Below are 139460 nucleotides of genomic sequence, written 5' to 3'. Positions count from 1 at the left end.
TAACATAGCTCAGGGAGTAATATACAATATAACTTCCACCTCCCCAAGTATTTGTGGAGCGAGTTTGTGTGCTAGAACTTCTGTATTCGTTTTCATGGCCATTGGAGGAGGTGGTCTCAACACCAATGTGGTTTTGTCTGGTTGAGTTAGATTTCAAAAATCTTGGACCTCAGAAATAAAAATGAGTGAGAATTACTAACAACATATCCAGATTATCTGACAAAGGAACATTTCCCATTAGGTGTTTGTATTTGTAACCAATTTTCATATTATCATTGCTGCCTTCTTTATTACATTGTCTTAGACTCTTAGCAGATCTGTTGGTGAACTTTGAATCTTCTGCTGTATGGTTTTGAAGATAAATGCTCTCTGTACATATTCAGCTCTCTTACGCTTTTGCTTTGATGAACAGGCAGAAAGTGCCATACTTGCACTGAATTGTAGCGGAATGGTGTTGGGAACACAACCCATCAGGTGTGGTCTCTAAACCAAATGACATTTTCCTGAACTCCTCAAAAGTCAGTCAGTATCATAATATCTTGTGTACATTGCAATATTGTAGGGTAAGTCCATCAAAGACTCCTGTGCGCCCACGTGTCACTCGTCCGACATTGCATTAACCACCACGGCAAAGATCCATGGATGAAGCTTGGTAGGCGGGATTGGCAAACACAGAAACCTTCTTGTGTTTGAAGGGGTGATTATTATATATTCCTTTCAGTATTTCCATCTTTTCCGTTGCAGTGGTTCTTTAAATATTCAGACCCCGCTTCAGTTGAAGTTTCAAGAGATGGTTTGGATCTTGAGTTCTTTGACATATCTTAGCTTTTAACATCGTTGTTGATGATTTGAAAGTTTTAGTTCTAGATCTAGTTCAGTAATGTTATGCTGTGATTGCGAGTATCCTCTTGCTTGTGACTTGTGCACGCACTCGAAAGCTTAAATACCAATTTGTATTTACCGAATAAACGGTGCAAGTGCAAAGTTGCAGTTTATGAATGCACACTTTTGTTGAAATCCTATGCGATCTATTACAAGGATAGGATGCTGCCTGGTGCTTGAGGAAAACCAGGGGTAGACCTTGACCAGAGAATCACCTTTGTCCTCACCAATTCCATCCCTCAATGACCGGTTTGGGGTCATTCTGAGTCCGCTATGGGATAGAACTTTTGATGTATTTATGTTTTTGGCTGACCTTGGGTGACAAATTTAACCCTTATCTTGTCGTGAATGAAAATAAGAGACGTAATTGGAACCAAAAATAATGCTCTGACCTCCTAGTTCCCCTTCGGGCTTTCTTTGGATTGAAATAGTATAAAGTATGAAAGCAATCCATGAAATAATGCGACTTCCGGATTTCTCATATGACCTTGTAGCCGGTGCCGATGCTTTTGTCGAACTCTTGTAAAGTCCTTGTTGATGCGAACAGAACCCTAAACGCTAAAACAGTAGTGAATTAGTCAAATTGGTCTAGTTAGAGTAATTTATTTCCAGTAGGGGAGTTCCAAAGCTTGATACTTCTGCAAATGCCAGCTACACTATCTAAGGGCAAGTTGTTCTGCATATTCAAAATTCACTGCACCATGTCGGGGTGTTCTATATGCTATTCAGTGCAACAACGTCGTAGTGTTCTATATCCATCATTTTGGCAACTAGATTGTAGGTTTCTTCAAACCTGAACGATTCCTATGTTTTAGCTGATATAAATACCCGGCATAGTCTTCATGTTTGCTGGAGATACTTTAGATAGATCTTTATACACGTCTACATTCCACATATCTTTAGTGATCACTGTAGATTTATTTTGCCGAATTAGGTCAAGAAATTTCTAGCCTTCTCGTGCTTGTGAGTATGCATAGATTCAAATAGGTGGATGAAACAAAACTTTGAAATGCTCATTCGTCACATTGTAGAAATTACATCTCTGATTTCAACTCATGTCTTACATATCAACCAAACATCAAACAAGATACGAATGCTATAAACTGTCTCATGCTTCCTTCTGGCGACTAATCGACTAACTAGCAAGATACGAATGCTATAATCTGTTTCAGCCTTGAAAAAACAAAACTAGCTAGCAACGTAGCAAGCTGGGTCCAAAGACTGCTTCAAGCCAAAAGCAAATGCTTAACAATGCAAATCTAGACTCATACGCAAGAAGGGGGCTTTTGTGTGCCATAAGAGACGCCCATGGCATTTTCGCAGTAAGAACTCGCAGGGCCTCCAGGACCGTTGAGGGATAACTTGATAGTGTTCATCACTATGTTCTTGCAAGGGCTGCTTTTGCTGCATTTCAGAGCCACTGCTTCTTTGGAAGATGAAGTTCCCCATATGTTGTTATATGTCACATCACTAATCTGCACATTCGAAGTAACCTGCACCCGAAGAAATAATATTTCATTTGGTTGGATAATTAAATTAAATCAAAGTTCACTAAAGTAATCAGATTGATATATAGTTTGTCAACACATTTAAAGTTAATGTGTTCGGCTAAGACCTAGAGCATCTTGATGCTGTCAAACTTTCAATCCACCACAATACCACATTAGTACTGATTTAACTTTCATTCCAGTGCTAGATATACTCGTATGCACAAGAGATCGACTAGCATAAAACAATTAGATTGATATACATACCTGTTGATTGCAGGGAGGGCTGGGGCAATAGTTCTGATCGATGATAATTGGATTCATGACATCAGCCATCACAATGTTTTCGTATCTAATCTTTGAAACCTTCAAGGGATGTGACTTGGCCCATGTTTTGATTCTTAAACCATTAGTAGTCCCCTTTAAACCGCTATTTCTCACATACACTCCTTCCACATCATATTCATGATCATATTCTCCAAGACTTCCAATGCTAATTCCATGCCCAGGACCGCAAAAAAGTCTGGAAATGTGAATTTCCCTACTTCCTGACAATATGGCAATGCAGTCATCACCGGTGCCAATAACCACATCTGAGATTCGAATGCGGTAGGAGTTTCCGATTTTTATGCCATCAGTGTTCGGGCTATCACCTGGAGCTGACAACCTAAGTTTGGTGAAGTCCATTTTGTTGCATCCAAAAACTTTGATATGAGCATTTTTGCTGTCGTATGATCTCAAGTGAGCGATGCTTGCATTTGTGACGAAGTCAAAACTCAAAGACTGGGATAATTAACACAAGATGTTAAGTTAGCAATTTACCACTCTTACAGCTAGCAGGCTAAGCCTCATTCATTTCAATTAGATTAAATCAAAGCAGCAGTTGGGAATTATTGAAAACAGTTCAAAAAGAAAGAAGCAATATATATATATTTACTTACGATGGGGAGTGTCCTGCATGGGTGATTGTTGCAGTTGTTACGGGACCAAACTAAGGACCCTTGACCATCCAAGGTACCACCTCCGGCCACGGTTAACTGCTCCAAGTATCGGAAGTTTATCCAGTTTTCAGAATTAAATGTTGATGGATCAGTAGAGGCTTTTAAAGTCCCCATAATCACAAAGGCAATCGGACCATTGCATGGACCTGAAAATATCACTGGGAACAACTTGAAAATTCCTTTGGGAATCATAACCATTGCCCTCCCTTTCCATTGACATGCATCCTTCCATGCTTTCAAGAATGCCTAAATACATTAAGAAAGAGAATCAGTTATGTGTTCATTGATACGCCCATCACTTCGCAGTGTAACCAAATTTACATAAGCTTATTTATATGCAGCTAACGCAGATAATTTACCTGACTGTTGTCAGTGACTCCACCTTCTACAGCTCCATAATCCATCACATTGAAAACCTTGCGCCAACCAAGATGTTCGGTTTGACGAAAGAGGTTGTGATTCTGGCCTTTTGTTACCCATACCAACAAGATCAATAACAAGAAAACCCTCAACCCTAGATATGAAGATATCAAACTCATGATGGTACGTTGTTTTCTTCAAGTTGTTTATCTTGCTAGCTAGATTCTACTTGTTCCAGAACATGAGGCCTCTTTTACCTTCTTATATAGCATATAATTCATGGTTTGATAAGGTGAAGAGAGATTAATTTGTTTCCCCTTAAGTGATGATAGTCAATCATGGAATGGTTATCATTTCTGGCTATGTCTTGATTTTATCCCCTATTTCCGTTAGACTGATAATTTCCTCCTACAAATAACCACTTATGAGGAGAGAGAGAAATCAATTAATTGAAAGTTTAGAGCTAGATAGTAAATCATGTCCTATGTTTCTTTGGTTTTGTGTCCCATCTCCGTTATATACTGATTGTATCTTCCTATAAATGACCAGTTCTGAGGAAGAAAGAGATGCAAATTAATTGACAGAGATATCCCTATATCTATTAACATTAATATAATGAAAAACGTACGAATCCCAAATGAGAGTGACCATAAACCCAGAAATGACTTGATGCAGTGTAACAATTTTAGATTTCTAGTTACTTTACGGAATAATATTCGCCTTGGATAGAACAAATTCAGTTGCCTTATTCGGATTAATTCTCATATTAGGCCTTACATATTATATCTTGCCTTAAAATACTATTATATCTTCAGAGTCATTTTCTTTTCTTTTGGCATTCATTTAAGACTATTAATTACATTGGTATCTGTCTGAAATACATAAGAAATTACCCTGTTTTATATTTCTCGATCGATCGGGTATGAGTATCGAGTAATTATTTTGTGTACCCGAAACACTAGTGTCACGTGGTATTCTCAACCAATCATATTACTTCATGGTGTGGTAAATGAGAAATTTTTCAATCCTCCTGGAGAACCACGTGACAATGTCCAATGGTCCTCAATTCCAATCACCATTTGTCACTCATGATTTAATAAATAAATAAAATCATATTTAAGTAATTATATAAAAAACTATTTTGGGTTTCTTTCTAAAACTCTACACCCTAGACACTCTAATAATCTAAACTCTAAAACCTTATACCCTAAACCCTACATTCTAAAACCCTAAATCTTAAATCTTAAACTCTAAACCCAAAATCCTAGTTCAATATCATCAATACACATGAAGGTGATTTCACAAATAATAAAAATATGTAAAATTATAATTTTAGTGTAATAAATACACGTGTCAAAATATAACAGGTGAGGAGGACCACTGGATATTGTCATGTGGTTCTCCGGGAGGTTTGACAAGTTTTTTGTAAACATGCATGCGGTGAAAGGGAAAAAGATTATTTAAGGGAGCTTCTATTCATAACTCTCAAAACAGTACTTATATCTCTATATTTTTCCAATTTCGTTTTGACTTTTCAACCCATGTAAAATTACCAAAAAGACGTATAAGAGTGAAGAAAAAAAACAAGACAATTCTTAACATGCCTATTTTATAATTTTTTTTCTTTTCGTCAATCATTTATATATTTATTTCAGGCTAACCCTAAATGGAAATAATAAATTGAATAAGAAGGTTTAATTACTTTTATTTTTTATTGTTAAAAAATACAATAAGTAACATTATTAAATTTCATGTATCAATTGAAAAGCTACATAGAATTTTTGATAAACTTCGTTTGAGAGAGAAAAATTATTCAATAGATATTAGAATTTTTCGTGTTGATTTTATTATTTGGTGAATTTCAAATCAATGAATGAAACAAGGAACAATATTATTAATTATGAATTTAGGAGTGAAAGAGAAAATTAATTTGAGAAGATGGATTATGTAATTCTAAAGAGTTTTTGGATTTTTTTTATAATAACTAAATATAAAAGTAGGAATGGAAAGATATTAATGGATAATATATTAATTTGATATTTATAATAATATATTGATTATGGGTGTTTTCAGAAAAATTTGGAAAATTTCAAGTATTTGTAAAAGTAAAAGAGGGGTATATTAAGTGAGGAGGTCCAAATACCATTTTTAGATGTATGAATAGAAGCTCCCTTATTTAAGAGAAATTAGTATATATATCCGCCACATATCCCACGTAGCGTACCCCCTTAATATTATTGGTCCATTTTTTCCTGTGATTGTTTCTGATTGGTTCTTATATGTAAATAAACTTTTGTCATTTTCACCGTATGCATGTTAATTATATCATGGTGTAATATGATTGTCTGGGTACAACATATGACAGTGCCACGTGGTGTGGCGGGTATACAAAATACTTACTCCTTATTTAAATATAAGTAACCAATCAGAAACAAACACAGTAAAAAATAGATCAATAATATTGAAGAGATACGTCACGTAGATTATGTACCGGGTATATATAATAATTTTTCGTATCAAAATGTAACAGTGAATGTTGCTGGGTGGGAATATTAGTATATTACCGCGGGATTAACCCAATGGTAAAGATACCATAATGGTCATCTTGTGGTGACTTTGGTCAATAGATGTGTTACATGGGAACTTACCAACCCAAAAATAAACTAAGATGGAATTTACTACTGTGTCAAACTACGTACTCGTTTGATATAAGTGACAGTAATATAAGAAGAGGATATAAGAATTGAAGATCATGAAACTTTCAAGTTTGAACAAATAGAATTTGATAATATTGCCTGATTAGTCAATTGTTTCTTCAGATATAACACATGTGGACTGAATTGCTCAACATGAACATATTATTCCCAGTATAAATATATTATAATGCCTGAAATAGACCGTTATAGAAGAAATCAGAAACCAAATTGAAGGCTGGGTAACACAATGTCAAGATGCGTAGCTTCCGAGAGACTTCTAGGTTGAAACCCACAAGAACCTTTAGAATACTTGTAGCTCGATCAAAAGTCAATACAATATTCTTATCAAATATTCAAAGATCATTACTCATGTGATGTACTGATGTTGTACCGGATGATGAGATCCCGTTTGACATTGTTAAAACTTAAAAGCATTGAATCTTCGTCCCTTGGCGCGCACACAGCAGATTATCAAACCAAACGTGCGTCTTGACCCTCGCTCATGTATGTGCATATTTCCGGATACGAACGAGAACAACAACTCACCATATGACGTACTCACTTATCTAACAACTAATAGTACGGAAGAGGTAAGACTCGACTGCACATCAATTTTCGCCAACCGCTAAAAATCTCAAAGAGGCTTTAGAACTTTGAACATTTATACGTAGGAAGTCAGAATCTTCATTCACTTCACACTATGTTTCTTAATAAGAGCTAGGCCATCATTCCGGGGTCTTAAGTTCAAAAGATTACTTCTCAGTCATCAAATAACACATATTTTAGTTGACAGAAATCGAAATGACATGTTTTCAAATCCTTATTGGTTGTCAATCGCGTCCATGCAAGATTACATATGAATGTTTCTCTGTCGTTTTACTTAGTCTGCAAATCATTTTTATCACGTCGTGTTACCAAGTACGTGTCCTTCAAAATGAACAAGTCAACTATATGCCGAACGTCATCATGTACCTCAATGAAGTTTCATTATTAATTGCAAACCAATCACTTTATTAACTAAGTGTATCGTTAACCTTTGTATTAGTTAGTTGTCGAATTCTTCCTGCAATATTCGATCCTTCTTCATCCTTTAGCGTCTAGTAGCCAAGTAGTACCATGTTGCTTATCCATGACTGGCCCAGTTAGAGAAACAACACGGACAGCTGTTCGCTTCATAATTCACATGCATGCTCCTATGACTTTCCCGATTCCTTGGTTTGACCCAATCTGGATACATGCCCAGTCACCCAGTCCTTCTAGACTGCCTCTCACCCCCAGCTTCCTCTCATCCCACAAACAACGGTCAGCTTGTGTGCATCAAAAACCTACTCCGAGGAATTAATTGCCGTACAAGCTGGTATCCCCATGCACCACAATTTCCTTTCCAACCCGCTTACTTAGTTGCTTCTCTACCTAAAGCTTATAAAACCTGCCCCAGCTCATACTGAATCTCCCCACAGATCCAATCATTGATCTTCATCACTTTTCGCTCACCAAACCAGTTGCAGCTGCTGATTTCTGCTCCGATCTTCTTCTTTTTAATTGTTCACGTGTTTCCATGTCGGGCCAAGGCAGAGGAGACCGGACTGTGAAGGTTACGATCATCAACACCAAGTACGTGGAGACAGACGCCGTGAGCTTCAAAGACGTGGTGCAGAAAATGACCGGAAAAGACTCGAGAGTTGCGTATGAAGTGCAGGAGCCACCGCCGGCGGTGGTTACGAGTAACAAGAGTACGGCCCAGTCTGGTAACGTCAAAGATCAAGGACTGACCAATGGGATTAGATCTTCGATGACGAATGGTAACTCAAAACCTTCTGGAGTAATACCTCGCAGTAATTCATCAGTTATGATGAGGAACATCTCGTTCAAGGAGTTTGACAGGTTGTTTAGGGAGATGCCTCCAGTGGAGGAGTTTTGGACGTCTGAGTTGTATTAAACTTTTTTATTTAATTATTATAATATTAATACGAGCAAAATTATTATCTAACTTGCTTCTTATTCTTTGTTGATCGACAAATTAATTAATTAAGTTATTCATGTTTTGGTGTTCTGGCGTGGCTCTCTGTTTGCCAGGGAAATGTGTAAGTATGGTTAGCTGGTCCATCGTTATCCATACTCCCATCATTGGCAACAAGCTATAACTCAAGTAACGTTACCGAAAATCCAAGCTCGGGGCAATGGTTCCGACTTCGGAACGCCATATGCTCATAAGTATCCGAAATCATCCGTGGTCGGTCAACAGACTTAAAAACCCTAGTCAAGAACAAAACCAAGTCTCGACCCAGAATTTCCAGAAACCGGGGCTGACGTCCCAAAACTCCCAATATGCCTACAATAGTACAATTTATCGAGCAAAACAAAAACATTCTGCTATGCTATGATAATATGATCAGATATATACATGCATGCATGAACCCTAATTAATTAATTAGGCTGGTCTAGGACGTAGTCTCAAACCCCTAACCTCAATTGATAAGTGATGATAACACCAAGTTTAGTTTCACTGTGAGCCTCAAAAGGAGTCACTAGTCCTGAAATGTGGGATAGTACATGCCGTACGGTTTTAAACACTAAACTCAAGTCCTTGAACCTTAATGTACGGTTATACGTACAGTGTCAAAGTGTAACACTCATACTTAAGTGATGAAACTTTGCACGTAGCTAGACATCAATCTTTCGAAATCAATCTTAGAGAGAGACAGAGAGAGAGAGAGATATATATATATATATATATATATATAAATCAAGGTACGTATCAACGTACAATATGTAAATGGTTGCACTAAATACTTTTCTTTTTCTTCAGATTTAAGGAAAGATGTTCTAATAAAAAATAAAGAAAGACATTGACAATCAGTTCATATAACAGGTTAATCTAGTATACATCTCACATCCGACGGTTAACAACATATATTATTTTTCTGACCCCACTCACAAAACAATATCGACCGTCGAATGTAAAATGTATATCATACATTGATGTACATTCGAATTTTCCTCATATAACAAGAAAAAAAGAAATATTGAAACTTAGCAAGTTAGCAGAGCCACTCGGCTAGGGTGCGCAGGGACTACCGGGAGTGCGGCGCCTATGGGTAAAATCCAGCAACTCTAGCACTGTCTCTTTTCCTCGAAGGGTATACAGAGGATCCAACTCTTATTGTTCCTCTCCTTTTCAAGAACTCCGAATGAGTTTCTCAATCCAGAACTCTCTATGTCATTCCATGCTGCGGCCTCACCTCAAGTCAGGGCATGCGGCAAGGTTGTAAGATCTCAAGTGACATGGTTACTTCTCATTATATATGTGTTTGTACATCTTATTATCTTTGTGGTTTTAATTCATACATGCTTATCCGGTTATATTTTTCTGATATTCTTTGATGTTTTTACATTGCGATGTACCATTTAGATTACTATAATTATGTTGTATTCCTCTTTTAAAAGGAAGGGCAGATGTTCTACACTAATTAGTGGTTACCCACGTTGTTGAATCGGTAAAATTAACAATTGTTTTTCACGTTAGTGACTGTGTTAGACAAAAAAAACGACTATAAGTCATTCTGGTTAAAGTGCAGATTTTGCAACTGTAGTTTGGTTATCTTTTTGGTCATCAACTATGGTTAAGGTAGGTAGGTATGTTCGTATATTTGGGGAAATAGAGGACAAAAACAGTAGGAGTAGGACAGTATATAAGATACAGTTGCATCCTCCTTAACCAATTCTTTAGATAAACCAACGCCACCCATCGAGTGTTGAATGAGACCAGGAGTTCAAACCTAGAAAATAGATATATTGTGACTGTCTGCAGGCATTGGGTTATTATGATTATCCATTTGTTGCATGTTAATTAGTGTATGATTCACAAATATATAAAGGTTTAATTCAGCCTCCATATGGATTCCATTAGTTAGTATCAAATATCAACATGATAAGCTAGCTTATATATGGACTTTCATGTTGAACAACACAATGGTCGGCCAATATTTAACGACTTAAGTCATTGTCTAAATCACAAAGATCTCGACAAAAACAACTATTTCACGGGCCATATATATAACTTGTTATAAGCTAATGTGATTGCATGTGAAGGTAAAAGTAGGAAACTCCCCCCTCCCAGCGCTTCTATCGGTGTCGGCAAGAGCTGAAATTTCAAGATTCCGACCGCCATGCGAAAATTTCGAAATTCCGGCAGCCGTGGGCCGGTACTGCAGCTCCGTCTGGCACATACAGGAGCGCTGTGAGGGGGGGGAGTGAAGCCGGCACCTTTCGTGTCGTCGTTGCGCTTTGCTGGTCACCTGATCTCGATTCCGCCTATATATATACACACTAAGTTATGATCTGATATGCACTTTATACTTCAATATCATCCTCCTTTCTTTCCTTTTTATAAGTTTAGTAATGTCAGACTTGTATTAACGATTAGCATGGTCGGCCTTGGGGAGGGCAAGCATTGCTCCCGTATTGTGCCCAAGGCCCAAATTTTTTTTTCTGTTTGCTTACTTTTATCGATTAATCTGCATCTCTTTTTCTTTTTTTTTCGGCCTTCACAATTACATTGTATATAAGAAAACTTCACTTTTTTCATGCTTCCGCCATCTTCTTCTCTCTTAAATTCTTAATCTTCTCCCTTCATTATGAAGAAAACCAATTGCAGTAATTAAGGAGTTCAGATGCCGATTGATATTCTCTTAAACCAAAATTTCTTTCTCTGCTACCTCTATAAATAGATAGACTTAACGGTGATCCTTCATAATTATTCTGATATTCTGAATTCAACAGCTTCAATGTTCGGAGTTTTATATAATTTCCTATTATTCTTTCTGATTTTGCTAATGAAGAAGTTTTTTTTAATAAAAAAATTATATAAGGGTTTTTTTTTTCGCACGGGGCCTTTATTCCCTCAGGGCCGGCCCTGACGATTAGTGACCACTAATTGTGTAGGGATCAATGACTGAACGTTCAATACATTCGATAGCTAAATGGGTAGATGATTATGCATCTACTTAATCATTGTTTTAGATCGAGTTGATGAGAGCTGACAGCTAATCCGCTAGGAAGCGATGCGACTCTACATGCAATAGTGGTAGAGTGGTTGCGCTATATGTAGATTGTAATTTTTAGGCCAAATGTTTTCAACATAGCTGAGATCTATACAACAATATGCATTTGCATTTTGGCAGAACCTTTTACGTGTAACTATCATTTCTTTTTCTTGAAACAAATAAGGTTGTATAACTATTATGATTTTATGAAGTGACTAGGTCATAAACCAATTTGGTCGCGCTATATGAAACAATTTGTTGCACCAATTACGTAAAAAGCTCTTAGTCATGTTCATTTTGTTTTTTTTTTTTTGAAAAGTATGTTCATATTTTATAATGTAACTCATATAGTGAATCATCTCGGAAACTTAGCCTGCTTAAGTTCAACCAAAGAAGAGAATATCTAGTTAGGCAATAGTATGGAATTCACAAAAAGCATGTCATGTCTCAAGTGAATGTCGATTTTAACCGAAATTATCATCGTACTTAATGTAGCTGGACAGTGAATAAATTCTGATTTGGTTATCTATTTCCACCGTTTCTTATTAAATGAGAAAATATGTAAAACGAACACGTCTAATTATCATATCACATAACGGAGCACATCCATCCGCCACACAAAAGTGAATTTCGATATACACAATTTGATTAATTACGCGAAATCAATATTATACTCATCTTTATCCTTTTCCTCCCCTATAATAAAAATACAATGATGAGGGCATAGAATGGCGAATGAAGGATAAAGGCGAGTAAGGGTAGGAGGGGAAGAGGGGAGACTGAAGGGTGAAGCAATCGTGGACTCCTCCTGCTTTAGTTTTTTCACAGATTCTTTCCTCGTCCACCACTCCACCGTCGATTGTCACTCTGTTTCTCTCCTTTCACCTCATCAAATACACCAAAAACAAAAACAAGGAGAGACAAAACAATGCCTTAGCTTGCTTGCGTTGCTTCGCTTCATGTCTAAGAGTCTCCGTCAAAGCCCGAAAGAAACAACCACTACACGCTCTATAAAATAAACCAACAGTAAAAAATTTGAAAAACCTAAAATGAATAATCAGAATAATTAATATTATTATAAGAAAAAGAAAAAGAAAAAGGAGAGAAAAACTTTTTGGAAATTTCAGTCTCTGAAAGAACGTTTCTCATCGTGTTCCTCTCGTTGTTGACAAATCCCTTCTCTTATAGAAATATAGAGAGAGATTCCATTCTTTCTCCCCTCAACTCCTCTTCGTCTGCTTTTTAACACCAATTGGAGCTCTGCTTTTGCTCTCTTCTGGGTTCTTCTCTCTGCAGTTTCTCAGCTCAGAAACCGCAAGCAATTCAAAGAGTACGTTTTTTTCCATGCTCCGTAAATTGTTGGCTTCTTTGTTTGTGTGTGGAAATTTTGTGGGGTTTGTAAAGTTGAAATCTTTATGTGGTAGCTGAATTTTGTGGTGAATTTGGGGTGTAGGGTCGATTTTCTGTGCTTGTGTTTGTGTGTGGTTTTTGTAGTGCTGGTGAATTGTGTTTGATTGGTCCCAATTGAGGCTTGGGAGGTGTTGGAGTGGCTTAAAGGAGGGTTCTTTGGGTTGTGAGATGAAGAGGGAGTTGTTTTGGCCTGGAATAGTGTTCAGTTTTGTACTGTTGTAGAATTTCTTCTGGTTTTGGTTTGCTTGGAAACCTTCGTGTTAGGAATTTTCTGGTTTTTCTTTTGTTTTTATTGCTGTTGTTGCTGTCCTTGAAGTGAATTGATGTAAATTGAAATGCAAGGTGAGCGTGTTGTAGTGGAGATGATAGGCCTGTGGTGCACTCTGTGTTTCTTGCAGTTTTAGGTTTTGTTTACGGGTTTGATTGAAGTGTGTGATCAAAAGAATACTGTTGTGTGATTTTGGTTGATTGTATTGTGGCTTCTAGTGTTGGCTTGAAAGTCAATACTTTTTTTTGTTGCTTTTGTGTGTACATTTTGAATGTTGTTGGCGAAGGATTATACCCGAATTGACGAGAAATGAGTGATATGAGGTCTAACATGGTGAAGCTTTGTTGTAAAAAGAATTAGTGTATATGATTGTTAAGATTTATATTGAATGTTTCTGTTTTGGTTTTGATTGAACGCAGGACTGTGAGGTTTATTCTTTTGAGGTGGAATTGGTGGCTATTCAATTGGAAACATGTCGTGAATGTTACCAGTCGCATTTGAAAGACTAATTTATGAGGATTCCCAAATAAATTTGGGTGCGTGACAATGCTGTTGTTGTGATAGAAGTTGGTAACAGTGAGAAGGTGTATTCTTGGGATTGCGGTTGATTTGTTTAAGAAAGTGAAGAGGAGAAGCGAACCATATTGGATGGGTAATAAATTTGGTAAAAGGAGACAGGTGATTGATGAGAAGTATACAAGGCCGCAGGGTCTCTACCACCATAAAGATGTGGATCACAAGAAACTCCGGAAGCTTATACTTGAATCGAAGCTTGCTCCATGCTATCCTGGAGATGAAGACTGCACTCGCGATCTTGAAGAATGCCCAATTTGCTTTCTGGTTTGGCTTCTGTTATGACTTAAAAGTTCGATACTATTTCTTTTATGCCGGATAAAGAGAGAAGATTATACAGTACCTTCTATAGTTCTATTTAATACTTTTAACTAATTTATTGTATGTTTTTCTTGTTTCTTTTCTTATGCTTCAGTATTATCCAAGTCTCAACAGATCAAGATGTTGCATGAAAGGCATTTGTACTGGTGATTCTTCTGCAAACTTTTTAACTGATGAGTTTTTCTGCAATTAAATCCATTTTTTCTGATTAGTCTTCATTGTGTGCAGAGTGTTTTCTCCAAATGAAAGTTCCGAATTCAACTCGGCCTACGCAGTATCCTTTGTTTGTTATTATGCCTTCTAATTTTAATTTGTACTTTTGGTTGATGCTTGTATCACTTAACACAATGAGGTGCCCTTTCTGTAAAACCACCAACTATGCTGTAGAGTTTCGAGGTGTCAAATCTAAGGAGGAGAAGGGCCAGGAACAAATTGTAAGAATATTTTATTATTATAAATCATACTAATAATGGTGTGATACTTTGATTAAAAATGTAGGATTACAAGACATCCTTATACATTGTTTACATTTCTGAAATATTCAGGAAGAACAACGAGTCATAGAAGCAAAAATTAGAATGCGACAAAAAGAACTTCAGGATGAAGAGGAAAGAATGCAAAATAGACAGTCAAATTCTTCTGGAAGAAACATGGCACCAATTGGGGATGAATACAGCTCTGTATCTGGTATACTTATACTAATATTGTGATTTTTAGTATTGTACAAGTATGTATATTTAAATGATGAAAATAATATTTTCCTGCAGTTCCAACTTCCATTGATCCTGCGGATGGAGAGGAAATTGTTTCTTCTCATGATTCATGTGCTTCAATGTTTAGGCCAACTCCGCCTCCGGGAGCATACAGGTACATTTTCTCTAGGGTTCTATATTTTAAGCTAGTAAGTTGGTGTATGTGCATTTGTAATCCAATCCCCCTAAATTTACAAATGCTGTGAAAATCATTTTTATTACCCCTTATCTTCATTGATGGGCATTGTTCCTTTTGTAGTAGCTTTTAGCTTTGGTGAGAATTGCAGTGCATTTTAGATGGAAAATCAGATGAGGTAGTGGAACAGTAATCAAGAAATTGTTCTCGTCCTGAAAAGTATTTTGGACTGGTATTTTAAGGGGAAAGAAAATGCTCTCGTTGTTATTTAAGTAAATTGTGTAGCATGATTCTGTTAGGGTTAGAGGATTTGATCTCCTTGGATCGATCATGAATAATTGATGATTTTGGAGATGAAGTGCTTATACTGTTAGATTTATGTTTCTTTTGCGATTTGTCAATCTGTGAAGATCACACGATATATAAGTAGGTCAGGTTGGAACTAACAAGTACAAAATGAGAGAGACAAGTTAATTGCCATGCTAATTGCCTACTTCAATTCTGAAACTGTAGGGAGGATGAACTTGATCTGGATCTTGATGATATAATGCTCATGGAAGCAATTTGGCTTTCTATTCAGGTAACATGCATGCAATTGTTCAAGTCATTAATTCCATTTGATATGAAATCTGCTCGAGAACTTCAATCCGTAGGAAGATTAAACTGCTTGGACATTAACTGATGCATCTTTTTTTTCCCCACGTGTCTTGGAAACTTCCGTCAGGATCACTGTTGTATATTTCCTTCTATTTAGGTTTGAAGTAGTGCTTCTATGGGCGAGGTGTCATTTGGATTTTGGTGGGTTTAATATTACATTTTCCATTTGACCATCAATTCTCCTTGTATTAGTTTCTTGGAGGTTTTAGGGTGGTGAGTTAAACATCAAATAATGGTCAAGGTAAAAACTTGCTATTTTTGAGTAAAAATAGGCATATTCAGCTCTGCTTTATGGGGATATTTTAATGAAAGGCAGTTGTAGTCTTAGGTGCTTTAGAAGTAGCTCATTGATAGAGTTAAATTTAGTCAGTTTTATGGGTATCTGTTTGACTAGATTTGAAAGACTAGTTGTTCTCGAATTCAGCTTGATGAGAAGGTCGGCATAGTATACGTTATGACATAAATTGGGTGGTAATCTGCAGATAGCTTTCCCTGAAGTGAATGTCCACTTTTATTGTACAACTAGTTGTAATTAATACAATTTGTCTAATGCAAAAGGCCGTCCTTTTTCTTTAGCAGGGAAAAAAAATAAAATCATATTTTTGCAGGATTATCAAGTCTAGTTATCTTGAAATTATTTATGTGAAACTGTTGATTATTACCTCTGCTCAATTGAAGAAACTTGTACTTACAGGAGAATGGGAGACATAAGGCTCCAACTTATGTTGATGCTGCTCAATCTGCACAATTTGTCACAAGTCAAAGCTATGATTCATCAGCTATTATACCTTCAGTTTCAGGGTCATCATCATCCCCATCTAGAGGTCTTGCTTGTGCAATAGCTGCCCTTGCGGAACGGCAACAGACGAGTGGAGAATCCTCCATTGATTCAGGTGGCAATAATGTATCAACTTTTAATATGTGTCCAGGCACTAGCAGGTTTTACAACAGGGTGCGAGAATCTGAGAATTATCAGCCTGGAGTTAGTCTTTCTGAATTGTCAATCGATCATAGGATGGCTTTGACTCAAGATGAGAGAGAATGGAATGGTGACACAACGCAGTCAAGTTATGCAAGCTCAGACACAACCGAAGATCCTGTCACTACTTCTGCATTGCCTACATTGGATGAGACTGAGAGTGATCTCCAAAATGCCCCAGGCCACATTGTTCCGGAGAGTTTTGAGGAGCAAATGATGCTGGCCATGGCTGTTTCCCTGGCCGAGGCAAGAGCTGTAACCAGTGGACCTGGAGTTTCGTGGCAGTAGGTAGTTTCAGTTCTGCTATACTTGCAACAGCAGTTTGTTGGCTGGATCTCGAGCAAGCAAATACACAAAAAAAGTGCCCGTATCAACTAGTTGAACGGTCAAGGTAGGTGATGATTCTCAGTCACTTTGTCAGTGCCAGCTGCCATTCTATATAGATGTCAAGGGAAAACTGTTTATCTCAGTGAATGGAAGGCCTCTAGTTTTGCTGTTTATTAATCATTTCTTCACTTCCTCCCCTCTATTCTAACTGACTCACAGCGTGATCTGAGTTGCAAGGCTTGATATCGTATTTGATCAGTGTAAGCCTCATATTTCATATGTCAACATTGAAACGCAGCCGTCTCATGATATTAGTGTTACAGTCGCCTATCCAGAACAATGCCCAAGATACCTTTCCTGGGCTGTACACTTGCATTCCATACTGTGGAGGTGCAGCATGCTTACAGATAAAGAAGTAGAGGGGGAATTAGAGTTGTATATATAATTTATTCTGAGCTTGGTAATGTTGCATAGGGGTGTACGTTTTGTTTTTTGTGGCCATTACATGATTGCATAATGTAGAACTGATTTGCCTACAAATGAATTAGATCCTAGGCCTGAAGGCTGAGATGCGCTTCTCCCAAACCATGGAAAAGGAATGTGTATGAGGTTGGGGTTTGGAATTCTGATTTCTGAAACCATATTAGCAGGGATACACTCTGAACTTTCTTTTATGAGAGCTTTCCTTGTACATTTAACAGTATGACTTGGAACTTGTACAAGGGAAATCTGCTTGTACAGTAGAATGAAGCAATTCGTCTGTACGGTAAGAACGAAGCATTGCAGTTGTCTGTGCCTTTGGCACATTGTGAACCCTTGCCAGCAAGATTATTGTTCTCAACTTCAGAGGACTAGAGTGATGGAGAAATCATGTTGCAGAATTCTCAACAGAATTTTTCTCAGAGAAATCATCACCCAAGAAGAAAATGAAACACTAGGCAATAATCGAAAGGGTTGGATATTGTTTGTGACGGTAGCTGAAACCACCAGCACGTGTGAGTAAAGGCTGGCTGAGTCGTTATGGCTGGTTGCCATAGCAGTGGGGTAATGGTATGCGTCAGTATAGCAAAAACTGAAGCGGTAGGAGTCGAACTTGGACTAACGCCCTAGGGGCAACCTGGCTTAATGTTTCTCGTTTCATTTGTGGGTTGGAAGTGATTTGAAGCAGTCAAATAATTTAGAGCAATAACTCTAAAATGAACGATCTGCACAAGATATATACATGGAGGAATTTGGGCAAGAGTACGAGTATCTCCATACATGGTAGTCAACCTAATCAAGACTCGAGCATGTGTTAATGTTCGTTTATATTTCTTTGTCTCTTCTTAAACTCAATCAAATAAACTTGTATGTACACAACTTATGATAGAGTGATAGAGATCCAATTAAATATTATACTCCAACAAATTAAAACCAGTTCAAAACCCAAATGAAATGTACTATCATTTAATCATTTCCACCACATTACATTTCAAATTTGGGCATGGCCAAATCTCTCTCGAAGTCTTAAATCTTAACAAACAATGGAAGGTGGTGCTGGATTTAAAGAGCTTGGGGCCTTACAGTAGGTGAGGGGATATCATAAACATTAAGTTTCACATGCAGTGTCTCTTGGTTTCTCTCGCAGGCTTTTCCCTGAACTAAACCTTTCAAGCTTTACAGGTTTAGATGAGCAAGCTTTGGACCACTTGATAGGAAATCATACAATGACCTACATTGATTTCTCACTGTTCCATTTTGCTTTATTTCCAGATCTTCCCAATATTGTAGAGAGGCAAAAGGGACCAGTACTTGGTATTCCTATTGATTTGAGCTTACCAATTTTGACGACATACCAATCAATGCCTTCACAACCATAGACATTTGTTTTGTGTTAAATGGTAAGTGACATTACATCAAGACCTGGAAATGGACTAGGAAGGCAGCCAATTAGCCAGTTCATTCTATCTACTTTTAACCTGAAGTGAGCTACTGAGTTTAGAGTTTACTCAGTTTTAGAGCAACTGAGTTTCTTGGTATAAGCAGTGTTGTTGTTTTTTTGTAAGGTGGATTACATTACTTGCATCCAGTTCTAAAAAATCAAATCAACTTTTGTCTACTGTAATAGTCATTGGCCCATTTTTCACTTGAGATCTAGTGGGACTATAAGAAGAAATTATGAGCGTGACGAACTGACGAATAGTTAAGAGGGCGCCAAGGATAAATTCTATTTTGGAATAAGTGAGAAATATTAAATTGCAGGACATAGCAAACTTGAAGGGTACTGCATCTATAGAGCAACATTCAAATATGTTAAGCCATTTTGAGTAAAACTGCATTTGTTCAGTAGATAGTTGGCATGTACAGTTGTACTGTTGCATATGCTAGTTTTAATAACTGCAACTTACTTCATACTGGTTCTTCATTTGAAATTTATTTTATTTTATGAACTATGAAGTACTACGTAGTATACATGATTACTGGGATTATGAACATTAATAACATTATCATAGTTTTGAAAGATCAGAATCTGATATCTTTCTGACCAATGACATATATGATATGTGTACTTAACAATAGTATAACAGCTGCATGATTCAACAACCAAATCATATATTCACATGATTATCAAAAAAAATAACAAAATGATCCTATGACTGAACGTATGAAACTGATAGCTTAACAACACAATTGATAGCTTAACAATACTATCTTGTATAGTTTTCTTAAATTATTGAGGAAAATTCTTCGTTACAGTTTGTCTATAACTTTTTGAATTCGAAGGCGTTATATCAGCAAATGATATTCCTTCAATTTGGAATGCAACTGTTTTTGAAGACGAAAGTTCAGTACTTTCAGGCTTTCAGCACCAACTATTGCACATTAGTAATCCCATTAGTAAATAGAAATTCCTACCAATATTCAGTATTCAGAGTATTTGGTTTTGGATTTACAGAAACAAAGTAAGAACTAAGAATTTTTTCTCAAAAAAAAGAGAGTAAGAACTAAGAGCAAGGATACCAACTTGTCCAGAGAGACCTGTCTAGTATTTTGCATGTACTGTTCATTAATTTAGAAGCAACTACTGACAAAGAAGGGATTTAAGTCATTTAACACGCGCATGGTCATTAAAGAAAGAAACTGAGAATGCAGAATTGAGCAAAATATGGTTTTGAACATAAAAAAGAGAGTGTATTCAGCACTCTGACGGAGTATGGGCACCGATTGCAAGTGGAGTCACGTGCCTGACTTATTAATTATCTCCGTTTGTTTAGGTTGGTTAGTCAAACTTTCTATCTTATCAAGAACCTGGTGAAAAGCAGTAATTATAGATTTTAGTCATTTTACCGTCACCATACTTAGCAGACTTCATTATTTTAATTTTTTTTTTCAGTTTGCTCGATGACATCAAAATTTTCATTTCTGTTTTCACTTCAGTTTTTTTCACTTGAAATATCTACCGCACGAAAATACCACTATAATTGTTTTTTTTTTCAATCAAGATTTGGTTTAGAAACAAATATTAGTTGAAAAACCTTTAAGAATCAGTAAGGTTAATGAAAAGGAAATTGGCTATATTGATCTATTGCATCAAATAAACTCATCCACGTACTACTTCTCTTAGTTCTCTATGTGCACGTTTGGTAAGTGGTGCTAGCCTCCATTACCTTACATAAGAACTCATTAAGATTTTGGGTGGCGTTTGTTGCAATGCGGCACTAGCTTGGCACTAGCTAGCACCGAAAAATCAGTTTCACCTCATTAACTCGCGTAAACGTGGGTTGAAGAAAACCTGCACCTTAGCTAAGACGGGAGAGAGTCACTCTTGTTCAATCTCTACTTTCTCTCTTTTTCCTTCTCTCTAATATTCTCCTTTCCTCCCAATACCCCAATTCTCATGGTCGATCTTTGCTCTTCTTCCTCCCTCATCCTCCGCATAGCGTTCGACAATATTTATTTAGAACATGTAAGAATCACATATTTAGTTACAGAAAAAGATTGAGTTCTTCCCTCTTTTTCATTCAATTTCATTCAAGCATAGATTGAAGATAATTGGGAATTTGGGTGTTGCAAAATTTGATTTGAATTGATGAGATTTTGCGATATGGAAAGATGACATCCGGGTGTTGTAGAATAGGATTCAAATCATCAAGATTTTTTGCAATATGAATCAAATTGGTTTCCTCTAATTGATTTGTTCTTGGGTCTTCTCTTTAATTTCTTTGTATCGAGGGAGAGAGGAGAGAGTTTGATTTTTCAGCAAGTTTCTGGAGAATAGTGGAACATGAGAGGGGTGTATGGTATTGTTGCCATCTTCTCAGTTGAAATCAGATGTTTTAGGATTGACCCATAATTGAATTGAAGCTCTATTTGGGAATTAGTGGCTTCTACAAAGATGAAGATGGTTTCTATGACATAAGACAAACCACAATGATATTGGTTTCACATAATTGAATTTGGAATTGAGGTATTGTATGTTTTGTTGTATCATTGGTTGGAATGAGTGATCAATTTTTTGCTCGGAGATGATGATTTATGAGAGAGTTACATTCATGGTTTGGTCTCTTACTTTTTTCTCCAAAACAATACAATCAAAACATAATCATCTAGTGCTAGAGGTTTAGTCCTTCACCACACCAAACGCTGCACAAAACTAGTGCATCTTAAGGTCAATCTCGCTAGTCCACATATAGTATTAAGATTAGTAAGGCACATAATAACCCTGCTGATAAAAGCACTTTGTGCGACATTCTTAACATGTTTTTACCTCCATTTGTATTTTGCTTAGCCCTTAATGTTATACTATTGAGTCATTGAGTCGTAGTAAGAGTCTTGGATGGTATTAGATGTATTTTTGTGCTTACATGAGTTTAAAACGCAGATTTGGTCTAGAGTCCTAGTTTGAGTAGGAATCCTTGTAGGACTAGGAAACCTAGTTGGATTAGGAGTCTTCATCTTTCTACGTTTTGGTCGCATTATCGATATTTTGAGTCATTCTTGCGGTAGGAATCCTTGCTAGGTTTCGAAACTAATTATCTCTTACTTATGATTTTATTTTCTAATTTTCATATTGGATTTAAGAGATAATACTAGAGGAAAACAAGGAGAAGCCATGCACATGAAGTCCTATCATCAACAAGTCATGCAACACTTAAATAAAAGAGATAAAAAAAGTGGAGAGAATTAAGAGTTGGAGTCCTTGCTGTGAGAAGAAGGAAAAAATAAATGTGAAGATTAATTAAGTGAAAAGAAGAGAGATGTAGCCATGCATATGCAACCTAAAAGCTAGAAGATGATCATTAAAAGAATAAAACATGACATGATTTAGGGAATAAAACATAACATGATTTAGGGAATAAAACATAACATGATTTAGGGAATAAAACATAACATGATTTAAGGAATAAAACATGGCATGATTTAGGAAATAAAACATGACATGATTTAGGAAATAAATGATGATATGATTCAAGGGATCAAGCATGTCATTATAATAGGAAGAAAGAGGGAACATCAAAGTTCAAACCATGCAAGCCTACCCTCTCTCTTTCATCTATATATACATGGCTTCACCTCTCAAATAATATCACTTCTCCTTTGCATTCAAGAGCCAAACCTTTGCCAAAATTATACCTCAAACATCATTCACAAAAACAGCAAGCCGTTCTCCCCCATATTCCAATTCCATCTCCACCGAAATCACCATTGAAGACACATATCCAAGGTTCTTACAACGGGTGATTCTCGCAACTCATCTTCATGACTTTGTTAGTTTTTGATTTTTTACGATACTTTGTCTATGAAGAGTGTAGTATGATGTTTGTGTGGGATTATTGTTTTGTATTAAGAATCAAAATTTTCAGATTGTTTTATTGGATTTTTGGTTCTTTGCCAAATTGATGGTTTCCTATAATTATTGAGTTGTATTTTTATTGTTGTGTTCTAATCATCTTTCTCATACTTTTAGATAATTTTTAGATATGTGCATATGAATTTAGTGCTTGGATGCAGTCCCTAAGATTGTGTTTGAGTGCTAGATTCATCAACCATATTGACACAAATCGAATCATGTCCTAAGTAGGTTCGGTTTGTGTTGATTAAAAGTGGTAAAAATTATGAAAATTTGCATGTAAAACTATAGTGGGTGACGCCACACATGAAACATGTCTCCAACAAAGATTTTGTGCTTACATATAATCTTGTTTGATTTCTACTCTAAGTGTTATTGAATTCGATTGCATGTAAATTTAGATTAGGCCCTAAATCAATCTAAATGTTAATTGAAATCTTGCATGATTAGATGATCCCCTAAGGCTCTAATTGTATTGATGTCTAAAAAGTATGTAATTGGTCGAATTAGAATGCATGGTAGGTTCGAACTTGTAATTATGTGGTATAATAGTAAAATTGGTTTAACTTTGTTAAAGAGAAGTCGATCATGTAAATAGTAGATTTAGATTTATTTTCATTAGTAGTTAATAATCAATCTCAAACCTAATTATTTGTTAACATTAAAAGTTTAGAGTTCCATTTAATTTCCCGGATTGAACGATCTCTGCTTATTCTATACTAACGATGACATTTTACAGGGTTTATTATAGACGTCTTAAAACGCTCTATCACCTACGTAACAAACGTAAACTACATGTATACAATTTTGGCACCGTTTTCAAAAAAAAATTGGCATCTTGTACTCTAGTAGTCATTGTTTATGTATAATTAAACTTGACCGGATGTCATAAATTAAAGATCGGAAAGCATATATAAGATGCTCTATCACAACTCATGATCAGCAAAGCCGTTTACACTCGCGTTATTTCAATCTAGAATAATTTTTCATGATTCAGGTACTCATATATATATATATATATATAAACTTAGTAGGATTCCATATATCAAAGTTGAAACGACATTTGGGCTACTTGACTTTCTTTTGGGCATAACCACTCAAATTAAACACGTGCGTTGATGTTGAAATGAAAATTTATCGTGTTTGAGTCTTCATATCATACAAGATTCTTAAATGCATACTCGCTAGTGTGGTCTAAATCGTTTATTAGATTTGAAGACATATACACCTGAAAACTCCTAATATCTGTAATATGGAGAAAATAAATAAAAAAATTAATCCGCTTGACCATTCATTTGTGTGGATTGTGAGGAAACATGGCTATGTCATATTTTACTCGTATTTTTCTTTTTGTTTAGTTGCCTTAGTGATTGTATCAACTACCAAATATAAGTCTAAACCTCATGGTAAATCAATATACGTAAAGTAATCTATACCCATAGAAAAACTAGTACATGCAATATCTAGGAACTTAATATATTTCCTTTTCAATTTATATAGAATTTAATAATCTACTTGAAGAATGTAAAAAAAAAAAAAAAGGCTCGCTAGTACAGTATAATATAATGTATCCCTCACACCCTCACTACTCACTAGTACACACACTAACAAGTAAAGTGATTATGGAGGACATATAAGTAAGTAGAATAATCTTATCACCCCAACCCTAATTTAATGTGTAATGAGTTTTTGTAATCTTCCCAACAAGCACCAAACCAATTTGAACAAGAATCAATTGTCTGGATTCCCATTTCTAGAACCACTGAAGCATATATCAGCAAATAAGATGGACTGATCGTTGTCCCATTGATAGCATCACCAGAGTTGACAAATCCAGAGACATCAATTGGAGCTGGGCAATCTTCATGCCTCAAAACCCCCGTTGTCAGCCTATCGTAAGTCCCAACTAAGTCTCACCTTGATCGATCTTCGGCGGCGATTTCATCGGGGATGATAAAGGTGAGCTTGGGCTTTTTGGAGGCGGGGTGGTGGAGTCGCCGTTGAGGGAGGGTTTGAAAGGGGCAAAGAAATTGATCAAAGAAGAAGAAAAAATATAGTTTAATTCGACCCTCTCTCTTCCACAATAATTTCAAAAAAATCTACCATTTAGCCAAATGATGAGAAATCTTTTACCTCATTGACATAACGGCATCATTTTTAACTGTTAACGTTGACCGTTAACAATCATTTAATAATCTAATCATGAAAGAAAGATGGAGTCACCTGAATGACTGTGATTGACCACTTGTATTAATTTAATCGCTGGTGTTGGAGCTCCACGGTGCACACAATCCGTTTCCCATAAAAAAAGGTTTGAACTTTAAAGAGAGACAAAAGGACAAGAGTTGGAGTAAAATATACAGTGTTGGATTTTCCAAGATCTTTGTGTTCCATTTACATTAAATGATTAAACCTTCCAAAATTACCCTCTTGTCCTCTTCTTCTTGCACCTTCTTGAAAAGCTGAAAACCACTACCAGTCTCTCTCACAACCTTTAATTCAAACTCCCAACTTCCTCCTCTCTCTCTCTCTCTCTCTCTAGCAACTGGGCACAGTTTTTACCGCCCAGGCTTTGTGTTTTCAAAAAAAGGCTCAGTCTTTAACACCACCCCATTTTTTCAAAAGCCATTTTGTAACCACTCTATAGCAAATGGGTGACTTCCTTTCATCACCATTGTATTACCAGGAAGGTACTTCATGGAGGTGTTTCAGTTCAGATGGTAACTAGATCACAACAGGGAGCCAGCTTAGATATCATACTCTGCAGTTAGATAGTTTTTAAGGTGAGAACTTTAATTTTCCATTATTAGTAACTGTTTGAGTCTGCTTTAATTGCCTTTTTAGTCACATTGTGTGCTTGCTAATCATGGTTTTGGAGGTTAAGAAAGAGAGGTAGAGAAGAAGGTGTAAAAGCTGATATGCTTTAAGATCTAAAAGAGTCAAACTTTTATTCCTAATCATAAACAAAGACTTGTAGGGAGAAAGGGGTCTAATTTTGAAGGATCTTAGTTCTGCACTTTCTTGGGTCTTTTCTTCACTTTGGGTTTGTTTTTTGGTTAAAACATGCAGTGTCATTGTGTTTCTGAACTCTCTCTCTTCGGTCTTTCATGAATCTTATGTTAGCTTCAAGCTTTTAAGTCTTTAAGAAATTGAAAATCCTTGAGCATTGAAGATGGTATAGTTATGAATTTTGGTTTTTAGAAACTGGAAGGGATCATGAACAAAGATTTGGTGCAGAAAATAAAGACCCAGTTAATGAAAGAACTCGGAACTTGACACAACATCCTCTCTGTCCTCAAAGAGCATTTACTTTTCAGATTTCCAGCACAATAGTTAATAGATGATGAGCTTGTCAGGGTAACTGGAAGAGTTTTTGCAGCCAAATGACAAGAGTGCCCCTTTCAAAAATCCTAGCCCAAGAATTAGTATGAACTTTTAGATTGAAAGGATGCCTTGATTTGATAGCTTGGTGTACTATTTAGAATGCTGAGTGGGGAAGAGGCCAAGAGGCTAGAGTTGTTTCAATTTGCTTTTGCACTGTCCCTGAAGCACGCTAAGTGCCTGCTTATGAGGGACATGGCAAAAGTGAGAATAAGCCTCGAGATTTCTGAGTTTCTTAAAAGCATTATAAAGTTCTGAACACCTGTGGCTTTATTCACTGCTAGGTCCTCTTCTTGTAGTTTTTTTTTCTGCACTCCACATGACTGGAATTGATTAGCATGTTGTCACTGTGCTCCTTGCTCAATTACTGTTTTTTGGAGATTTAAGTATTAATACAATTCTTCCATTGCATTATGTTTCTGTTCTTTCAAATGCGTAGTTTGGTCTTCAAGTTTAGATGGGATAAGGTCAACTTTCCTTTATATCTCTGGCATGATTATATTCTGAGGAGCATGAAATTCTTGTAATTTTCAAGTACCGCTACATGATACATATGTTCATTCTTATTTCTGACTGTATTTGTTTCTTATGCTTACTACTTCAAACTGTGCAGAACGGAAGCGTACAATCCAGTACTCTAATTGCATTTTTGCAACCAGTGTTCACCTAAGCAGAACCAATGCTTCGATCAAGGTTAGAGGACATTATTAACATTAAAAGTTTTATTTCAATCTGTTCTTTCTCTAAGTGCTGATTTTTAAATCTGTATGATTTACTGTCATCCTGAGTAGATGTCAAGTATAGTTACCAGATACTGCAAATAAATTATATTTACGTCAGTTGGTACTTTATAGAATGGCAAATCTTCAAGTTTATGAGTCATATTTATGTATAGAGTGACAAATTATCAAGTGCATGCAATCTGTTTCTTTTGTCAAATGCTTGATGAGTAGAGAGCATGTTGTACACCATCAGTCATGGAGTATTTGCTTGGGAGATATATGTCTGGTGGAAGTTTCTTATGACTTTTGTGGAATAGGGGATCTGAAGTGGTTCAAAAGCCAACTCTTCGAGGCTCACATAAGCTGAGGACTTCACGCTCTGATTCGGATCCACTGCATCATCGACCAATCACTGACAGAAGCCCAAAGTTAGGAGATCGACGTTCCCCAAGAGGTTCACAATCGGATCCACTAAACCAAAAAAAACTTGGAACCCGCCTTGCTGATTTAGAATCTCAGCTTGGCCAAGCGCAAGATGAGCTAAAGAGTCTAAAAGAACAGTTGGCTTCAGCTGAGGCTGCAAAGAAGGAAGCCCAAGAAAAGCTGGACAAGAAAGCTAAGAAACCAGTTGTGACTTCAGAGCCAGTGAAAATCCGAGAAACGGATCCTCCATCCGAAAGTGAAGAGTCTAACAGAACAGACAGATGTCCCTCAGATGACAACAGCCAAAGGGAAACTGATGTCTTTGAAGTCCCTGCAGAAAAAGTTACAGCTGAGCCCATGGTTGAACCTAGCAAGACTGATCAGGTGGAAGAAGACACCAAACCAATAGATACTTCAGCTGAACCACCATTGGTTATGGAGCCAGAGAAGTCACCCTTTCATGACTTGGCTTTAAAAGATGAAGAGATAGGCATGCTAAAAGCCAAGTTGGAAGAGAAGGAAAAAGAGGTAGAAGTGTTTGGTCAAGAAAATGACAGTTTAAAGAATCAGCTAAAGGAAGCAGCTATGAATATCTCATCTGCTGAAGTGAAGGAAAAGGAATTGGCCTTGAAGTCGAGCAAGTTTGAAGAAGAGCTGGAAGCAACTAAAGCTAATGCAGCTCAGTTGAGTGAGAAGCTGAAAGCAACAGAAGAAGCAAAGGAAGCACTAGAAGCGGAGATGAAGAAGATGAGAGTGCAGACAGAGCAGTGGAAAAAGGCCGCAGATGCTGCTGCAGCAATACTTGCCGGGGGTGTGGAGATGAATGGGAGGATTTCCGAGAGGTGTGGCTCCATGGACAAGCACTTTGGCGGAGTATTTGATACGCCGGGTGGTGGCTATGCCGGTTTTGTGGGATCACCTGCTGCTGATGATTTGGATGATGGTTTTGGTAGTGGAAAACGAAAGGGTTCAGGAAAAAAAATGTTTGGTGACTTGTGGAGAAAGAAGGGCCAGAAATGAGGTCTTCAAAACCTGTTTGCTGGTGATGTGTTTGATGAAGGTGGCAGAGCAGTTTCTTACTGCTTCATTGTGTGTTGTAGATGTATCATCTTCGCAATTATAATTTTTCTTCTAGTTTCGGAGGCTTGTAGAATTGTTAAAAATGGGAAAATCTTTGTTGTACTGTTAGTAATTCGGGTATTCGACCTTAGTAAACCTTCTCAAATAATGGGATCTTTCGTTGCTTCCTTGTCTGAATACTGTGTTCTCAATATCTTCGTATGCTACATATTATTTCCTTGTGTAGCAATTCACACTACCATTGCCATTAACCTAGTCTATATGGTTTTAGAGCACTATGACCATGGGAATGCCAGTCTATCTAGGCTCCTACTGGCCAATGTCGAATATTCTAAATTTTTTTATAAACGGAATTCTACGGTTTTTAAGAAGAGAAATGGGTAGTTTCTCGTGTATTATGAGCCGTACTAAGTCATTCATTTTAATTTCATAATTACTCATACTACTTTACATTTTGAGATAAGTTGTGAATTTCATTCTTTTGCGCGAAACGTAATTTTTTAAAATCAGTCATTCTCTCTTTAAATAAATTTTTTTCGGAGATTACCGTCATATAATAATTTTTAAAGTTTTCAATTCGGAGCACACGAAGAGATGGAGTAAAAGAAGAGAAGTTGAGTGGTCATGCCATAGACGAGAAAGAGACGGCAAGAGAAATCCGCCTAGCGTCTGCTTAGCCACCGCCTAACTCCCACCTAACCCCTGTAGCCTCTGCCTAGCGTCCGCTTAGTGTCTTCGTAGCTCCCCTTTTAAAAAGGTTTAGAACACAATCTTGTTTGCGATTCTTTATCTAACAGCAACACGACGAGGGAAAACTTTAGACAACCTCCACCATCTCAATAAGGCAACCACATTTTCAGTCTAATGAAGTCGATGATAATTAAAGAACAAATATATGCATCAAAATAGCATATGTGCGCATTGAGAACTTTGACATTAGACTTAATGTGAAGTCGAAGTTAACAACTCACACGCATTAGTCAAAACTGGTTTTTCTTAATCACATACGTTGCCATGTATTCTGAATTACCAGAAGGCAAACAAACTTGTCACTGTTTAATAACAATAAGATCCACCGGTCTTATTTGTGAACAATTAGAGCAAACAGAAGCCTATGATTCAATTATCTTTAGTCTGTGGAAGCAAAGTCTGTCTGCAGACATTCGCCAATTCAGTATTGTGTAACATAACATTTACAATCTACTCATCACTATCATCACTGTCGTAGTTTTGGCACAGCGATTGTAATACATTGCTCCCACCGTTGGTATTATTCTCGCTGGCATGTTCTTCCTCATCTGGTCCAGTCAAATTCTTAGACTCCTCACCAACTTGTTTCCCGTCTTCTACTTTTGCCAAATTGTTCACTTTAGCCACCACTGATTTCTTAATTACAGACAGCCTAACAGTTGGAGACTTGAAAATGATTTTAGAAACTTCGGAACCATTCTGTTTCCCTGTCAATAACCAAAGAAAAAACATGTTCAGTATTGCCAAATGAAAAGCATATAAAAAGACACAAATGGTTTAATAATTAACAGTTGATGTGCCTGAGATACCTCTGCTGCTCGAGCCATCAAAAATACTGATTTTCGTCAATGAATCCGCTGGTTTGCTATTATCTTGAGTAAGCTTTTGTCTCTGCACGGCAAAATGTGTATACATATTCATTAGAAAACTACGTCCATCACCAAAATGTGGATATCATGCTGGATCTCTGAATAATTTTGTTACCAAGTTGAGACCTAACAGAGGAAAATAATTAGCAGAAAGTTGAGTTTAAGATGCAGATGGATACTAGTTAAAATTATCACGGGTCCATAAGATCAGTGCTTGGGGTTAGAAAGAGGGGTTTAGATGAACACACCATTTTACTGATCTGCATAGATATGGTATAAAATTCATCAACTTTCTAGCATTTATAAGTAAAAAAAAATCCATTTTCATCCCCCACAGATCTCTAATCTTCCCATTCTTATCCTTCTCCTTAAACTCGAGAACATATACCACCATACATACACTCACTAGTATATATCACAAGATTTGGCATCAACAATGTTCAGTAATGACTTGGATAAGAATGCGATCTCATTATAGAAGCCAATGAGTATCATACAAACCACAAAAGTGCAGATTTCTAACTAAGGTTAAAACATGCAGAGAAAGCGACGACCATAGAACATTTCCTTTAATCCTTGTAGAATTAAAAGCAGATTTTGACGATGACTGGAAATATCCAACTACAACACAAGGCAAAGAACCCCATATAAAAGCCATTTTAAGCAAATGCTATATCTAGAAGATTAAATATTACTTAATGTTAGCTATCCCCTAGTTAAATCCTTCCCACTCTACATGGGGGCACTATCGTGTAAGGCTTTGAGAAAATAAGAAAAGAATATATCATTAGACATTTAGGAAAGTTGAGCTGGATAAATCTAAACCTTATCTAGCCAGAGTTTTATGCAAGTTCATCACATATACACCTATCTAACAAAATAAATGGCATACCTTTGACAGATGACCAGAGGATTCACCATTGCCACTTAAAGGCTCCAATAAAGCTTCGTCATCATCTAAATCAGCATCATGAATCCTTCTAATATGATCTTTTGAGTTCTGTGCAGTGGAAAAAAGAAAGTCATATCAGAAATAAATACATCCCGAAAAAAAAAAAAGAATTGGGAAAGTAAACAAAGACAACTCTAGATAAAATATATATAAGTTGAGTCAAAAAGACAATGGAAAAGAGAGCATGTAAGTACTAACATGGAATACGATTGATTTTAAGACTGCTTCATCCTCCTCAACCCGCCTTTTCTCCTGTCAGCAAAACAGGGTTAGTACTCACAAACTAGGATTAGAAGTAGCAACAGTTGTAAAATCATAATACATAGGATATATAGCTCTTCGCTTCAATAGCAGCTTCCCTAGTTGGATGTGTTTTGTTTGAAAGACTGAGTTACATCATGTGGTTCGTTGGATCCGTTTATCAAATTCAGTTTCTTTAGGTTCCCTAACACAATGTCTCTATTCTATTATTGTAACAAGTTCACATGCTGTTGTTTCACAAGGACTATGGCGCTGGAGCTGTGCAACTATTGCCTGTATCAGGAACCAGGCTCCTATATTTTGCATATAAAAAACTAGACAAGTATGCAACATACATGGATAATATGCATGACAATGGATGCATACATCAGTGTGTGCGCTCATGTCTATTTGGTTTCGACTGGACTACATATAAATGCGGACGAATTCCTACTTTGTTCGCCACCGTATGTTGGAAAGCTTCCAACACCGCATTGGAACTCACAGTTGCATGCCTCGACTGAAAGCCAAGAAAAATACAATGTGTTAGAATTAAAAGATATTAGAATGGAAAAAAAAATTCAATTACAACGACTACATTAACTATATAATAACTAAAGTCGAAAGTCATCAAAATTGGTGAGGCACAACTAGAAACAACATAAGTGTTTTCCTTAATCACAATATGAATGTATACAACATCAAACTGACATATATATAAGCTAACTAAAGTACTTTCGGCAACAAGTGCTTCCTTGATTTCCTCCGTGAATCACTCTCGTGATTTACGGAGTTAATCATGCTAAAGTGGCTAAAGTGGATCGCACTAACACTCCCTTTCAAGTTGGCGCATATACATCAACCATGCCCAACTTGTTAAGTGCGTCATAAAAAGCCTTTTTAGACACTCATTTTATGAGCATATCGGCAAGTTGCTCTTCTGTAGGAACAAAAGGAAAACTAATGATCTTCGTGTCTAGCTTCTCCTTTATAAAGTGACGATCAACCTCCACATGTTTTGTACGATCATGTTGCACCGGATTCTGTGAAATATCAATAGCTGCCTTGTTATCACAGTATAGCTGCATAGCATACTCATGCTTAATGCCCAAATCTTGTAGCAAATTTCTAAGCCATAATAATTCACACACTCCCTAAGCCATACCTCTGTATTCTGTTTCAGCACTAGATCAAGCTACCACCTTTTGTTTCTTACTCTTCCATGTAACAAGATTACCCCCAACAAAGGTAAAGTACCATGATGTGGATCTCCGATCTGTAATATTTCCAGCCCAGTCTGCATCTGTCAAGCCACAAACCTCAAGGATATTACTGTGATTGGAGAACATTACTCCTCTTCCTGGTGCTGACTTCAAGTACCTCAAAATCCTCACAACAGCATCCATGTGGTCCACAATGGGATTATGCATGAACTGACTCACTACACTTACTGCATATGCAACATCTGGTCTGGTATGTGATAAATAAATCAGGCGTCCAACTAGCCTCTGATAACGAGGTTTTTCAGTAGGCACTTGATCTGGATATTCTGCTAACCGATGGTTCTGCTCAATAGGAGTATCAATGGGAGTGCAATCCAGCATACCGGTCTCCGTTAGTAGATCGAGGATGTACTTTCTCTGACACAGATAGATACCATCACTTCCTCTGGCAACCTCAATGCCTAAGAAGTACTTGAGTGTACCTAGGTCTTTCATCTCAAATTTTGTGGCTAGCTGTTTCTGTAATCTATCCACCTCAACAGTATTATTCCCAATAACTACCATATCATCAACATATATAATTAGGGTTGTTACCTTGTTGATGTCTGAGAAATAATGTGTGGTCTGAGTTACTCTGTCTGTAGTCAATTTTCCTCATGAATTGTGAGAATATTCCAAACCAAGCACGAGGTGACTGTTTAAGACCATACAAAGACTTTCTCAATCTGCATACAAATTTACTTGGAGAAGCGGACGCATATCCAGGCAGAAGATCCATGTACAGTTCTTTTGTAAGTTCTCCATGGAGGAATGCATTCTTAACATCAAACTGTATAAGTGGCAAGTTTAAGTTAGCAGCACAAAAGAGTAATACCCGAATAGTGTTTATCTTTGCAACATGTGCAAATGTCTCATCATAGTCTATGTCATATGTCTGGGTGAACCCCTTTGCTACTAGGCGTGCTTTATACCGGCTTACTGACCCATCTGGATTATGCTTCACTGTAAACACCCAACGACATCCCACAGTCTTCTTGCCATGTGGTGGAGATACAAGCTCCCAAGTGTTATTCTTTTGTAATGCTTCCATTTCTTCCTCCATTTTGGATCTCCCAATGCATCATGTACTTTGTTAGGCACTGATACAGTAGATATTTGATTCACAAATGATTCATATGACTTAGACAATCTTTTGGTAGACATAAAATTTGCCACAAGATACTTAGCTTTAGCTTGAAGGGTAGGTTCATATTTTTTTGTTGGCTGACCCCGAGTAGACCTATTTGGCAAGATATATTCTCGACTATTAGCCTCACTAGTATTAGTCCTAATAGAATGACTAACCTCAGATGAGTGATCTTCCGTACCAGGAGAGCATTGGTCAGGTGTAATAGTAGTATCGGAGACATGAGGGGCAGTCGTGTTATCATCTTCTGGTTCCTGAATCTCTAGAGTAATGACACCAGAATTATCTGATGGTGCTTGTGTAGCTGACATTTTGATAATATCAATTGAGCTTGAACCTGTCACCATATCTACTGGCGTATTTGTCTCCTCCTTCCCATGATACAGCTATTCAAAATACGAATTCTCCCCTTGAAGAGCAGTATCGGAAGAGGAAAAATAGCTCATGTCCTCAAAGAAAGTAACATCCATAGAGACATAGTACTTCCTAGTAGGTGGATGGTAGCACCGGTATCCTTTCTGATGTCCTCCATACCCAACAAATACACATTTAACGGCCTAGGCATCCAAATTAGACCTCTGGTGTTTTGGAAGATAGACAAAAGCAACACAACCGAAAACACGGGCATGAAGATCATGAAAAGAGGGTAAGGAGACATGAGATGCAAGCACCTCATATGAAATCTTTCCCTAAAGGACACGAGAGGGAAGACGATTAATGAGGTGTGCAGAAGTTATGACACCATCACCCCAAAGGGATGGAGGCACATGGGCACTAAAAAGAAGACACCGAGCCATATCAAGTAAATGACGGTTTTTTCTTTAAGAAACTCCATTTTGCTCAGGTGTGTAAGGACACGTGGTTTAATGAACAATTCCGTGTGTGGTAAAGAACTCCTGAAAGACATGATTCACATATTCCCCCCCCCCCAATTATCAGAACGAAGAATTTTAACTGTAGTATTATATTGTGTTTGGACATTGTTATATAAGGCTTGAAAAGCTGGAAAGACCTCATTTTTAGTTTTGAGGAGAACAATCCATGAAAGACGGGTGCAATCATCAATGAATGAGACATAATACCGCATCCCGGACACAGTAGACTCTTTGGAAAGACCCCAAACATCAGAATAAATTAATTCAAAAGGAAAAGTACTTTTATTAGAAGTACTAGGAGAATAAGTAGACCGATGACTCTTTCCCAAAACACATGTCTCACAACGTAAAGAAGACTCATCCACACTAAAAAACAAAGTAGGCATGGATTTTTTCATAATACTAAAAGAGGAATGCCCTAAGCGACGATGCCATAACTAAACTTCACTTAGCTTGTCAGAAGTGGAGATTAAAGCGGTCCGAGACTGTGCCCCTGGTTTCTCCCCCACATATGTCTGATCCAGATGAAACAACCTGCCCCTCAGATACCCCCGACCAATGAACTCCCCGGTGAGAAGATCCTGAAATATCACATACATAGGAAAAAATGTCACAGAACACTTAGCGTCAACGTTCAATTGTGGGACAGATATCAAATGATGAGATAAAACAGGTACATATAGCACATTGTGAAGCTCTATGGTGGGAGTAATACGAACTGACCCTTTCCCTAATACGGGGAATGTCTCACCATTAGCATTAGTAACATACGGTACTGATGGAGGAGACAATACGGTAAAATAAGATTTGTCATAAGTCATATGATCAGATGCACCCGAATCAATAATTCAAGTATCAAAACCAACCAAGGTAGAAATATTTAAAGCGATACCAATTTTGCCACGACCAGCTATGGATGCGGTAGGTACTGCCCCTCCTGCGGTATGATGATCATGTCCAACCACACCATAGAGATCGGGATCTTGGACGATTTGAATAGCTGCTTTTGCTGGGGTACGATAACTCGATTTTCTTAGGCCGAAGGTGTGGATACAGCTTCCAACAGGTCGCACGAGCATGGGTAGTACTATGACAATAAGAGCAAGGAGGGCGGGGCTGATTCCCGAAGCCTGGTGGTGGTCCTTGCTGATGAAGTGGAGCTTGAGGGACCCGCTGAAGGGGTGAGGCAAGAAATCGAGCACGAACAGTAAGGCTGGAAACTTCAACTTGTGTCTGATGAAGACTCTCTTGATGAGATTCATCCTTCCGGATATATGTGAAAGCTGCAATGAGGCTAGGGGGTTGGGTCTGTCGGAGTAATGCTCATTTCGCATTGTTATGTTTGGCATTAAGTCCTTTCAGGAAATGATGAACTCGCTCAAGCTCCTTTTCACGTTGGTACCAAAAAATATCATCCTGATTCTTGATTATGCAAGGACGTTTCATATCAATTTCAGCCCATATATTCTTTAGTTTAGTGAAATATTGCGCAACCGGTTGCCCATCTTGTTGTATTGCCAAAGCGCTGCACATTAACTCATGAACCTGTATGAAATCAGAGTCATTAGTGTATAAATCTTCAAGTGTTTGCCATATAGCCTGCGCAGTGTCACATGTCTCCACCAGATCAACTATTTCTTCATTCATAGCTTTCCACAAGACGGACATCACAAGGCCGTCATCGTCGTCCCACTTAGTGTAGGCAACAATATCATCTGCACTAGGCGCCTTAGTTACTCCAGTTATATGCCCCATTTTGTGCATGCCTCGAAGATGAGCCGCCATAATTCGCTTTCATTTTCAGAAATTGGTCCCATTGAGCTTAGTTCCTCCAAAGGACTCATTGTCGGAACTCTTGACAGATACTTCAAATTTCGGAACATCAGCTTCGTCTCCATAACCCATTGAAAAGTAGAAAACGGAGAAAAAACTGTTGTGTGTACGTGCACTGTCGGTGAACCTACACTGACAACAAAGACCACCAACTTGAACAGGATCGGGCTTGGGTCGGATCTTGGACCAGATCGGGCTTGGGTCGGATCTTGGACCGGGTCGGGTTGAGTCCGGGTCAGATATGGGCCGGGCCGGGTCTAATATGGGTCGGGTCGGGTGGAATAAGATCGGATCCAAAGCACGTTGTTTTTTGTTCGCTGAAATTTGTTGGCAACGGCGATGCAGCGGTGTTGGTGGAGGGGAGGAAGAAGCGTGCTTGATGCGGCGGCGAGCTCGATGCGGCGGTGGAGTTTGCAGCGGGGGACAAAAGGATGGACCTTTGCCGTGGCCGGCTCGGTGAGGCAGGAGCGCGTCGAGGAGCGCAAAGGCGGCGATGCAGGAGCTTCGCCAGAGAGGCAGGAGCGCGTCGTTGGTGAGTGAGCTTCGGCGATGCAGGAGCGATCGTCGGCGAGAGAACTCGGTGATACCGAGTGAGCCAAGTCGAGTATTCCGACTGAGTGTAGGAGCGTCGCCGGAGTACGTCGAGGCGAGGGCGTACGGTGGGACAACGGCGGCAATGCATGAGAGAAGTGCGGCGTTGGCGTGTGAGCTTGAGTGAGAGTCGGGTATTCTGACTTAGTGCAGCGGTATGTTGAGGGAGTGTCACAGCCGGCTGGCCCGCGTTGCTATGGAGAAGCTGACAAACAAGTTCAATAACGCCAGAAGAGAAGATACCAAGAAGATGATAATCAGAGTAGATATGTAGATATCAAGCTTGCACAAACACGCAAGAAATGGAAACAACAAAAAACCCAGAAAGGAATAGAGCAAGGCTCTGATACCAACTAGAAACAAGGTAAGTGTTTTCCTTAATCACAATATGAATGTTTACAACATCACACTGACATATATATAAGCTAACTAAAGTACTTTCGGCAACAAGTGATTCCTTGATTTCCTCCGTGAATCACTCCCGTGATTTACGAAGTTAATCATGCTAAAGTGGTTAAAGTGGATCGCACTAACAGCACATACCTGCATGGAGTTCAACTCATCCAAAGCAGCAAGATTATCCATCTCCCTTTTCGAATCCAAGGTTCGGTTTTCCAAAGACTTCATGGCATCTCCCATTTCTTCGGACTCCCTCTTCTGTTCTCCTTATCCGCTTCCTGAAACAACACATACACATAATAGTCATACAAAGCTGTCCACAGCAGCAAAACAAACTCCGAAAACAGAAAGCCACAACTAATAAGCGCAATGCCGCCTTCCTTTACCACATCCTCATTACGCCACGGCTCCAAATTGCGCCTAGCCCCGGCCTCCACCACGTAGTCCGAGTTCTGCGGGTCCATCTTGATCGCAAGCTCCGCCGAGCAATTGTTGCACTTGATGTAAAATCTAAAGATTTGAATACCCTTATACGTCTGCACAATCACTAACATCAGTAATCAAGTCCACACCGCAATGCTGGACAATTATAAACCCTAATTAAGATTGAGGAAATCCTAAAATCAACTGCGCCGGGAAATCTGAAACCCTAAGATTCGAGATTGACGGATCCACGTACCTCACCGACGACGTCTTCTTTACGCGAGTTGAATTTGGTGCCTCGGGAGATGTAATCGCCGCAGGTGTTGCATCTAATGCTCATCGGAAGCATCGTACGGACCCTTTTCTGCTGGTTTTTTGATCGCTGGACTCGGGGCAGCTTGGACGGGTCGAAGTCCGGCGGGTAGTACTTGTTGAGAACTTGACGCTCTCCCATGGCTGTTGCTCTTCAGACGCCGGAAAGGTAAAAATTGGCGGGAACTGGAGAAAAGGAGAATAGGGATTTTCGAGAATCGGGAATTTTGAAGAGGGAGCTGTTTGTTTATTTATAGAGAGGTTGAAGTAAATCAGTAAACGTTGGAAAAAAAACAGCGTAAATGTAAAATTCCATTCATGTCGGTTTCTTTTCCTTATTGTTTTTTTTAATTGGGTTTCACTTCTATTGTGGTTATTGTTTAAGTCAAGGACTAAAATATTGGCGAGAACTGAAATATTGAGGGTTCAAAAAATGGAAATTTCGACGAAAATTTCGGAGAAATATTGATTTTGAAAATTAATTGAGAAATTTGATGGAAATTTAAATAAAACTATGGAAATTTTGAATGAAATTTTGAGAGATGTTTCTTTGATCAATTATCTACTATATTTTATAATAAATATTTTTGTATAACTATTAGTCTATAATGAGTTGTAGTACTTTGAAGTGAAACATCGTCGATAATTTTTTAAAAAAATGACTTTAAAATTTAGCATCTAATTGACTTGAAAATGAATATAGTAGATGATGTATTGTTAAATTTCCCCCATAAGTTCATCATTAATCTATATGATAGTAGGTAAGTGGTAAAAAAGAATTCAAGAAGAACAAAGGAAAAGAGTAGTGGTGCAACAATCTTTTACCTATTTATAGTGTAGCAAAGTTAAGGATTTTTTTAAAAAATTAGCTAACAATTGACTTGTAGTAATAATTAAACTATTAAAGGAAGGAAAAAAAAGTAGTATAATTAGTTGGGATTAGTAAATCATTTTTATAAACTAAGACTAGTAATTAAGAAAACTACATATATTATAACAATGCATAATATAACAATAAATGGACTTGGTTGAGATGGCCAAGGCACCCCATGTGTAAGGGGCTGATCCGAATCCCCGCGTGTTTAAATTTAAGGTGGTGGTGGTGGTGGTGACACGTGACGATATGAGGTTAGTTCATACAAGATATCGTGATATATCGGGAAATTCTAAAAATATCAAACAAAAGTAAGTTAGTATGTGAAGGAAATATACTCATGTGAGAAAAATGAAAATATCGCCGAAATTTCGACGAAATTTTCGATTTTTTAGTCTTTGGTTTAAGTTGGCTTTTAATTTCTCTTTCCAGACAAATTATTATATCAAGCCCACCTAATATCCGCATAAGCACTTGGTTGTGCACGTCAAGACCACCTATTTTGCGATGATTATACCCGCCTATGCATCCGCAAAACATCACCTAAGTGTTTACCTTGCAATCATTTTGCCCCACCTTAGTCCTTAATGATTGAAATTCTTGTTGAGAAGGCACAACGTTTGGCCCCAAGTAAGGGGATTTCTTCTAAACGAATACGTACGTTGTGAATTTCATTATTTATGTGGAATGTAGTTTATTTGAGTCGTTCATTCTCTTTGAATAAATTATTCTTTACAGATTTAACTTTAAATATTAATTTTTAAAAATTTCTATTTGGAGCACATGAAGAGATAAGTAGAAGCAGAGAGTTGAGTGGGTCATAGACGAGAAAGGGCAGGCGAGAGAAACCCGCCTAGCGTCTGCCTAGTCACCACCTAACTCTTGTAGCCCCTGCGGCCCTGCCTACCGGAGCTAGGCGGACAAAAAATGTAAAACACTATCTTGTTTGCGATTCTTTATCTAACAGAAACATGAAGAGCCAAAACTTTAGACAACCTCCACCATCTCAATTAGGCAATCGCACTTTTGGTCTAATGAAGTGCCTGCGTGATTCTGGTGATGTCGATGATAATTACATCACAGATATGTGCATCAGCCACCACCAGTTTGCTGTATGTGCGCAATGAGAACTTTGACGGATGTTAGACTTAATGTGAAGTCGAAGTTAACGTTAACGACTCACGCATTAGCCAAAACTGGTTACAGACAACTGTGAACAAATTAATTAAACTCACCCGAAAGCCAAAACTGGTTTTTCTTAATCACATACGTTGCAATTGATTCTGAATTACCAGAAGGCAAACACACTTGACACTGTTTGATAACAATAAGATCCACCGGTCTTATTGTGAACAATCAGAGCACACAGAAGCCTATGATTCAATTATCTTTCGTCTGTGGAAGTAAGTCTTGTCTGCAGACATTCGCCAATTCAGTATTGTGTAACATGACATTCACAATCTACTCATCACTATCATCACTGTCGTAGTTTTGGCACAGCGATTGTAATACATTGCTCCCACTGTTGGTATTATTCTCGCTGTTATGTTCTTTCTCATCTGGTCCAGTCAAATTCTTAGACTCCTCACCAACTTGTTTCCCCTCTTCTACGATTGCCAAATTGTTAACTTTAGCCGCCACTGGTTTCTTAATTACAGACAGCCTAACAGTTGGAGACTTGAAAATGATTTTAGAATCTTCGGAACCATTCTGTTTCCCTGTCAATAACCAAAAGAAAAATACATGTTCAGTATTGCCACATGAAAAGCATATTAAAAGACAAATAGTTTAATAAATAAACAGTTGATGTGTCTGACATACCTCTGCTGCTCGAGCTATCAAAAATACTGGTTTTCATCAATGAATCTGTCGGTTTGCTATTATCTTGAGTAAGCTTTTGTCTCTGCACAGCAAAATTATATTCATTAGAAAACTATGTCCCGTCCATCACAGAAATATGGATATCATGCTGGATCTATCAATGATTTTGTTACCAAGTTAAGACCTAGCAGAGGAAAAAAATTAACAGAAAGCTGAGTTTTAGATGCAGATGGATACTAGTTAGATCATGGGTCCATAAGATCATTGCTTGGGGTTAGAAAGAGAGGTTTATATGAACACACCATTTTACCAATCTGTATAGATATGGCAGAAAATTCATCAACTTTCTAGCATTTATAAGTAAAAATTTTCATTTTCATCCCCACAGCTCTCCAATCTTCCCATTCTTATCCTTCTCCTTAAACTCGAGAACATTGATCACCATACATACACTCACTAGTATATACCACAAGATTTGGCATCAACAAAGTTACAAAGTTCAGTGATGTCTTAGATGAGAATGCGATCTCATTATAGAAACCAATAAGTATCATACAAACTACAAAAGTGCATGGAGTGCAGATTTCTAACTAAGTTCAAACTACGCGGAGAAAGCGACAACCATAGAACATATCCTTTAATCCTTGTAAAAATTAAAAGCAGATTTTGATGATGACCGGAAATATACAACTACAACACAAGGCAATGAACCCCGTATAAAAGAAACAAGTACTATATCTAGAAGATTAAAAGTTGAATCCTACACACACTGCATGGGGGCACTATCGTGTAAAGATTTGACAAAAAGAAAAAGAATATATCATTAGACATCTAAGAAAGTAGAGCTGGATAAATCTAGAACTTATCTAGGCAAAGGTGTATGCAAGTTCATCACATAGAACTTATATAGGCAAAGGTGTATATACACCTATCACAGAACAAATGTCATACCTTTGACAGATGACTGGACGATTCACCGTTGCCACTTAAAGGCTCCAATAAATCTTCATCATCATCTAAATCATCATCATGAATCCTTCTAACATAATCTTTTGAGTTCTGTGCAGTGAAAAAAGAAAGTCATATCAGAAACAAACATCCCGCAAAAAAGAATAGGGAAAGTAAACAAAGACGACTCTAGATTTTATCTATGAGTTAAGTCAAAAAGACACATTGAATAAGAGAGCATGTAAGTACTTACATGGAATACGATCGATTTTAAGACGGCTTCATCCTCCTCTTCCAGCCTTTTCTCCTGTCAGCAAAACGGGGTTAGTACTTAGTACTCACAAACCAGGATCAAACAGGTACCAACAGTTGTACATAGGATATATAGCTGTTCGCTTCTATACAAGCTTCCCTAGTTGGATGTGCTTTGTTTAAAAGACTGAGTTACATCATGTTGGTTGGATCGGTTTATCAGACTCAGTCTCTGTAGATTCCCTAACACAATGTCTCTATTCTATAATCATAGCAAGTTCATATGCTGCTGTTATAAAAGGACTAGACAAGTAACAACATACATGGATAAAATGCACGACAATGGATGCATACATCAGTGTGTGTGCTCATGTCTATTTGGTTTCAACTGGACTATATAAAAATGCAGACATATTCCTACCTTGTTTTCCACTGTATGTTGCAAAGCCTGCAACATCTCATCCACACTCACAGTTGCATGCCTTGACTGAAAGCAAAGAAAAATACAATGTGTTAGAATTAAAAGATAATGGCAGCTAACAAAAATCAATCGCAACGACTACATTAATTATATGATAACTAAGGTCAAAAGTCATCAGAATTAGGTAAGGCACATACCTTCATGGACTTCATCTCATCCAAAGCAGCAAGAATATCCATCTCCCTTTTTGAATCCAAGGTTCGGTTCTCCAAAGACTTCATGGCATCTCCCATTTCTTCGGACTCCCTCTTCTGCTTCTCCTTATCCGCTACCTAAAACAACACATACACATAATAGTCATACAAAGCTGTACACAACTGCAAAACAAACTCGGAAAACATAAAACCACAACTTATAAGCACAATGCCTCCTTCCTTTACCTCGTCCTCATTACGCCACGGCTCGAAATTACGCGTAGCCCCGGCCTCCACTACGTAGTCCGAGTTCTGCGGGTCCGTCTTCATCGCCAGCTCCGCCGAGCACTTGGTGCACTTGAAGTAGAATCTAAAGATTTGAATCCCCAAATACGTCTGCAAAACATTCATCAACATTAGTAATCAAGTCCAAACCGCAACGCTGGACAATAATAAACCCTAAGATTGAGGAAACCCTAAAATCAACTGCGCTGGGAAATCTGAAACCCTAAGGGATTCACGTACCTCGCCGACGACGTCTTCTTTACGGGAGTTAAATTTGGTGCCTTTGTAGATGTAGTTGCCGCAGGTGTTGCATCTGATGCTCATCGGAAGCATCATACGGACTTTGATTTGCTGGTTCTTGGGTCGCCGGACTCGGGGAAGCTTGGAGGGGTCGAAGTCCGGCGGGTAGTACTTGTTGAGGACCTTACGCTCTCCCATGGCTGCTGGTCTTCAGAAGGCGGAAAGGGGAATGGGCGGGAACTGGAGAAAAGGGGATTAAGGATTTTGGAGAATCGGGAAATCGGGTTTAGGGGTTTTGAAGAGGGAGCTGTTTGTCTATTTATCTATAAATAAATGTAACTTTCACGTCGATTTATTTACCTTATCGGGTTTTGCTTCTACTGTGGTCATTGTTACGTTAGTTTCTTTTTAAAGACAAATTATCATTTATTTTTGAAAGGTAAATTATCATTTATGTAAAAAGATAAATTATCATTACAAGCCGCCTAACATCTGCTATGTGACATGGATCTAGCTATTTAGCTGCCACACTTGGTTCATGAGGTGCTCCATTCCCTTAGAGCCAGCCTTATCCAGCAGGGCAATGCATTGGTTTCGCCTTGCCTATGGCTCATTAGAGGATCGGCTTCAGACCCCGACTAGTGTGTAGGGTAGCCTACTCTCTTCTTTGACGAATTGACGTTAAGTCCCCGACTAACGAAAAGTTCCTCAAACTTAACTGGGTCGGCTTGTTTGAACCCATAGGAAGTGTCACGATGACACAACCATTTGTGCAGCTCGTGACACCCTCCACCACTTACAATGTCAATGCCCTTCATTGACATACGTCTGCACTAACCTTGAGTGCAGCACGTGACATCCTCCCAAACTTAATATCAATGCCCTTCATTGACATGCAACTATTGTCCGCTTCCCGCTGCTCTATAGGCTTGCATAATATCATACTTCATTCGATTAATGTTGTCCCACCAACCTTGGAATCACATCTCCTGACAACCTTCTCGCGCCCACCTATCAACTTGGCTAGTGCATGACTTGTCACAATCTTCTCGCACCCACTCATGAACTTGGCAAATGACAATGTCTTCACCGCCTACTTGCGCCCATATGTGAACTTGGCCAGAGACAACAACTTCAACAATCACTTTTGCATTAGCCATGTAGTGTTTAGCATTCCACCCTCGCCTGCCTTTCTCATTGTTCTACTGATTATGATGGCTTCCTTGATAGCATTCATAACTTTGCTTCTTAAGCTCCTCGCTTGTGCTTACTTGTCCTCACTTGGGACTTCCAACATCATCAAGGCAAGACATCCAACACACCCGCAGTTGTCTTCTTGGAAGTCTTCCCACTATCATGTAAGTTTTGGACCCTCTGCACACGCGCATCTATCTTGAGTCCCTTTTTCATTCTCCACTTGTCCCACCTTGGGACTAACTCTGGTGTGGCATGACCACCCGGTACTCTCGCGATCGCCATATGTGGGCTAGTCTGCCTTGCTTAATCCATTTCCCTTCTTGGCCTCTTGCTTGGTAGTGTTCGCTTCTCATTCGCTACTTCTCTCATAGCACTTGGGGTTCTCCCCCATTTTTCCCCTTGCTTCACTCTCTTAAAGCTCAATATGGATAGTGCCATCAACTTTGTCTTCCCAACCTTCACTCACAAATGAGCACCTGATACTCCCACAACTTAGACAGAAGAGCGTCCCCCATAAAACGTTACACGAGCTCGTCCCCCATAAGACATATCGCTCGTCCTCTTACATTGCGTGTGTTTTTCTCAAGTGCACAATTAGGTAAAGTCACCCACTGTGACATACACCTATCGCTCATTCTATTTGACAGTCGGCACTGCCCACTTCCATTGAATTCCCTCTTGCCATCTTGGCTCTTCTCATACTTGGCCACCGCGGCCTCTTGATTTCAATTGACTCACACTCTTTTGAGTCCTTTAAGTTCCCATATTCCTGGCCACCATGGCCCCTTGATCTTCCTTGACCCCATTTGGCCTTTCATCTCACTTGATTGACCCAACCTAGTCATATAGGAGCTCGCTAGAACCCTCATCTACAATCTCTTGTCTGCCCACTCTTGGCTTGATCGCTGACAACTCATGTTATCTCTTTGGCTTCATGAATTCGAACATCAATGGAGCGCTGCTAAGAGCTTCCTTAGAAATGCGCTCTCTCTTGACGGCTTACAATCTCAAGGATCCTGCGAGAAATGGGCATGCTCTAGGCTGCTTACAGTCTCAAGGATGATAACAATTCATGACTCCCCTTGAGAAGTGGGCCAACTCTTGACTGCTTATGATCTCAAGGATAAGGTCCAATGGATAAGCTCCTTTAACTATTCATTGGACAATTCACCTAGTCCTCCACAAGCGTCAACTCTTTCATACAAGGCACTTGCCTTATCCTTCCTTGTTCTAGCTTACTCGTTTCTCAACTCTTGGCCTGCTCTCGGCCATTTTCTAACTTCATAAGCTTGTTTGGACAATGCAATCGCACACACTATCAAGCCTGCCATAGTTGTCTTCATCGTTGTCCAATTGGTATCACTTTGAATCAAGTAAACGTTCCACACTGGAAAGTCATTCACCACGAATCGACTATCCGGTGCTCTGATATCACTTGGCACATACCTAGTCATTTGGCTGTCACACTTGGTCCATTTCTCCATCCTCATGGAGCTAGCCTTATCCAACGGGGCAATACACTGGTTTCGCCATGCCTTGGGCTTATCGGGGGATCGGCTCCAGATCTCGACCAGTGTGTAGGGCGGCATACTCCTTTCTTCGACGTTAACTCCCCGACTAGCGAAAAGTTCCCCAAACTTAACCGGGTCGACTTGTCTGAACCCCTTCCTCTGAACCCCTAGGAAGGGGCAGCCATATATCTCCCACACACCTGATCATAAAGCAATCCCACATATGCATAAAGCTCATATAATCAGCGACGCCCATGATAGACACTCCCAAAAAAGGGACGTGACATCCTCCCCTACCAAACAAGTGTACGTCATCGTACACGGCATCCCCACTATGGCACACGTAACCCTCGTAAGCCCACAATGCCTGAGAGACGAAATGAGTTCCCAAAGATAGCCCAACAAAGCTTCGCGCCAGATCTCTCGTCCTAGACTTTGCCATGGACCCTCGTCTGGTCCTCCCTTTGGAGGCACCCTGCTTACTCGACTCCCCAGCGGAGCCCCCGTATCTTAGGGACACAACGACACGTGTGAGCACTTGGTAATACAACGACAGCGATGCCGGGATGGCTCTGATACCACTTGTCACTGACCTAGCCATTTGGCTGCCACACTTGGTCCATGCAGCACTTCATCCCCATGGAGCCAACCTTATCCAACGGTACAAATGCACTAGTTTCACCCTGTCTTTGGCTCATCAGGGGATCGGCTCTAGACCCCGAATATTGTAAGGCGGTCTACTCTCTTCTTCGACGTTAAGTATCCGACTAGCGACAAGCTCCCTAAACATAACCGGGTCAGCTTGTCTGAACCACTAGGAAGTGTCACGATGACACAACCATTTGTGTAGCTCGTGACACTATCCGTCCCCGGTCCCCTTATATTGCTTAGGTGCTTACTGGGCAATCATTTTGCTGCGCCTAGGCGGTCCAAGTCCTTAATGATTGAAGTTTGCCACCGGTAAGGGAATTTTGTCCGAACGAGTATGCACGTGTGCATCCATCTCTCACTAATTTGCACACTTACGAAAATATAAATACATTGTAGACTGATTTGCACACAAAGTTTGCCACCATACAAAACTTTATATTATCAATAAATACTAAAGCTGCATAAAATTACTATAAACAAAATTCATTTGCTCTATATCAAGCAAATGAAGTCATTGTAAAAGTTAATAGTCTCATAATCAACTGTCAATTCCATAGAATTCAAGCACATCAATAAGAATTCATGAAACCAAAATTCTATCCATGTATCCACAAATCTGTATTCCATGAATCCTTGTCAATTTTTTTTGAACATATCTCAATAGTTTTTACCTATCTCGATATTTTCGGAAATTTCCCATATCTGGAATACTGAACGGGTGACATTTTCCTTGGTTAGAAGTGAACCAATCATTTTTACCACAGACCAACGCGATAAAAAAGTCGGAAAAAACAAGTCATCTTCAATAGAAAGACAGCGCTTCATGAGTCAGACTTTAATCCCTCTGAAGGAAATGTCTAACAATATTTGTGAAAAGATAAATCATTGTATACACGCATTCGATTAAATAATCAGCTGATACCTGTATAACAAAATTTGATCTTCACAGGAGTTCAGTCTAAAATACAAAATACAACTCATATATCTGAAAAGGTTTTTGGGTATTAAACTCATCCGCTACTTGTACATCTATGTGGACACTACATCACTTAAGAAAAGATGAATCAACGGAGATCCGTCCAAACTGTTTGCACCTTCAAATTGAGGTCTCTAATCTACTCTAAACTCCACATTATCTGTATCAGTACATGAAACAATATTCGGTAACCGAAAAGATGTTCTGATGAATATCAGGAGTACAAGTTTGTAATTGCAAGAAGAGTGCCTTTCAGGTTGAATTTGAATATGCACAAACTAAATTATGAAGACTTTAAATAACTGTGATTTGGTCAAAAAAAAATTGTCACTGAGACAAGAGCGTTGCATCTTCTTCTAGGAGAGATATTCATCAGACAACTCAGCCAACCATCTACAATACAACCACAGATTGGCTCAATGAGCAAATATACCCAGATAGATGAATACTCTACTGCCGAAAGGAATTTATGAAATAGAAATATGACGAAAGAAATAGATAACATATATATTACCGAGGGATAAATTAGTCATCCTCCATAGGCACCTCTGGAATATCAAACATATCTTCTTCAACAGGCTTAATCATCACAGAGTCTGGAGAAGGTTTGTGAAGTCAAGGGGAACAAAGATGTTCTCATGCTTAATGTCATTCCACTTCTTGAAATTCAATTTAATATTTTATAATAACAGTTTCCAGAACTAAAATATCAAATAAATCAAATGATAAATGAACAAAAAAAAACTTAAAAGGATATCAATTGACATAAGGTCATCCTCCTTCTCACCACGACTACGGCTATTATCTAGCTCTCTTCTTATTTCACGAGTTACCTACAATAAAATTTCCAAATCAAGATTACATATTTCCTTATAAGTTATGGAATATGAAACTCATGCATAGAAACTGCTCTTACCAGATCATGCCGTTGTGTTTGAAGAAGAACTCTAAGATTATCCTTATACTCGTTCAGAATATCATTTTTGTACCTGCCCAGAATTATGCGTACAACTGTATGTGAGGGACAACCACATAGAAAAAAAAACTTCTTGTCCCTTACATAAGCAAGAAGATATGAAAACTATGCTCACCTTTCCACAAATGCCAGAAGTGATTGATGCCATATCACTGGCATTACCCTTGTTTCATTCATAAATCTCATGAAATGTCCAACAAGAGCATCAATTACACGAAATGGCAAAGCGTACTTTTTCTCCAAAAGAAGCTTTATAAAGTAACTGTAATGATTTGAAAACCAAAAGTCAGTAACTCCAAATATCAAGTAGATCTACATCTTTCCCTAATAAAGAGTTTTTCTAATCTGGGGAATCCTTGGATACACTAATTAAATAATCATAAATCAATTACATGGCCAAATCAATTTAAAAATATCGGTCATCATTATGCAATAATACGAAAGAAGTTGATTGAATGGGATCTCCAATAACTTTGCCGCGGACCAGGGACCAACGCATTCATTGCAATGATATGATAGAGGAGAGATGGAATTTCTTCGCAACCAAAATTTCCAAAATCTTACTTTCAAGATTATATGGAACACAAAAACAGATACACTTGAAACAACATATATCTTTCAAGCTAAGCGTTACATAGTCAAATACCTCGTTGTACCACAGTATTCCATGTCTGCCAGTTTCATTACTGCAACACTGCAAATACATCATAACTTGTATGAGAATCTACAAGATATAATACTATTTCAAGAACCAATACAACTATCATCCAAATCAACAACACATAAAATAATCAATCCCCAAAATTCAAAAAGGGAAGAGTTGAGATAATAAGAAAATAGGAAATTGAGGCATAGTGAATAATGAAATTAGTATCCCAAAATATTTCAAGATACATGAATATGCATCTGCAGTGGCTTTTAGCACTCCTAATCTTAACAGGTCTGTTTGGTAGCTTTTCATTGGTACAAAGTCCCATTTGTTCCATAAATCACATACCTTGAATGAAGTGGCGGAATTGAGACCTTTTGTAAGACACTCCCAACTATAACTGCTTCCCTCAAATTGCATGTCCCTGACTGTTCATGAAAAAGGGGGCAGGGGACAGGGAAGCGTGTTAGAGTAGTTTACCAAAACATTCCGAAGCCAAAAGGAAATCATGAGAGAGAGAGAGAGAGTGCTTGCAAGAACAGCTAAGACCTTAAGCTTCAGAATACTATATTCACTTGGATAAGTATGATATGCTTTGAAAATTATATACCTCACACAAAGGTAATAATATTCCTTTGAAGAAGGCAGCAGGCTTGTAAAGAGACTTTTTCAAAGCTTGATAAAGGGCAAAATGCAGGCGCTTGTTCTTCCGAATATCTTCTCTCACACGAGGGAGCAAGATAAGCTTGTAGAAACGCTCTACCTTCTTTGCTGTCAAATTGGAAGCAAAAATTCGTGTAGCTTGATACATCGCATTGGGAGACCAATTCTCAGGCTCAGTTAAATATAGGAGATCTTCCCATTGATTCATTGAAGGGATGTGCTTAAAGGGTTTGGGAACCTTCCCAGCCGTGTACTTCTTAAGGAACTGGCCAACCCTGCATGGTTAATGTAAACCATACCATAAGCAACTGCTCTAAGACATGAACGTCAATTCAGAAACAAGACACAATAGAAATTTGCACATGAGGCCTGCTGTAGCAACAGCTGATCCAATAAAAAAAATACAGATATTTGAACTTCAATTGAAGACAAAGAGGGACTTCACACTAAATTACACATAACATAGAAATCTTGTTGTACTGAAATATACTAAGTAATGTATTCATAAAGTTAAATACTCATCCTAATCTGTTTGGATTGATTTGAAATCAAACTTAATTTGTTGCAAGTTGTATACTTGAATTCGAAATAGCATCTTAAGGGTGATGCCAGTTTTCTTGAGTGCATTGCTATGTATATATAACATTTTGGCCCCTGCTGATACACACTCTGTTCTCATAAATGTACTCCCATTACACTATGATGAATGAATCAAGTGCTTGACTGTGGTACCCTAGGACAGAAGGAAGATCAGAACAATCAATCTAGTTCAAGTATAAGTCTTTTATTTAGTCTTTAGGTTCTGTACTCTCCAGGAAGTATTAACACCACTACAGCTATCCTAGATATAATTTACACAGAAATTTAAGATTCATAATGAGATAAAATTCACTATCCTATTGAATTTAGTTCTAACACCAATCACACCAAGTGATGAAATAAAAGTAACACAAAGTTTGCTCACCCCTTGAAGATTTCGATAGTATCTGCATCCAATTTAGGCAAAGGCCTCATATCTGCAAAAATAAAATAAAAATCCAAAGTCAGCACACAAACGAAAAACACCAGTGATCCACTCAAGTAAAGTAACAAAGCATTAGTATCACATCTTCACCTGAACCGGCATTGGACGGATTCACATTCGAATCATTCTCTTTAATCCTGGCCACAATCAAGTCAGCAAGAGTCAGCTGCGGGCCCGCATCCTTGGAAAGAAATGCCTCCAGTAATCTCTCATCCTCCTCCACAGCCGCCTTCCCCAACTCCTTCTCATACTCCTTCCCAATCTCCTGCATTTCCACCACTCAAAAATATTCTATTTCATTTCTGATCAACCACACCATCATCAATTTCAATCTGATTTCCGAAAATGCCCTCACCTTAGTCATCCTACTGGTGACTTTAAACGCTTCATCCTCGCCGCGACTATCGAGGAACCCGCCGAACTCATCGGCGTCCTCGTCCTCGTCGGACTCAAGACGGTGCGGCTCCTCGGTGATGTCGGAGAGAGCGTTGGGGTTGCGGGCCCGGTTCTCGTCGTCCTCGACCTCCCTCTGCTGGAGCTGAGCCTGCTTGAGAATCTTGGCGCTCATCCCCGACGAAATCGGCGTCTCGTCGGCCTGGTGCTGCTTCGCCTTGGTCCGCCTCTTGGAGGCCACGGAGGCGGCGCCATCGTCGTCGGCCAGAAATGGCTCCGGGTTGTGGTGCTTCTCTCTTCCCCTCTTCTTCGGCATTGAGACGGATGAAGGTGCTGCGATTTGGAACAGAGCTCAAAAACCCCTGCGATCTCTAAAACCCTAATGTGCCGCGTTGGAAAAGTGCTTATATACCCTCAACTACTCACGTGATCTGCACGTGACGGCGCGTGGACGAAGAAGACCCGGGAGGGGCCATTTCAGTAAATTTGGCGTTTTTTTTTTTTACAGTGGTTCATTTTTTTCGGAATCGGGATCTGTAACTTTGGTGGTCGAGAGGAGCAGACCTTGCTAACCAAAGGGAAATGTGTAACCTTTAGACTTCGATCCCATAGCTGGTTATTATCTTTTACAAGCTATGAATGTGCAGAGTTCATCAAATCATTGATGTAGTAAACGACTGGGGAAGCAAATTTGTGATTTGAGTTTCTGTAAATATAAAACTGGTACATCTCATAACGTTTTGAAAGTCGTGTACAAAGTTTGAAATTCCCCATACATAGTCCAAGGTGGTTTTATAATGTATCTTGGTCTTCCTCATTTATCAAGCTTGTCAACAGTGACCAGTGATCCGCCTAAGTTTCAGAGATAACCTGCAGTGAAAGACCTCTGAATCAGATTTTTAACCATGCACAATAACAAAATTATAATATAGGTCCTGTGGGAAGAGGGGAAAGAAAAATGCTAAAGGCCATTCAATCAAATTAACAATTGTTAGCTATTACATTAGGCTAAGCCCAAAAGCATGTATGTTGACATATAGATGAAAACCAATACTGATTTGAATGCAGAAACTAAACTTGCCTTTAAGATTAATCCTTTGGCATGCTCTTCCCACTCAGTAGCCCACCTCACAGACGAAGACATGTCTAGTGCACCATTCCTCAGAACCTTCAATGAATCACAAGCATCTGGAAAACCCTTGAGCAGCATCTGTGCAGTATCACACCATCACACTAAGCAATAGTCGAAATTTTAAAGTCCTTTAGTGAAACCAATCGAGTTAATTGCATGGTTGGTCCCTTGTTTTTATCTATTAATTAACCATATGAAATGAGAAGAATAGACTTTCAACTTTGATGTAAATTTATGAGCCCTTATAAGATGCCAAGGGTGTATTATTGATAAGTTGTAGATCATTCAGACAAGTTGATTAAGCTTACCAAAAGTTCATCAGCTAGCTCTGAAGATGATGAAAAGAGAAGACCGTTTTTCTCCACTTGCACTAGTTCCTTGATGCTTTGAACCAATACCAAAATCAAGAACAACAGATCACAATGGACATCATTACTAAAAGTATTAATTATATCAAGGGACAGAAAAGGTAAAGCCTCCTTTCAAAAGAAAGAATTAGAAAGTATAAGCAAGAGTTTACCATGAATAAGAAACAGCGCAAACTGGCAGTCCACAACCGAACATGTCCACAACCTAATAAAAAAATTTGTAACCATTCCAAGTAAAAGCTCTGTTGATGTTAGATGATATTTATGTTACCCCGAGATCTTATCTAGTGTGGCATCCAGATTCAATGTACCTTCATGGGAAGATCCAACCCTGATGACGAAGTGTGTAAGCAAACACCAAGATCTGCTGATCCTGTAGACAGATATACATAGAATAGACGATGTCAAAAGAAGCACGAGTGTGTAATGGACAAGAACAGAAACAACTCAACAAAGCCCAAACAATTAGAACAATAACCTACCCAGAAGCAGTGGATAGTCTTCAGCTGATAGCCACGCAGTACGAAATGCCACCCGTTTGAGTTTTAGTCTTCTAATCTTTTCTTCATACTTTTCTTTTTCAGGCCCTTTACCTGGATATATAAGTCCATTTCAAGAACTTATGGTCAACACCACAAGCCACACACAGAGCTACAATGAACTGCCAAACCAATTAGGGGGAACCTCACCTGTAATGACAAATAACAGTCTTGGATACAAGTATTCTGTCCCACTTCTCATTTCCTTCCAAAGAACCTCTTCTTTCTTAGAATCGTCTTCATTTAAAATAGCAGCAGCACGCCTGTCATACATGACAGCTGCTTCCAGGAGAATGCCAAAATCTTCATCAGGAGTCCTAAAAAGAAACATCCCCAGAAATATGAAAGGTATTCTACCATATAACAATAACAGGGTATAATAAGAAATGGAAAAGAATTTAGGGTATTGATCGATATGATTGCTCATGAATTAAGCGAGATCTAATTGCTATGAACTCATACAAGCCCTACTGCTGATGAAATAACTGTTCAGGTTTAAAATTAGTTTGGGGAAAGGGGATCAAAACACATTATAAGTTTATAACAACTGATGGTTGGGCTAAAATACAGATGAAAATCAAAGATCTGAATTGAAAAAAGAAATACAAATCTTTTTGAAATCTTCAAAAAGCGCTGCTTCTCCATGAGGTTATTGTAGGAAAGTATGAAACGGCAGGACAGATTATTGTATAGTATAAAAAGCAAAACATAAGATTCACCATATTACATGTCCACAGCATAGCATGTTCCAGATTGGCAGATTTGCAGCACATAAACTCAGTCATTACAAAACAGTATTTCACTAAGTTTGAACTCACCAGCTTGTACTGCTAACTATCAGAGCCGGTCGGTTTGGCTTTAAAGTAATTTCAGCACCAACCAGGGTGGTAAACAGTGTCTCATTCATGTCCTTATCCGCTACTTCCCCTGTTCCAGTTCGAATTATGTTAACAGATTGAAAAAATAACAATAATTATCCATAACAATCAACTGGAGATGCGAACTATATATTGACAGAGATGAGTATAAGTTACCAGTGCTTATGCAATCTTCAACACCGAGTGGCTGCCTAAGATTTTTATATAATCTGCAGAACAACTGCAAATAACCCACATGTTATTATATTATCCAAATAAAATATGTTCTAAAAGAAGGGCAACAGTAGCTTTAAACCACCTTATGCTGTTCTTCAAGTGAAGTGGGACGGAAAAACTCAGGAGGCTGATCATATAGAACTGTTGCTCTATTAATTTAAAATAAAAGAGAAGAATTACTACAAAATGAGTTTTTTTTTCTGAAGAATAATGCAGTAAAGTTTTGAGAACTGAGTGGCCTCTCTTACTTAATACCCCAATTTTGAGACAGTTCATGTTGCATTGCCCTTGTTACACATAATGAACCATCTGCCATCCTTCCAAAATGCCTCTCAACCCTAAACAAGCAAGAGAAACTCAGATGTAGTGTACAACCAACAATAGCCCTCAAAAGAAAAGTATAAAAAGTACATCAAAGATACCAACGGTATATCGCGACAAATCGACTACTTCTTCCAAGAGACAATGCCAGTAAAGTATATCCAAAATTATGCCAATCAACTATAAATGCAGATTGCCTAAGCCAGCTTGCCCATTTTACAGCCACTAAGGTTGGAACATAAGGTGGATTCTGTACAAGAAAAAAAGGATCAAATACTTTTGATTTTGATATTAAAAAACCATAAACAAAAGGGAAGTTGACATCCTACTTTTTTCAGTATACTTCAAACTTCAAACGCATGACAACTGAGATTTTATGTTTAAATTTTTGTGATAGCAACTGTCGATAAAAATCATAACATGCTGAAGCAAAGAAATAATTTCCAGGTTATAAACAGTTCATTTCCCTTTGATTGAATTATAACTCGCAAACCTTTGAGCAATATATCTATCAAAAATGCAAGCTCACCTGAACTAAAAAAACATCAGGAGCAGATATCTTAACGCAAAGGAACCAAAGAAGCACAAGAAATTGAAACACTGGCTTCAACAAAAGCACAAAGGGTTTAAATATGTTGGGTAGACCACTGGGGACTGCTGGCCACTGCGGCTGCATATCAGAATGGGAAATAGTTAAATCCAGAGCACAAATAGAACAAGCAGAGTAGAAACCATGAAGAACATTATCGAACTACCATTTTGTGTATGTGAATAGATTGATGCTCCAACACAGCAGAATGGGGTTCAGAACCTGTCACAAAATTCAAAATTCAAAAAACAAATAGACATCTCTTACGAATTTATTCCAACTATGCCATGTATCTTCTACCATCAAAGAAAAAAGGGTACCTCCATATGCAACAATATCCACTTCCAAAGATGCCTGCAATGCATACACAACATTTACAACTCACAAAAAGACCTCAAATTCTCATGGAAAACAAAAACCAACTCCAAAACAAAGAACTGGGCTGTTGCTAAACCAATCAAACTTACTCATATTAAACCAAAACTAGTTACCTGACGAGCAAGAGAAAGAGCATGGTATTGCATACGTGGGCTGCGCCCAATGTCACCCAACACCACCACACAAGCCCTCCCTCTCTTCTGTCCTGTCATCATCAATGTCAAACCCAATTTCATTACTCTACTTATCATAAAAAACAACTGAATTAAATTTTAGAAACAAGAAAAAGATTAGAACTTTACCTTTTCTGGCCATCTATCTGAGTTCTGTGTCTGATCTCCGACGACCAGTTGAGTTAAAAGGTCCAGACTCGCAGTGTAGTTGAAGTCTTTGAAAGCAAAGAGAGAGATGGGTTGTTGAGTTGGGCCGGGTACATGGGCTAGTTGACCCGATTTTTGGAAGACTGTAATAAAATGGGTCAAACCACAACGACACTTTTGAGAAGCAGCTCTCTGAATTCCAAGCTGCGATTTTTTCACTTTCTCCATTGTTAGGATTCTGAAAATTTGCTGGGTTTAATTGGGTTTGGTGAATTTGAAGCTCTGAGCTTACCATCGAAAGGTATTGCTTCTGAATTTGAATGTAAGTATCTGGGTTTTGATTGCTTGAATTAGATTCAGTGTTGTTTGATTAAAGTGTTCATTTTGGTACTAAATTGGAGATGGGATTGAAATTTTTGTTCTGATATATCATGTAAAAAGTTCCCTGGACTAAAGTAATGAAGAAATGTATGTACTTTGGTGTATATGATTTGCTTAGTTGGTTTCATTTGATGAGTTTGTGCTGATTTTAGCATAAAGCTTGTTTCTTAATGGTGGAGTTGGTCTGCTTTGATATAGTTTCTTGGTTTTGTTTCATTTTTTGCATTCAGATGGAAGCTCCATATTACCAATCACGCAATCGCTTTGTCTGCCGCAGTTTATGTCAGATGTTGCATTTTATTTGTACACTCTGTATGTCTTATCTATTCTTTGATTAAATCAGGTGGGCAGAGGGCACAGTGTTGCTGAGCTTCAGTGAAAACTTATAATGGTAATTTGGGGGAACACGATCGCATGTGGTTGTATTGGGTTCTCTGATTTGTGAAGCATTTCCGACAAATTTCTGGACTTTCTACTGCTCTGTGATGTAGTTTTCTTCTGCATGAGCAATTGAAACTATTCCTACAAAGTTACGAACAAATCAATCATGCAGACAGCTTCATATCTCCATACATTCTCTTATTGCTCTTACAGGTAGCTTTTTCAATTTTTTTTACACGTACAGTTATTTATGTCTGTTGAAATGCAATTAACATTTTCAGGTATATTTCAGAAGAAGCTCTGTAAAAGCAGATGGGTGGAATAAATTACAAATCCCGAATTCAAGTCAGCTTCCTGAGAAAGTTGGGCTCATTGGCAAGCCTCAGACATGTAAGCTTCTTAGGCCTTTGAAAACCAGATTATGTGCTGTTCCCAGCACAGATGACGGACACCCTTCAGTCTCTGCGTTGGAAGATTCCAATACGAATCATGCGCCTACGTCGGAGGGGAAGACATTGTTCAGCAAATGGTCACCTCCTAGGTATTTGTGGAGGGGATTTTCAGCTCTTATTCTGGCAGGTCAGGTCATCATTAGAACTTTAAAGGGTAAAGTGCACTGGAAAAATACACTCCAACAGTTGAAAAGAGTTGGGCCGAATTCAGTTGGGGTCTGCCTTTTAACTGCAGCATTTGTTGGGATGGCCTTCACCATCCAATTCGTTAGGGAATTTACTAGATTAGGATTAAGCAGAGCTGTTGGTGGGGTATTGGCCCTGGCTTTTGCAAGGGAGTTGAGTCCTGTAGTTACATCAATTGTGGTTGCAGGGCGTATTGGAAGTGCATTTGCTGCAGAGTTAGGAACAATGCAGGTTTCTGAGCAAACTGATACATTGAGAGTTCTTGGATCAAACCCTGTTGATTATCTCGTGACACCAAGAGTGATTGCGACCTGTACTGCTCTACCTTTTCTGACACTGATGTGTTTCACAGTAGGAATGGCATCCAGCGCCCTCCTTGCTGATGGTATTTATGGCGTTAGCATTAACATTATTTTGGAGTCAGCTAGGAAAGCTCTTAAACCTTGGGATATAATTAGTGCAATGATCAAGTCACAGGCTTTTGGTGCTATCATATCAATTGTTAGCTGTGCTTGGGGAGTTACCACCATGGGAGGAGCCAAAGGTGTTGGGGAGTCAACTACTTCGGCTGTGGTTATCTCTTTAGTTGGGATCTTTATTGCAGATTTTGTACTCTCTTACTTTTTCTTCCAAGGAGTTGGAGATTCACTGAAAAATATATAGTGGTTGTTGATAGAGTATCTTGTGCTGGGTTTCCCCATGATTGTTAGTTCTATGGGTGGAACAAGATAAGCATGTAATGACTGATGAAGTTGATAAATGTATGTGAACTTGATTGAGTTACGGTATCGTATTCATCCTTTGGAGTCCTTTCTATTTTCCTTGTCCTCATTTTCTTTTATATTGAACACCGCATGCTTCGTTCATACAAGATAGCTTTAAGCCTCTAATTAATCCTTTTTTCGGTACTAAAGAACAATGTAGTTTGCACGATGAAGCCATTGGGATCCCAAATCGGAGAGAAATTTTTCAGTCTTCCCGGGTAATTATGTGACAATGTCTAGTGATATTCTTTTTCATTCACCATTTGACACTTATGATTTAATATTTAAAAATTATATTTAAGTTATTTTATTAAAAAACTATTTTGAGATTCTTTCTAAAACCATACACCCTAATATTCTAAATTCTAAAACTCTATACCCTAAACCTTACACTCTAAAACCGTATACCCTAAATTCTAAACCTGAAATCTTAGTTCAAAATCATCAATACTCATGAATGTCATTTTACAAATAATACAAATGTGTAAAATTATAATTTTTGTGTGATAAATTCACTTGTCAAAATATAATATGTAAGGAGAACCACTGAGACAATATCACGTGGTTCTTTGGGAGGATTGAAATTTCTTTCCAATTAGGAAGCTCTACATAGCTAAAGTCATTAGCTGGATCCCCAACGTTTATGTCCACATTTACAGACCCTTAATGATTTAGGCACCCCAATGGCTTTAGGCCTCCAAATAGCACATGATGGCCTTACCAATATTGACTAAACCCCATGATCATTTCTCCTAGCATTCAAGAGTTGAAACTCTACTAAAACACCACCATAAACTTCCCTAACAAATCAGCCAAGCCGTCTACCCCAAAACCATCATCATTTCTATCGAGTTTCACCTATTACAGCCGTACCTCTAAGGTTCCTACAACGTGTGATTCTCGCAACTCATCTCCATGGTTTCGTTTATTTGTGTTAATTTATAATTCTTTGTCTATGGAGATTGTAGTTTTGTTATTTATGTGGAAGTATTTGTTTCAGAATTTTCAAATTGTATTTGATATGTTTTTGAGATTATGCCGAATCTATATTCTTATAATTATTGAAGTCTATATTTCTATTCTTGTGTTATACTTTTCTTTTACTTGCTCTTAGATATTTTCAGATATGCGCATACGAATTTAGTGCTTGAATACAGTCCATGAGATTGTATTTGAGTGCTATCTTCATCATCCATATTGACACAAATCAAATCATGCCCTAAGTAGGTTCGGTTTGTGTTAATTAAAGTGGGAAATTCTGAAAATTTACATGTACCCCATGGTGAGTGACGTCATCGTGAAGCATGTCTTTAACAAAGATTTTGTGCTTAAATGAAATCTTGTTTGATTTCTACCCTAAGTGTTATTAAACTTGATTGCATGCAATTTAGGTGAGGCCCTAAGTCAACTAAACGTCAATAGAAATCTTGCATGATTAGATATTTCCATAAGGCTCTATTTGTATTGATGTCTAAAAATATGTAATCAGATGAATTAGAATGCATGATAGAACCAAACTTGTAATTATGTGATGCATTGATGAATTTAGTTTAATTGGTAAAGAAAAGTCGATCATGTAAATAGTAATTTATGTTTTATTTTAGTAGTTAATAATCAATCTCAAACCCCATATTATTTGTTAACACTAAAAATTTAGAGTTTCCTTCAATTTCCCGGATTGAACGATCACTGCTTTTTCTATACTAACGATGACATTTTACATGGTTTATTATAGACGTCTTAGAACGCTCTATCATTGGTGTTCAAGGGTTTCGACAATGATGACAATTATCTTCACTTGTGGGTGATGTAGGTGTATACTGTATATCGTGGGGCAGAATCCTGGACTAAGCTGTTAACCGTACGTTGGCATGAATCTTATATTCGTTTCCCAAAATTGTTTACGAAAGAATGGTGTACTGGTCAAGTTTCGTAATGGCTACTGGTGCGAAGAGGGGTACTCCTTTAACTACTAGCTAGAAAAATGGATCGACTCTGAACGGTGCGAGTACAGTTTCATGAATTCTATTATAGAAAAGTAAAGAATCTATCTAAATAGGGTCTAATTAAGTAGGTTGGATTGTATTCTATCAGTTATAGTTCCATGAGATTTTCAGCCATGGATGCTTAGCGGGGTTCCTCGTACATAGTGGATACTGTATTACTAATGCATGCATGTATTGTTACTGTTACGTCGCTCTGTGAAATAGTATAGATCTCCACCAGAAGAAAGAGTGAAGTTCAACATGGTTTTACCTGCCTGTGTTTCATTCACCCACAGACACCAATTTTCTGGACAGTTCCATAAACTATGTGATGAAAGCACACGATGATATTGTAGATTCAACTAATTCAAAGCTTAGTGTTGTATAAAATGATCAAAGTTGCAAGAGTTAGTAATTTAGGCCCCAAGCTACCATCACCTTTGAACTAGGACAAGAGTAATTATTCTGTGTACCTGAAACACTACGTGGACAAATATAGACTGTATGAGGCAACCGCGCGAAAACCACCTCTTCCTTTTCAACAACCATAGTACCATACCATGCTAAATGAAAAAAATCATGTTGCAATAATCATGTCATCATCAATACATTTCTGTTTATGAAACGAATATACAGTGAAGGCAGCAGTAGCCATGAGTGTATTATATAACCATCCATTAAGCATTACAGAATGCAGAGATGAAATTCAAGAAACAACGGCAGGCAATCAGCAATTTAAGATTTGTCTCTATAACCTGGGTACTGGGCGAGGCATGTCCCAGTCAGCCACAATGTGATTGCGAGTGATCTCTTTCAGTGAACGGCATCCACTTAATGCCATGGTCAGCTCAAACTCCTCACGCAACATTTGGAGTACTTTCCTAACGCCAACCTCTCCTTCAGCAGCCAAAGAGAACACCACAGGGCGTCCGATCTGCAATAGAAGTCAGTCTCGATTAGTATCTTCGGATAGAATATATAATGATGAAAAGCAAACTGTAGCTGAACTAATGTAACTTTGACTCTTTGAGTCAATCAAGTGACGGCAAATCACGGCATAACAAGCTTATCTTGTAGACGAATGAGTAACCATGCTTATTAACTATCCTAGATGCACATAGCACAGTAGATGGAATTCTATAACATTTCCTAAACTGATCAGCACAATTATTTTGGGAGGTTAATTACAGTTACATGTGAAAAGAAGTTTAATAAGTACTTCCATCCCGGTATTTTTTTTCTCATTGATCATGTGGCAAGATATTAACATAGCTGTACTTACAAATATCCCAGAGGCACCCAATGCTAATGCCTTAAAGACATCTGTTCCACGACGAACACCACCATCCAAAAAGACAGGAATACGTCCTTGTGCAGCTTTAACAACCTGGTTATCAAGACAGTGATCATGTCAAAACATTGTGAAAACCAGGATTGAATAATTGGATGTTATTCCTTTTCCAAAAAAAGAAGATGTTATTAGAGAGGGAGATACACCGGTAAATATTAATAGCCAAGTTGTTGTACCTCCTCTAAGGCCATGATAGTTGAAGGGACATAATCCAGCTGTCGAGCACCATGATTGGAAACAATGATACCGGCTGCTCCAGATTGTACTGCCAGCCTTGCTGCAAGATGAGGTAAAAGAGTTAATCAAGTATTTAAAAAACTATCAGAACCCAAAAGAAATGGAGTTCAACTATACCATCTTCAGCAGTGAGAACACCCTTGACCAGAATAGGAAGTTTAGTGATTGTCTGAAGCCACTGTACATCCTGTACGTCCACATAACAATACAGATTGATAGTTACATCAAATTTTGTATCTAAACCTATGCATAGATGTATGTAGAGAACTAGATTTTTTCCGCAATCTTCCTACTGGAGATGGGCTGGTAGGCTGCGATTCAATTAGTTTATACTTTAAATCATGAAACTCATACTTTTTTTTATCAAGTGCAAACTCAATGGACGGTAATAGAATAATTTATAAGCGTCAAGTTGTAACTGTTCCAAATATTACAAGTCATGCTTTCAAGTGTATCTCAAGATTCAGTCTCAGGGAACAAACCTTCCAGCTAAGAGAACGATCAATTTGACCAGCAACATATGAAGCAAGTCCGGAGTCATTAGCCTGCAAGATTGAAGTGAGCGAGTCAAAAACAAAGAATTTACTCAAAATTTTAAAAGCAGTCACAATTTCTACTCACTTTGTCCATCTTTCCAAGGTCCAGACCTTCGAAATTCTTCAGTGTCAAAAATGGAGGTAATGTAAATCTGCAACAACCATCAAGTAATATTAAAACTAGTGAGCCAAGCAGACGTTAAATACTGAGCTGAATCAGACTAAATTCTTTTAGCAAATGCATATTTCTTCATCATATCAGCTTGGCATAAATGTTTTCAGCCACTGGTATTCCTATAAGAGTTGTGACATGAACTTGACCTGTTCTTGATGTCAGCTTCTCTGCGACCCAGCCTTGGGGTATCAACTGTAAGAGCAATTGCCTTGAAACCAGCTCTTTCAGCTCTTCTCACTAGCTGAGCAACAACATGCCTGTCCTTGTATACCTGAAGATTATGCCCAGAAAAATCATTGATAAGAACATCTCGGAAACCAAGAAAACTTTTATACCAGATGGTCAAAACTGAAGACCATGGACAATTAAATGTGGTAACCAATGAACATGGAGCTAGAAAAAATAATTTAAGCTTACATAGAGCTGGAAAAAACGGATTCCAGGTCCAGTTGAAGCAACCTCTTCAACACTTGAAGTAGCCCATGATGACAATGTCTGATACAACAGATGAGCAATTGAATCATATAACAGAAAGCGTTATAATATAAGGTAACACTAGCATGCTAATCTCAAACGAATGACAGTATCAAGTATATTTACAACAAAACAGATACTTGTACTCAGAGAAGCAATTTCTTTATGAAAAAGACGAAAGTATGTGAACGACTGCGTGGTTCTTTATTGCCTAACATGAAACTACGCCCACTATTACAAAACCATTATTGCCAGGGAACTTGCACTTGAAAGAGAGGATGTATTTGACATGTAATAAAGTTTCCATCAACTTCTGCAAACATCACTGATCGCCATTTAGAATGAAACACTATGTACTTCTCTTTGGCCTTTTTTACCACAGATTATGATAGGAGCAGGTCATCTAGTTTACTTTTTGCCTATGCAGGATGAAACAAGAGAAGACATTTGACTCTTCATTAACAGCAGTATGTTCATTGAGTTCTGACTTATGATTGCTTAAATCCTTAAACTTATTGACTTATATGAGCATTTTATCTCTATACATTAACAAGAATCTGTGGGGTTAGAATTTATATAGAATAAAGATACAGTTGATCAAGGTCGAAAGCAGTACCATAATTGTTCCTGCAGCTGATGCTGCTCGTGCAGTAGCATATTCACCTGAAGTAGTTCACATTACAATGTCAACAGTATAGGGTGTGATATGAAATGAAGATAAATGGTACCGCAACAAGTTAAGTAAATCAAAGCTCAAGCACCATTTATAGTCCTTAAGTATTATGCAGTCCTAATATTACACCTCGCAATCTAGTTAGAAATGAAGAAGCAGACCATGAATTTTTTTTCTTTCATACACAAAGACAAACAGAAAAACTCCCTCAAGCTCAGCAGACTCAGATTATTATATACGCTGTTCTAATCATGTCACCACTGGGCAACTTACACTCGTCCGGAGGCATTCCGATGTCAGAGACACTCAAGATACATTTAGTAACGAACTAACGATATTAGGGGTAACTATTTGTTGTACTAATTGCCTAATTAAAGTGAAAATGATACTATCACACGTGATTTAGTACAATTCACGCCAATCGTGAAAAAAACCATTACAAAATAAGATGGCTCACAAATGGTTTTGTGTGCTTTATAAGGTGAAACCCTGATATACCTTCAGGATGAGCCATTTTCTGCATAGCTGTTGGGGCAAGCATGATTGGCATGGAGATTTTGAAGCCCAAAACAGTAGTGGTCATGTCGATGCTGGTCACATCAATAAGAATACGAGGTCGAAACCTGCATCAGATGATACAAACTCCTTATCAACTTTAACTAGTGCTAAAGATTATTACCATCTATCTTATAGTTCTGCTATTCCTGAGAAGTCGAAATAAGAACGAACTCTTACAGAATTTTGGCAAAAGCATTTCTGTTCTCAGCCAGAGTCCACTGGTCCTCTGCTCCTGATGCATAATAATCATACACCATCTTTGGCAACTTCTGCTTTGCAATTGCCTCATACTCACTGACATTGGTTACCTCTCCCATTTTAACTGTCACCTTTCAACCTCGTACCTATGAAGAAAAGAAAAATCCAATCCAAGATCACTAAAACTAGATGACAATCTGCATGCACATACAGCTTTTACAATAGGGGAAACATTCTTCAACTATAGTACCAACTCTACAAAGCCACAATGGGAACTGGAAGTGAAAAGAATCAATAATAAAATTTGCATACATATGAAAGATCAAAACTTTTCATGTTTAACATTGCCATGCATCAACTATCAAACATAGTTTACATGCTAATCTAATACAAAAACATGTTCTTTATCTTCATGGCCAAAAGAACCTAGTTACTTCAATCTACTCCACTAGCACAAACAACCATTGCAAGAAATGAAAAAAGAATTGAAACAGAGACAGTAAAGAAGAAGCAACAGGAGTTAAAAGAGTGGAAAGTGGAGAGTAGAGAGAGGCTGACCTTAAAGTTGGGTAAGAGAAGATTGTGCAACAGAGTGCATGGAAATGGAAATAGTACTAAAGAGCTATAAGTACTGGGCTGATGACAAACTGGGGTGGGGCCTACAGTAAACTATGCCATAATAATTCTTGAGAGAGAGAGAGAGAGAGAGAGAGAGAGAGAGAGAGAGAGAGGTGGAGAGAGAGAATGGATGAGCATTTGGAGGTGGGCATTTGAAACCAAATCGGATAGAGGAGGATCTCATCCACATAACCCTTGTGTGTTTCACAGTTTTCCTCCATTATTATCATTTTGAAACCCCCAAAATTTGCAATTGGGGATAATACAGAGAGAGAGAGAAAATGACAAAGGGTAGCAGAAATTCTAGTCTTGCTTGATGGCTGATGGCTACGTCCAGCTCTCTGGTGTGACTGGACTGAGAGGAGGAAGCCGAGTGCAAACGGGTCGGGTTGAATTTGTAAGGCCCACATAGGCCCAACAGAGGGCTAACAGATAAAACTGGGGAAATCCGCGGGAGTTCAGAGAGGGTTTATAAAGGTTTTAAAGTTTCAAACTTTGGACTAATAACAGTAGAACTGTTATGTGGGTTTGACATATATTCATACCCAGAATATCAAAATCCAGGTATTGTTTTGTGCAGGCAAAACATGTGTTGTAGTGAAGTGTGGTAGTGTTGGGTCTGCTTGTGTTTTCTATTGTGGTAATGCATACAAGGTGTTTGTAGAAATGCCCAAGAGAAAAGTGAGAGAAAGAGAAAGAGTGTCTGCATTTCAGTCTTGCACTACTTTCACTCATTTGGGAGTTTAGTTAATCTGTTTTTGTGTTGATGTAAGCTTGTTTTATGTAGTCTCTTGTATTCTGCTCTGCTGCATTGTCTTTATGGGGAGCACGAGCGTGGGGCTTTATCGGTGGCCTACATTTGCTCGTCAGAGGGTGACTCTTCCGCAAAAATCTGCGCAACCACGACTGAAGTTTGATTCTTTTTCCTCCGGGAAGTTTCATAGCGGTGGCATTGGCTACGGAGGATGCAGGATCAAGTTGAAGACGAGCATAAGTGTTCGTGCCTCCAATGCATTTGTTGTTGCTGATGATAAGGCGTATGGGAACAAGCAGATTATCAGTATAAATCCACGGCTTTATGATTACATCCTTGAGAATGTACGAGAGCCAGAGGTAACTCAACTCGCACTCTAAGTTTCTTTTGGTGTCGAACAAAAATACCTTCTTTGGGACCTTAGATTCTTCAGTATGTCCTGGCTACTTATTGGAGGGTAGAGTCTTATTTCAGGTTCTACGACAACTTGGGGAGGAGACTGCCTCTATGCGTGGTAGTATGATGCAGGTATCTTTTACTGAATCCTTTTTATGTCAAGTGCAGAATGAAAAATGTGGGAATTTAGTTAGGAAAATGAAATTACTGGCTTTTGAGGCATCCAAAACCTATTGGTCACTTTTGAAACTAATCGCTAAAATTGAAAAATAACACTTCTACAATATATTAGAATTCTAAGATTTAGCCTGTGAAAAGCTGTGATGGGAATTTAACACTTAAGCTCATGTAATTGTTTCAAACAGAATTGAGTAGGAACTTGCTTTTCCAATATACCAGTGTACAATGACTTTAATTATCTTCAAATTGGACGTGGCACGGCCTGTTTGACAAGTTTGTGCGTGGAAAAATGACGATCTGCTGTTGTCTGGATAGGTGTCTCCTGACCAGGCACAACTGCTTGCAATGCTTGTTCAGATTCATGGGGCAGAAAAGTGTATTGAAGTTGGTGTATATACAGTATGCTTCTCTCATCATTCAAATCTTCAGTGCTGCTCACTTCACTTCTTTCTCAGAATACTATTTTTTTTCCGCCCTCTATGTTTGGGGGCATGAGGGATATACCAATCTGCACTAGGCTCGTGCCTCACTTTGGTGCCTTCCCCTTTTCATCTCAATTTGAATCTAGAAACAAGAATAGCTTACTTGTGCATTACATGAATTAGCTGTATCTGTTATAATTGGTTGTGTCTACTTCAGGGTTATTCATCATTGGCTATTGCACTGGTCCTTCCAGAATCAGGCAGGTTAGTAGCTTGTGATAGAGATATCAGATGTCTTGAGGTTGCAAACAAGTATTATGAGAAGGCCAATGTTTCCCACAAGGTAGTATATTTTCCATTTGCCATCACTATTTCTAGAACTCACAAAAGTAGCTGATTATACCAGCTTTCCGGTTATTGGAAAAAGACTTGAATACGCCCCGCAGCTATATCCTCAACTATTTCGGCTAATACATAATTCAAGATTTGCCTCTGAAATTCTAATTTGGTATCAGGTAGATATTAGATATGGACTTGCAGCAGATACCTTAAGATCACTGATTCTGAATGGTGATGCATGTAGGTAAATATAACAAGCAAGTTTTTGTTATAAATATTTTAGTTTTATCTTTATCTTGTTTCATTTATGAGTAAATAAGATTTTGTTACATATTCTGCTAAACCTTTCTCTTTTTCTTTTCTTTTTTCTTAAAAAATCAGCCTAAATACCATTTAGTTGTTCTTACATTCAAGCCTACGAAACTTGGCCCTTTCTGGATTCACCTAGGATACTATTTTCAGTTTCCAGATACAAATTCTATGACCAAGTGTCATGTAGTTGGTCCTGAATTTTCAATGTATCCAGAGTAGCATATAAGAATCCCTTAGTTTCTCTTGATTGTTTTGATGACACAGGCCAACTGTTGTTGGGAGTATCAGGTACCCATTGGGGATGGCATGACAATCTGTCGAAAACGTTGACCTGATCATGAGAGGGGGTTCAAGAATTATTCTTTTCTTGCTGCATTGCAGTTGTAGTTTATCACATGCTGGGTTAAACAAACGATCACGAGAAGTATGAAAGGAAGATAGGTGCTGCTGTTGACTCGTTTACTTTCAGTCTTTAGCAGATCCCTGATCAATAACATTGAGCTTTTGCTTTAATCCGAGATTCACAATTTCACATGATTCACCATTTCAGTTCAGATTTACATCACTTGGAATAACTGAGTATTTGGTGGCCTTACAGTTTACTCATTATACTGTTGTGCATTGTAGTTTGAATGAATTATTTCACTCCAGCAAGTTACCATTTCACTTCTTTGGTATAATTCTATCAAAATAATACCTAATTGGCTGGATTGCCGGAACGCATATATTTTCCCAAATGCATTACCAATCCTGATTCCTGAAAATAAAGTTGAAGACGAAATTGAAATTGAGGTTCATATGACAATTTTGGTGTGACAATAACTAAAAGTAACTAGAAGCTAAACAAGAAGCTCGAACATGGAAATCAACAAAACCACGGAATTTAAAACTATGCTATCGAAACCACCACCAACTTAGTTTACCAAATTATAATATTATGATTCTTATTCAATTCGTAACTAAATATTTATTTTTCGACATATACATATTTCTATTAGGGAGAATTTTCAAGTGCGGACGTCCGTACCTTACGTAAAGTACGGATTCGCCTATTCCGACGAAGGCAGGCTGCAACAGCAGGGCGGACCACGACAGCCGCATTCCCCACCTCCCGGCGGTCCCGTCTGTGCCGGTCGTAGCTCCATCGGTGACCCACAGCGGCCAGAATCGCGAAATCGCCGGAATCTGCCCAGAAACTTGATTTTTGCAGATTTCGGCCGCCGTGGGCCACCGATGGAGCTCCGGCCGGCACAGACGGGATCGCCGGGAAGTGGGTAGTGCGGCTGTGCTGGTCCGCCGCGCCGTTGCGGCCTGCCGTCGCCGGAATCGGCGAATCCGCACCTGAAGCGACCTGTTTCTATTAGATACTTTATTTTCTGATTGAGTTAGTCCTTTTTATATCCAAATTTGGAGAAATTATACATGTCATATATCTCACGTGGCGTACCCCCTTAATGTTATTGGTCCATTTTTTACTGTGATTATTTCTGATTGATTTTTATATGTAAATAAACTTTTGTTATTTTCACCGCGTGCATGTTAATTATACCATGACGTAATATGATTGGCTTGTACACTATATGACAATGTCAGGTGGTGTGACGGGTAAACATAATAATTACTCCCAAATTTATCATATTCTATAGAGACGTGAAATGCTCCGACTATATTTTACATCATACTTCGACAGTTTTTGTTGAACTCGGGTTCGGGGATCAGATTATTAATGGTCTTTTTTTTATCACCGCCAAAATGTGTTAATTTCCGACCTTGGATCACTGTGGGACCCATCCGACCGCTGGGAGTCCTCTGTAAAAATCACTGCTCCTCCTTCAAAATTCCTCGACGTACTGACTTGTCCTTCATTTTCATTCTCAATCATTTGGGTTCAGACAAGACACACAGACACAAATGGCAGATCGGTCGCGACTTTTGTGCAAGGATGAGGTCCTCACTTACTCATACCTTCTTCTCTACATCGCTCTCTCCAGCGGCCAGATCTTCTTCAATAAGGTTACCCCCCCCCCTCTCCCATTCATTCCACACATTGCTTTCTTTGATCTCTTAAGCTTCTACTATCTGCATTTTGGGTCTCTCCCAAATTGTTGGACAATTTGGTTGGATATGAACCCAATTTGGCATTGGCCAATTGCAATGTTGTGAAAACCCAATTTTAGATGATACAAAATGGAATTGCATTCTGTTGCTTTGGAATTTTAGCTTTGCTTGATGGGGTTGATTTTGAAGTAGCTTATGGGGGAATGGAATTGACCCAGTTTTAAGTATGCTGGAGGCTTTTTTTCCTCATTGCATTTTCAATCCAGGTTTAGGCCTTTAGAGGGTTTTCTGCTGCCTTCATAATTTCAATGATTTGGAACAATGGGAAGACAGAAACTGAGAAAAGTATACACTTTGTTGTCTGGTGGCCGTGAGTGTCGTCTTAAGGCCTTAACAATGACATATGGGGATTGTACAAGACTATGTGTTTACGACAAACAAACAAAAAATTTGGGGGGGGGGGGGGGGGGGGAGGAGGAGGATATAAAACCTTCAAAATACTCAAGATATGGACTTGGTTTCTCAAGTAAACCGACTATGCTTGTCCTCCTCCCCATACACTGCCCGCATTCTTTTTGAAGATTGAGGGCTGCAGACGACTATCTAAGTTATAAAGATCAAATTGAGATTTGGAGTTCATTTTTCTGATGATGCTGATGGCTGACTCCATGTACTTATCCCTATACATGAGAGAAAGTTGAATATCTAGGAGGACCCATATTTTTCAGCCTCCTATTGTTATAGGTGTCGGGGTGATATCTTCTTGTATTAGGTACGTGTAACTTTGGATGTTCAAAACAGGGGCTGGATTGATATGTCATCACAATGTTGTAGAGAGTGAGGAAAAACAGCAGCATTGTGAAGTTCTACAGCAATGTTGTAGATAGTGTCCAAGATGATAGTACTGATGTACACATTTAAGGAATTTTCACAATTTTATAAAGAAGGCTTGCCATTTGGGGTGGATATCAATTAATTTCCACCAAAATCTTGGCCATGGTGTATTTTGAGTACTCTTGAATAGTACAATGAATGTTGAATTGGGTATTTTTTTAGTTGATTTTTCTGGTTGAAATTTGAATTAAAACGTTAACAATATTACTTTTGATAGTGTTCAAGCAGTTTCTTTCTTGGCTTAAAAATAGTATGCATTTAAGAAAGATAAGAGGAAAGTCTGTGAATCGGGATTAGTTTTTAAAGTGCCATGAAAGAACTCTGAGATGGAGATTGCTCAGGCTACTACTTACTGACTAAACCTGTAACAGTACTTGTCATCCCCCACATGTACCCTTTCTTTTTCTCTGCAGAGAACTGTACATCACTTTTTTCTTCCAGAGTTTAATATAGTCCATCCTTATTGCTACGATGCTTGTCTCTGGTAAACTTCTTTGTATTAAAACAAACAAAATAAAGCAAGATGATGTCTAGGCTTCAATGTTTTTTATTTTTTGTCTATCGAAAAATCTGAATCACTTTTCACATGTCATTTTGTGCAAGCTTTCACTACACCTACTATCTTAGTATTTTGTACCAGTAAATTTCTTTGTTACTTTCTGTGCATTGTTGTGGCATCTTAATTAACATATTTTAAGTACTCATTGGCATCTAAATTGTATTTTATTTTTTTATTTTTTTTCTTGTAATATTTTGCCTTCAAGATGCGGTTAAAATTAATTAAGCAGAGACACATGTTAAGTGGTTGTTTTACAAGGTTAACAATTGGGTTTTGTTTGAATTGTGGAACAGTGGGTTTTGTCTTCCAAGGAAATCAACTTCCCATACCCTCTGGGTTTGACTCTGCTTCACATGATCTTCTCCTCCGTCTTATGTTTTCTTCTCACCAAAGTTTTTAAGGTATTGATGTAACCTTCTATATGAAATAGAAGGTAATAAAGGTATATAGGTTACCAACATTGTGCTAATCATTGAGCCTAACATTCCAGCAGTACTCTTAACTCAATTTATTTCCTTACAGATTTTGAAGGTTGAGGAAGGAATGACTACAGAAATGTAAGTAACTGATGGACTCAATTTCTATGTATCATACTTTGTTTCCAAATGGTATCCGTCCATTATCAGTCCGGTCTATGCTACTTCAGACAACAAATTGAATTGCAATGTTGGGTTGCTATCCAAGTATCCATATCTCAGTTTTCTCTGTCTTGAATAGGGTCCTATTACATTTAAATCACAAAATCACATAACTTCTTTTGGAATCCTAAAGAGATCGGTTCTGTTGTTATAAAGGATTAAACGGCTAAACCATCATTACTGTTTTTTTAATCCTTTACTTATTTACTGGATTAGATTGCCTGAAGATATTTGCTGTATGGTCCCTTACTCTGGCTGGTACATACGGAGTACAGTATATATTTTAATGATTTATTTTGTGACTGAATCTGCTGTGTCAATAGTTAAGAACATTTGATATCTTTCTCCATTTTTGATGCTCTTCCACTCAGAATCTAATGTAGGTTTGCTTATACAGATATGTGACATCAGTAATGCCAATTGGTGCAATGTTTGCAATGACTCTTTGGCTGGGAAACACTGCTTACATGTATATTTCTGTTGCATTTGCACAGATGTTGAAAGCAATCAGTAAGTTTTTATTAATTAATCAATTTTGTAATGCCTCTAAGTAAGAATAGCTATCTCAATAGTATGGTTGGGAATCCAGAGCATTGTCTGCTGTTTCATACGGCGAGTGATTATGAACTGTAGGAAAATAAGGCTGGTCAAGTGGTCTACAAGAATGGTCACTGTAGTAAAAATTTATCATTAGGAATACACTCTCAGAATAACTTATATTGACATGGTATGCAGTGCCAGTAGCTGTTTTTGTTCTTGGAGTAGCTGCAGGACTTGAGGCAATGAGTATCAGAATGCTATTGATAATGTCGGTGATAAGTTTTGGCGTTCTTGTGGCTTCTTATGGTGAATTAAATATCAGCTGGATTGGAGTAGTTTATCAAATGGGAGGAGTTGTTGGAGAAGCCTTACGACTTATATTTATGGAGATTTTTGTCAAACGGAAGGGTCTCAAATTAAATCCTATATCTGTCATGTTCTATGTTAGCCCGTGCAGGTATGCTTTTGCACTTGTAAAATTCATTATCCCTAACCTTCTTGTACAATGTTGTGGGCCTATATGGTATGAGTATTCATCTTTTAATTTTGTATGCAGTGCTCTTTGCCTATTTGTTCCATGGATCTTTCTAGAGAAGACCAAGATGGAAGCAGATGCATCATGGAACTTTCCAGTTGTGGTGTTAACACTTAACTCTCTGTGCACCTTTGCCCTCAACTTATCAGTCTTCCTTGTGATTACTCATACAAGTGCTTTGACCATACGTGTTGCTGGAGTTGTCAAGGACTGGGTGGTTGTCTTAATTTCTGCCCTTATCTTCGCTGATACAAAGCTAACTCTTATAAATCTTGCCGGTTATGCCATTGGTAAGCTTCTGACCGTGTAAACATTTAGGATGTTTGAGTACATAGAAATCCTCTTATCATTTCATATGCCACATGTCCAGTCTTAGTCTGCAGCTGCGATTATGAGATCGGCATCTTGATTTTCATAATACAGAATGAGTAGTTTATCTTTTAAAATGATATAATATATTGCAGTTACTGCTAGCTTGCTTGCTGAATATTACTCTATATCTGGTAGGTGGCTGTTTAAACAACAAAACAGGAATTATGTCTGCAACTCTTTTAAAACGTATGAAAGAGTATGAAGTGATGGGATTTTTAACAGTAAATGTGTGAAGTGTAATGCTCTCTTGCTGTACAGATTGGTATGTCATATGGACAATATAAATATCTAATGAGGTTGAGTCTTGTTTACATGTGTGGCACCAATGTGTGGCAAAACAATCTAGACTACTAAAACTGTCTAGTGACTGAGAAAATTACGTACAAATAAATAATAATATAACCTGTGATGTTACCGTTGTTTTATGCAGCCATAGCAGGTGTAGCCGCATACAATAATCACAAGTTAAAAAAAGAAGCCTCCAGAGTCCCCACTGAAGAACCTGGAATTCATCAACCTCTACAGGCAGCCACAACATCAGGTTCGAAGTAGGGATGTAACAGGAGCAGTTGACCTAGTTATCTTCAAGGTATGCACTGCCGTTTATACATTTAACAGTTTTATATTCCTGGATTAACTATTTCATCTTTTCTCAAAAAAAAAAAAACTATTTCATCATATATCCTTGGATTCGCACATCCCACTGCCCCCGAATAGATGCAAATGTGTAGCACACTAATTGCATATCGTTTTTTTATGTACATAGTTGGAGCGAACTGTGTGCGTAGTTTTATATTTCGGTTAATCGAATCATGAGTGGATAAGGTGTTCATTATGTATAACATTGTTGCAGCTGCTCCTGTGCTGGCAAAATCTTGCGACAGTTTGAAGCCAAGATTGCAAGTAAAGATGCGAAATTAACAGAAATGTATGTATCAATGTTAACACAATTGTATCATCATCATCATCATCGCAAAGGTAGCCAGTTACCGAGGGCATTCAAAGTCTAATACATATCTAATCATACATGAATTGTTTGTAAGAGCAAGTGTCAGAGTCACTGTCATAGGTATACTTCGTTTATAGAATTTTGAAAAATCTGTACTTCACACATTTGATGCTACCTTTCTCAAGGATTTGTAGTTTGAACAGAGAACCTGGATTTGTCAGGTCAAATTTTCTCAAAATTATTTATATCAAATACTTAGTTCCTTCATGTATGACATGAGATTTTCACTTAATCAAGGTTATTTTCTGCCCTGAGGTTCTGAGTTAAATCAACTTCTAGACTAGCATCTCTCTTTGCTAGAGATAATTGTTAAGAAATTCGGGTCACCTTGCAAATTCTCTGGCCCAAGACCGAAACTAATTGAAGACAATAACCATTAATAATACAAATGAACACAAGAATTAACGAGGTTCAGTCAAAATACGTCATCCGGTAATGGTGGATGCAATAAACAAGAAGAAGATTACAACTGAAGAGCAACTCGGTTCTTCCACACTCTAAATAATCTCTCTTCTCATAACCTAATTCTTACCTTAGATAATTTTTTAAATCACCCAAACTCTCAAAACTTGTAACTCTAGATATCTAAACTCTCAATTGATCCATAGCAAATCATACTCATAATTCCTCTAAACGCAAAGTCTCCCCCAAGTGCTATACTCACCCTTGACATCTCTACTCTTGAATCGAGAGATACAATCTCTTGGGATGATCGTCTCAACCACGTCTTGTCGACCACACTTAAAACCATCTATTTGATGTCATATTTATGGACTCACAATGTGTCAAACTTATAATAGGATTATGATTACTTCTAAGAAAAACTCTAAGAATCCTAGCTACACTAGAATAGCTTACCCAAATCCTTCAGAAAATAACGAATCTAAAATAAATAAGGAATCAGTTTTGAGCCGCAATTCTAATAATAATATCTCTACTTCCAAGCACACAACTCTGCTAGATGCGGCAACCTCCCTAACTCCTTTAGCTTTAGGTGCACGCAAGTTTCTTGCACCATCAAATCAAAAACATTCGAGTCTCAATTCTCACAAATTTGTGCCTAGCAAGTTCGACGGACCCACCTTTAATAGTCTTTACCCGTGAATATTTTCACGAAAGTTCATTTTAATCATAACTTATCACTAATCACTATGTCTTTTTTCCACAATTACCTTACTTTTATTTATTTATAGCCTATATGTTTATTTGTTAGAAACTAATGAAAAAAGAGTATATATGTGGGTTCGTAATTTTGTGGTACTCTCGTACTCACACAGCAGAGATAGTAATTGTGTTACTAAATCACTCACGTACCAATCTGACTGGTGGACTTTTTATTTAGACAGGTGCCGGTTGGCCAAATGGTAGTAGCCTAGTAGGCATCTGGCTCATGGACTTAGAACAGCCGAAACTCTATTCGCTAACGTAACACGTGGGTGCATTTCCAAAAAAAAAAACAAAACGTAACACGTGGGTGGCTGGGTCTTACCGGTCGGATCCCAATTAACCGAAGGAGGCCCAAAACCCGGTTCACAAAATGTAGACCAGATATGAAAAGGCAACCGAAGCGAAAAGGAGAAGAAGAGGGGTCGAAATGAACCCTCGAAAATCAGAAACCGAAGGATTTTGGGTTTGGTAAGGGCGCCCAGAGCTTCTTCTTCTTCCTCCTCTTCTCCTTCCTCCCCCCTCTCTCTCTCTCTCTCTCTCTCTCTTCGCGTCTCTTACCGCCTTCAGCAACTAGTGTCCACTTTAATTCAAAATTAGTCTTAATTGAATCTCTTGTTCTTCTTCTTCTTTGCTCTGTGTGTTTTGATTTTAAGAAAGAGGGGACATGCGTTTGTGGTGGAGGCGGTGGCGGTGCGGGAGCGTCGAAACGTCGTCGTCTCGGTGCGATGCGGCTGGTGGCCGACGTTGATGGGCGTGCAGCAATTCCAATTGCAGATGAGTTGGCAGCCGAGTCTACTGAGTCAGAAGCGGAAGACTGGGCCGCCTCTAGGGTTGAAGAACCTCGGCAATTCTTGCTACCTCAACAGCGTCCTTCAGTGCCTCACCTACACTCCTCCTCTCGCCAATTTCTGCCTCCGCAACCTCCACTCTTCTCTCTGTAAGTCTCTAACCCTAACCCTAGCTCTTCTCGATTTCGAATTCGTTTTCGGAGTTTTTTTAATTGTGAAATTGGATGTGTTCAGGTGACTCCTCCGATAAGGAACGGAAGCGGGAGTGTCCGTTTTGCATTCTTGAGAGGCGGATTGTCAGGTCTCTCAGTGTGGATCTTAGTCTGGATGCTCCGGCCAAGATTCGGAACTGTCTGAACATCTTTGCCGAGCATTTCTGCCACGGCCGGCAGGAAGATGCTCATGAGTTCCTCCGTTACGTTATTGATGCTTGCCACAACACCTGCCTTCGCCTCAAGAAGCTCCGGCTGCGCAATGTCGCCAGCAATGGCCACGCCAACAGACATGGAGCGCTAGCCAATGGGAATGGTGTGGCCAATGGGAATGGTGCGGGGAATGGGACGGCAGCGCAGGCGTCCACGGTGGTGATGGAGATATTCGGGGGAGCTTTGCAGAGCCAGGTGAAGTGTCTGTCTTGTGGCACGGAATCTAATAAGGTTGATGAGATAATGGATATTAGTCTTGATGTTTTGCATAGTAATTCACTGAAAGACGCATTGCAAAGGTTTTTCCAGTCCGAGCTTCTGGATGGCCAAAACAAGTACAAGTGCGAAAGGTATATGATCTCTCTCTCTGGTGGCTTTTGTTGTTTTGTACTGCTCTTGTGTACCGGCGTTTTGATATTGAGGTGTTTATGGTGTTTTAGATGCAACAAATTGGTGGCAGCTAGGAAGCAAATGTCTATACTTCAAGCACCTAATGTTCTTGTAATCCAACTTAAGGTGAGTTCATTGTGTTCCCAAAAGTTTTGTCATATTGTTTTGTCATAATCCAACTTAATTCTACAGCAGATTAAGTAGCTTTATGGTTTGCTGTTATTTTCTGTGTATTTAGGAGTAATGTGGTGTTTTGTTTTCTGTTGGTAGAGATTCGAGGGTCTATTGGGTGGGAAGATTGATAAGTCCATTTCGTTTGAAGAGTTTTTGGTGCTTTCAAGCTTCATGTGCAAAGCAAGCCAGGTATGTTTAACTTGTTTCTTCTTTGGTCTCAAGGTTTAAATGCTAATTACTGAAGCTATAACAGATTTTGAAGTAGAAACACTAATAATGTCATTTCATTGGCTGGACTGTTCTTATTTTGATACTAGGTGAACCTATTGACTATAAAAATAATCACGTTGGAAAATTATTTATGGTTATTGTCATTTTTACTTTTCCTAAGGAAATGAATTATATGGTACACGAGGTGAGATGTTACAGCGTCGGGGTGATGCTGAACCTTTGATCCCAAAGCCATCAAGAAGAACCACTTCCTTGTAGATTTTGCCAATCTCTAGCATACAAATATGAATGTACCAAGAAAACTTTTCCGGTATAATATTGTTCAAACTTTTACATGCTTTTGCTTTTTAAGGTTGCTGAAATATGGTTGACACTGGCTAATTGTTGAATTCTATGTTGAGTTTGGTGTGCTTTCTACAACTGTGAGTGCCTGCCTCTGTTTAAAGCAAATAAAGAGGTTAACCCTGCAAGTCCTAAAATGCTCACTTTAGAACCCAAAGTGTGCTCAATTTTATTATGAAACAACTGTTTTTTTTTAAATATCTGTCCTTATATGTATCCAAGTTGCAGAACTTTTCTTTTCCTTTTCCTTTTCATTTATTATTTATGGTGCTAATGCTTTTACTAAAAATCCAGGATTCACGTCCGGAATATAAGCTCTGTGGTACTATTGTGCACTCTGGTTTCTCACCCGAGTCTGGTCATTATTATGCATATATTAAGGTCTGTACAATCATCACCTTCCGTACTGTTATTAAGTTTGAACCAAGCATTCTATCATCCATCTTACTTTTTTATAATATGTCTCCAGGATGCAATGGGTCGTTGGTATTGCTGCAACGATCAGTTTGTCTCGCTTTCAACTTTGAAAGAGGTTTTATCTGAAAAGGTCTACATCCTTTTCTTCTCTCGTACCAACCAAAGGTCGGTTAATACTGCTTCAAATGGGGTAAAGTCCTATGGATGTAATGGTCTTGAAGCTTCTGAAAAATCAAAGCCTGCTCTTCCACCGAAAGGACCACAATTAAAAATTTCTGAACAGTCTTCTTGGAAGGATATTTCTACTAAATCACAGGTTCATAAAGTGCCGTCAGGCCCACGGATGAAGCTTAACATCAATGGAACATATAGCGCCAAAAAAACTTCTCTAACTGGTAATGGAAATATTGCTTGCAAGAACCATTCTTTGGGATTAAATGGGGAGGTGAAGGACTCAGTCTTGGATAGAAGTGAGAAAGTCAATCTTCCTTTGATGAATGTTGATGGTTTGAACAAGAATATAACATCTGAGACTGTTGAAGCTAACAATAACCAACCATTTTCTTCACCAATAGAAAATGTTAGCACGGGCTTTGTGAAATCTGAACCCTCTGAAGGTCCTGGTTCAGTGAAAACTGAACTTCCTGATCATTCTGAATTCGGTAACAATGGCATACATGGCCAGTCTGCCATCCTTGGGCCCAAAAGAAAGTCTCGGGGTTCAATTTTGTTTGAACATGACGCCCAATCTCTGAAGAAAGTTGAAGAATTGAAGAAAGGGTATGCTATACTCTTCTCTACCTCTGTTGAAATGAAATTATCCCTTTACTGTGTAGACTTATCTGGATCAGTATCTGACAATGATACGTCGCTTTACATTTGCCGACTACAAATTTCATGTTTATAAATGTGTTCATTATTTTTGTTTCCAGATTAAGTCATTCCTGATATTATCCTAGTTTTATTCAGTTTTTTGACCTAATTCATGCCATGTGATTAGTTTTATCCAGATTAATGTGACCAACTCCACTTCTTTGGCTTTATTTGTGCCTCTATTGTACTTTTGTGCATAAGACTGTTGATTTCATATCCCTTTTCGTCTTGTTTGTATCATATTATATTGTTTAGAGTCATTGGTATTATATGTGTGTGATTTAATTTACTATATCTGGTTTATGTTTACATCTGTTTCAATGTACTTGAGCTTGTTGCCTCTTATGATGTTTCTATAATTTGCACTTGTAACAGAAACTTGTTGCTAACTTCATTTTAGCAGTTGCTAAAAAGGAAAAAAAAAACCAATTACCTGAATACATTTTCTATTGCATATTAACACACTTTTTATCTTGCTTAGTCTCAAAGAAGAAGCTCGTTCAATTTTGCAATCATCTGGTTGGGTGGATGAGGTTTTAAGGTCTATGCGTTCCCGGAAAAGGTTATGTGTAGATCAAGTTGGACTCACTCAGAATGCTGATGAAGCAAAGTAAGATTCTTCATTTGCCCATTTCCTATTATTCACCAACTGCAATTGAATTTCTTTCACTCACATAGTTTTTATTTCTCCTAAAAGTTTCTCTCGAGATCTAATGCTGTTTAAATCACGCTTTTGTCTTGATGCATTAATCTTGTCTCGAATGGAGTTGAAATTGAGTGGCATAGTAGTATTTATTTCAACATATCTTCCTGGTAATCACTGTTAGTAGTGTTGACATGGATATAAATATATGGACTATAAATAGAGTCATAGAGACATGGATATAAAGATATGGATTGAGTAAATTGTATACTAAAGCAGAAAATCTTGCCTTTTGGTGCTTCTCGAAGTTATGCTGTACATATTGTTTGTTTTCCTTAATTTTTCCAAATTTTATCACTTTTGAGCTTTTATTTATTTATTTTAATTTTTTGTGAATTTTTTTGAAGCTGTATCTATTGGTTATTTCTAAGCTCGGTAATTATTCAGTTAGTTTAATATCTGGTGTGTTGGTATATTAGCGTATAATATTTAATATGAGCTTTACTTGTGCAATGCAGGAATCTGTTAATCAGGGATGTCAAATCAGCTTTTATTTCAAAGATACCCGAGTCTTTGAAAGGGGGCTTCATCAAACGTATTAAATCATTTAGTGAAGAACAGTGACATTATTGTCAGCTTGCTTGATGCTGAACCTGGTATGTCAAGGAAACCTTGTTTTTACTGATTGGAAATGTTCATGTTCGAATATAGCTGGTGTCATGACAATCTGGTTGTAATTTTTTTGCAGTTTGCTGACACTCTTACATAGTGGGACTTGGTGTATAATATGTACAGAAACTGTTGTATTTCCCAATGAAGCAGAGTATCATGCTACAAAGTGAACCCTGCTTCAGAAAGTGTCTCAGCAGTTACTTTTTGACAATGGTGATTTACTTGTATGTGCACGATGTCAAGTTGAGATGAAAGTGCGAAAACAGAATTGCCAAAATTTTTGCTCTTTTGAGGCTGTGTTATTGGTTGTTGGGCAGAGAACAAGTGAAGAGATTAGAGATATATTCATTGATGTATAATATTCTTTTGGTTTAGCCCATGTTTTGATTGATTACAACTTTTCGATCAAAATGTGGTCGGATAGTTAAGAAAAAGATTAGCAATCCAATCGAGTTGTCTTACTTTATATCAGTTTCAACTTCCTACGGGGAGATGGTGAAAACCCGGGATAATATTTTGGATGACAGTGATAATATATTTTTATTTCTCAGTTTATGTCAAAGCCTCTGTATGTGATTGACCAGTGCAGGTCTCAGAAGCGCTTGCACAGCCAGCACAAGCAAGTTTTACAACATTTGACGCCTGTATAAGGACGTACCAGCCTTCGTTGCACGGGAAGCAAATAACCGTGTCAGATGAAGCTGAGTTTTGAGTGAGGATTTCTCTAGCCATGAAGAGAAGACGTGTGCAGCAACTTCTGTTTCTCACAAACCTCCTTCATGTCTGGAATCAAATAGTAATAGGGTACTAGGCCCCAACTAGGTCGGAAAATGAGGGGACTGTGTCTAGTATAAGAACTAACCAGTTCGCTTGCTTCAATCAGATTTGTTCACGTCTTGTATTAAGCGAACCGCACTGTTAATGCAATGGTTAAAGGTTGAAGTGAGTAAGCGTTGAAAAAGCTTAGGAAGATCAACCTCTCCTTACGGCTCTAAATGCGTTTAGCTTCACCTTCTTAGTCAGGACGTCTCAAAGAGGTTTTGTAATGTGTAACTTTTTTCTTACCCTCGATGAAGATACTTCCAGCCACAATTATGTTTGTAAATTAGTATTACGCTTATTAACTCCAGTTTGAATACCAAGTCCATGACAGTAACCGTATACAATTGACATTTGACTCTCAACGTATAAATCAGTAGGGCATTCCATGTAGAGACCTCGGCCGACCAACATGTATTATTTTTCGGCTTTTTCATTATAATAAAATTTAAAAATCTGGGAAAAAAAAAGTCCCGGGCAAAAGAGTAAAACAGCCCTAAATAACCCGAAGTCGCGAAGTACAGATCTTTCGCTCTTTTCAGCTCTGCCGCGTTTCACCGCTCTGCAACCACCGGCGCCAAACCTAAACCGCTTTCCAACAAAAAAAGCATGGTAACCTCCAATCCCCATTCTTCTATTCCATCTTTTTTCTTTATAGCAGGGTTTCCTCTTATTTTCCTCCCACCGGAATTTTAATCGCATCTGGGGTTTGTGCAGTTGTTCTTCTCCTACTTCAAGGAGTTGGTGGGCCGCGAAGTCACTGTGGAGCTCAAGAACGACCTTGCGATTCGTGGCACTCTTCACTCCGTCGATCAGTATCTCAACATTAAGCTTGAGAACACTAGGGTTGTTGACCAGGACAAGTACCCCCACATGGTAATCTCTCTCTCTCTCTCTTTACTTTTCCTAATTATACTTGCGGCTCTGTCATGTATTTTGCTTTCTAGGGTTTGGTATTTTGAGGTTAGTCCTGTAATCTTAAATGTTGGTGTGGAGTTAGGGTTTTACTCTTGTTGTATTCGTTTTGTATAATTGATATTAAGTTGAGTAGGATCATAACGCATTGCATGCAATAAAAAGTTGGGTGTGTTTAGTTGATAAGGGAATGAGCTCAGTGTGGAACTGTGTATAGTTGGGTTCTTGAAGGAAGCTACTTTGAGGCGGTATATTTGAGTTCTCTGATAAGCTAGGTATGACTTGGATGAGGATATGTGCACTATTATAGTCTACAGTAGCAGCCATGGTATTTGTTCAAGTGTAATGACGAATTTCTCTATTAGAAATTGAGTGGTTTAGTGTTTTTATTATTATTATTTTTTTAAAATTGGATTGAAGATTTGAAACCGCCTAAAATTTAGTTTACTGGAGTTAATGGCACTGAATTACAGACCAAAAATGGCATTGTTAGATTTAGGGAGTAGGAGATATGAACTAGTGTACAACTATGAGATTCAAGTTCGTTTAGACAAGCTATTGTGCTTTATTCTCTTAAAAGGTTTATCATAGTTGAAAAAGACTCGATTCTGTTGCTTCTTTGAGCGTGGAGGCTGCTCTGAGTAATTATCAGTGTGAAAGTGTCTGAGTGTGTGTCCATATCTAAACTTTCCCATATATGTGCAGAGCCACAGCTTTTTGAGGGGTAAACCCTGTTCATTTTAGTATAGTTTAGTATTGTGTTCCTGATGTGTGCCAACAAAAGGAAGCAAAGTCAGCTGCGTGAGGCTTGCAGACAGGCATTTTATGGCTTGGTGCTTTAAAGAATTAAAATGAATTACATTAATGAAACTTTATTCTAAGCATGTACTTGTTCATTCCTTCAGAAAGTTTATTTGTGCAGTTAGGGCGTAAGTCACTTTTTCTTTCTTCCTTCCATTGTACTTTATGGTCAAACCGATGACAAGTTGACAACTAAACTTGTGGTCACAAAATCTTGTGCGTATGTAAAATTCTTGCTAAATCTGTTAATTGAAGTTTTTTTTTTCCTGGAAATGGACTCTGGACTGGGCAGCCTAAGAGGATAGAATCTTTATATTTATAGTTTTGTAATTCGAGTTTGGGATTAAGGAGTGATTCTGTTTGTTCCTTTTCTATTATGTTAGTCTATGGAAGTCTTAGCATACCATGTGGTGTGATTTCTGGGTAATCGACTAAACTTAATATTTTAGTGTTTTATAAGTTAAATACTCAGAATTATGTGTATAAATTAAGGTTTATGCTGATCCGACTACCTTTTTTGCATAGTTTAGACCTATAAATTTGCAAGTTTAATTGTGGGCATTCATAGACATCTATTGACAGAAGGGTTATATTTTGAAGTTCAGTGCAATTGTGTATGGTTTGGATCAAAATTTGAGTGTGTTTGGCAGAGACGAAAAATTATATAAACAAGCATCATTTGCTTTCAAGACTTTTGACTCGTATTTGTTTGGTTACATTCAATTGCTAGCATACTCCTTTTACTTTATTCAGCCACTGGTTGTGTTTCTGCCTCTCTTACTATTTGCTTAAATAGAACTTAGTGGTTGAGTTTCACTCATGTATGATAAGTTGCTCTTTCAATCTAAAAATCACTTGGCTCTTTCTATTTATTGCAGATGTCAGTGAGAAACTGTTTTATCAGAGGATCAGTTGTGAGATATGTTCAACTACCTCCAGAGGGGGTTGATGTTGAGCTGCTGCACGATGCCACCAGAAGGGAAGCTCGTGGTGGTTAAAATTCATTTCAATTTAGATGCTGGTGAGATAGGCCTGTTTGTGCTACATGTCTATTTTCATTCCAATACCCACTGTGTTCAAGAAGGCATCTACGATTGAACAATAGAAACCTAGCCCTGTGATACTAGAATCAGTTTGAACTTGGTGCAAGTTAGTATTTAATACATTCGGTGAAATGTAGTACATGTTTTAAAATCCATGAAAATGGGACAGCAGAAACCTGGCTGCAGCAAAAGTGGATCGTCTATGTGATTGTCATGAACAGTAACTTCTTTTGTAATTCTCTTTTCTCACTTTTTTCGCCTAAATGTGTAACCAGATAATATTTGGTTATCATTAGTTTGAAGCCAGACAAAGTGAAAACCCAACTTGGAAGGGCTTATTCCTTATGCGATTTTGTTGAAATTCTACTTGCTATGATCTATTATAGATCTAGTTTCTGAACCCTTTGCTCTTGATTTTCTCAAGGTCAAACATAATGCAGCATCCGGATCCTTATTCCTCCATTGCTGGACGTGTAATGTTATGAGTTATTAGTCTCGATCAAGGATTAAAATATCGAGGATACCGGAAATTTCGACCTTCCAAAATATGGATATTTTGATAGAAATATTGAGGAAATATCGATCATGATATAATTTTCATAAAAAAATTGAAAGTATTTAAAATTATTAAGATCAAATATATATTATAATGTGCATGAAATAACCACAATATCTATCTCAATTGAGGTTCTCCTGAGGTGTCCCAAGGTCGAATCTCCGCATGTGCACTTTAATTTTGTCTCAATTTTCTAGAGTTTGGCGAGATTAGAGGGATATTATGATTCGTGATTATTGCCAAATTTCCAAAATATCGTGCGATATTATGGTGGTATGTGAGAAATATATCTATGGTCCAAAAAAACGATATTTTCGACGATATTTCACCGAAAAATATCGATATTTTAAATTTTGGTCTTGATTAGCCTTAAACTGTAGGCGAAGAAACCTTAAATTTTCTTTTTGATAATTTCAGATTTTCAGATCATTTAACAAGAAGTTGAGGATGAATTTAGTTGTTTTAGCCCAAAAATAAAAACCTTGCGCAGCCCAATCCCTTAAACCCAAAAGTTATGGTTCGCACGACTTTTCCTTATGGTAGTTGGAATCCTAGCTAAAACATAACGTACGCTCCAACCCCCTAAATACAGGGCTGTGCGCTGTGCTTCAAACTCTCCCGTCCCAACCAGACAGGATGACAAGCAAAGATTGCCAGAATAATGGTGGCCTTGATTGCAAAACAAGAAGAGAAAACACCCTACCTTCTTCAACTGTAGGACCACATCATAGCGGAGATCTTGTGCAGACTTCCGACCAAAATCCTCGTCCAATGCCAGCTTGCGTCCAAGTCTTGGCGCCGTTACCCCCACGAACTATTTGCAAGACCACCGACATGCCTTTTGCTCCATGACTCGAGTACCCCGATCCTCAAATCATTGACGTTGCTAGACCTCAAATACAACCTGAATCAAGATCAAAATACCGTATTGAAGTTTCGTAGAGATGGATATCCCATATACAATCATGTATTTGCAGATATTGTGGGTTCATGCAATGGCTTCCTTTTTCTGTACAATAATGGTTCAAGTTCGTTGGTTAGCGGGCGTTATTACGTATCCAATCCCTTGACCAGTGAGTCTTCAATCTTTTCAAGAAACTACTGATTCTGATAACAAAGGAAGACATTGGGTTTCTGGTTTTGGATTTAGTCCTCTCAGTCAATGGCGAATCTTGGACGGGTGTTTAGGGGATGTTTGATCTAGAATTGTAATCTATAGAAGATTTGAAATTTGGGCGAAGGCAAAATTTTTTTTTGACAATGGACTCAAAATATTATGTGATTCACTTTTGAACTGATTGTTTTACATTATCTGCATCAAAATACCTCTAAACATATGTAACCGAGGGTGGATGGAAAGCAAACGTAGAAAGCCAGAAATCCCAAATGGGAAAATCTCCAATTCAATCATGACATCCAGTGCTCACTAGAGGAGTGGAGGCCGCGAAGTTATTCACTCTAATTTAAGAATTAGGCTTTAGTTTTTATGGTTAGAGATTTAATTTTATAGAAAAAAAAGAAGGGAGAAGAAGACACAAGAGATAAAAAGAAAAAAAAATTAGTGGTCCCTGTGAGATTAGAGAGGTTGGTGTGGGAGGAAATTGGGTGTGGGTGTGTGTATGTATAAGTGTTGGTGGATGGATTGAGTGTGAGAGAGAGTAGGAGATGTTAGTCCTAATTAAAAAAAATTAATACCAATTTTTTTTGTCTTTCTAATTGACTTGGCCCTAAACTTGTAATAAGATCCGCCCCTGCTCTCAGTAATGCCTATAAGGCAGTTGGGTTTAAACCTCTAACCGATCAACCTGTCAAAGTGGAGGTAAGGGGTTTTGACAATAGGCTCGGGCATTTGGAGAAGCATTGATAATTCTGTCTACTCTATTCATTATCGATGCGGTGGGGGTTTTCTTCACTGGTTTGGTCGCTCTCTTGAGAGGTCTCGTATAATTTGTGCCTTTGACGTTGAGAGGGAGTGTTTCCAAGAGTTCCCAATGCCGTTTTCTAGTTTAAGCTCAAACGTAGCTAAAAACCTCGGAGTCTTGAAAGGTTGGCTCTCCGTAACCCTTTGCAGTAGTAGCAATAAGCTCATTGTTCGGGTGGTGAAGGATTATGGCTGCAATGAGTCTTGGACCAAAGACTTGGAAGTACGTATGCCCGGCACCTATCTCTTTGCTTACTCCCAACTCCAAGTGATAGGATACACAGAAGAGGGGAATGTATTATTAATGTTAGGAAGATCTATCTTGTTGCAGGACAATTTTAAACTTCAGGTGTATACTCGTGAAGGAGGTCTTGAGATGCTTGAGGTAGATGGAATACCGAGTACGATAACGTCAACATTTCCTTACACTCCAAGCTTTCTCCAAATCAGAGATGTCATCGGGTGTCCAAGCGGCTCTATAGTCATCTCTAGATAAAGCATCTTTTGATCATCTACTACCATGTACGAATTGGTGCTCAAAATCATCTGGACGATAGTAATAAACTTCTTTATTTTCGTTTTAAGCTACTACCAATTCAGTTTTGTAGTCTTTTATTTCTGGCTGACCAAAATTAGCTACAGTGATCTGTTCCACTTATGAGTGGCTGTATAAAGTATAAACTGGTTGTCGACTGTGCGTGTGGAACCCTTCTAGTATTCCTTGTTTTAGTAGGAGTGTAGCCTGGTTCAGAAATTAGAAAATTTTGGTTTGCATGCACCTCGATCATCTAAAGTGGAGCGTATATGTAGCATCGATAAATATTAGAATGCGAATTCTAAGTATTGTTGTATCAGAAGCCGAACACTATTTCTCAAAAGCAATAGAAAGCAGCAAAAGAAGAGAGATCACATCTTGTCAAGTATCAACAATGAAAAGGAGAGAGCACAAAACATTGTAAAGGACAGAGCACAACAATGAAAAACAAGGAGCACACGAGGTTAAAATGAATGCACTATGTTCGTGTGGTTCATGGTAGAAAATTTAGAATAACCAAAGAGATAACTATTGCCCAACTCCATTGCTTGTCAACAAAGAAAACCTAGGTTTGCTCGCTTTTAAGTTTTTGTCAGAAGTCATAGATACATGTAAGCCCAATTAAGATCCTATGGGTCAGCCCAGCCCAATTGTTAAACCCGGAGAATAACCCCTTCTTCTTCCTCACTCACAGTCTCACTTAACACTAAGCCTAACTCCAATGGAGGGAAAACTAGAGACGCTCTGGAACGAAGTCCGGGAGCTCAATCTCAGCTCAATCGAGGCCACCAACATGTGGATCGGCGACGACCGGTCAACGACGTCGTTTCATAAGGATCACTACGAGAATCTCTACGCTGTGGTCACCGGACAGAAGCACTTCCCCGACGTGCATCGGATGCACATAAGGGAGTATCCGGCCGCTCAGTACTCGTATTCTCCGGCCACCGGAGAGTTTGAGCTGGAATTGGAGAGTCCGGCGAAGACTGTGCCTTGGTGTAGTGTTGATCCTTATCCTGCTCCCTGAGGACAGAGAAGAGGAGCTGGCAGAGTTTCCTTTGTTCTTCAATGGTCCTAGGCCGTTTCGCTGTACGGTTAATCCAGGAGAGATGCTCTACTTGTAAGTTTTCGTGCCTTCGAATTGATTTAAAGATGATTGCTTTGCTTGATATGTAAGAGTTTTGTGTGAATGATATGGTGGAATTAATGCAGGCCAAGTACGTGGTTTCATCATGTTAGTCAAAGCCCGGATAGCAGAGGAAGACGTATTGCTGTAAATTATTGTAAGGGATCAAGTACTTGAACTCTTTATAGCTTGTTAAGTTGAACTTTGTGAATGATTAGATATTGATGTTCGATTATGTTTGGCAGGGTATGATATGCAGTTTGATATCAAGTATGCTTATTTCAACTTCTTGCAATCCTTCAATGTCCATCGATCGAGAGTTAAAAGCTGGCGGAGACAGTGCAGGAGGGTTTAGATTCTGATGCACAGAAAACTGAAGATGAATGATGGAATGAGTACTGGTTTCATTATTCTTTCACATGTGGGCTTTTCGGACATGGAGGCCAAAGAAGTCTTGAAAAGAACCATTGCAGCATGCTGTGAGGTAGGGAAATTCAGATGAATTATAGTGAACATTACTTGGAAACATGATAGGAAGTTTAATTCTTTTTGAAGTTGGTGGCATGGGCCATATCGAGACCCCCTCATTAGTTCTTGTAGCTTTAAACTGTGAAGGTCAATCTTATAATTTACTTTTCTACGTTTAACTAGGGAGAATACTTATCTTTTACCATCAGCTGCCTGTGAATATTATTTGTGCTGACTCTCACAACTGATTAGATGTGCTTGGTCTACTATATTACTGCAAGCTAAAGTGGTACAAAACTGAGGATAGATTTTTCAGTCTGAATTGCTGCAAGCCTAAAAGTTTTTCATGCCTTGGCTGGGTTATTATTTTGTTTTCTATACTTGCTCAATCTTCTCAATCAGTTCATGAATACCACTGCATGTGGCTTTGATCAATAGTCATGCTTCATATTTTACAAAGCATGAAGCATGTTTACTGTAATAAGATCTCATTTAACAGGCTGGGCCTGCCAACAATGTTATATCCTCCCGCACTGGTCACACACTGACCACCATGTATATTCACAGTTTCTTCGATGCCTCCTCCTCACCAAGGACTCAGGTGCTAACCTCTCGTGCTCAATAATTTTAGTCAACACAACAATTTGCCTTTGTTCAAGGAAATTGTCTTTGCTTCTTTACTGTGTCTTTGGCCTCTCTGGCAATGATATCTTAGTTGAATAGGATTTTTTAAAATAATCAGAGAAGGAACAGTACATAGCAGCACTAGGGTCTAATAACATAGCAGCACTTGCCCCTTTTATTGTCTATCACCAAAAGGAAATGTACATCAGTCAAACTCATTCTTGTATGTTTATGTTGGTGCATTCTGTTCTAGTATAGAAAACAAAATTCTTGATTTATTATACATGAGCCATGGTGTACAAGCACATAAAGTAAAGTTACAGTAAGGACACAATAATCCATTTCCTACAGAAAAAGCACAGAGAGTGACTTTTGTATAGGAAAGCACATTCTCATATTTCCAATTTATCAGGCAGTGAAACTATTAAGTCAGCAATTCACCACAACTTATCATCTGTAATGGCTTTGATAAATGCAGCCTCTGAGTTTCCAATCGTTGATAAACTTGTTCCATATTTGGTCGAGACTGAGGACTAGTATTCAAACATGAAAATGCTATCTTCACAAGAGAGAGCAATTCCACTGCAACTTCATCTGTGGGAGGGGAAATGCGTTTGTCAAAAACATCCACAGCAGACATTTGATGGACAGGTACTGATGATGATGATGATGATGAAGATGATGACCCTGATAACAAAGGTACGAGAAGCTCTCCTGGATGCCTTCCCATAATTATTTCCAATGTTACTACACCGAAGCTATAAACATCGCATTTCTCGTTCACTTCCATTGTATAAGCAAGCTCTGCGCACAAAATTTTATAAAAAATGAATTTTCATTAGGTATCCTATGATTACATAATGGACTATGTAGAAAGAAATTAATTATAACCATGTTAATCTGTAAGTCAAATTCTGAAGTTAGTTACCAAAACAAATCACCTTAACAAGGAGATACTAAAACTGAAGAGGAGCTTAAAAGAGTGATCAATATACAAAGTACAAAACAGAGCAAAATGTTTTACCTGGTGCTATATATCCATATGTGCCTGCAAGGGCAGTCCAATTAGCTGAGTTTGGGTTTAAGAACTTAGCAGTGCCGAAATCTGAAACACAGGCTTCGAAGTCGGCATTCAGCAAGATGTTCTTGCTTGATATGTCCCGATGAACAATTGCTTCCAAACAACCGTTGTGCATGTAACACAAGGCACGAGCTACACCCTTAACAATATTCACCCTTTTACTCCACCCCAATTCTTTAGCTTCATCGTCATTGCTCAACACTGTCGCCAAGCTACCCCTTTCTAGATACTCATAAACCAAGAATGAGTGTCGGCTGTGTGAACAGAAACCATAAAGCCGCACAATGTTTCGGTGTCGAATCTCTGTTAGTGCACGTACTTCATTTAAGAATTCCTTCTTAAGTTTTTCATCGTCATTGCATAACTGATGGAGTTTCTTCACGGCTACTATATTGGCAGATGCCAAATTCACCTTGTAGACACTTCCTTGTCCTCCCTTCCCAATGCAATATCTGGAATCAAAATCCTCTGTTGCATGTATGATTTCCTCATACATCGCCTTGCCATCAAGGTCGAGTGCTGAAAAGGAAATCTCTTCATGCCTTTTGTTTTTTCTTCCGTCATCCTGATGCTTCTTTTTTCTAAATACTACAAAGACAATTATGAAGCAGGAAGATACAAGGAACAGTGTTGCCAGAAGAGAGAAAGAGATCACATGTACCAGTTTCCGGCCATTACCCTTTTTTGAACTATCTTCATTGCAGGGTTCCAAATCTCCAACGTTGCCGCACAATCCCTTGTTTCCTTGTAATGCTTCCAGGAGAGCTTCTTGAAATGCTTTGCTGTTGGGAAGGGGACCTTCCAACTCATTGAAAGATATGTCAATATATGACAAGCCGCTCATATCTCTAAAACTTGTTGGAATGGAACCCGAAAGGTTATTGTGTGACAAATTCAACATCTCCAAACTCTGCATGCCGCTGAGTTGTGATGGTATCTTCCCCTCGATTGAGTTGCGACTCAAATCTAGTTGGGAAAGTTGAGGCAACTTCCCCAAGTGAACAGGAATTGCATGTCCAAACTTATTGTTGCTCAAATTCAAGTAGTGTAGTTTGGGCAAATCACCCAGAATGCTTGGAATTGACTCGTTCAATGTGTTTCTGGATAGATCAAGATATTCAAGATTAGTCAGTGATCCAAATTCTGATGGTACACTACCTGATAGTTGATTGCCATCTAAATTCAGCTTCACCAAAGAAGTCAATCTTCCAATTTCGTTTGGAATCATCCCAACTAGACCGTTAGAAGAGAGATCGAGCTGGTGAAGTTGGGTTGCATTTCCAATCTCCGGTGGTATACTGCCAGTTAAGTTGTTTCCCGCAATTAGTAAGGTTGCCAATTGTGGGCACTGTCCCCAGTTGCTTGAGATTTCACCATACAGGTTATTGTTGCTCAGGTCTAGAAATCGAAGATTTGGATAGATTCCAAAGGCTTCTGATAGATTGCTTGACAATTGGTTTCCCTCAAGTCGGACTCTGAATAACTTTGTGCTAGTCTTCAAGCTTTTGGGAATTGGACCTATCAAATGGTTGTTGCCAACTGAAAAGTTTGTAAGTGATCCACCTTGGCCAATATATTGGGGCAAATAGCCAGAAAATTGGTTATTATCCAAATGCAGTATGAACAGCTTCTTAAGATTCTCCATCTCTTGGGGGATGGAGCCAGAAAGCTGGTTATCACGAAGGTAGAGATTTGTAAGGTTTGCCAGGTCACCAAATGAAATGGGAATTGAACCATTTAGTTGATTCTGACTAAATTCTATACCCTTCATAGATTTCAAGTTCCCAATCTTTGTAGGAATAGGTCCAGATAGATTGTTTGTACCGAGATAAAGCCATCTAAGGTTTGTTAAGTTAGTAAATGATGTTGGGATAGAACCACTTAGATTATTTTTGACACAGTTTAAATCTTCTAAAGACTTCAAATATCCCATTTCTGGAGGGAGTGGGCCAGAGAGTTGATTGGCAAACAAGTATAACACAACGATCTTTTTGAAGTTCCCAAAAGTTGGAGGAATGTTGCCAGAAAGGTTATTATGTTGGAGATAAAGATGAGTGATGTTTGCCAAATCACCTAGTGATGTTGGAATTGAACCAGAGAGTTGATTATAGCTCAGTGATAGCTCCACAAGAGATTTCAGGTTTCCTATTTCTTTAGGGATAGTATCAAAAAGATTATTTTCGTGGAGACTAAGAAAGGATAGATTTCTTAAAAGACCGATTTCTAGTGGGATTCTCCCGGAGAATTGGTTACTGGATAGATCAAGATACACAAGTTTGGTGAGGGAACTGATCCGAGGTGGGATTGCATCGAAGAGTTGATTGACACTGAGGTCCAGATATTCGAGATTAGGGAAGGAGGAGAACAAAAATTCATGCAGCGTACCTTGTAAACCAAAAGCAGGAAGGCTTATGTTGGTCACGCTTCCAGCTTTGTTGCACGAAATACCACTCCAAGCACCGTTGCAAAGGCTTGAAGAGTTGGTAGCATTACTGGGATTATAGGTCCAGGATGAGATGGGATTATTATGTGTTTGGTTTTGAAGGCTATCTCTCCATATGAGAAGCGCCTCTGCTTCAGAAGTGAAATTAGTAGAAGCAGAAGCAAATGCAAACAACTGAAGCAGCTCAAGGCACATAGTAAGGCAAACTAGAGAGCAAAAACAGTAGGAAGTTGAATCTCTCATGGTTTTATCTTTATTAGATACTAATGCAATGTTATATATGGTACTTCATCACAGGCTTATATTTATACAGGCCGTGCATCAACTTGCTATAAAGATTTTCATAAAAAAAAAAACTTGCTACAAAGACTTGGGACTTCTTCCAGACACAAGTCTTCGTCTCTGCTCAAGTGAATATAGTTAATTTTGGAAACATGTGAATGTCTCTTAGACTCTAGCTATCAAGTTTCAAATGAAATATGAACGGGCACACAGTTTGGCAGGGCTGCGATCAATTTATCACGTACATTAATCTGCATGTGGCATGACTCTAAGATTCACTCGCTTTAAGTTTTGACTAGTTCATCATTGTTGCACGATGAAATGACGAAGAAACTACATATTTGAAAGCCATCAAGCATCAACAACTTTTGAAGAAAGTTATATAAGTACGAAATTTCAATCATGATTGTCATGAACATACTGCCTAATTGACGTTACCGGACACCTTGTCTGGATTCCGGACTGAAAAGTCATCAAATTACTGAACCAGATTGTTTGAAGTAAACAAATACACCCCGGCCAGTTGAAGAATAACCCCATGATTGCTTTGCCTTGCACATATGCATAACGATTACTTGATTAAGTCGTTTCTCACCAAAGAAAAGAAAATTGATTACGTCGTCGACAATTAATCAGCTCATAACAGAAGATGCTAATCGATTAACCTGAACTAAATATGCTTAAGTAGTTGCAGGGTCATTTTTAGCTCCCTAGTAATCTGAGTTAGATGCAGTGATGCACATTCGTGTTCTCCCTCTTAACCGCATGGTCCATTTCTCATTTTCCTTCAATGAAAGAAAGAAAGTTACAGTTGTTGCAATCTCCTTAGAAGATAAAAAAAAAAAACAAATTAGAGATAAGCCCAATAATGGAGACATTTTAAAAATTAGATCCACACATATAATCTTTTTAATCTACACGAGTACGCCCAATGTGAACCATATATTGACTATATTGCCATTTTTTAACATGAGTACAAAAATCTTCTTTATTTATAGTTGTTGATTGTAATTCAAATTCATATTGCTTCCCATAATTGATCACTCTAATAAATTCAAGTGATTACTCTATATATGTCAAAATATTCTCATTGAGTCATTTCAATAATATCCATTTTTTTTATAAAATCAAATTATGGCTTCAAAATCTAGAGAGAAGATGTTTGTCTAGGCAAGTATGCATACCATACTTCTTACTTGTGCTTATGAAGAACATCTGAGTTTTGAAAGAAAATAATCGGGTACGTGATTAGATCAAGAAATTCGCAAATTATTTTTAGTGATTTTGTTTTCACTTCTAGATTCACATTGGTGTTTGTCTACTTGTAATGTATGTCTTTTATTCTTTGATTTCTTTCTTCTACCACATTCGTAGTTTTACCTACAAATATAGCTAATATATATGTAATTGAGGTTCGAGTTTAACCTAAATGTAAGGTGTTATCTTCTTCAATTATAAGTATTACATAGTAAGTAACCTAACAAAGAGAGCAAAAAAATTATTATTCAGGTATCTTACAAAAAAAAAGGTATGATAATCAGGTACTTTAATGAATAGTCATTGTATAAAGACTTTCAAGCTAATGTGCATAGTTAGCTCGCATCATATATATATACCTAAGAAATAGGTTGACGAGAAAAATAATCCTAACATATAGGTAAAGAAAAAGTAAAAATCAAATCAACTTTTACTTGGAAAATAAGATTAAACATTACCTCTAAAATAGAAAGTTTAGATTATCTAAAAATAAAATTTATTAAAATATTTCAATTAGTAAAACTACATCAATATGACCATCATGATAAAATTAATAAAAATTGCAAATAAAAAGGGACCAATTGAAAAATGGGAAAGATCTACAATTAAAATATTTAATTATCACGTTATTTTTGGTAATTGGCTTATAGTTAACAGATTTAAATTGTGGCAATTTATGTAATTTTTCTTAAAACAAAACCTAGTAGTTTGGACTAATTGTCAAAATTGTGGAAGTGGGTTTAGATTAGAATAGGAGTAGAAAATTGGGTGTATAATGAAATACCCCATAGGTTAGCTGATTGAGAAACGACTTCATTATCATTGATGTTTATTTTCTTCTAATTAATCTCTAAACCTCCGTCTACTTCTGCGTTCGATTAGTATGAGCTGCTTCTGACGATAACATGATACGTCAAGATCATAACCAGAAGTTGATCTTTAAGTTGTCGGCAGCAAGGTGGTTTGATCAACTCCAGATCATAGTACTCTTCCTCAATAATTGTATCCAACATTTTGGTCAGTGGGCGCTTGCTCACCGAAATCATCTGTGGCACAGCCACTTCAGTGCTGACTCTTTCCTGCATTTGTGATAGACTAGACAAACTGAGGAAGAGATCTGGGAAGAAAATCATGGAAAATAGAAAGAAGAAGATGGAGAACTGGGTTACTGGGAACGATAATGGACACCTTCTTATAGGGTTACTGAGACTGAAAGTGGCTGTAGCTTTGATTTGGTCGGCACGTTCAGTCACTTTCATGCCTTCAAGATCTTAAACCTCTTTTGAGGGTACCATGGATGCAACTGATGCAAGAAACAAAATTGACATTCAGAATTTAATATCGTCCCCAATCCATCTTCCTTACAATCAAAATATCGTTCAACTTGCAGGTACAATGTACATGCATGAACCAACTGCTAACTTAGACATTATTTGTTTGAACTTTCACGAGTAAGAGCACATGTTGGAGTGGAAAATTCGTCGGGAACTTATGCCCACTGAGATATCTTATGTAATAACCCTCGTTTTCAAACAATATTTGAATTGAATTAAATTCTATTTAGTTGGGAAGTTTGTTTTAAACCGAATATGATTGTTTGCAAACGTCACGAAACGGGAACGGAAACGTTCCGAGAACGTTTAATAAGAAAACGTTACGTTCCGAACGAATTTATCGACTTTTATTTCGTCGCTCGGTTGTGAAAACTTTCTTCATGGAAGTTGTAGAGCTCGTCGATACGAATTCGCGAGTATGTGACGCGTTCGAATAGGACGTCATACGTGAAAGTTATTAATGTCGGAAGTTAGTTTCCGATTTGGAAACTAGTATAAATAGGATAATTGTGTTTAGGGTTTCCATAACAGGAAACCCACACTCTCTCTCTTCTCTCCGCCTCCCTTCCTCTTTCTCTCTCCCTCGGTTCTCACTCTCTCTCCCGACTCTCCCTTCCCTCTGAAACGCTCACCGATCCGCCGCCTTCCGAGCAACGTGGCCCTCACCGCCGGCCTAGGAGGCACCGCGCCTATCCCTGCAAGCAACCCCAAGGAGGACGCACCCTCTCGAGTCGCGCCGGAGCTCCACGGACCGCTCCAAGTTTCTGCGTTCTCCACCGCCTTGTCAAGCCGAACTCCGGTGGTTTTCGAGCTCCGATCGAGGTGAGGATAGCCTAGGTTTGTTGATGAGATGTTGTTGTTGAATTTTCGTGTGTTGTTGTGATGTTTTGGTGGAGATCGGAGGTTGGAGAGGATGGAGGGGTACCGCCGCCTTAGGCGGCGTGTGTGACGAAGTAGGAGGGTCTAGGGGCGGCGTGAGGCCGTGGCGGAGAAGAGGGGAGAAAAAGGGAGAGAAATGGGGCGGCGGTGGCGTGTTACGCGCCGTCCCTGGGCTCGGCGCGTGTGCCCCACGCGCGGCCTGCCGGCGGGTGGCGCGTGTACCCCACACGCCGCCACGTGCGGCGGTGCGACAGTGTTTTCCGATAGGGGTATTTTGGTAATTTACTGAAATGTAAATGTAAATTTTATTTACTACGGTAAATGTAATTAAATTTTACCTTCGGTAAATGTAATTATAAATTACTTTCAGCAAATGTAAAAAGTAATTTGTAAAAGGGTAATTTAGTAAATTTTATTTACTGAGATTGTATTTATATTTAAATCGTACGTATACGTACAGAAATACGTATTAATATTTATACGTACAGAAATATGTATATAATATTTATACGTACAGAAATACGTACTAATATTTATACGTACATAAATACGTATTAATATTTATACGTACAGGAATACGTACTAATATTTATACGTACAGAAATACGTATTAATATTTATACGTATAGAAATACGTATTAATATTTATACGTACAGAAATACGTATTAATAGTTATACGTACAGAAATACGTACATAATATTTATACGTACAGAAATACGTATATAATATTTATACGTACAGAAATACTTATATAATATTTATACGTACAGAAATACGTATAAATCGTATAAATTACTTTCAGTAAATGTAAAAAGTAATTTGTAAAAGGGTAATTTAGTAAATTTTATTTACTGAGATTGTATTTATATTTAAATCGTACGTATACGTACAGAAATACGTATTAATATTTATACGTACAGAAATATGTATATAATATTTATACGTACAGGAATACGTACTAATATTTATACGTACATAAATACGTATTAATATTTATACGTACAGGAATACGTACTAATATTTATACGTACAGAAATACGTATTAATATTTATATGTACAGAAATACGTATTAATATTTATACGTACAGAAATACGTATTAATAGTTATACGTACAGAAATACGTATATAATATTTATACGTACAGAAATACGTATATAATATTTATACGTACAGAAATACTTATATAATATTTATACGTACAGAAATACGTATAAATCGTATATTTGTACAGTAAACCGTGAATAGTAACAGTGAACAGTAATACGGAACAGTAATTTCGTAAAACCGAAAATTGCTGAACAGTAACCGATTATTACTGTTTCGGCATTTAAAGGTTTACGAAACGATTCTAAATTATTTTCTTATCTTTTCAAGGTGATCGTTAAATCGAGGAAAGGAATTATCTTCGGGAATTGTGGAATTACGCTCAAGTCAATAAGGTGAGTAAAATCTCACTGAATTACGAATCTACCCTCGTGGTGATTCAACATTTTTGCAAGTGTGTTTATCAAATGAATTACAACATGTATATAATTTAGTGGACTACATATATACAGTATAATGGTAATAAGTATATATATATATATAGTTCATTAAATTACGTACTGTTATTAATTCATTAACAATAGTCATTTCGGTGACGGAAAATTGTGCATGAGTATGTGATTTAAATGGTACAATATGATGTGAGAATATTGTACGTAATTCTTCAGGTGTTTATGAAATATGACATGTATAGGATATAGTGGACTATGTATATATTGTATAAATGGTAAATAAATACGAATATATATAGTTTGCTATATAATATACTGTTATGATTTTTATTGTGGTGATATCGTGAAAGTTTTAAAACGTACAATATGATGAGTGATTATTGTACGTGATTTTTAACATTGAGATTGTTAAAATGTGAATTGTCTTCGGACCTGATTTTTGGTACAATATGATGTGAGATTATTGTACGTGTTTGGCAAGTCGAAACCTAGCCTTTGGCCGGGCGAAAGTTACGATACAGTTAGAGCTCTAGTCTGTCTGCCTTAGTACTGCATGAGAGGTAACGGGTGGTTATCTGCTCATGGGTACTCAGTTTATTTTGGATGTTGGGTAGCGGGTGGCTATCCAATATCAGCGGTGTATTACGAGAGGGGTAACAGATGTGTACCAGCGTTCTTGGTACCCGTATTATAAATGCATTGGGTAACCAGAAGGGTTACTTAATTTTCTCATGAGCGTTTCATTTCATATTTCTTTGGGTCAACCAGATGGGCTGACCAATGACTCATGAGGGCATTTATATTTGTTGTTTGTGATCTTTCGTATATTTTGATATGCGAATTATATTTTGATTTTACTCATACGAGCTATAAGCTTACCGGGTTTGTGTTTACAATCCCGGTGCACCAATTCGATGGTGTAGGGGATAATTCTGCAGGTGCTGATTAGTGGGGGTTGAGTGACGACTACATAGGCTCGAAGTCGTTCGTATCCTACTTGTGGTGAGGTTTTAGCGTGGATTTGTGTGTGAGAAGTTGTGTAATTTCATTTGTGAGATTTGTGAGTGATTTGTGAGGATTATTACATTTCCATTTTATGTATGGATTATAAATTTGGGTTGTAATAATTGGTTGTCTGAGTTGTATTGAGAACTCAGAATTGATCCGCTGTTACACTTTAATGATTTCGATTTATTTGAGATTATTTTGTGTTTAACGACTTTAGAATTTTGAGTTTTTAAGCTCGAAATTTTGGGGTCGTTACATCTTAACGGTGTATTACGGGGAATTGCATAGTATACAACTATACATCTCTATATCTAAGATTAATCACCTACAGATCCTTGTACAACGGATGGGTGAAGATCTAAGTAGAAACAAGAAGTAACTTTATACGAAGGAACCATACAATGCGTAGTCCAAAAAAGTGGACCAATGAGTGTACGTACAAATTGTAGGTGTAGGGTTTCGTTTTAGGATGGACTAGTTACCGATACACGGTGTGGATGGAATTAGCAGCTTCATCAGCACGGCATTCTTAGAAGGGGACAGATGAGGTCATTTCCAATTTATGACTCTCGATCTCTCAAATTCAGCTATTAGTACGAAATGAAGATCCAACATGATATGATAATCACATGCATTCTTAATAACGATAGATCATGCGCGCCTAATAAGTAACAATTCAAGTTTACTTCTCAAATTCGGAAAAGATGAAGATAGAAACAGCTTAAATGAAGAACTTCATGTTTCTTCTACCCAAATTCTTGATTACTGGTTGAACATGGAGGAATGAGGCGGTGGCGCAGCACCCTTTCTAGAATTGAGAAGAAACCTTTTGATCTTGTTATATTAGGTGCTACGCCAAAACGTTTTAATATATAAAGAAACCAAATCTACTCAAATGACTCTATGAAGAATCAAAGAAACACTTTGATCTACCTACATTTGAAAATTCAAATTTAAGCTACCGAACATGTCTTGCAAAAACACATTTTTATTCATGGTTGTTGGTTTTTCTATTCTGCTGGCTGTTGGCCTCTTTCGGGAAATTCTAGGGTGCGATGTTGTATGTTATATAGTAGGTGCATCCATCACACAATCACACATTCACACTACCACCCCACGTGCATCATAATCTTCCCTCTCTATCCACATTCAGATCTTGTTGTATGCTATACAGCAGCTGTACAACAGATGTACCCGCCTCTTTATACTGAAGTTCTCTTATTGACCAAGAAAAAAAAACAATTGCCCTGAATTTCTAGATCAGCATGACAAATGGGGCAACTTCTATTAAAATGAAGATTAGAATTGTACATTTGTACAGACTTAAACCTTTGTCCAAATAATTGCGAGGCAAAACCTTTTAACTTTATGAGGTAACAGCCTCTCCACATTCGCGGTCAAAGTTTAGAAATAGTGATCGAACCAATGAATGAGGTTGCAAAGTTCTTTCACTCCTTTCCCTACTTTCTTGTCCTTTTAAATGGATCACTTTTAATTTTTAAAAGAAGAACATATATCAGATCGATCTATACTTCCTGCCCACTTATCTTGACAATAATGGATTTGCTGCCAGGAGCAATGACGTACACAACCTGACAACCGTACCTTTATTAGAGTAATCAGAATGTAGCTTAGAGATCGGAGAAGGAGAAATGGATCGACCATTGACTACTGGCCTTCTGTATTGGGAAATTTTGTGTGTATATATATACCCCCATATAGACACTGCCACACACCACCTAAAGCCTGATCTATCTTCTCGTTTTCTTGTATTCGTTCACCGATCGAAATCTTCAGAACCTTTCAATGGCGGATGAGGTTGTGTTGTTGGGTTTCTGGCCGAGTACGTACGCGCTTAGGTTGAGGATTGCTCTAGCTGAGAAAGGCATCAAGTACGAGTACAAGGAGGAAGACGTCTACAACATCAAGAGCCAACTGTTGCTGGAGTCGAACCCCGTTCACAAGAAGATCCCGGTTCTCATTCACAATGGCAAACCCGTCAATGAATCCCTCATTGCTCTCCAGTACATTGACGAAACCTGGAATGACAAGGCTCCACTGTTGCCCTCTGATCCTTACCTCAGATCTCAAGCCAGGTTCTGGGCTGACTTTGTTGATAACAAGGTAGTATTACGTCCTAATGGGTGTGCATGTTTTCATGTTAATTAGTTTCTTAGTTTATCCATTCTTGTCTTCTATATTATGGCTTTTACAGGTTGCTGTGTTTGGGAGGAAGATATGGATGACCAAAGGAGATGAACAGGAGGAAGCAAAAAAGGGCCTCCTTGATTGCCTTGAATTACTAGAAGGAGAGCTTGGGGAGAAGCCATACTTTGGAGGTGAGGCCCTTGGTTTCGTGGACGTGGCACTCGTTCCCTTCTATAACTGGTTTTCCATGTACGAGAAGTTTGGCAACTTCAGTATCGAGGCAGAGCGGCCACAGTTCGTTGCTTGGGGGAAGAGGTGTATGCTGAAGGAGAGTGTCTCTAAGTCTCTTCCTGACCAGCAAAAACTCTATGACTTTTTTCCGCAATACAAAAGAATCATTGGAATAGAATAGATTATAGATGTCATGGGAGGAAGCATGCAGGGAGTATTAACTAAATAAGCATGTAGTGATATGATTTTATCATTTTATGGGTTTCTAATAAAAGTTTCAACCGGTTATGAATCTTAGGTTAAACTTAGTTTCATCCACTGTCTGAAAAAATTATCAATGAAAGTTTCCTTTTGTTGTAGAATTCTCATATTCAATTTGTACAACATTAGACCATCAATTAATACAGCCGAATTGATAATTAATTTAATTAATAGAAGAATTAATAACATATCGAACTCACTAACTAACATTCACAAGTGATTGAGTTGGTAAGAGCATTTGTGTAAGAATCTCACATATCTAGGTTCAAATCATGCTATCACTAAAGTTAAATTTTAATTTATTCTTAGTAGTTAGGGAGAAAGAAACGTCATAATCATCCGACGCGGATTAGTCACTGAATCTAGAAATCTTTTGAGAATATTGAATTGTCATTGATTATTAAAAAAAAAAAGACTAACCGGCTGGGGTTGGATGAAAAACCAGCTAACATCGGTCTTAAACTAACAACGCATGTGTCCACAGTCGGTGCAAGCTCCGTTGCTTATTATAGGTTGTGTGGATAAAAGAGTGTGTATCTAGGTCCCTTCCCGCCAATGGATAAGGTCTTTGATTTGTTGCGGAGATCAGGAAAATGCTTGGAAGTTGGAACTGGACTAGGTAGGATCGATGCATGTGCTGGAATCAAAGTTCAAAATCTCTCCGATATTTTTAATATATCTTTTGATATCTCAATGTAAAAAAAAACCGATATATCTTAGGGGGTAAATATAAAATATTTTCTCGTATCCTGCGATATTTCTCTAATAATATAAAATATCTCCGATATTTATTTAATATTTACGATATATCCAATATATCTTTGATATTTTAGAGAAATATCTGAAAAATTTCACTGAAATTTTTTTTATCTCAACTTGAGGATATCTCAGACTCTCAGATATGCGTTTTTGATTAATTAATCACCTCGAGCCTCAAGAGATATAAAAAATAAGACTAGAAGTGTAGTCTTTCAATCGACTAATTTTTAATTTTTCACAAAAGATATCCGAATGACAAGTGAATGTTCAAGTCTTAACTCTTAAAAGTCAAGTCATATCAGTGACAAATGCTCTCCTTGAACTTGAGAGAATTCAAAATAAAGGGGCACACAGTAGTTCTATGAAGGCCATAAGAGGATATCCAGAATTCCAGATGAAGAGTGAACTTTCGAGTAATTTCAACAAGTGTTCTCCTCAATGGATATAGAAAGAGTATCAGTCTTTGTCTCCTTGACGTCCCTTCAAATGATATCTACACAAAGGATTGTTCTCCACAAACATTATTGGGGAAAGTAAGAAAAGATGAATCACATTATAGTCATTGTCTCCTTAGAGTCCACTCATACCTTCATAGATTGCTAGTAACCCGTGAACCCATCATGGAATGATGACATTACTGAAATTTGCTCTATGCAAAGTTATGGATGTGAATCAAGCATGATTGAATCCAATATGGTAGGTGTAATATCCCACATCAGCCAACGGAGAAGGGGTGATGTGTTTTATATGTACATGCCCACGTCCATCTAACACGAGACCTTTTGGGGGCTCAATGGTTTCGGATGGTATGAAAACTCTGAAGTTAAGTTTGCTCGGGCTAGAGCAATCTTTCGGATGAGTGACCAACTGGGAAGTTGCTCGTGAGCTCCCAGCCGTGAGGGCTATGCCTAAAGCGGATAATATCGTGTTACGGCGGAGCCGATCTTGGGATGTGACAATTTGGTATCAGAGTCACTCTGCCGTGTGGTGTGAGTGTGCCGACGAGGACGTCGGACTCCCAAGGAGGGTGGATTTTAATATCCCACATCGGTCAACGGAGAGTGGGTGATGTGCCATATATGTACATGCCCACCTCCATCTAATACGGAGTCGATCTCGGGATGTGACAATTTGGTATCATATCCACTATGCCATGTGGTGCGAGTGTGCCGACAAGGACGTCAGACTCCTAAGGGGAGTGGATTGTAATATCCCACATCGGTTAACGAAGAGTGGGTGATGTGCCATATATGTACATGCCCACCTCCATTTACACGAGGCTTTTTGAGGGCTCAATATCTTCGGAGGGGATGAGAACTCGAAAGTTAAGCTTACTCAGGCTAGAGCAATCCCAAAATTGGTGACCCACAGAAAAGTTGCTTGTGAGCTTCCAGAAACAAAAACCATGAGGGCTATGCCTAAAGCGGACAATATCGTGTTACAGCGGAGCCGATCCCGGAATGTGACAATAGTGGTGGTGGTGATGGTGATGGTGGTGGGAGTCGACAAGGTGGTGAAAATACAAATAGTTTGAATATGGACAATCTTATGTAGGTGCAAGATTTAAGCAGTTTACTTGTGAAAGTAATTTTAATCATGCTACCCAAGATGAGAATCATGGATCTAGAGCAAATGGTCATGGTGCGCAACAACATAACAAGTGCAGGAGGAGGACAAGATGAATAATTGATGATCAAAGTATTTCATATGATGTTATTTCAGTTGCCTTAAGTTTTGATTCTATGAGTTTAGACATAGAGCGTAGTGGGACGTCAAACGAATCACATGAAGTCAACTATCAATCGGGTTATTCTATCTACGATTATGGTTAGTTTTGAGAAGTATATGATCAATCATCGAGTTGGATTCATCTTTACTATCACTTTCTCAGAGAATCTGTCGACATCTCGAAAAAGATATATGACTATCTTGTTAACCATTACAATTCATACTATATGGCTCGTATGTCTTCGGTAGAGTATTGTAGTTTTGTTGACCAACATGCGTTTTTTCAAGCACATAGAGTCTCTTTCTGGTACTAGATAAAGTTGATAATTGTATATGTTTGTATGTAATTTAATAATAAATGAATAAAAAATTTCGGAATGGGAACAATATGTTTTCCAATATCCCCGATATATCCAATATCTCCATTTTTTTAAAGACGATATATCTACCGATACCGATATTTTGAATCTTGTGCTGGATCTTGTTTTTGGCAAAACTTCACATGTTTTGCGGTTGTCGTTACAGATATATTTGATCTATATCTTATCCTATCTTTTGCAATATAAATTGCAGAACTTGTTTCCTATTTGACACAAGTACTATATATTTCTTGACAATGTTATTATTAAGTCTTTGTTAGGGTGTTACCTTAGTTAAGGTTACATCCCTTTGTAATTTAATTAGGAATGAATTAGAATCCTTATGGAATGAGACCGACAGTAAGAATGTGACAAAGGAAATTTGAAATCATCGCCCGGATGTTGTGCGTGCACAAAAATCCACAAGCCATGTCCCTTGAAAGAAACGTCATAATGGTCAAGGTCTTAAGCTATTTCCCACTAAAGGGTTTGTTATTAGTTTCTGCAGTGGCATCTAATTGGTACAATCTTGAATCTCTCAACAGAAAGACGTAGAAGATTGAAATTATAGCATAACTAGTACTAGTCGATCTTACTTAATTTCTCCCGGTGAATATCACAATATCTTGAAAGACTTCAATGGCGGATGAGGTTGTGCTGCTAGACTACTGGCTCAGCCCATATGGGATGAGGTTGAGGATCGCTCTAGCTTTGAAAGGGATAGAGTATGAGTTCAAGGAAGAAAACCTCAGCAACAAGAGTCCATTGTTGCTACAGTCAAACCCGGTTCATAAGAAGATCCCGGTTCTCATTCACAGTGGCAAACCAATCTGTGAGTCCGTTGCGCTACAGTACATTGACGAGGTTTGGAACGATAAGGCGCCGCTATTTCCCTCCGATCCTTACGTCAGATCCCAAGCCAAGTTCTGGCTTGACTTCGTTGACAAGAAGGTAATTTTATTATGTTTTGAATGTGCACGTTTGAGTTTGAGGTGACACAAAATAGTTGTTTTAGAAGAAAATTAATGATATTAATAAATTTATGCATGCCTGCATGGCTCCGCGCGTACGTAGATTGATTTCTACGTTAGAGCTCCCCAACATTTTCTCTCAGTCTTAGTTTAAGTTTCAATATATCTTTGAATAAAGTCGATCTCTGAGACTTTTTTATGATGGGAAATCCAGATCGCTGGTTTCGCAAGGAAGTTATGGCTAGCCAAAGGAGATGAACTGGAAGTAGTAAAGAAGGATTTGTTTGAGTAGAAATTGTTTGATTATATTGCTTGATCATTCATTTACATATTACACTTTATTATATAGGCTAATTCTATCTACTAATTTCCACTAATTTCCACTAACTATTCCGTGATTTACGGAGGGAATCACGGGCCGTGATTCCCGCCCGAATTCACTCGACACTCCCCCTCAAGTTGGTGCATACATATCAACCATACCCAACTTGCTAAGTGAATCATAAAAGGCCTTTTTAGACACTCATTTTGTGAGCATATCAGCAAGTTGCTCTTCTGTAGAAACAAAAGGAAAACTGATGATCTTCGCGTCTATCTTCTCCTTTATAAAGTGACAATCAACCTCCACATATTTTGTACGATCATGTTGCACAGGATTATGAGAGATATCAATAACTGCCTTGTTGTCACAGTACAGCTGCATAGCACATTCAGGCTTAATACCCAAATCTTGTAGCAAACTTCTAAGCCATAACAATTCGCACACTCCCTGAGCCATATCTCTGTATTCTGCTTCAGCACTAGATCGTGCTACCACATTTTGTTTCTTACTCTTCCATGTAACAAGATTACCTCCAACAAAGGTAAAGTACCCTGATGTGGATCTCCGATCTGTAATATTTCCAGCCCAGTCTGCATCTGTGAAGCCACAAATTTCGAGGATATTATTGTGATTAGAGAACATTACTCCTCTCCCCGGAGCTGATTTTAAATACCTCAAAATCCTTACAACAGCATCCATGTGGTCCTGACTGGGATTATGCATGAATTGACTCACCACACTCACTGCATACGCAACATCTGGTCTGGTATGTGATAGATAAATTAGGCGTCCAACTAGCCTCTGATAACGAGTTTTGTCAGTAGGGACTTGATCTGGGTACTCTGCTAACTGATGGTTCTGCTCAATAGGAGTATCAATGGGAGTGCAGTCCAACATACCTGTCTCTGTTAGAAGATCAAGAATGTACTTCCTCTGACAGAGATAGATACCTTCATTCCCCCGGGCTACTTCAATGCCTAAAAAATACTTGAGTGTACCTAGATCCTTTATCTCAAACTCTTTGGCAAGCTCTTTCTGTAATCTATCCACCTCAACAATATCATTCCCAGAAACTACCATATCATCAACATATATAATCAAGGCTGTTACCTTCTCTTGTTGATGTTTGAGAAATAACGTGTGGTCTGAATTACTCTGTCTGTAGCCAATTTTTCTCATGAATTGTGAGAATCTTCCTAACCAAACATGAGGTGATTGTTTAAGACCATACAAAGACTTTCTCAATCTGCATACAGAGGTAGTTGGAGAAGCGGCCACATATCCAGGCGGAAGATCCATGTATACTTCCTCTGTTAGTTTTCCATGAAGGAATGCATTTTTAACATCAAACTGCCTAAGTGGCCAGTTTAAGTTAGCAGCGATAGAGAGCAATACTCGGATAGTGTTTATCTTCGCAACAGGTGCAAATGTCTCATCATAGTCTATGTCATATGTCTGGGTGAACCCCTTCGCTACTAGGCGTGCTTCATACCGGCTTACTGACCCATCTGGATTATGCTTCACTGTAAACACCCAACGACATCCTACAGTCGTCTTGCCATATGGTGGAGGTACAAGTTCCCAAGTATTGTTTTTTTGTAATGCTTCCATCTCTTCCTCCATTGCTTTCCTCCATTTTGGATCTTCCAATGCATCATGCACTTTGTTAGGTATTGATACAGTAGATATTTGATTCACAAATGACTCATATGACTTAGATAATCTTTTGGTAGATATAAAATTTGCCACCGGATACTTGGCTTTAGTCTGAAGGGTAGGTTCATATTTTTTTGTTGGTTGACCCCGAGTAGACCTATTTGGCAAAACATATTGTCCACTATTAGCCCTAATAGAATGACTAACCTCAGATAAGTGATCTTTTGTACCAGGAGAGCATTGGTCAGGGGTATAACCAGCTGTCAGGGAGTCATGAGGGGCAGTTGTGTTATCAGCTTCTGGTGCCTGAATCTCTCGAGTGATGACCTCCGGGGGTGCCTGTGTGGCTGACACATTTGTAATCTTAACAGAACCTGTTACCATATCGACTGGCTCACTTGTCTCCCACTCTCCATGATACAACTCTTCAAAATATGAACTCTCCCCCTGAAGAGCAGTATCAGAAGAGGAAAAATAACTCATGTCCTCAAAAAAGGTAACATCCATAGTGACATAGTACTTCCGGGTAGGGGGATGATAGCATCGGTACCCTTTCTGATGTACTCCGTACCCAACAAACACACATTTAACTGCCCAGGCATCCAACTTAGAACGCTGATGTTGGGGAAGATGAACAAAAGCAACACAACTAAAAATACGGGCATGAAGATTATGAAAAGAGGGTAATGAGACATGAGATGCAAGCACCTCATATGGAACTTTCCCCTGAAGGACACGAGATGGAAGACGATTAATAAGGTGGGCGGAAGTAATGACAGCATCACCCCAAAGGTATTTAGGCATGTGGGCACTAAAAAGAATACACCGAGCCATATCAAGTAAATGACGATTTTTTTTTCAGAGACTCCATTTTGCTCAGGTGTGTAAGGACACGTTGTTTGATGAACAATTCCGTGTGTGTTAAGGAACTCCTGAAAGATATTATTCACATATTCCCTCCCATTATCAGAACGAAGAACTCGAATAGTGGCATTATATTGTGTTTGGACAGAGGCATGAAAGGCACAAAAAGCTGGAAAAACCTCATCTTTAGTTTTAAGAAGAACAATCCATGAAAGACGTGTGCAATCATCAATAAAAGACACAAAATAACGCATTCCTGACACAGTTGATTCCTTAGAGGGTCCCCAATTATCAGAATGAATTAATTCAAAAGGAAGAAAACTTTTAGGAGAAGTACTAGGGGAATAAGTAGATCGATGACTCTTGCCCAAAACACAGGTCTCACAACATAACAAAGACTCGTCCACACTAATAAACAAAGAAGGCATGGATGTTTTCATAACACGAAAAGATGGATGCCCTAAGCGACGATGCCATAACCAAACTTCACTTAGCTTGTTAGAACTGGAGAGTAAACCGGTCCGAGACTGTCCCCCTGGTTTTTCCCCGGCGTATGTCAGATCCAGATGAAACAACCGGCCCCTCAGATACCCCCGACCAATTACCCATCCGGTGAGAAGATCCTGAAATATCACATACATAGGAAAAAAGGTCACAGAGTACTGGGCGTCAGCGTTCAATTGGGGAACATATATCAAATGATGTGATAAAGCAGGGACATAAAGTACATTATGAAGCTCTATGGTGGGTGTAATACGAACGAACCCTGTCCCTAACACCAGGAATGCCTCACCATTAGCATTAGTAACATAGGGTACGGGTGGAGGGGACAATACGGTAAAATAAGATTTTTCATAAGCCATATGATCAGATGCACCAGAATCTATAATCCATGTATCAAAACTAACAGAGTGAGAAATATTGAACGCCATACCAATTTGACCACGGCCAACGATAGAGGCTGTAGGTGCTCCTCCAGTAGTATGATGATCATGCCCAACCACACCATAGATATCTGGTTATGGAACTAATTGAAGAGCGGCCTTTGGCTGTGGACGATGATTAGGCCGTTTAGGCCTAAGGTGTGGATACAATTTCCAACAGGTCGCACGAGCATGGTTGGTATCATGACAAAAGGAGCAAGGAGGGCGGGGCTGATTCCCGAAGCCTGGTGGTGGTCCTTGTCGATGAAAGGGAGCGGAGGTGACTTGCGGAAGGGGTGGTGCTGGATAACGAGCATGGACAGTGAGACTGGAAACTACAGCCGGTGCCTGAAGAATACTCTCCTGCTGAGACTCATCTTTTCGGATATAGGTGAAAGAGGTGAGTAGGCTAGGTGGTTCGGTCATTCGGAGCAGTTCGCCTTTCGCACTGGGATGTTTGGCATCAAGACCTTTTAGGAAATGGTGAACTCGTTCAAGCTCCTTCTCCTTTTGGTACCAAACAATATCCTCTTGATTTTTAATCATGCAAGGACGTTTCACATCAATCTCAGCCCAAATATTCTTTAGTTTGGTGAAATAGTGCGCCACCGGTTGCCCATCCTGGTGAATGGCTGAAGCTGTGCACATTAACTCATGAACCTGTATGAAATCAGAGTCATTAGTATATAAGTCGACTAGTGTCTCCCATATTGCATGTGCAGTGGGACAGGCCTCCACCAGATCAATTATCTCATCATTCATAGCTTTCCACAAGACGGACATGACAAGACCATCGTCGTCGTCCCATTTAGTGTAGGCTACAATATCCGTAGGACTAGGAGCCTTAGTGACGCCGATGACATGTCCCATTTTATGCATGCCTCGAAGATGAGCAGTCATGAGTCGTTTCCATTTACGGAAATTGGTGCCGTTTAGTTTGGCGCCCCCAAATGAACCACTGTCAGAACCCTTAACAGATACTTCGAATGTCGGAATATCAGAGGTCTGAGAACCATCAGCTTCGTGTCCAGAACCCATGGAAAAGAAAAAAGTGTAGAGGAGGCAAGAACAAAAAGCACAGAAAAATGGAGAAGAATCCGCCCCCGGTGCACTGGAACTGTCGGTGAAGATGCACTGATGGGTCGGGTCAGATAAACCGGGTCGATTCAGGTCAAACCGGGTCGGGTTAGGTCAAACCGGGTCGGACTGAGCTGGGCGGGCCGGGTCGCACTGAGCTGGGCTGGACCTGAGCTGGGTTGGACTTGAGCTGGGCTGGGCCAGCTAGCACTGCGATGGGCTGGGCCGGGTCACAACGAACTGGGCTGGGTTAAAAAACGGGTCGGATACCAATTGTGACGTCGGGGAAGACAGACCGTGTTGCTGAAGAATCCTCGGGGAGGATCGGCGAGCTGTGACGTCGGGCGTGGAGCGGCGACGTCCGGTGAGAAGAGACAGCAGCGGCGGCGAAAATACGCAGCAGGAGCGGTCGAGGAGGCAGCAACGGCGCCGGAGCAGCAGTCGGCGACGTCGGGAAGGCAGCGGCGATGTCAGAGAGGGCCGGAGGGCAGCGGTGAGGCAGCGAAGGCGATGGAAGCCCCATTGATAACCGGCCGGAAAAAGAAAGAAAATCGGGATAAAAAACCCAGAAAAAACAGAGCACGGAGATGCTCTGATACCAAGTAGAAATTGTTTGATTATATTGCTTGATCATTCATTTACATATTACACTTCATTATATAGGCTAATTCTAGCACTATTCTACCTACTAATTTCCACTAATTTCCGCTAACTATTCCGTGATTTACGGAGGGAATCACGGGCCGTGGTTCCCGCCCGAATTCACTCCGACCGTTTGATTCTCTGAAGCTTTTCGAAACAGAACTTGTCGAGAAACCTTTCTTTTGCGGTGAGAATCTTGGACTTGTGGATTTGGCACTTCTTCCTTTCGTTATTTGGTTTTCTGTCCATGAGAAATTTGGTTACTTGAGTATAAAGGCAGAGTGCCCAAATATCACTCTCTGGCGTAAGAGGTGTTTCCAGATGAAATGTGTCTCTGAGTCTGCTCCAAGCCCGGATAAGATCCATGACTATTGTGTTGAGCAGATGAGCAAAAGCAGACAACAGTAATGTTAATGACCTGATAATTGTTAACTAATATTACACGATCGAGTTACCATATATTTCGGTATTATTAGTTTGCATTAAATATGAAAAATACTTGTATCCATACCAGTACGAACGTGTGCGTCCAAACTCTTCTTATTTCTATACATTTGGTAGTGTGAAACTGTGAATAGAAAATTTTTAAAGTTCATAAGTGTTGTTAATCAATTAAAGATCACTTTTGTAAACAAAAAATGTAAACAAATATCGTTTGATAAGCCGATTGTATCAAACAAGCATACGGCTGATTATGAAACAACTAACTTTCACAATTACCGTTCATTTGTTTGATGTAATCGACTTAGCAAATATTTTTTCTTTCAATTCATATTTTACAAAGATGATCTTTATTGATCGATTAAACTTTTGAACGGTTAACATAATAGAATCACACTACTAAAAGTATAAAAATAAAAGAGGGTATGGACATGTGCATCCATACTAGTATGGACACAAATATGTTCCTACTTACTTGAAAAATACTTATGTCCATACCAGTATGGATGCACACGTCCATACCCTCTCTCATTTTTATACTTTTAGTAGTGTGATTCCATAATATTAACCGTTCAAAATTTAACGATCAATAACGATTATCTCTATAAAATATTACATCAAATAAATGAACGTTAATCGTGAAAGTTAATAGTCTTATAATCAGCCATTTGTTTGTTTGATACAATCGATTATGCAAATGATATTTATTTAAATTGAGTTTTTACGTAAGTAATCTTTATTAATTAACAAAACTTTTGAACAGTTCAAATTTTATATTCACATTACAAAATGTGTAGAAATAAGAGGAGTTCAGACGCACACGTCCATACTAGCTAGTATGGATACAAGTATTTTCCCACTTATACATAGAAGATTATATCACTAGATCAAATGGTTTGGGTGTAGAGTGGAAGTGGTTATATTTAGATTTTTCTAATTATGAGAAAAGCACCAACAAATTACAATATGCCATGATATTTCATTTTATGTTTCCCTCCTAGCTTTCTTGTCATGAAAATATAATGAATCGTTTTGTCAAAGTACTTAATTAAGCCGTGAAAATTAAGATTTGAAAGACTAGGAGAATCAGACGACAAAGGCTGTGTTTGGTACAGCTGGGCTTATTAAAGAAGCTGACTTATACTTATTTTTCAAAATAAGTAGCTGATAAGCAAAGTAGCTGATTGTTTGGTAAACTGGCTTTTATAAGTGGCTTTTAGTAGCATAAACAATGACAGAACGTTTGGTAAACTCAAACTGGCTTATGCTTTTAATTTGTCAAATGACCAATTTGGACATGTAAGATAACTTCAAGTTGATTTTATTATAAAATAGTGTTTCATATGATTAATATTGGATAAATTAAAAATTTGTTTATCTACAGTGATAAACAAAATACATAGATTAACATATAGCTTTGCAATTATCTATACATGAGATATCATATGTGGATGATAATGTCAAGGTTTGCTCCTGGTAATAATGGTAGACTTGAGAGATATGCCAAAGCTATACATGCCTACACTTTTATCTTGGAATCTCACAGAGTCTAGTGTCAATTTGGTTATTCGTCCTTGTGACAAGCAAACCTTTCATTATGAAGCTATATTAACATATGAATCTGTTCACTACTCAACTCGATTAACCATGCATTTAGCACAAGTAAAAATGGGGACTTATTGGTACCAACCAACAAGAGTATTAGGTACCTTATAAAGTTTTGACAATCAAAACATGTAATTAAGAGAGGGTGGCATGATCTATAATATTCATCCTCTTTTATGACATCATAAAGAATTTGAGAACTACTTACAAATTTAACAACTGGAACACATATTTCCTAGAGTTCTCTGCCTAAAACACAACATTTTAATCCTTGTAATATCTGAACATATATAGTCAACATACACCAAGAGAAACAAACAAATTTAAGAACACTAATTGTATGAAAAAAATTGTTGTTGGGACACAATCCATAACAAGAAATCGAACTTCAAACATTCATGGAAGGCGTTTCATTAGTTCTATCATATGTGGATGATAATGTCATAGTTTTCTCTTGGTAATAGTAGTATATTGGAGAGATATGTCAAAGCTATACAAGTCTACACCTTTATCTTCTTTTCCACCGTTTTGGCTGGTCTGTTCCAGCAATAGCAGCCTATACCTAAAGCACTATTTTTTTCATTACAAAATGTAGAGAAAACACAAAGCATATAGAGAAAACACAAAAGCTACCTGTAAGACCATTTTTTAGATCATCTAACTAATGTAATTGGCTTTGATACGGTAGATTAAGATAAACTATAAGGCTATAAACTAAGATCACCATTTTTTCATTACAAAATGTATAATGAGTTCTATATAAATCATGATCAAAGCACACAAAGAGAAAATGAATGAATCATATCCTTGACAATTAAATCGAGGTATGCTTTTAGATTATAGGAACCAATTCTAATCATCAAAACTACATATAATATCATTCTACTGTTATATAAAAATAAAAAAGTGGCATAAACTCGGTAAGTCTCATCTAATGCTTGATACCCAAACTCATAGATTTCACCAACATATAACTCAATCAGACTAACAAGATAGGCATTAAAAAACCCATACACCCAGAATACAAAGACCTCATATAGCCAAATAAAAATAAATATTGCAATATCAATTTGAAACGCATCAGTCAAATTCTCCATAAATCTGTAATATTCTCGGTTAGGCTGGTGAGAAACAACAACAAAGAGATCAACACCCATTTAGAGGCATCTTTCTTAAACTAATTAATCTCATCGATCAAATCAGCAATCTCTCACAAATATTACAATTGAGTCAATTCCCTGTTTTTAATCATAATTCACAGAGATTTTGTAGTCAACAATCTGACCCACCCGTTTATCCTCAAGCTATATATCAATCTGATCCATCCACAAGAAGCTATATCTCAATAACCAAATCAAAAAACAACAATGCTCCCAGAAAATTTCTCAGATTTAATTAGTTAGATCCCAAATACTAAATTCAAAGAATTTGCACAAAAAAATGTTACCGATTCGAAGTCAATTTGTTCGGTGATTTGAGCAGCAGCCATGTTTGGTCGTAACGTACTAGAGTTGATGATGCCAATGATTCAGAACGAGAAGGAGAGAGAGTAGTGCGTCTGTGAAGAGCGTATCTGTGAGGAGAGGTTATGGCTGAATGTTGTAATTTCTACAAGCAAGAGAGGGCAATGGCAGGTATTTTGAAATTTTCATTAAACTACAGTACTCCCGCTACAGTGCAGAAGCAGCTTGCAGCTTCTAAAAGGAGGTCTCCCCTAACTTATGCTTTTAAGGGAAAAAAGCCGGGCTTTTCTTAGAAGCTGGGTGGAGATAGAGTTACCAAACACTTTTCTCTTCATTACTTATAAGCAGGAGAGCTAAAAAGCCCCCCCAAACGCAGCCAAAGCTAGCCATGAAAAGTAGAAACCAGAGAGCTATCAATAATACTATCTCGATAAAGTGTTTCTTTACTAACTCGTCATGGAGTTACCGATGATTCTGAGGATGCATTCACAGTCGTACTGATAGAACGCGTAAGCATCATAAAATTAACCATGTAAAATGTCATCGTTAATATATGATAAACATGGATAGTTCAGTCTGGAGAATTGAAGGAAACTCTAAACTTTTAGTGTTAACAAATAATGGAGGTTTAAGATTGATTGTTTTAACTACTAAAATAAAATATAAACTACTATTTACATGATCATCTTCTCTTTTACTAAATAAAACTAAATTTACCAATGCACCACATAATTACAAGTTTGGTTCTAACATGCATTCTAACCCAACTGATTACATACTTTTGGACACCGATACAATTAGAGTCTTAGGAGAACATCTAATCATGGAAGAATTCTATTAACATTTAGGTTGACTTAGGACCTCACCTAAATTGCATGCAATCAAGTTTAAAAACACTTAGAGTAGAAATCAAACAAGATCACATATAAACACCCACAGTGGTGTCACTCACCATGGAATACATGTAAATTTTCAGAAATTTTCACTTTAATTAACACAAACCGAATCTACTTAAGGCATGATTCGATTTGTGACAATATCGTTAATGAAGATAGCACTCAAACACAATCTTAGAGACTGCATTCAAGCACTAAATTCATATGCACAAATCTGAAAATTATCTAAAAGCATGTACATGAAATGTAGAACACAACAATAGAAAGACAAACTTCAATAATTATAAGAACAAAGATTCGGCATAGTCTCAAAAACATGTCGAATAAAATCTGAAAATTCTAAAGCAAATACAAAACCAATGATTCCACGTAAACAACAAACTACAATATTCATAGACAAAGAATTGTAGAATAACACAAATAAGCGAAGCCATGAAGATGAGTTGCGAGAATCACAGGTTGTAGGAACCTTAGAGGTACGGCTGCAATGGGTGAAACTGGGTGGAGATGATGATGGTATTATGGTGGACGGCTTGCTGTTTTGTGTGGGGAGTTTATGGTGGTATTTTAGAATATGTTTTGCTCTCGTTTACTAAGGAGAAGTGATATTTTTCTATGTAAATGATGTGCTATTTATAGAGGCAAAGGAAGAGAGGCTGCTTGGCAATGGGCTGGACTCACTCTTGGATGCACGGCTGAGATCTCCTCCATAGGTTAGATCACACAACTCCTCTCTTTTCTCTTTATGTTTAGCCTTTATCTTCTCATTTCTCTGAACTTATTTGACTTCCTCTCATTCTCTTTTTCTCCTTTAATTTGATTGTCTCATTAATTATTATACATTGGAATTTTTCTCCTCAACTTGTGGGCTTCCCATTCTCTCTCTTTCTTATCTCTTCATTCATTTTAGCTACACTTTCTCTCATGTGCACCTTTCTTTTTGTTTAATTAATCCCTCATTTATCTTTTTTTTTTTTGCTCTTTTTCTTTCACTTAATTTTGTTATTGGTAGGTGCAATCTCCTTTGATTAATTCATTCTTTTCAGTTGTGCTCTCTCTCTCCTTTCCCCTTAAAATATGCTACATGGTTTTCTTGTTTTAAGGGTAGCACAACTGCTCATCTCTTCCTTTCTCACGGCTGTTCGTTGCTTAATTTCTTGTTAATTATCTTCTCCTTTTATTTTGCACGGTACTCTCCTTCTTTCTCTCTTGTATTACCTCTTCATTCAATTCTGAAATAAGAAAAGAAAAGAATAAATACATGATAATACATTAAGTTAAACTTGTTCTAATCTAGACAATTGTTGTCTTAAAAAGACACATATATAATAGATAAGCTCGTTTAGATTAGGAAAGTTTCCATTTTCACAACGGAGAACTTGCTCGATCAAGTAAGTTACTAGATTATGAATGTTCAATTAGGAAAGTTACGGAATAAGATTTTTAGTTCAAGTAGATCTTTCCAAATTGGTATGTTTTCTAGTCCCAAAGGGACTCCTAATGCAAATAGGATTCTCAACTTACCACAAATGTTACAAAAACATTGAAGAATGAAGATTCCTGATCCAACTAGGTTTCCTAGTTCCACATAGAATCCCACTATAAATAGAACTCTCGACAATTTCTGCGTTTTAAGCATGTTTTTGCACCATAATGCAACCAACACCACCAAAGACTTCTAACTCGACTAAATGTCTCAATAATATAATAATAAGAGCTAAGTAAAGTACAAATGGAGGTAAAAATATATTAAGGACGTCGCATAAACTGCTTCTATCAACTACCCCACATTTGACTTTTGCTAGTCACTTAGCAAAACTAAATAAAACAAGAACTCTACAAAATACAAATACACTATTGCCCCTAAACGATTGTTTCTGAATCTTAAAACACATAATTTTCAAGTTTCAGCATTTGAATATAAGCACATAAATTTCAAGCTTCATAAACATGCTTTAAGGTATGAATAAGTCAGAAACGAGAAAATAAACATTTAACATAAGAGCTAAGCAAAGAACAAATGAAGATAAAAATATGTTAAGAACGTCCCACAAAGTGCTCCTATCATGTACTGTTTAAATCTCAGCAAAAGAAAAAAAGAAAGCAAGCTATGCGACCTGCACCTCGTGAAGCTCCCTATCCAAAGCGGGATAGAACACAAAATAACAAGTATACTCAATGAAAGCTATTTTTTGGAATATTAGGGGAGTAGGTAACGGTGACTCCCAAGCAGAGCTTTATAATATTTTTCAGACTCACAAACCTGATTTTGTTTGCATTGCGGAACCAAAAGTGAGCTTCGAGTCTATTCCTGCGGTTTTCTGGTCTTATTTGAACTTGGAACTTGTTGTTACTAATGATCGTGGGATGGCTTTATCGAATCTATGGTTGTTTAAGGGTTTCCACGTTCCTGATCTTATGATAATTGCCAACAGATCACTATTCAAGTTTCTTTGATAATGAGCCTTGTCGATTTTCTTTTATATATGCTTCTACCTCTTATATTAAGCGCAGGGAGTTATGGCAAGATCTTGTTGCTCTCCGTTCTCAAACGGTTATTCCAGGGATGGCAACACTAGGCCAATAAACCCTTCAAACAGCAGTGCAGAACTGCTGTCTGATTCAAACCCTTACTGCTGTCTGATTCAAACCCTTACTGCTGTCTGATTCGGTGCTATGTGATAGACACTAAAACAACAGTTTTATACCGATGTCCGAACAATTACCATACGGCGTACTTTTCTAGTCAATTGTCGTCTGAGTTATCTTGAATTCACCAAAAACTTAGACAAATATAGGCTATTTGCTATATGATATTCAAACAGACCACATATATGTGTTGTCTGAATGATACCAAGATGGCACACACACACACATATATATATATATATATATATATATATATATATAAACTATACACTACATTTGAATATGCAATATTCCTGCTAATAACTAAATTCCATTTAAAAAGCCAATAAAATGTAATTCTCATTGTATTGAAACCCAAATACACTACGTCCATAGGTAGTTGGCTTTAGAAAACCATAACCATTAACTAAGAGTAAAGGCCTAGAACATAATTGTTCCACATATCTAAATCAAAAACAAAATCCTATCTAAAAACTAGCTAGACAGAAATGTCCTACTGATTTACACCACATTTGATTCTCTAAAACATTGGGTGGCCTTCTCCAAAGCACATTCTTCTCGGACTTGATCACTATCAGCAGCTTTGCATTCAAGACAACCATCTATGTCTCTGAATCCCACTACAAGAAGCAAATACAGCAAGTTACCAATTATCAAAGAACAACTCTGTTTAACAACATGAAGTCTAAGTTTAACAAACAATATGCACTACTACAAACTTTCCCAATACATACTGATGTGAATTAGTCCCTATCGGGGAAAATACACATTGATAGACTCTACAACAAAAGGTTAACAAGTATCAATAACATATATAACTTAATATTCATCAAGCATGGGAACTATCACTATCACATGTCGTGTACTCATTGTAATAATCATGTATATTTTCCCAAAATGTTTGTAGTTTCTACTCATTTTCTCTACATAGAAGCCTAGACCTCGTACCTTTTTGGATGCTGTCTGAGAAGCTTCCCATGTATGTCTCGGATTCCTGTGTGGGAAAAGTAGAATAGTGATGATCCATTTGCAAGTTTCTAAATGAAATAGTAAATTCATTACTAACTTATTTCCTATATATTTGACATATCCTGCATTCATTGAATTTTTGTAGTGGTGATATTGTAACATAGTTGTATATAATAGTTGTAATACATCAGCAACAATATATGTAGTGCACATATATTGTTAAGTGTGACACAATAAATTATAGCTAACTTATCATCTAATATAATCATGTACACTCTAATAACAACTCAAGCGCTAACTATATGCTTCAAAATCCAACACATCGCCTTAATAAGCTGATTTAAAGCACACATCCACTGTGACTAGATCAACACAACGTAGATCATACAAAGGTCATATTACTACCATCACATCCCAACTCAAGACACCTCAAATAATAATCAAACAAAGCATAGCAGTAAGGAAGGTTCATCCAAAATGATTTGTACCAGAACAACAATGAAGAACAACAAACACAACCCATAAAACATTGGATTTTCCATCCCTTAATCATCTTCCACCAAGGCTGATCTTTTTAAGAAACCAACACAATAGGGACCTAATTCGACATTGAGAGGAAGCTATAATAACTAGTTTGAGGGCATGAATCGTCTGGAAAATCAATAACCAAAACTAATATCTAATATTTTATTGTTCAAAGGTTGTTATAAGACTTGTGCCCATATAAACAAGCTTCAAATCTTTAAGTTTGGGGAGGGTAAGTCAATATATTAATAATGAATGGCAGTAAGGTAATGAACAAGACGTAACCAAATGAGCAATCTAACAAAAACATCAAGAGCCTACAATAGAAAAGATGAGAGCACCAGTTGATTAGCTAACAATAAGAGCAGCTCCGTACTCATGAAGCATGGTACAAATAAGAGTTGGGTAACAATTTTAACATGGATTAAAATTTTCGTACTACTATCATCCATACTGGTATCGAATCAAGAACTGAATTATTTAGTAATTCATTTGATAATGCAGTAGGTTTATATACTGATTGGCACATTTAAAAGCAAACATTCATATTTAATTAGGTAGTAAAATGTAGTTTAACAAGCTGTAAGCAGAAAAAACTATTTGCAATGCCATATAAACCCAAGTACTATTCTATGCAACATGAAGAGCTATGCATATAGAACTTCAAATTGCAAAAACTAGAGTAGCAAGGTTGATTAATGGAGACTCATTCTAAAACAAAACAAAGTGATAGTACTAACCTGAACGTCATAAAATTTGATATAGAAGCGGGAGCTATCGTTTGGTTTCCAGAATTTCTGCAATAGTTGAACTCAGCTTCCCATTAAGCAAAATCATGACATACTAAAGAAGAACATGGGTAAACATGGTGAGTACATAGTAACTGTATGATGAAGTTGGTTTAGTACTTTCATTAAACACCTTGTATACACACCCAGAATAACTAAGTGAGAAGAAAGGAGGGAGGAGAAGGAGAGACTTAACAGACTCGAGTTTGCCATAATTTTGGCAATGGATTTGGTGGCGTCCTTGAGAATGTCAGAGGCTATCACGTACTGCATCCACTTCGTTTATATAGATACAACACACCAAAATTGATCACTAAATTCATGTACCTCATGTAATCCCTAGATCAAAATTTGAGCAAACAACACAGAATCAGAGACGAACCGAGATAGATCTCCTTAAAGGAGAAAACGTTTATATAGCAAATACATGTTTGCCCAGCTCTCTAGTGGGTACTTAAGCTCGTTGACATTGTAGACGCTGGCTAAGAACACATCAGCAAAGGTGCCAGCGACAGTTGCGATGACTACTGGGCCAACAACAAAACACGAAGTGGGCGAAGAGTAATGTCGTCGCGGGTGGAGCTGAAGGTCGTTGCGTGGGGGGGGGGGGGGGGTTGTGTTGGGAAAGATTACAAATAACACCGCCTAATACAAGGCCCACGGATAATGAGTTATCCCAGGATCTGACTTTTCCCACGCTTTGTGTAATCACAATGAGATAACAAAAGAAACGATTTTTTCCACTATGAAAAAATGGAATTACAATACTCAATCTCACAATAAATATTGTGGCTAACTAGTCTCTCTTGGATTATTCTCAAGAGGATTTCTCTCTCACGCAAAGTGAGGCTTTCTGTTTCTCAAACTCTACTGGTTTGGTTTTCTACAAAACTGATTATTGAATGAAAGGAGCGTACGGGTTTTATAGCCAACTCTCATAATTAACTTGTGGCCATGCATGATTGCCTTAATTAACTCTATTACTTTCTCCATTCAATTTCCTTAACTGTCTCCCGTACATCTCTTTCCATTCTTTTATTCTTAGTCATTGAAACACTTCGTATGTTTCTCTCCTCCACCAAAGGAGGGATATCCATCAATCTCCCCCTCCCGACTTAAGTGGAGAGATTGAATACTCCTACTGCTTGTCTGCAGTACTCGTACTTGTCCTTAGGTAAGGACTTTGTCATCATATCTGAATAGTTATCATCAGTATGAATCTTCTCAAGCTGTAACTGCTTGGATTCCAACATATCACGTATCCAGTGATATCGCACATCAATGTGCTTCGACCTCGAGTGAAAACTCGAATTCTTACTCAAGTGGATTGCACTCTGACTATCACAATGCACAATGTACTTATGTTGTTCTTGACCTAACTCATGCAAGAACCGCTTCATCCATAGCATTTCCTTGCAAGCTTCTGTAGCTGCTATGAATTCCGCCTCTGTAGTAGACAGAGCGACACACTTTTGTAGCTTCGATTGCCATGATACTGCTCCCCCTGAAAAAGTAATCAGGTATCCAGAAGTAGACTTTCTGGAATCAATATCTCCAGCCATATCTGCATCTGTGTAGCCGACCAGCTCAGGTTTTCCACTTCCAAAGCATAAACTCATTTTGGAAGTCCCCCTGAGATATTTCAAAATCCACTTTACCGCACTCCAGTGCTCTTTTCCTGGTTTAGACAGGAATCTACTCACAACACTAACTGCGTGTGTTATGTCGGGTCTTGTACACACCATTGCATACATCAGGCTCCTGACTGCTGAGGCATATGGCATCTTGTGCATTTCCTCCTTTTCTGCTTTACATGTAGGACTTTGCTTTGAGCTAAGCTTAAAATGACTTGCAAGTGGAGTAGCAACTGCTTTTGCTTTATCCATATGGAACCGCTCCAATACTTTCTCAATATATTTTTCTTGTGATAACCACAACTTCCTTTTCTCCCGATCACGAGAGATGCTCATACCGAGAATGTGCTTTGCAGGTCCTAAGTCTTTCATAGCAAAAGACTTCTTCAGTTCTTTCTTTAACTTGCTGATCTTGTCACCATTTTGTCCTACGATCAACATATCGTCAACATACAAAAGTAGTATGATAAACCCATCATCAGGAAATCTCTTGACAAAGACACAATGATCAGAAGTAGTCCTTTGATACCCATGCTCAATCATGAAGGAATCAAACTTCTTATACCATTGTCTTGGTGCCTGCTTTAGACCATATAGACTTTTCTTTAGTCTACATATTATATCTTCTTTTTCACTGACTTTGAATCCTTCTGGCTGCTCCATGTAAATTTCTTCTTCTAAATAACCATGAAGAAATGCAGTCTTCACATCTAGTTGCTCAACTTCTAGATTTTGACTTGCAGCCAAGCCAAGTACGACCCGGATGGATGACATCTTCACCACGGGTGCGAAGATCTCTTCAAAGTCGATACCTTTCTTCTGACTGAAACCTTTCACGACTAACCTTGCCTTATATCTTGGTCGTGAGCTATTTTCTTCAGTCTTCAGTTTATACACCCATTTATTTCTAAGTGCTCTTCTACCTTTGGGTAACTCTACCAGCTCATAAGTCTGGTTCTCATGCAAGGATTGCATCTCTTCTTGCATGGCTTTCAACCACTCCCCCTTGTGGTCATTTATCAGAGCTTCTTCATAAGACTCTGGTTCTCCCCCTTCAGTGAGTAACACATACTCTGTTGCAGGATACTTTGTTTGGGGCTTAGGTATCCTACGTGACCTTCTTAATTGAGGTTCTTGAGGATCTTGTTCTTCATTCTCATTACCTTCAACCATTTCATCAGCTGCTTCTTCAGCTGGATCATTATTCATTGGAGGTTCATTATTTACATCTCCAATATCTTCAACTAAATCTCCCCTATGAATCTCTTGACGAGAAACTGGATCCAAGTTAATTGGATATTCTCTGGGATTGACAGGCTTCACGTTGGTACCTTTTTGAATATCTTCAATATTCTCATCTTCAAAGAAAACAACATCTCTACTCCTGACAATCTTTTTCTTGACAGGATCCCATAGCCTGTACCCGAATTCTTCATTTCCATATCCCAAGAAGATGCACTCCTTCGACTTGGGGTCGAGCTTTGATCTTTCATCTTTGGGAATATGAACAAATGCTCTACAACCGAACACCTTCAGGTGGTTGTAGGATACCTCTTTTCCAGTCCAAAACTTGTTTGGAACTTCACCATTCAATGGTGCTGAAGGAGATAGGTTGATCAAATCAACAGCGCTCAGTAGAGCTTCACCCCAAAAGCTCTTGGGCAACTTAGCATGAGATAACATTGTCCTCACCCTTTCGACAATAGTTCTGTTCATCCTCTCAGCCACTCCGTTATGCTGTGGAGTCTTTGGAACAGATCGTTCATGCCTGATTCCGTTACTGATGCAGTAACGTCTGAAAGCTCCCATATACTCTCCTCCGTTGTCAGTGCGGACGCACTTTAACTTTCTGCTAGTTTCTCGTTCAACACTGGCATGAAATTGTTTGAATACATCAAACACCTGATCTTTTGTCTTGAGCGCAAATGCCCAAACCTTTCTGGAATGATCATCAATAAAGGTAACAAAGTACCATGCACCTCCATGAGTACTCGTGGTCATTGGACCACAAAGATTAGAATGCACCAAATCTAAAACACTTGGTCTTCTATGTGGGGTTTTGTAGGAGAAAGAAGCTCTATGTTGCTTTCCAGCCAAGCAATGTGAACATGGTTTAAGAGACATACATTTGCCTTTCAACCCGGCTAATGTCTCTCTTTTGGCCAGAATTCGAAGTCCATTCTCACTCATATGTCTAAGCCGTTTATGCCATAGCTCAAATGAGGAGTCTTCTCCGAGAGCATTAACGAACCCATTATTGACTTTGGATTCTATACAATAAAGGGTATTTACCTTCTTGCCTCGGGCTATCACCAGGGAACTTTGCGTTAGCTTCCATTTCTTATCCCCAAACACACTAGTATAACCTTCTTCGTCTAGCAATCCTGTGGATATGAGATTGAGACGCATATCTGGAACATGTCTCACGTCTTTCAATGTTAGACGACAACCAGTGTTTGTTTCTAGGGAAACATCTCCTCTTCCCACAATCTGGGATGTATTATCATTCCCCATCCTCACATGACCAAAATCACCTCTTGTATAAGAGGTAAAGAAGTCCCTTCGTGAGGTTACATGGAATGATGCACCAGAATCCACAACCCAGCAGGTATCCTGTGATGCCAAATTGATATGACCAGCATCACAAACAAAGATGACCTCATCTCCATGAGAAATGGTAGCAGCAACATTGCTTGCATCACCATTTCCCGATTGCTCCCTTCTGAGCTTCCTGCATTCTCTCTTCATGTGGCCTTTCTCGCCACAATGATAACACTCCACGTCTTTTTTGGTCATTGGCTTACCTCTGAACCTTTCCCTTGACCTACCTCTAGACTTGTCTCTAATGTGGGATCTCCTGTTGATGCTTCTTCCACGATATTCAGTGACAAGTGCCTCAGCCTCTATTGGCATCCCTTGCTCCTTCCTCCTTGATTCTTCATTGAACAAGCTATCTTTAACTGTATCCAATGTTAGAACACCTTGTGGAGCTGAATTACTTAATGAGACCACAAGCGTGTCCCAATTGTCTGGCAATGAGCTAAGGAGTAATAACGCTTGCATTTCATCTTCAAGCACCATCTTCATATTGGTGAGTTGATTCACCAATCCCTGAAAGTCACTCAAGTGTTCAGAGACACTCCTTGTCTCCTTATACTTAAAGTTCACCAACCGCCGGATCGTAGAGGCTTTATTCTGAGCTGTTTTTCTTTCATACATGGACTCGAGTTTTGTCCATAATGTGTACGCAACTGTTTCTTGCGCTACATGATGAAAGACACTCTGGTCAATCCATTGTCGGATTTGCCCCACAATTTTCCTATTCATTAATGTCCATTCAGCATCAGTTTTTTCAGCCGGTTTTGCCCCTTCATTCTGCAAAGGTTGAAATAAATCTTTGCAGTACAAAATGTCCTCCATTCTGGGCTTCCAAATGGAGTAATTTGAATAGGTTAATTTAACCATCGTCGGTGATGACGTCGAGGTTGATTCTTCCATTGTGAATGACACAAGCTAAACCGTGCAGAGCCGAAGCTCTGATACCACTTGTTGGGAAAGATTACAAATAACACCGCCTAATACAAGGCCCACGGATAATGAGTTATCCCAGGATCTGACTTTTCCCACGCTTTGTATAATCACAATGAGATAACAAAAGAAACGATTTTTTCCACTATGAAAAAATGGAATTACAATACTCAATCTCACAATAAATATTGTGGCTAACTAGTCTCTCTTGGATTATTCTCAAGAGGATTTCTCTCTCACGCAAAGTGAGGCTTTCTGTTTCTCAAACTCTACTGGTTTGGTTTTCTACAAAACTTATTATTGAATGAAAGGAGCGTACGGGTTTTATAGCCAACTCTCATAATTAACTTGTGGCCATGCATGATTGCCTTAATTAACTCTATTACTTTCTCCATTCAATTTCCTTAACTGTCTCCCGTACATCTCTTTCCATTCTTTTATTCTTAGTCATTGAAACACTTCGTATGTTTCTCTCCTCCACCAAAGGAGGGATATCCATCAGGGTGGCCGGAGGTGGTGACGAGATGTAAAGGGAAGACGTCGTCGAAGCTGAAGGTTTGGAATCTCTGTGAGGGACATGTAGTGGTTGAAGGTCGTGAGGAATAAGTTCGATGTCGTCGCTATCATGAGCTAAAGGGCTATCGTCGTCGAAAGTTAGGAAGAGAAGATCTGAGATTGGACGAGGAATGTGAATGTCGTACTGAGAGGTTTGGGGATCTTTTATTTTGGAGTTAGATCCAAGAGTTGAGGATTTTTATTTTACGACATTGTCGTAGGGTCGGAGGTGGAGGTCGCAGGAGTCCAAGATTGTGGTCACATGCCGAGAGACTTGATATTGAGTGGCTGGGCAGAGAGGGAACTGAAATTTTATTTTAGGGCCGTGAAATTTTGTCTTCAGATAAAGTGTTCGAATTAGGGTTGTCGATTTAATTTTGATTCCATACGTATTTCAAGTCCTATAACTCAAACATCACATAGTAAAAATGTGGTCTCTGAGCTTTTCAAAATTTAACTCCACAATATTTCAGTCAGCACATAACACGTATGTGTTATATTATGTTTCCCACATTTCTTAAAGTTTGAGAAACGTTCCAAATTATTGAACTTCTCACACTCGCCAAATTTTGGACAGCATATATTCAATTATGTGTTGTCTGATGAGGTTGAGAAACGCTAAGACAACATATACAAAATTTATGTTTTCACACCTGCAAAACTATCCCCTACACCATCAAATAGGTGTACCGAGATTGTAAACACAAATCCGGTAAGCTTTGCAGCTCGTAAGAGTAAACCAACAATATAACACACATAGTATACAAGAGAAAAATACTAAAAATATTTAATTATAAATGCACTCATAAGTCACACGACGACCCATCTAGATGTCCAATAATATCTGAAAATATAAGTGCTCATGAGACATTGGGCAACTCATTTGTTTACCCAAATTACATTTATAATACGGGTACTCATGAGACCCAGGTACTCATCTGTTACCCCTCATGCAGTACGTCGTCAGACACTGGGCAACCCATGTGTTACCCAATATCACAAAAATATAGGTACTCATAAGCAGGTAACTCATATGTTACCCCTCATACAGTACACCAGCATACAGACTAAAACTCTAACTGAATCGTAACTGTCACCTAGCCAACGCTTGGTTCTGATACTGCCAACACGTCCGAAGACAGGTCTGAAGACAGAAAACACGTCCGAAGACAAAAAAACACGTCCGAAGACAAAAAAACGTTTTAACAAAACTCAATGTTAAAACCACGTACAATAACAATCCACTCATGTTATTGTACTACAACAAAGCGACTTTTGCTCAAATAAAATAAATATAGTTGCCACAGTATAATTCATTTGAAAATAAAAACGTAACAGTATATAATATAGCAACTCATATATATGTATCGTATTTACCATTTTATACACATACACAACCCACTATATCATATACATGTCATAGTTCGATCTTTTAACAAAAACGTAACTATGAGTCACCGCCAATGGTAGACTCGTCATGGTGAGGTTTACTCACATTCACCATAGTCCATAATCACTAAAACCTTTTAAAAATAAATTATTAAATTAATGTTTCACTTACCCATGAACCGTAGACGATCAAATTCACGTAATTTAAACCAAAACATATTTTTAAAATAATTTTTATACACTAGTGATACAACAACTATGGTGACAACTCAAACTAAATTCAATCATTATAACACTACTACTCGATCATGATGATCATTATGAGGTTTACTCACCTTAATTCCCACGTGCAACTTCCACGACGCCGAAAGCGATTCCCTCACTCGTTTTGTCAGTCACCTAATAGCATGATAAAATGCTTAGAAAACGATACGTAAAATATTAGGTGACGATTTCAGTACAACTAAATGTTGTTCACAAAATATTGTTTATGTTTACTGTTTTACTAAACACTGTTCGGGTTTACAATTTACTGTTTCACAATTATTGTTCATGAACATTGTTCATGCGGCACCACTGTTCACCGACCGCCACCAATGACCACCAAATTTCACCACCACAATCTAAATGATATTCTTAACAACATCCTAGTTCACCACAAAGTCTAATTCTGAGCCTAAATACTTCAATTTAACAAAAACCGAAAAGCCCCAATTTAAAACCTATTATTTATTTTCTTCAATTCTCCTAGCACACAACTATTTTGGTTAAATCTTTTGGAGGGTTTGTAGTATGGAAGAAGACCTTCAAAATGGGACAAGAATCTTATTGATTAGTTGCCGGAGGAGGGAGATCCGATGAGTTGAAGTTTGGCGAAATATGCATTTTCGGGAAAACTTTCGGGCTTCACCGCTTTCAAACGGCGGCGAGATAGTGGGTGGCGCTACCACCAATCGACAGGGGACGCAGCAACCTTCAAACGTGACCGGTGCGCCACTCTATGGTGGGCGGACGACGGATATCCGGCGGCCCAAAATCAGCCGCTCGGGGAGAGAAAAATCTGGGATTTTCGGGTGTAAACAGTACCATGAACAGTACCGATCCAAATTTCTGATTTTTCTCCCATTTTTCTCTTTAATTCCCCTATTTATACTATTTTCCAAAAATGTCTAAATCTTTTGATTCGTAACTTTTTTATACGAACTCCGATTTAGGCGTGCCGCGTGTCCACGAATTCGTATTGACGAACTCTACGACTTTCATGAAAGAAGTTTGCTAAGAAACAAAGTGATTCAAAAGTCAACTCTTAGACTCATCAAATTGAACGTTCCCGAACAATTAATCTTTCGAACCCTTTCGTTTTCATCCTCGTAAAATAAATTTGAACAATGACCAAATTAATAATATCAGAGAACTCATTAGAAATTATGTATGAATTTTCGGGATATTACATCTGGTTTTATGTGAGAAAGGGTAAAGTATCTTTAAGACATATATAGAGTTGTCTAGTTATTTGTCTGTCCCATCCCTTGCAGCTACTGCAGGTGTCCAGAATTCATATGGATTTATATATATTAGACACTCAGGTGGACCTAAAGATTGAGGGGCATGTGCGAGTGCCCGCATTGCACACATCAAGAGCCAGCCCTGAAAGCGGTGTTAAATGGAGTTTTGAACAACATAGTTTAATTTGACTTTCAAGTGTTGTCTGTAAACAGAGGTTCTAAACTTGCCCAAATACTAAAACGATCGTAGTTTACAAAACTTTTTGTTTTGGAAAATGCAGATATAATTTTTTTTTTAAATTGGAGATATATGATATAGGGAGGAAGATATGGACAACAAAAGGAGAAGAAGTTGAAGCAGCAACAAAGGAATTCATAGACTGCATTAAGTTGCTGGAAGCAGAGCTTGGGGACAAGCCTTTCTATGGGGGCGAGACCCTTGGATTCGTAGACGTGGCGCTAGTTCCTATCTATTCTTGGTTCTATGTGTATGAGAAATTCGGCAACTTCAGTGTTGAACGAGAGTGCCCGAAGTTATTTGCTTGTGTTAAGAGGTGTTTCGAGAAGGAGAGTGTGTCAAAATCTCTTCCCGACCAGGACAAGGTCTATAGCCTTGTCATGGAGATTAGGACGAAGCTTGGAATTGAGTAGATGACATCAATGTCAATGTTGTTTTGGATTGCTTGTAGTTTCAGTAAATGGGGACTTGACCAATTTTCGTTCCGCGCTCTTTCAATCTTCGTTAGAATTTTCTTTTGTATTTAAATCATGGAATTATTGTTTACTTGATATAAAACGGGCTAAATACTTAAGTATTGTTAAAGGAAAAACATTATTTCTTTATTAGTTTGCATTCGTCAAAGTAACTGACGGAGATAATTGGGCAATCAGTATTGATAATTACGGATCTAAATTATGTAACGGATCATTCTCATTCATTGTCATTACACTGATTGATATCTTTCCATGTAATATTTCCCCTATATAAAGGGGGTTCGTAATAATGAGTAGACCAATTTCGTTTTCACTTTTACACGTTATCACCACGTTAGCTTTACTCTGAGTTTCTAGCCAAAATTTTTTTTTGAAAACACTAGTTTTTTTTTCTTCCCGGCGGCCGCTCCCTAGCAGCACCTATGCGCCTCCGATCGGCGTGACCAACTGCTCGCCTCCGACTGGTGAGACCAGCAGCCCAGATGGGTGCGGCTCGCCTCATGCTCCCGCCGCGACATCGCCTCCTACTCCTGGCCGCGACATCACCCCTGCTCCCGGCCCCAACATCGCCTCCGACGCGAACCGAATCGCCAACCCCCCCCCCCCTCGATCTCCGACCCGACCCAGATCGTCGACCACCCGATCTCTGAGGCGACGGGACACACGCCGCAAGCAAGATTGGCGATGCGACCTCTGATCCGTGATCTCCGACCTGCGACCTCCGACCCGCGACTCGTTTCGAAAAAAAAAACTGAAATATTTACCATTCTGGTAAATCAAGATGGCTGACCAAACTCGACCCGAATTCGCCATTTTAGACTCATAAGGAATTGAGTACCATCGTTGGGTTTTTGATATTGAAACCACGTTTGTGGGAAAGGACTACACAACTACCATTTATCATCCCACTGACAAAAAAGATGAACCGTTGGCAAAAACCAAAGTCAATGCCCTAATGTTCTTGAGGCAGAATATTGATCAAAGCTTGGTATGGGAGTACCTTCAGTTGAAAACACCCAAAGAACTATGGGATGCCCTAAAGGGACGTTTTGGGAATATTCATGACACTTTGCTCTCAGAATTAACTGTCCAATGGAATGAAATCCATTTACTTGACTACAAAAGGGTTAATGACTTCAACAGTGATATGTTGTGCCTGAAAGCACGTCTCAATTTATGTGGCAAGGAACTCACAGAAGATGATATGATCTAGAAAACTCTATCCACTTTCCCTACTTCGGCCCTTATACTAGCGAACCAGTATAGGTTGGAGTATGACAACAAAAGAATCACTACCTTCCCTAAATTGATCACCATGTTGCAAGTATCTAAGCGTCATGATCAAGTTCTTCTGAACAATAATGTCAGACCTATTAGGACAAAGAAAATTCCGAGTCTAACTATGGCAAGGTGAATGATGGAAATAACCCTAAAGCAAAGGGGACTGGACGTGATGACCCTTACACAAGTGGGGGCAATACACCACGTGGAAAAGGATTTGGAGACCGTGGTATATGCCGTGGACGTCCTCCCAATGTATGGCGCAGAGATGGTGGTGTAGGTCCTAGTGGCCATGGTGGCACTGGACCTAGTGGTCACAAAGTGCAAAAGTCACCGAAAAACCCCCCAAGTAAAAAGGGAAAGAGTTGGCAATGAACCTTGCTATAGGTATGGAGACACTACTCATTGGTATAAGAACTGCCAGGCAAGCAATAGAGTAACAGCCAATTACAAGAGGTATAGAGAGTCTAGAGAACAAGAGGCTCACTATATGGAGGAAGAAGGTCCTGAACCTAATGTCAACCTCACAATCTCGGACTTTAATGGCAAGATGGACCATGCCAAGTCAAGCGATACTCCAGATTTTGATTAATCTTTTTCATTTATTTCCAAGTTGAGTGTGAAGGCGTAATGCATTATTTTAATTAGACTATTGATTTGGTCTTAAAGTTTATTTTTCAATAATGGTTTGTTGAAATTGGATTTCTATGTATGAGACTTATTTTGATTACCGTTGGATTATTAATAAATTTTCATATTTTATTCTGAAGTATTGAGATTGTTCAAGTTTTTAAATTATTATACATGGTCCGGAAATATCACTATTAATGATGTAAAGCAATACATCCATAAAAAATAGAATGAAAAGTATATCATTCGACCTACACTAAAACACTCTACTGCATATGAGATATATATTTTTAATGATCATATCAAAATTTAATTGTAGGAATGAATCAAGGAGAAATAGAGTGATTAGCAGATTGTGCGACTACCCACACTATATTAAGGAAACCGCAATTATTTGTTGAATTAATTCCTTATAATTCATGTTTGTCTACTATGACTGGATCCGACCAAATAGTAAAAGGGCGAGGAACTGCCCAATTTTTCTTGCCAAATGGCACTTTGTTAAAAATCACCAATGCTCTATATGCACCTAGAGCCCCTCAAACCTTGTTAAGCTTCAAAGATATTTGCACCAACAGTTATCATCTGAACACTTATTGTGAGAATGGAAGTGAATATTTGTGTATTACTTCTCTTGAATGTGGAAGGACACGTGTTTTAGAGAAGATGAAGAGTCAAGACAATGGACTATATCTTACTACCATTCGGATTATTGAATCCTATGTTGTCACCAATGATGAAATTTAGGACACTGACTTATACATGCTTTGGCATGACCGATTAGGACATCCTGGTCGGGACATGATGGTCTGTATTCTAAATAATTCTCACAGACATCCCTTCTTTCGAGGGAAAAATAAAAGGGGACAACAACCCAATATGATGCACAATGCTCGTTACATTGCTCCAATGCAGTCATTACCTTCTAAAATACTAGAAGTGTTCCCTCCCTCTGCCTCAATGACTATTTTCAAGGCACATCAGTCACTTTGCAAAGCCTGCTCTTTGGCAAAAACAGGATCGAGACCTTCCTATGCTAAAGATACGAAACAAAACATTTCATTCTTACAAAGGATACAAGGTGATATTTGTGGACCTATCCATCTAGAATGCGGGCCATTTAAGTATTTTATGGTTCTGGTAGATGCTTCGACTCGCTGGTCACATGTTGCATTATTGTCCACACGAAACGCTGCATTTGCAAAACTTCTAGCACATATTATTCGTTTAAGGGCTCACCACCCTGATCACCATATTAAGTCTATAAGGCTTGATAATGCTGGAGAGTTTACATCAAAGCATTTGATGATTATTGCATGTCTATTGGGATCGATGTAGAGCATCTTGTTCCCCATGTGCATACACAAAAAGGTCTCGCTGAAGCCACCATCAAAAGGTTACAGATGGTGGCTAGGGCACTTGTTATGCGCACCAATTTACCTATCAGTGCATGGGGTTATGCAATATTGCACGCAGCCTTGTTTATTCGTTTTAGACCTACTACTAGCCAACCATTTTATGCATACCAGATGGTTACTAGATATGAGTCTGACATTTCACACTTACGCATATTTGGTTGTGCTGCATATGTGTCTATTGCGCCCCCACAACGCACAAAAATGGGTCCTCATAGACGACTATGTATTTATGTTGGATATGAATCCCCAACAATTATTTTCTATTTAGAACCTTTGACAGGCGATCGTTTTACCGCTAAATTTGTGGATTGTCACTTTGATGAGACAGTCTTCCCGTCGTTAGGGGGAGATAAGAAAAATGATTTTCGAAGGGAACGACAGGAATTGTCATGGTTTGTGCCCACTCAATCTCATTTTGATCCCCGCACTCCACAATGTGAAAGTGAAGTGAAAAGAATAATCGATCTTCAGAACGTAGCATATTCGATGCCTGATGCGTTTTCTGATATCGCTAAAGTGACAAGATCACATACACCAACTGCAAATGTGCCTGGAAGGTTAGAAGTCCCCAAAAAGGGGCACGGTGCCGTAGTAGGAGGCACTACAACCACACTTAGTGGAGGTGTGGTTGAGGCCATGGCTTCTCAAAGGAAGAAAGGGAGGCCATTTGGTTCGACTGATACTCGCCCAAGGAAGAAAAGAGCGACTAAGGCACAACCAGATCCATTAATCATCGATTTGGAGAATCCATCTCATGAGATTATCTATGATTATAGTTATGTCCATGAATCATTACTGGATGAGGCTCCGATGTTTGGTATGATTTCAGAGAACAAAGAAATCTCAACGAATTATGAGAGTGCACATGAGTTGATGGAAGAATCTTCCATACACATTGATGATGCATTTGCATATAACGTTTCTCATGAAATAATAGAGCATGATGATATCAAACCACGCTCTGTTGTAGAATGTCAAAAAAGAGCATATTGGCCTAAATTGAAAGACGCAATCCAGGTAGAATTAGATTCACTGGCAAAAAGACAGGTATTTGGTCCAGTAGTGCTAACCCCACCAAGTGTAAAGCCTGTAGGACATAAATGGGTATTTGTCAGAAAGCGTAATGAGAAGAACAAAGTCATAAGGTACAAGGCTCGCCTTGTGGCGCAAGGTTTCTCACAATGCCTTGGAATTGACTATGAGGAGACATACTCTCCCGTAATGGACGTCATAATGTTTCGCTACCTTATTAGTTTGGTAGTTTCCGAATGACTAGACATGCAGCTTATGGATGTGGTTACATCATATCTCTATGGGGATCTAGATTCTGAGATATATATGAAAGTGCCTGATGGCCTTCAATTGCCCAAGTTAAGTGACTCTAAACCACGGAGTGCGTTTGAAATCAGGTTGAAACGCTCACTTTACGGACTTAAGCAATCTGGGCGGATGTGGTATACCGTCTAAGTGACTACTTGATTGGGAAAGGATATAAGAATAATGAATTGTGCCCCTGCGTATTTTAAAGAAAACAAGTTCCGGATTTGCTATTGTAGCTGTATATATTGATGACATTGAACATAATAGGCACTCTTGATGAAATAAGAGAAACCACGAGCTATTTGAAATCCGAATTTGAGATGAAAGATCTTGGGAAAACTCGGTTTTGTCTAGGCCTTGAACTAGAGCACCGAGCTTGTGGAATTTTAATCCACCAGTCTGCATATGTCCAAAATATGCTCGGGCGATTTAACATGGACAAAGTGCACCCTTTTAGCACTCCCATGATCGGTCGAAGTTTGGATGTAAAGAAAGATCCGTTTCACCCACAAGAAGATAACGAAGAGGTATTAGGAGCTGAAACTCCCTACCTAAGTGCAATAGGCGCATTATTGTACTTAGCCCAATGTACTCGACCAGATATTGCATTCTCAGTGAACTTGTTAGCTAAATTTAGCTCAGCGCCTACGCAGTGTCATTGGAGTGGTGTCAAGAACATATTTCGATACCTAAAAGGAACCATTGACTTGGGTTTATTCTTTCCTTACATTAAGACAAGAGGATCCGCAAATGGAATTACAGTTCCTAAAGAAAAGGTCGATGACAAAATTACTATCCCCTACTCTGAAACCCCAAATAATGTTTTGGTTGGTTTTGATGATGCTGGGTATCTTTCTGACCCACATAAAGGCCATTCCCAAACTGGTTATGTATTAACTATTGGAAAAACGACAATATCTTGGAGATCAACCAAGCAAACCCTTGTGGGTACCTCTTCAAACCACTCAGAGATTATTGCTCTACATGAGGCGGTTCGTGAGTGCGTATGGTTGAGGTCCATCATTACTCATATTCGAGGAACTAGTGGTTTAAGTTCTACCACTGAAGAGCCTACGTGCATTTATGAAGATAATGCAGCTTGCATCGAACAGATGAAACTAGGTTATATCAAGGGTGACAATACTAAACATATATCTCCAAAGTTTTTCTACGATCAGCAACAACAAGCTCTCCTCAAGATTCAAGTGAACCAAGTTAAATTTGAGGAGAATGTGGCAGATTTATTCACCAAGTCATTGCCTAAAGTTACGTTTGAGAAACATGTAAAAGATATAGGAATGCGAAAACTTTCCAAACTCTCTTAATTAAAGTAAGAGTCATGGGGAGGGGTAGACTTTAGGGGGAGTCTAGACCCACACATGTCATTAGTGTATTGTACTCTTTTTTCCTTCAACCAAGATTCATTTTGTCCATTGGGTTTTATCATTTGGCAATGTTTTTGATGAGGTAACAGTTCACGCACTACTATGTATTTGACTTGTCACAAGGAGAAGTGTTAAAGGAAAAACATTATTTCCTTATTAGTGTGCCTTCGTCAGGTAACTGACGGAGACAATTGGGCAATCACTATTGATAATTACGGATCTAAATTATGTAACTGATCAATTCTCATTCATTGTCATTAAATTGATTGATATATTTCCATGTAATATTTTTCTATATAAAGGGGGTTCGTAATAATATGAGTAGACCAATTCTGTTTTCACTTTTACAAGTATACTGTATCATTTTCTTATCCTAAAAGAATTCGTTCTTGAGGAGAAGTAGTTTTTAGTGATTAGCTGCAAGCTATGTAATCATTCTTATTAATCATTGGTAACTTATATAATTGAAGATGCATAGAGTTTATCTATAAAACTAAACAAGAAAGTATTCTTTACACCTTAACAATCAAGATAAAAGTAAATCTTACATCAGAATTAGAATTTAAACAAATTTTGTAGCCCCGGGGGTCCTCATAAAAGCTTAACAATCAAGATAAAAGTATAATCTTTCGTCTTGGGGGCTTAACGTTCTCATCTGAACACTTCTTGGTAGACTTTGGTACCATATGCAACAGATCAGTCGTGTCAGGTATTGTCCGTTGAGACCCTTCAGTCCACAAAGTTTTAATCTTAAGGTTTCACCTCAAAATGCGTCTCATTAGAGAAATCTTGGCAAACACACATAAACACAACAACTTGGTCCCCTAGGCGATGTGGTATGCATGACCTATCTACCTCTAGTGCTTCTTAAGCACCAGCCTAGTTAGGTCATGTTGTCACATGAGATCTAGTTATGGGTGGATTGGTAGGTATATACCAACTTCATTTTTCTAATACCATGTACCAACCTACATATAATTAGTATGAAAAATCCACCATTTTAACTAACCAATATAGTTGGTATACCAACTAATTGATACGATTGATACTAAGTTGGTACGGTTGATACTCAGTTTGTATGGTTCGTAATGAGCTTCTACCAATATGTTTATAACCCAAAAATTTAAAGAGCCAATTCAAATAAGTAATAACAAATAATAGCACAAATACAAAGTTTTATACAACTTCAACCAAATTACCAAGTACAAAGTCATAAATTAAACATGCCAAAGTCCAAAAATTTACAGTTGAGATTTATTTTTCACTAAAATCTACGGCTGAAATATTTATGAATATATATAGTTTTTAAGAATATATATTGTTTTGCATGAGTTGTTGTAATTGTAATGATAGCATAGTGGTAGTTGGCTTCAACTTGTATGGAAGAAGACTAAGTTTGACTCACCATGGATATATATATATATATTGGGATTTTTTATATAAAACTTTTATTTCGGTTGGTACGACATACCATGGTACACAAAAACCTTGTATCACCTACCAACCATATTTTGAAGTATGATACGGTATATTGTACCGTGTACCATGTACCGATTTGGTGCCAATATATTTAGTACGGTTGGTATATGAATTGATTAGAATAAAATTGTGTACCATTGCCACCTCCAGATCTAATTATTCTCGGATCCTAGTTGATAACACTATTGGCAAGATTTAGGTTTCAACGTGTTGGTGTTGGCGTTCGGCCACCTCGTGAAGGCCCATCACCAAGGTTGCCATGAACTGATTTTGTTAGTCTTAAGTTTTCAAATGCTCTACCTCTTGGTGTATAGTGGGCTTAAGCCCAAGTCCCCTACCATTACACTTTGTTTGTGCGTCATACCTTGTCTTCTTGCCGATACATGTGTAATGAGATGTCTATATTGGCCGGTATGATGCATCAATCATGGTCTTAAACGGGTGGCCGGTATGATATGTCATTAGTCTTCATTCTATAGCGGGGAGGTTGGGAGTTCAGACCAGAAATAAGTTCATTTGACTTGTTTGATAATAATAATGTTAATTAGTGTTGAGATATGCGTATGGATAAAATGTTTCTCCTCTGTTAACATGACGCACTAATTCGTATTAAAATAATTTTTTAAGATATTGAAAATAATATTGTATTCTTGTGTCGAGTATTGATCTAGTGACATAGTCTCAATTTCGTGAGTGAAAAGTTATGATTTCGACCCACGAAAAACTTAAATGTAGCATCTTAGGGGCTATTCATTTCCGCTAATTATTTTAGGACGTAATTTTGAAGATATTCATAAAGATCCCAATTACAAGACTAAAGTACCTTTTCTTGATCAGCAAGAGATTCGGGAACACTCTCCTTCAGCTGCCGACGAAAGTAGCTCGGGTCACTCCGTCTCTATGTTGAAGTTTCTTTAAATTAGCAGGTAAGACTTTAGTTAAGAATTGCATCGGTCCTCTAAGTAGTTGTCCAAGAGTGATTGATTTTGCCATATAAAAAGACGTCGTGTACCAATAGCATAAAACTCTGATGATTTTTGGTGCATATATAAGCAGTGACGTAGTAGCAATGCCCATCTCAAAGGAACAATCTCGAATGTGGGACAAAGGAGCAAAATACGATATCTACATCTCTCTTATTTCCATTTCACGACCTTGACCAAATGGCAAACCCCTCACTTCATGTCTCTATAAATATTCTTACCCACTAACACTTCATCACACCACCACTGCTTCATATCTCTAACCATAAGCTCTCATCTCGCACCCTTCTGCAGTTTCAGTTTCTGTGTTTCTCATATCAGAGTATAATCTTTAATCACTTCAATGGCGGATGAGGTTGTGTTGTTGGACTTCTGGCCTAGCCCTTTTGGGATGAGGCTGAGGATTGCTCTGGCTGAGAAAGGCGTCAAGTACGAGTACAAGGACGAGAACCTGAGGAACAAGAGCCCGCTGTTGCTCCAGTCTAACCCAGTTCACAAGAAGATCCCGGTTCTCATTCACAACGGCAAACCGGTCTGCGAGTCTGTCATTGCTCTTCAGTACATTGACGAGGTTTGGACTAATAAGCCACTGTTGCCCTCCGATCCTTACCTCAGATCCCAAGCAAGGTTCTGGGCCGACTTTGTGGACAAGAAGGTAACTTTTCCTAGCATATATGGTCTGGAATGTGTTTGAGACATTAATCTGTTTGATTTGAAATGGGTTTTTTGTATTTATGTTTCAATCGTATGATTGTGTGACCAAGATGTGATCTTTAGGATTCTTTGGCAGAAGAAATGGCGATACAAGCAATTTTTGTCATGATAAGGAAAAAATTGTTTCTTGGATTCATTTTGTGAAGAACTGAAGATAACTAAATGGAAATAAGATTCTTTTTATGTGGTTAGATTTGGGGTTTAGGTTTTGACATTTGACCTATATATGATGTTTCACTATTTTTTGTGTCAGCAAAATTGAAAACACTGTAAGAACGATGTGTGAGTGATGAACATAGTTTTTTTATGAACGTAGTTTGAGACTTTGAGTTGCAACTTGCAAGTGCTATAATGAGTCTTTGATTACCTCAAATTTGAGCCTTTAATTTTTCTGAAATGTATGTTAAATGGAAATGCAGATATATGATGTAGGGAGGAAGACATGGACAATGAAAGGAGAAGATCAGGAGGCAGCAAAGAAGGACTTCATCGACTGTATTAAGTTGCTAGAAGTCGAGCTTGGAGACAAGCCTTTCTTTGGTGGTGAGACCCTTGGATTTGTGGATGTGACACTCGTTCCTTTCTATTCATGGTTCTCTGTGTATGAGAAATACGGCAACTTCAGTATTGCGCCAGAGTGCCCAAAGTTCATGGCTTGGGTGAAGAGGTGTTTGGAGAAGGAGAGTGTGTCAAAGTCTCTTCCTGACCAGGACAAGGTGTGTGGCTTTGTTGCGGAGATGAGGAAGAAGCTTGGAGTTGAGTAGGTGTGATCAATGTTCTTTTGATCATGTTTCTGTTCTAGTTTCCAAGATTCAACCTTGTTTTGGCTTTCTTGTATTTTCAATAAACGGGGACTTGACCGGGAAGCACTGGTTGGTGCCTCTTGTTCTGTTTCCTTTGTAACTTTCTCTTTGTTTTTGTAGTTAAATCATCATATTATTGTTTGTTTCCACTTGACCTAGTGTTTTATTGAGCTTAAGTAGTTTCTTTTGATTAGCTGCATCTGTGATCATTCTAATCAGATTGATTATTTTCCAGTGTCATATGGGATTACTCTTATCAGTAAAAATCTACCGAATTTTCTGCTTCTGTCCAGAGGGTTCTTGTTTTCAAATCCTGAACTCAAAGTGCATAGTAACTACAGGAATTCGATCATAA

General features: G+C 38.3%; 19 protein-coding genes and 1 pseudogene across 29 annotated transcripts in view; 13 read left to right on the top strand and 7 right to left on the bottom strand.

Annotated features, from left to right (window-relative positions):
- LOC126786820 (polyadenylate-binding protein-interacting protein 9-like) overlaps positions 1 to 789 on the top strand; it is a 6347-nt gene extending 5558 nt beyond the window's left edge. Inside the window, exons 9-10 of one of the 2 annotated variants that reach the window (XM_050512769.1) lie at positions 413 to 474; positions 563 to 789. In XM_050512769.1, coding sequence (XP_050368726.1) covers positions 413 to 474; positions 563 to 620 — 120 coding nt within the window. In that variant the 3' untranslated portion in view covers positions 621 to 789. The remainder of the gene's footprint in view (positions 1 to 412; positions 475 to 562) is intronic. The other variant, XM_050512770.1, reaches the window with a different exon arrangement.
- A 1358-nt stretch (positions 790 to 2147) lies between these two features.
- Positions 2148 to 3909, bottom strand: LOC126786993 (exopolygalacturonase-like). Its single transcript, XM_050512940.1, has 4 exons — positions 3730 to 3909; positions 3311 to 3616; positions 2637 to 3152; positions 2148 to 2375 (listed from the first exon to the last, which is right to left on the bottom strand). The coding sequence occupies exons 1-4, from the start codon at positions 3907 to 3909 to the stop codon at positions 2148 to 2150; spliced, it is 1230 nt and encodes a 409-aa protein (XP_050368897.1).
- A 4075-nt stretch (positions 3910 to 7984) lies between these two features.
- Positions 7985 to 8365, top strand: LOC126786992 (VQ motif-containing protein 10). The gene has a single exon (XM_050512939.1). The coding sequence runs from the start codon at positions 7985 to 7987 to the stop codon at positions 8363 to 8365; it is 381 nt and encodes a 126-aa protein (XP_050368896.1).
- A 4247-nt stretch (positions 8366 to 12612) lies between these two features.
- On the top strand, positions 12613 to 17332 carry LOC126786087 (E3 ubiquitin-protein ligase DA2L-like). The gene is made up of 9 exons (XM_050511798.1): positions 12613 to 12801; positions 13569 to 13989; positions 14138 to 14189; positions 14272 to 14317; positions 14396 to 14477; positions 14589 to 14730; positions 14811 to 14910; positions 15445 to 15511; positions 16283 to 17332. The coding sequence occupies exons 2-9, from the start codon at positions 13798 to 13800 to the stop codon at positions 16853 to 16855; spliced, it is 1254 nt and encodes a 417-aa protein (XP_050367755.1). The 5' UTR covers positions 12613 to 12801; positions 13569 to 13797; the 3' UTR covers positions 16856 to 17332.
- Positions 17333 to 26716: 9384 nt separating this feature from the next.
- Positions 26717 to 28485, top strand: LOC126788011 (interactor of constitutive active ROPs 1-like). Its single transcript, XM_050513957.1, has 2 exons — positions 26717 to 26798; positions 27145 to 28485. The coding sequence occupies exons 1-2, from the start codon at positions 26785 to 26787 to the stop codon at positions 28268 to 28270; spliced, it is 1140 nt and encodes a 379-aa protein (XP_050369914.1). The 5' UTR covers positions 26717 to 26784; the 3' UTR covers positions 28271 to 28485.
- Positions 28486 to 29401: 916 nt separating this feature from the next.
- LOC126786120 (uncharacterized) lies at positions 29402 to 38125 on the bottom strand. Its single transcript, XM_050511838.1, has 8 exons — positions 37928 to 38125; positions 37625 to 37784; positions 37393 to 37511; positions 31596 to 31661; positions 31100 to 31153; positions 30842 to 30949; positions 29890 to 29971; positions 29402 to 29787 (listed from the first exon to the last, which is right to left on the bottom strand). Exons 1-8 carry the CDS (start codon positions 38123 to 38125, stop codon positions 29531 to 29533), a joined length of 1044 nt encoding a protein of 347 aa, XP_050367795.1. The 3' UTR covers positions 29402 to 29530.
- Positions 38126 to 40095: 1970 nt separating this feature from the next.
- Positions 40096 to 43288, bottom strand: LOC126786119 (uncharacterized). Its single transcript, XM_050511836.1, has 8 exons — positions 43019 to 43288; positions 42740 to 42889; positions 42497 to 42631; positions 42300 to 42365; positions 41880 to 41933; positions 41630 to 41737; positions 40679 to 40760; positions 40096 to 40575 (listed from the first exon to the last, which is right to left on the bottom strand). Exons 1-8 carry the CDS (start codon positions 43214 to 43216, stop codon positions 40319 to 40321), a joined length of 1050 nt encoding a protein of 349 aa, XP_050367793.1. The 5' UTR covers positions 43217 to 43288; the 3' UTR covers positions 40096 to 40318.
- Positions 43289 to 47361: 4073 nt separating this feature from the next.
- On the bottom strand, positions 47362 to 51438 carry LOC126789040 (bystin). The gene is made up of 11 exons (XM_050515084.1): positions 51021 to 51438; positions 50756 to 50930; positions 50606 to 50657; positions 49589 to 49916; positions 49327 to 49406; positions 48976 to 49023; positions 48445 to 48591; positions 48270 to 48342; positions 48111 to 48186; positions 47868 to 47958; positions 47362 to 47746 (listed from the first exon to the last, which is right to left on the bottom strand). The coding sequence occupies exons 1-10, from the start codon at positions 51372 to 51374 to the stop codon at positions 47879 to 47881; spliced, it is 1413 nt and encodes a 470-aa protein (XP_050371041.1). The 5' UTR covers positions 51375 to 51438; the 3' UTR covers positions 47362 to 47746; positions 47868 to 47878.
- A 195-nt stretch (positions 51439 to 51633) lies between these two features.
- Positions 51634 to 55851, bottom strand: LOC126789039 (UDP-glycosyltransferase TURAN). Its single transcript, XM_050515083.1, has 17 exons — positions 55782 to 55851; positions 55593 to 55684; positions 55422 to 55455; positions 55268 to 55323; positions 55042 to 55182; positions 54614 to 54762; positions 54440 to 54529; positions 54274 to 54340; positions 54132 to 54195; positions 53916 to 54024; positions 53248 to 53414; positions 53041 to 53151; positions 52870 to 52931; positions 52711 to 52763; positions 52499 to 52574; positions 52140 to 52268; positions 51634 to 51928 (listed from the first exon to the last, which is right to left on the bottom strand). Exons 1-17 carry the CDS (start codon positions 55792 to 55794, stop codon positions 51911 to 51913), a joined length of 1431 nt encoding a protein of 476 aa, XP_050371040.1. The 5' UTR covers positions 55795 to 55851; the 3' UTR covers positions 51634 to 51910.
- Positions 55852 to 55962: 111 nt separating this feature from the next.
- On the top strand, positions 55963 to 58008 carry LOC126789042 (protein TRIGALACTOSYLDIACYLGLYCEROL 1, chloroplastic). 2 transcript variants are annotated; one of them, XM_050515087.1, is made up of 3 exons: positions 55963 to 56100; positions 56524 to 56774; positions 56854 to 58008. In XM_050515087.1, exons 2-3 carry the CDS (start codon positions 56728 to 56730, stop codon positions 57860 to 57862), a joined length of 1056 nt encoding a protein of 351 aa, XP_050371044.1. In that variant the 5' UTR covers positions 55963 to 56100; positions 56524 to 56727; the 3' UTR covers positions 57863 to 58008. The 2 variants fall into 2 exon arrangements, with proteins under 2 accessions (XP_050371044.1, XP_050371045.1); XM_050515088.1 differs by having other exon boundaries at positions 55983 to 56100; positions 56411 to 56774.
- A 2504-nt stretch (positions 58009 to 60512) lies between these two features.
- LOC126789041 (glycolate oxidase) lies at positions 60513 to 64831 on the bottom strand. Of its 2 annotated transcripts, XM_050515085.1 has the most exons (12): positions 64709 to 64831; positions 64130 to 64296; positions 63893 to 64017; positions 63338 to 63384; positions 62665 to 62742; positions 62394 to 62518; positions 62158 to 62224; positions 62019 to 62081; positions 61654 to 61723; positions 61476 to 61576; positions 61231 to 61335; positions 60513 to 60882 (listed from the first exon to the last, which is right to left on the bottom strand). In XM_050515085.1, exons 2-12 carry the CDS (start codon positions 64267 to 64269, stop codon positions 60697 to 60699), a joined length of 1107 nt encoding a protein of 368 aa, XP_050371042.1. In that variant the 5' UTR covers positions 64270 to 64296; positions 64709 to 64831; the 3' UTR covers positions 60513 to 60696. The 2 variants fall into 2 exon arrangements, with proteins under 2 accessions (XP_050371042.1, XP_050371043.1); XM_050515086.1 differs by lacking the exon at positions 64709 to 64831 and having other exon boundaries at positions 64120 to 64241.
- Positions 64832 to 65199: 368 nt separating this feature from the next.
- On the top strand, positions 65200 to 67825 carry LOC126789044 (tricin synthase 1-like). Of its 3 annotated transcripts, none has more exons than XM_050515092.1 (6): positions 65200 to 65332; positions 65556 to 65881; positions 65997 to 66050; positions 66414 to 66497; positions 66738 to 66863; positions 67460 to 67825. In XM_050515092.1, the coding sequence occupies exons 2-6, from the start codon at positions 65588 to 65590 to the stop codon at positions 67499 to 67501; spliced, it is 600 nt and encodes a 199-aa protein (XP_050371049.1). In that variant the 5' UTR covers positions 65200 to 65332; positions 65556 to 65587; the 3' UTR covers positions 67502 to 67825. The 3 variants fall into 3 exon arrangements, with proteins under 3 accessions (XP_050371049.1, XP_050371048.1, XP_050371047.1); XM_050515091.1 differs by having other exon boundaries at positions 67436 to 67825; XM_050515090.1 differs by lacking the exon at positions 67460 to 67825 and adding an exon at positions 67036 to 67408.
- A 1219-nt stretch (positions 67826 to 69044) lies between these two features.
- On the top strand, positions 69045 to 74008 carry LOC126789043 (probable sugar phosphate/phosphate translocator At3g14410). Its single transcript, XM_050515089.1, has 8 exons — positions 69045 to 69184; positions 70976 to 71083; positions 71205 to 71239; positions 71718 to 71830; positions 72056 to 72317; positions 72417 to 72685; positions 73198 to 73356; positions 73621 to 74008. Exons 1-7 carry the CDS (start codon positions 69083 to 69085, stop codon positions 73317 to 73319), a joined length of 1011 nt encoding a protein of 336 aa, XP_050371046.1. The 5' UTR covers positions 69045 to 69082; the 3' UTR covers positions 73320 to 73356; positions 73621 to 74008.
- Positions 74009 to 75328: 1320 nt separating this feature from the next.
- LOC126785879 (ubiquitin carboxyl-terminal hydrolase 25) lies at positions 75329 to 80453 on the top strand. 2 transcript variants are annotated; one of them, XM_050511544.1, is made up of 10 exons: positions 75329 to 75411; positions 75597 to 75880; positions 75966 to 76506; positions 76597 to 76672; positions 76817 to 76909; positions 77588 to 77674; positions 77763 to 78490; positions 79065 to 79193; positions 79745 to 79882; positions 79975 to 80453. In XM_050511544.1, the coding sequence occupies exons 2-9, from the start codon at positions 75691 to 75693 to the stop codon at positions 79848 to 79850; spliced, it is 1950 nt and encodes a 649-aa protein (XP_050367501.1). In that variant the 5' UTR covers positions 75329 to 75411; positions 75597 to 75690; the 3' UTR covers positions 79851 to 79882; positions 79975 to 80453. The 2 variants fall into 2 exon arrangements, with proteins under 2 accessions (XP_050367501.1, XP_050367502.1); XM_050511545.1 differs by having other exon boundaries at positions 75389 to 75411; positions 75601 to 75880.
- A 731-nt stretch (positions 80454 to 81184) lies between these two features.
- Positions 81185 to 83819, top strand: LOC126788164 (sm-like protein LSM2). The gene is made up of 3 exons (XM_050514127.1): positions 81185 to 81329; positions 81435 to 81593; positions 83312 to 83819. Exons 1-3 carry the CDS (start codon positions 81327 to 81329, stop codon positions 83429 to 83431), a joined length of 282 nt encoding a protein of 93 aa, XP_050370084.1. The 5' UTR covers positions 81185 to 81326; the 3' UTR covers positions 83432 to 83819.
- An 849-nt stretch (positions 83820 to 84668) lies between these two features.
- LOC126786990 (F-box protein At3g07870-like) lies at positions 84669 to 86449 on the top strand (annotated as a pseudogene).
- Positions 86450 to 87209: 760 nt separating this feature from the next.
- On the top strand, positions 87210 to 88001 carry LOC126786989 (lysine-specific demethylase JMJ32). The gene is given in 5 exon segments (XM_050512938.1): positions 87210 to 87509; positions 87511 to 87608; positions 87701 to 87771; positions 87860 to 87910; positions 87913 to 88001. Coding segments are annotated over 5 exon segments (609 nt in total).
- Positions 88002 to 88853: 852 nt separating this feature from the next.
- LOC126788257 (probable leucine-rich repeat receptor-like protein kinase At1g35710) lies at positions 88854 to 92474 on the bottom strand. 2 transcript variants are annotated; one of them, XM_050514228.1, is made up of 3 exons: positions 92173 to 92474; positions 89731 to 91305; positions 88854 to 89510 (listed from the first exon to the last, which is right to left on the bottom strand). In XM_050514228.1, the coding sequence occupies exons 1-3, from the start codon at positions 92471 to 92473 to the stop codon at positions 89131 to 89133; spliced, it is 2256 nt and encodes a 751-aa protein (XP_050370185.1). In that variant the 5' UTR covers position 92474; the 3' UTR covers positions 88854 to 89130. The 2 variants fall into 2 exon arrangements, with proteins under 2 accessions (XP_050370185.1, XP_050370184.1); XM_050514227.1 differs by having other exon boundaries at positions 89731 to 92474.
- Positions 92475 to 100181: 7707 nt separating this feature from the next.
- LOC126786174 (probable glutathione S-transferase) lies at positions 100182 to 129029 on the top strand. Of its 4 annotated transcripts, none has more exons than XM_050511920.1 (2): positions 100182 to 100614; positions 128685 to 129029. In XM_050511920.1, the coding sequence occupies exons 1-2, from the start codon at positions 100297 to 100299 to the stop codon at positions 129027 to 129029; spliced, it is 663 nt and encodes a 220-aa protein (XP_050367877.1). In that variant the 5' UTR covers positions 100182 to 100296. The 4 variants fall into 4 exon arrangements, with proteins under 4 accessions (XP_050367877.1, XP_050367876.1, XP_050367878.1 ...); XM_050511919.1 differs by lacking the exon at positions 128685 to 129029 and adding an exon at positions 100706 to 101231 and having other exon boundaries at positions 100224 to 100614; XM_050511921.1 differs by lacking the exon at positions 100182 to 100614 and adding an exon at positions 104616 to 104927.
- Positions 129030 to 137813: 8784 nt separating this feature from the next.
- Positions 137814 to 139259, top strand: LOC126789390 (probable glutathione S-transferase). The gene is made up of 2 exons (XM_050515533.1): positions 137814 to 138243; positions 138722 to 139259. Exons 1-2 carry the CDS (start codon positions 137932 to 137934, stop codon positions 139064 to 139066), a joined length of 657 nt encoding a protein of 218 aa, XP_050371490.1. The 5' UTR covers positions 137814 to 137931; the 3' UTR covers positions 139067 to 139259.
- The last annotated feature ends 201 nt before the right edge of the window (positions 139260 to 139460 follow it).

Source organism: Argentina anserina, chromosome 3 (genome assembly GCF_933775445.1).
Source record: "Argentina anserina chromosome 3, drPotAnse1.1, whole genome shotgun sequence".
NCBI classification, from domain to species: Eukaryota; Viridiplantae; Streptophyta; class Magnoliopsida; order Rosales; family Rosaceae; genus Argentina; species Argentina anserina.
The sequence above is the reverse complement of the archived record's forward strand: the minus strand, read 5'-3'. Positions and strand labels throughout refer to the sequence as shown.

Excerpts from the sequence above, each read along its gene's own strand:
- LOC126786993 (XM_050512940.1), bottom strand. The coding sequence starts at position 3,909 with ATGAGTTTGATATCTTCATATCTAGGGTTGAGGGTTTTCTTGTTATTG. Across the intron at positions 3,617-3,729 it reads GAGTCACTGACAACAGTCAG|GCATTCTTGAAAGCATGGAA; the intron begins GTAAATTATCTG and ends TAATGTATTTAG. Across the intron at positions 2,376-2,636 it reads GCCCTCCCTGCAATCAACAG|GTTACTTCGAATGTGCAGAT; the intron begins GTATGTATATCA and ends CTTCGGGTGCAG.
- LOC126786992 (XM_050512939.1), top strand. The coding sequence starts at position 7,985 with ATGTCGGGCCAAGGCAGAGGAGACCGGACTGTGAAGGTTACGATCATC.
- LOC126786087 (XM_050511798.1), top strand. The coding sequence starts at position 13,798 with ATGGGTAATAAATTTGGTAAAAGGAGACAGGTGATTGATGAGAAGTAT. Across the intron at positions 14,190-14,271 it reads CATGAAAGGCATTTGTACTG|AGTGTTTTCTCCAAATGAAA; the intron begins GTGATTCTTCTG and ends CATTGTGTGCAG. Across the intron at positions 14,731-14,810 it reads TGAATACAGCTCTGTATCTG|TTCCAACTTCCATTGATCCT; the intron begins GTATACTTATAC and ends ATTTTCCTGCAG.
- LOC126786120 (XM_050511838.1), bottom strand. The coding sequence starts at position 38,125 with ATGGGAGAGCGTCAAGTTCTCAACAAGTACTACCCGCCGGACTTCGAC. Across the intron at positions 37,512-37,624 it reads TGAGGATGTGGTAAAGGAAG|AACAGAAGAGGGAGTCCGAA; the intron begins GCGGCATTGCGC and ends GCGGATAAGGAG. Across the intron at positions 29,788-29,889 it reads TGATGGCTCGAGCAGCAGAG|GGAAACAGAATGGTTCCGAA; the intron begins GTATCTCAGGCA and ends GGTTATTGACAG.
- LOC126786119 (XM_050511836.1), bottom strand. The coding sequence starts at position 43,216 with ATGGGAGAGCGTAAGGTCCTCAACAAGTACTACCCGCCGGACTTCGAC. Across the intron at positions 41,738-41,879 it reads TAAAATCGATCGTATTCCAT|AACTCAAAAGATTATGTTAG; the intron begins GTAAGTACTTAC and ends TTCACTGCACAG. Across the intron at positions 40,761-41,629 it reads CGTCCAGTCATCTGTCAAAG|AGACAAAAGCTTACTCAAGA; the intron begins GTATGACATTTG and ends TTTGCTGTGCAG.
- LOC126789040 (XM_050515084.1), bottom strand. The coding sequence starts at position 51,374 with ATGCCGAAGAAGAGGGGAAGAGAGAAGCACCACAACCCGGAGCCATTT. Across the intron at positions 48,187-48,269 it reads AAACACAACGGCATGATCTG|GTAACTCGTGAAATAAGAAG; the intron begins GTAAGAGCAGTT and ends ATTTTATTGTAG. Across the intron at positions 47,959-48,110 it reads GGATGACCTTATGTCAATTG|CTTCTCCAGACTCTGTGATG; the intron begins ATATCCTTTTAA and ends GACTTCACAAAC.
- LOC126789039 (XM_050515083.1), bottom strand. Across the intron at positions 55,456-55,592 it reads CTCTTTCTCTTGCTCGTCAG|GCATCTTTGGAAGTGGATAT; the intron begins GTAACTAGTTTT and ends TATGCATTGCAG. Across the intron at positions 53,415-53,915 it reads ATAGTTAGCAGTACAAGCTG|GACTCCTGATGAAGATTTTG; the intron begins GTGAGTTCAAAC and ends GTTTCTTTTTAG.
- LOC126789042 (XM_050515087.1), top strand. The coding sequence starts at position 56,728 with ATGCAGACAGCTTCATATCTCCATACATTCTCTTATTGCTCTTACAG. Across the intron at positions 56,775-56,853 it reads TTCTCTTATTGCTCTTACAG|AAGAAGCTCTGTAAAAGCAG; the intron begins GTAGCTTTTTCA and ends GGTATATTTCAG.
- LOC126789041 (XM_050515085.1), bottom strand. The coding sequence starts at position 64,269 with ATGGGAGAGGTAACCAATGTCAGTGAGTATGAGGCAATTGCAAAGCAG. Across the intron at positions 62,519-62,664 it reads TCCGTTTTTTCCAGCTCTAT|GTATACAAGGACAGGCATGT; the intron begins GTAAGCTTAAAT and ends CATAATCTTCAG. Across the intron at positions 61,577-61,653 it reads TGTTCTCACTGCTGAAGATG|CAAGGCTGGCAGTACAATCT; the intron begins GTATAGTTGAAC and ends CTCATCTTGCAG.
- LOC126789044 (XM_050515090.1), top strand. The coding sequence starts at position 65,588 with ATGGGGAGCACGAGCGTGGGGCTTTATCGGTGGCCTACATTTGCTCGT. Across the intron at positions 65,882-65,996 it reads AGAATGTACGAGAGCCAGAG|GTTCTACGACAACTTGGGGA; the intron begins GTAACTCAACTC and ends GTCTTATTTCAG. Across the intron at positions 66,051-66,413 it reads TGCGTGGTAGTATGATGCAG|GTGTCTCCTGACCAGGCACA; the intron begins GTATCTTTTACT and ends TTGTCTGGATAG.
- LOC126789043 (XM_050515089.1), top strand. The coding sequence starts at position 69,083 with ATGGCAGATCGGTCGCGACTTTTGTGCAAGGATGAGGTCCTCACTTAC. Across the intron at positions 69,185-70,975 it reads GCCAGATCTTCTTCAATAAG|TGGGTTTTGTCTTCCAAGGA; the intron begins GTTACCCCCCCC and ends ATTGTGGAACAG. Across the intron at positions 71,831-72,055 it reads ACAGATGTTGAAAGCAATCA|TGCCAGTAGCTGTTTTTGTT; the intron begins GTAAGTTTTTAT and ends CATGGTATGCAG.
- LOC126785879 (XM_050511544.1), top strand. The coding sequence starts at position 75,691 with ATGGGCGTGCAGCAATTCCAATTGCAGATGAGTTGGCAGCCGAGTCTA. Across the intron at positions 75,881-75,965 it reads CAACCTCCACTCTTCTCTCT|GTGACTCCTCCGATAAGGAA; the intron begins GTAAGTCTCTAA and ends GGATGTGTTCAG. Across the intron at positions 76,507-76,596 it reads AACAAGTACAAGTGCGAAAG|ATGCAACAAATTGGTGGCAG; the intron begins GTATATGATCTC and ends ATGGTGTTTTAG.
- LOC126788164 (XM_050514127.1), top strand. Across the intron at positions 81,594-83,311 it reads AGGACAAGTACCCCCACATG|ATGTCAGTGAGAAACTGTTT; the intron begins GTAATCTCTCTC and ends TATTTATTGCAG.
- LOC126788257 (XM_050514227.1), bottom strand. The coding sequence starts at position 92,473 with ATGAGAGATTCAACTTCCTACTGTTTTTGCTCTCTAGTTTGCCTTACT. Across the intron at positions 89,511-89,730 it reads ATATGGATATATAGCACCAG|AGCTTGCTTATACAATGGAA; the intron begins GTAAAACATTTT and ends TTTTGTGCGCAG.
- LOC126786174 (XM_050511920.1), top strand. The coding sequence starts at position 100,297 with ATGGCGGATGAGGTTGTGTTGTTGGGTTTCTGGCCGAGTACGTACGCG. Across the intron at positions 100,615-128,684 it reads CTGACTTTGTTGATAACAAG|ATATATGATATAGGGAGGAA; the intron begins GTAGTATTACGT and ends TTTAAATTGGAG.
- LOC126789390 (XM_050515533.1), top strand. The coding sequence starts at position 137,932 with ATGGCGGATGAGGTTGTGTTGTTGGACTTCTGGCCTAGCCCTTTTGGG. Across the intron at positions 138,244-138,721 it reads CCGACTTTGTGGACAAGAAG|ATATATGATGTAGGGAGGAA; the intron begins GTAACTTTTCCT and ends ATGGAAATGCAG.